This window comes from Cricetulus griseus, chromosome 3 (genome assembly GCF_003668045.3).
Source record: "Cricetulus griseus strain 17A/GY chromosome 3, alternate assembly CriGri-PICRH-1.0, whole genome shotgun sequence".
NCBI lineage: Eukaryota > Metazoa > Chordata > Mammalia > Rodentia > Cricetidae > Cricetulus > Cricetulus griseus.
Window position 1 is genome coordinate 145,948,865 of NC_048596.1, and position 144,179 is coordinate 146,093,043.

At 45.7% G+C, this 144,179-nt stretch overlaps 1 pseudogene; it reads right to left on the minus strand.

Moving 5' to 3' along the window:
• Positions 1–7,795: 7,795 nt before the first annotated feature.
• On the minus strand, positions 7,796–119,758 carry LOC100762030 (annotated as a pseudogene).
• Between the last annotated feature and the right edge of the window lie 24,421 nt (positions 119,759–144,179).

The window sequence follows — 144,179 nt, forward strand, 5'->3', positions numbered from 1 at the left end:
CAGGGAAGGGGAGGAGGAGGAGCAGGAGAGACTCGCTGTTGAACAGCCTTTCTTTGGAAGAAACAAAACTCAAAACTGACCCTGGGTTTGTGGCATGTATTCAGGCTGTGGCTGGAAGCTTGGACATCTAGGGTCTTTTGATCTTGTTCCTGCTGTTGGAACACAGAACACAAAGGTAACTTGGTGATACTGAGTCCTCACCTAGGCCCAGCCTCCTTGGCTATGTGTTTAAGAACCCCCAGGTCCCCTCCCCAAGCAGTGTTCTTATATCTCCTGTTTCTCATTCTTCCCTCCCAAGCATGGGGCACTGGGTGACCTCTCATAGAACCACATCCCTTAAAACACTGTGTCCCCTCCTGCACCACACCTCTCCCGAGTCCTGGCCTGAATGCCCTTGCTCCTACTTCCAGAAGTCTTTTCCTCAACTGACCCCCAAGCTTGGCAGTGACCCAGGTCTCCAGAAACACACATATGGGGCAAAGGTGAGTTTGGAGGCAAACTCTCAGCAGAGATCTCAGACTGGGATGACAGACACACAGGAATCTGGGATCAGAATCTAGTTCTTATTCTCACTGCTCAGAAGGCAGCAACTTCATCATCAGTTGTGAAAGACTGAAGAAATAGCAAGTATAAATTAACATCTCCATCCACAGATAGCAATGGGGACCATTTGAACATGAACTTTACTAGCTGGAGTTTAAGAGCCTGTATGCTTGGGCCTCCTATTGACTCGGGACACCCAGGGATGTCACAGACATCCCTACTTCCATCTTTCTCACACTGTCTCATAGATGCATCTAGGGACAATGGTATGACACTAGGCCAGAATATTGTCCTCTATACCTCCATATCAGGTGAGACCAGGAGAGGAGGCCATGCCTGTGAAGAGCTAGGATGGCTGTAGGGATGACTTCCTATTCTGAGTCCATACCTCAAGATTTAATCTCATGCCCTGTTATATCCACTGTCTGAGAGAAAGCTTAATATTCAGAAAGGCTCTCTGTCTTTGCATATAGATGCCAGTACGATGGCACCAGTTTTTGCAAAAAGGAAGAGCTTCATGGTAGGGAAGCTGACAAAGTGACAGGAGGAATGCTCACATCTGTCTCTCTGGCTGGCACAGAGCAGTGCAACTGGCCCAGGGCAAAGGGCACTGCAGAGGGAGTGGTTTCAACAGGAGATCTTGCTGAAGCAGTCAGTACCCTGCAGCCTGGGTCAGGTGGGACTTGTGACTGCTTCTGTTATGTTCTCCAATTGTTGACAGCTTCCCTCACCTCTATTCCAGATTGGTGGTGCCATTTTCTCATTCCTCAGGTTCTGTTCATGAGGACTTTTGGTCTCACTGGACTATTATGTCTCTTTAGGCCAGATCTCAGGGATTGGTGCATGTACAAAAACAAAACAAAACAAAACAAAAAAACCCAAAAAAAAAAACAAACAGTTCAAATGGTTTCTAAGAGCAACAAATTTGCCACTTAATGGCTTGGTGGCACACTTAATTGTGTGCTTTGGGTGAACCTCAGTCCCTTGAGTACCTAGACTGTATGGACATAGTCTAACAGAGCAGGTATACCCTAACACTAGAGCCCCAGATACAGACACAAATTGTGTGGGTTCAAATCTAGCTCTGCCTCTTGGAGGCTCTGCAGTGTTAAAGCATCTAGTCCACCTTTTATGAAAAGTAAGCACCAGTTTCCACCTCAGTTCTGCCGGTACAACTTCATAAGTAAAGCATTACTTATTAGTATGGAAACACTCCTCTTTGATGCTAGAGATAGCACCTGGTACAGGGTCTGGCACATCTTAGGAGCCTAGTAATAAATCTCCCTTCGTATTCTTCCTGACTCCAGGACTATTATGGTACTCAAGCAGTTGGTGCCAGTGGGGTCTAGAGAGACACAGGGCAAGGACAGAAATGTTCCCTTTGAACAATACTGGAGCTGAATCCCTCCCCTCCCCATGGGAGATGGTTGAGGCTAGACATGGGACTGAGCTGCAGTGGAGTTGGGAAGGACCTGCTGAGCAGCATCACATCTGAATAGCAGCCTTGGTTTGTAGAGGTATGTGGGAAGCGCTGGGTCTAAAAGAGTATCAGATGGAACCTTTGTTCTTCAAGGGCCCCCAGTCTGGTGGTAAACACACCCAGGTATTCTAGCCAGATATCAAAGGATCTCCCTACTCCCGCCTCAAGCTGTCAGTCAGCACATGTGGTCCACTCACTAAGGGTAATACATGGTAGTACCCATAAAATTCAAGATGGCCTTAGGTATGGGAGGTTATAACATGAAAAATAAAGGATCCAGTGACAGATATTGTGGTTCATGCTTCAAGATGAATATTAGAAGAGCAAAGCTTCTTACCTCTACCTCAGCCTGAATGGGCTGATCCTGTCTCCACAGGCTCTCACCAAGCCTCAGACTGTCACCTCTCCTCAGTGGGGCTGGAGAATCAACGCTTCCTACTGACTACTTGCTCCTGTCTTTTATACCCCTCTAGTGCTGGGGTTAAAGGTGTGAGCTATTTATTCAGCTTTTTAAGACTGATTCACTCTTGTGTAGATCTGGGTGGCCTTGGACTCACAGAAATCCGTCTACCTCTTAATCCTGAGTTCTAGGATTAAAGGTGCGTACTACCACTGCCTGATCTCTATAGCTTGAGACTAACTTTGCTTTTCAGAATCCTCAGTCAAGCTTTAACAAATCACAGGAGGTAGAGAGTGAAGGTGCCATAGTATAGTAAAAGCAGTGCAGTGAAAGAACTCTGGAGGTTTCTCAACCTCATCTAGAGATTCTGATTATAACTGTGCCTCCAGGCTACAGGAGCCTGCTTGGATACTTGCTGATGCCATGCACAGGCCATGTGAACCCTATCCTGCATGAGAAATGTAGATCCAAAGAGAGGTCCCCTCAAACCCACCCCTTTTAACAATACAAGCAGCTTTGTAACGGAGTGCAGAGTGATCTCTCCTGAAGCTGATGGGATCAGTGGCACACTGGCACAGCCCTAGAGCCACAGAGAGGCCTAAAGCCACAGAGAGGTAGGCCTAGAGCCACAGAGAGCCATAGACCCACAGAGAGGCCTAGGGCCACAGAGAGAGGCCTAGAGTCAGAGAGATTTAGAGCCACAGACAGACATAAAGCCACATAGAGCCATAGACCCACAGAGAGGCCTAGGGCCACAGAGAGGCCAGGGCACATCAGGGCTGGGGGGAGGGCCAGCAACTCACAGCAGGGGGCAGTGAGAATGCAGCACAAGTCCATCCCACTGCAGAGGGGCTAGCATAGAGAACAGAAAAAGAGATAATCTAAAGATAGCAAACCAATAAAGCAAGAGAAACAGGGGCAACCAGGCACCAGGAACTAGCCTGAAGAGGCAAATCAAACAAGAAAAAGAAAATCGAGATATAGATGAAATTAGGATTGATGAATTAGAAGAATTCCCCAGAATAGACAACAAAATAAAGCCAAAGAAGTAGAAATTATAATGATGATGATGATGATAACAGTAGTAGTAAAAACCTGTGAAACAGAGCTAGCCTATCCAAGATCACTGGAAAGAAGACAAGCAGAAAACAGCATGAATAAATAACAGTCAAGGGGAAAATATTAGACAGTCTTTAGCAAAAGAACTGTGTGAAAGTCTCAATTTTATATAGTTACTATATATCACTTTATCAATTTTACATAAATTTTATCAAGCTACATATACATACGTGTTTATAGTATAATTCCATACATAATGAGACTTTCACATTCACATATTTATTTTATTAAAGGCTGCTTAATATTTTCCTCATAGATATATGTAGATAGTCTTAAATTTAAACCAGTAGGAAAATCTAGCACCATCTTTTCTTTAATCTTTTTTATTTGAATTAGAAACAAGATTGATTTACATGACAATCCCAGTTCCCTTCTCCCTCCCATCCTCCCCTACCACCCCCCAACTAAAACCCTACCTGTCACATACCCTTTCTTCTATTCTTCACCTGACTCAACCTTTCTGCTCCCTCATGACCTCTGCATCCTTCCTCTTCTTCCCTTCTCATTCTCGTAGCTCCCGAGCCCCTCTTCCTATGCTCTCAGTTTGCTCAGGGGATCGTGACCCTTTCCCCTTCTCCAGGGGACCATGAATATCTCTCTTAGAGTCCTCCTTGTTTACTAGTTTCTCTGGCAGTGTGGATTGTAGCCTGGTAATCCTTTACTCTATGTCTAAAAACCACAGATGAGTGAGTACATATCATGTATGTCTTTTTGTGATTGGATTGCCTTGCTTAGAATGGCTTCTTCTAGTTCCATCCATTTTCCTGCGAATTTCAAGATTCCATTGTTTTTTTCTGCTGAGTAGTACTCCATTGTGTAAATGTACCACATTTTTTTCTATCCGTTCTTCAGTTGAGGGGCATCCAGGCTGCTTCCAGTTTCTGGCTATTACAAATAATGCTGCTATGAACATGGTTGAACAGATGTCTTTGTTATATGAATGTGCTTCTTTTGGCTATATGCCTAGGAATGGAATTGCTGGATCTTGTGGTAGACTTATTTTCTTGAGGAGTCACCATACTGATTTCCAAAGTGGCTGTACAAGTTGGCACTCCCACCAGCAGTGGAGAAGTGTTCCCCTTTCTCCACATCCTCTCTAGCATAAACTGTCATTGGTGTTTTTGATTTTAGCCATTCTAACAGGAGTAAGATGGTATCTCAGAGTTGTTTTGATTTGCATTTCCCTGATGGTTAAGGATGTTAAACACTTTCTTATGTCTTTCAGCCATTTTAGATTCCTTTATTGAGAATTCTTTATTTAGTTCTGTATCCAACTTTTTAATTGGATTGTTTGTTGTTTTGGAGACTAGCTTCTTGAGTTCTTTGTATATTTTGGAGATCAGTCCTCTGTCAGATATGGGGTTGGTGAATATCTTTTCCCAGTCTGTGGGCTGCCGTTTTGTCTTGCTGACTGTGTCCTTTGCCTTACAGAAGCTTCTCAGTTTCAGGAGATCCCATTTATTAATTGTTGATCTCACTGTGCTACTGGTGTTATGTTCAGGAAGTGGTCTCCTGTACCAATCAATTCAAGGGTATTTCCTACTTTATCTTCTAATAGGTTCAGTGTGGCTGGGTTTAGGTTGAGGTCTTTGATCCATTTGGACTTAAGTTTTGTGCAGGGTGAAAGGCTTGGGTCTATCTGTAGTCTTCTACATGTTTGCATCCGGTTATGCCAAGACCATTTGTTGAAGATGTTCTCTTTGTTCCAGCATATAAATTTGGGTTATTTGTCAAAAATTAGGTGTTCGTAGGTATGTGGGTTAATATTAGGATTTTCAACTCTATTCCATTGGTCTACCTGTCTATTTTTGTCTAGCACCATCTTTAACAAGAAAAATAAACCGGTCAGACACACACACACACACACACACACACACACACACACACACACACACACACGGGGGGGGGGGCTTTGGTATCAAATTTACCTGCAACACAAACCCCAGAATGTGACAAAGGAAGATTTATGCACTTAGAGGAGCAAAATCAGAAACTCTTCGTTCAGAAAATAACTCCATAAGAAACCTCTTCCACCAGCTACAAAGAATTAGCCAAGATGTCCCACCAAGAGGAAGGTAAACATCCTGAAGCCTGAAAAAGACAAAACCCACAAAGCATCCCGGAGTCTGATGTGGGCTGTGGGTAAAGGCACACCTGTGCATCAGGCTTGCTTCTGTTCTGTTATGGTTAGAGATGCCGGGTTCCTCAGCTGGATCATGAATAATTCTCCTGCAATTGGGGACACGTGTGCTGTTCAGAAGCAGAAAGAAGCATGAGAATCGCACACACTCTTACTGACACTTGTGAAAGGGCTGTGAGTGAGAGGAAGCCTTGCTTGCAGCAGCCCCAGATAGCATCTGGCTTGGGTCATGAAGTGGGTCTTTTCCACTTTCTTTCCTGGCGAAATCTATATCGTGAGAAGAGCAAACCCACTTGAGTTGGAGGTGTAGACTCTCTCAAGGGCCTCTCAGTATTAAGAGCTGCAGAATAGATCACGAAATCATGCCCTACCTGCTCCCCTCCTGCCCCCTGGAAGTACAGAGTTGGTGAAGCAAATGTAAGCTAGGGACATTTTTTGTGAAGGAATTTGCCTTCGGAGGAGTGAAAATAGCAACTGACCTTTGAAGACAGCATTAGAGAGAAGCCAGGCTAGTGAGTACAAGGGCTAAGTGTTCCCTGGCTCTGCATTGCCTTCCTGTGGTTTGTGCTGTCTTCCTCACCGGGGTCAGCAGAAAGGCTCTGACCACACTGATGTGGGGCTGCTCACCTGAAGCTCTCTGCTGTTCCCTGGAACTGGTGCCTGTTGAGGCAGTTCTCAGCTAAAGGTCACTCAATCCCAGTGGTTTTCAACCTTCCTAAGGCTGTGACCCTTTAATACAGTTCCTCATGCTGTGGGGACCCCAACCAGAAAATTATTTTCATTGCTGCTTCATAACTGTCATTTTGCTAATGTTGTGAAAATGTGTTTTCCTAAGGCCTAGGTGGCCCCCGTGAAAGGGTTGTTTGACCCCCGGGTTGAGAACCACTGACCTATCCTAATAATGTGCCAGGAAATTGCATCTCTTTCAAACTTACATTTTATATCTTCCATGCCAAGTGATGCTCTGCAAAATCATCTCCTCATGCAAAAAATACAAGGAGCTTATATTAATTACTTTTCATGAAGGGAGGCTTAAGAAAGGAAAACCTAACTGTGGCTGAGAGTTAGGTGGGGAAGGCATGATGGTGGAAATAGAGTCAGCTGGACATGTGGCAGCAGCACTCAAAAGCAGAGCACAGACAGGAAATGGGGTGGGGGCTATTAAGCCTTCAGGCTAGCCCAGTGACCTACATCCTTCATTAAGTCTCCAGATTTTCCACAACCTTCCTAAACGGCGCCCCCCGCTGGGCACCAAGTGTTCACACATATGAACAGAACATTTAACAGAACACAGCAGGACTAAATTAACCAGAAGCATTCTAAATTACAGTGTGAACTCTTTCTTTATGAAGATGCTATTGAAAATCCAAATGTTAGGGTTCTCTGCTTGCAAAAGCCCAAGTAAAAATACCAATAACATCTTCCTTTTCTGCCTGTTTGGAGTCAGAGAGGTCTCACCCAGATTCTGCCTTTGGGTTTTCAGCTTCTATTACCTTCTATTAAAATGATTGAAACCTTTTTAGCATTAAAAACTTCTAAATTCAATTCAACGAAGCTCAAATTGCCCCTATATTCCAGGGTTTTTTTGTTTGTTTGTTTGAGAAAAAGTCTCACCATTTTTTCTGGCTGACATGGAACTTACTATATAGATAGACCAGGCTGGTCTGGAATTCACATAGATCCATTGTCTTTGCCTTCTGAATGCTGGGATTAAAAGTATGTTCCACCACATGATGCTCCATTTTTAAATTTTTTTGTATTATTTTAAATACAACTTTATTCTGTTTCTAATCATAAGAAATAGGAATGACAGTAACAAACAAGATCTCACCTCTGAATATTTCAATGTGACTGTAACAGTCTTATCTTTGAAATTCAGGAAGGAAACAACTATGCTCCAAACAGCTAAATATACAAGTCCAAACAAAACCAAGGTATGTTTTAACTGCCACTTTCACTGGGAAGTCCATTTATCTCCTCCAGCGTCCCATAAAAGCTCATGTTCTGCATATCTCAGTGAGGTGGTCCACACACTGATGTCACAGGACAGATGCCTGCAAAGCCAGACTTCTGATACAGGTGTCCATTCTCACTTTCTTACAGGTCGTCATCCTCATCCTGGAGGGCAGTCAGGATCTCCAATGAGCTTTCTGGCAAGTCAGCCAAAAGGCTTTTCAAAGTTGATGTTACTTTTGGCAGAAATGCACAGTGCTGAAGATTCTTATTTTGGTGGAAGACAACAGTTTTTTTTACTTCATTTTCCTCTTCCTCTTTACTATCCTCTTTGTTGTCACATAACACAATGGGGATGTTAACACACACACACACACACACACACCAGATCTCTCTGCCAGTTTGGTATGTTCTCATAAATAACTCTTGATGTTATGGCAAACATTATAATTGAACACTAGGCTTGGATACACTGGCCATTGTGCAGGCTCCCAAACTTCTCGTGGCCAGCTGTGTCTCACACATTGAACTTTATAGGTTCTCTGTTGGTGTGGAACATGAGGGTGCATCTCCACACCCAAGGCGGCTGCATGCTTCTTCTCAAACTTGCCCATCAAGTGGCACTTCATGAATGTTGTTTTCCTGGTGCAGCTGTCACGCTCCAGGATGAGCTTGAATGGGACCTATGGCTCTCCCTATGCCCCAGATTCAGTTTTGACTCCCAGGGATCAAAAGGGATGTGGTGATGCCTATAGAGTTAACAAGTAGATTGCTTTCAGAGGGTTTAGCCATTAGCTTTAGCTATACCTCAGAAGTCTGTTTCTTTATTCCGTTTCTTTTCATTTAGCCACTTGATCCATGAGGTTCCATAACTTTCCACATCATGTTTTCAGGATATTCCAAGGATGTCAGAATATTCCTTGCCTCAAACAACAACCATATGATTATGAATGTGGTTGAAAAGAAACTCTGTACAAAATAGCAAATACAATTGAGAAAGCATTGAAAGTACAACCTACCATGAGGAAGTAAGGCTTTGTCCATGAAAGTAAGTGTGGTTCAACATTTGGAACTCTGTTAATGATTCCTCTCTACTAATAGGTTAAAGGAGAAGAACCATATGACTGTCTCTGCAAATGTTGAATGCACGTGTTTACAAAGCTAGACATTGTTTCCCCATTAAAACTTACTTAGTGAATTCTGAAAGCTATAAAGCACAAAGAACATGAGAAATGAAGGGCAGCATTCAACTTAATATATAATTAACTATAGAGGCCTCTCCAGTAAAAAGATGGACAAGATAGACACTGTCCCTGAGGTTGGCTAGGATGAGACTAGATTCCTAGCCTAAGCAATAAGATAAGATAAAGAAATAAAAAATTCAAATATTTGAGGGAAAAAGATGGGCATGGCTATGTGAAGATGATAGATTTGTTTGGATGGACTATATAACAAGATTAACTATTAAGAGGTTTCTGCCTTTAAAAAAACTATTATTATTAAGGCTCTGGGCACAAGGAAATATGCAGAACAATAGCTCTCTGGTATGTTAATCACTACTGGTTGGGTACTTGTTACTTTAACAAGCTCCAGAAACAATCAAGGATAAAGAGAAGGGATTTACTTTAGTTTCCTGTTTTAAAGACTTTAGCTCTGATTGGTTGGATTTATTGTTTTGGGCCTGTGGTGAGGCAGCCCTTGTGGTGGCAGTACATGACAAACCCTTCACCTCACAGTCAGGATATGAGAGAAAAGAGGAAGGACTGGGCTCCCGGTATCTCACTCAAGGGTGGCATACCTACAGGAAAACCTCCCTCCAGACTTTCTCCTCCTCCTCCTCCTCCTCCTCCTCCTCCTCCTCCTCCTCCTCCTTCTCCTTTTTCTTTTTGGTTTTTCGAGACAGGGTTTTTCTGTGTAGCTTTTAAGCCTGTCCTGGAACTAGCCCTCATAGACCAGGCTGGTCTTGAATTCACAGAGATCCACCTGCCTTTGCCTCCCAAGTGCTGGGATTAAAGTTATGCTCCCCTTGACTCAGACTCCATTTCTTAAAGGTCCCACCAGTTCCCAACAGCACTGTGATCTGGAGACCAACCCTTTAACACAGGGGACTTTTGAGGATACTCTAGATACAAACTAACCTAGCAGCCAATAGGAAGAATTCGGACAACAGCAAGCTCTTCAACACACCTGGGAGTAACGACAGACAGAGATGTCCAAGGCCAGTGCTGTGGTTTCTCCCAACCAAAACTCAGTGTGGTGGTGTTAGAAGCTGTGCCTTAGGGAAGGATGCAGGGACTAGATTGTTTATTTGAAGAACAGGTTGATAAAAACTTGCTCTCCTGCTTCCTCTTTCCCATGTAACCTCCCTCCCAAGCACTGCTGCCACTGTTGAGGCTGGCTGCTGTAGTGCAGCCAGAAGGGCCACAATGACAGGCCAAGCAGATTGAAGTTGCCCAGTCTTAGGCTTTTACCCTCCAAAACTATGACCTAAATAAGTCTCTTCTTAATAAATTATTCAGCCTTGGGCATTTTGTTACAGCAACATGAAGCAAACTAAGACAGCCAATGTAAAGAAAAATCATATCCTTATTATGTAAGCAAAAGAATAAGAAGAGATAAATACACCATGTTTCTCTAAGGTAGACTCAGTATTTTTAAAGGCAATATTTCTCAAATTAGTTCATAAGTGTAACTTTAGTAAACAAAACACTGGGATAGTTTTGGTGAAAACATAAGTTGTTCTAGAATTAATCTGGAAGAATAAATAGAAAGAAACAGTCAAAAACTGAGGAATAAAAACATAATGTAAGGACAGTTATATTATTAGCACAAACTATAAAGCTCCAGAATCCCCTACCCCTACTCCAAATGTGACCTTGGATAGGTAAAGCTATCTCTGAGAATGGAGTAGAGAATGCATAGGATCACAACAGAAAGGATCCTCTTATACCGCCAGCAACAATAGCAATTGAAATATTGTGACAATTAATGACACACTTAAAAGAAAAAGAAAAGAATAGTAATGAAATATTAGAGCTTGTTGTTTTGTAATCTTGGGATAGAGGAGTCCTTCCTTAGTGCATAACAAAGCCTCCGGATGACAGATTTGACTAGGTACAAATTCTGAATGTCTGTGGAACAAAAGACAGCTACAGAGAGTTAAAAGATGAGTGACAGACCCAGAGGAAGTATCTGTGATGTCTATACCAGACAGAGATTCATATCTAGACTGTAAGGGCTTGGTAGAAACTGGGTCAAAGGTGTTGGGTTAGTTAAGGAAATACTTGCTGACATAACAGGGAGACCTCAAACCACACTGGGAACCTCAGGAAGATGATCACCCAGCAGCTCTCCTCCAGGCAGTGACACAGTCGCCCAGATTTTGCATCTTTCCTATGTGGTTCCCAAAATTGAAGCAAGATACACAGCAGCATTATATTGCTATGACAACAGTTTTCTTCCTTGGCCCTGCAGGAAGGCCTCTGATTTCCAAATAAATGCCATGCCAAGGGCCCCATAACAACGAACAGCCACAGTGTGTGTAAAATGTGGTCAAAACAGAGAAATGCTTCACCCATCACCCTTTCGGTTATGGCAAGCTATTGACTGAGTGGGTGTTGTGGATGTCAGGGACCAGGTCTTCACCCTCGTAGGGTGTGTCCAGAGCATGCTGGGGAAAAAAACCCTAGATAACCCATACATGCATTCTTCAGTCTGCTCCGTGATGGACTATAGGCTGGGGAAATAAAAACAGGAGCCTTTTGCTAGGTGATGCTTTTATTTTAATAAGGGAAGACAGAGGGGAACACCAAGCAGATCTCAGATCATTTCACAGTGCGCTATGGGTCAGGAAACCTTAAGCAACCAGCCCAAACCACCTCTCCTGGGAGGTGACATCTGAATTGTGGCATTAGAGAGGAGTCCCAGCCAGCATCAGAAGGAACAGCACATGATGCAGGGGAATAGCAGGAATTAAGACTCTCCAGTGGGAGTGAGCTTGGCATTCTTGAGTTGCACAAAGAAGGTTGGCTTGGAGAAGTGAGTCTCGGGGAGCTTGGGTAGTGTCTACAGTTGGTTGTTCTAGAGGAGGAAGAACATAACAGGGAGCAAAGGAGACACTTAAAAATGCTTCTGAAGTCTGTTTGGAAGCAATCTGTCTCCTGGTTCACCTTTATGCCACATATTGCTGACTATACTCCTTAGACAAGTTTCAGTGGATTGGAGCATGTCAATATGCAGAACGAATCACAGGTCTGCAGGCATCCATTTCATCATCCTTGATTCAATGAAAAAAGTTCATGCTATAGAGCAGCCCACATGATTTATCCTGCGCCAACTTCATGGGACATATTTTAAATCCAATAAAGACTTAAGCGGCTGTTGATGTTGTTAAGTGCTGTCTGTTTTGGTCATTGGGTCTAGTTGTAGTTGGGAGATGTATCTTCACTTTTTATTAAAACACAAAGAGACCATTCAACAGAGCACCTGACACAGGGTCTGACTGGCCCCATGCAGTGTAGACTAAAATATGCACAGGTGGGCTGTCTAAGACTTCTCCCCAGCATGCTCTGTACACACCTCACAAGAATGGTGACCATGTCCCTGACACCCACAACACTGACCCAGGCAATATTGTGCAACAATTGAATCGGTGAAGGGTGTGAAAGGTGAGATTCTCTGTATTTTGACCACAGTTTACACATTCTGTGGTTGTTCACCATTGGGCTATTTCTTTGAGAGCTGGAGGTCTTCCAGCTGGCCCAAGAATAAAGACTATGGTCATGGATATCTGTCGCTTTCCCATTTCACCACCTACCTCTCACCACACCTTCCTCTACCCTACCCCTCAGTGTGAGCCACTGGCAGCTGCCCCAGGACACATCCTCCAGGCTTTTGCAAATATGGGCCCTCCATGTGGAAAGGGCCACTGTGCCTGAGCTCAACTAGCCAAGTAAACTGCTATCCAGAAAATCCTAGGTCAAATGTCACTGAAGAGAGTGGCCTGGCTGTCCTTCCTTCCTTCCCTGGCCACATCAAATTTCCCTCCCATCCAGTCTTCCTGTCCTTTTCATGGTGTTACAGAAGTTCACAGTTTTATTCTGTAACAGTTTGTACACAGTGTTTTGTTGCAAGCATGGAGACAAGCCATTACTGGGTTTAAATTTCAGACCTGCCACTAACAACCTTGGGTGAAGCATTTCCTTTGAGAGCTATTTCTACTTTTTCCACTGTAGAAAACACAAGGGGTGGTTGCTAGGACTTGCTTCAAATGGAGTTATGAAAGTTAAGAGAATAAATGACGAGCTAGAACATCAGCTCATACAATTTGATGAGTCTGTTTCCTCTATCACACGGTGCTCTTTGCAAGACACTTCCCTTTCTGGCTATTTGCTGGTCCCTATTCTCAATAAGTTGTGTGTGTGTGTGTGTGTGTGTGTGTGTGTGTGTGTGTGTGGTGTGTATGTGTGTATCTCTGTGTGTGTCTCTGTGTGTATGTGTAGAGTGTGTGTGTGGCATGTGGAGTGTGTGTAAGTGTGTCTGTGGTGTGTGTGTGTGTGTGTGTGTGTGTGTGTGTGTGTGTACACACACATGTATCCTGGGAAGAAGAGCATTGGATAGTAGAGGTAAGGCTTACAGGTGGTTTAAAGTCACCCAACATGGGTGCTGGGAATTGAACTTGGGTCTTCTGCAAAAAGAGTACATACTCTTAACTGCTGAGCCACCTCTCCAAACCTGGCCCTGGCCTTTTATTTTGTGGGTACTGCAGACCAAACTCAATTCTTCATGCTTGCACAACAAGCACATTGCAGACTGAGTCATTTCTCCCAGCCCTTTTTGGATCTTTCCTCCTCTTCTTCATTCTCACTCTTATTCTTTTTCTGCTATTGGATCAGATCTAAGGGGTTTGTAGTTGGAAGTTTCTTTGGGTTGACAATCAGCTCCCCCCAAATAAAGACAGGGAGACTTGCTATTAATTATGAATGCTCAGCCTTAGCTTAGGCTTGTATCACTAGTTCTTTTTAACTTAAGTCAACCTATTTCTATTCATCTACCTTTTGCCTTGGGACTTTTTACCTTTCTTTCATTCTGCATATCTACTTTCCTGCTTTCTCGTGTCTTGCTGTCTCTTTTCTTTCTTCCCCAAGCCTAAATTCCTCCTCCTACTTACTCTCCCTGCCTGGAAGTTCCACCTACACCTTCTCCCTTGATATTGGCCATTCAGCTTTTTATTAGACTAATCATGTGCCTTAGGCAGGCAAGGTAAAACAACACATCTTACTTAATTAAACAAATGCAAGACATATTTACAGAGTTAAACAAATATTCTGTGACATAAACTTTACGTAGTTAGACAAATGCAAAACATCTTTGCATAGTTAAACAAATATTCCACAACAGGAGTAGACAGTACAATTTTGTGGCCCCTCAAACTTCCAAGCAAAGGGAGTCAACATAATGGGAGGTGTTATTTTGAATTGGGAAAGACTGCTCAGATGAGCTGATATTTGTAGACAGAAAGAAGAAAGCCATGCAAAAAAACAAAACAAACAAAAATATATCCCTAGGAGATGGGATAGCAAAGATTCTAAGGGAAATGTGTGTGTGTGTGTGGGAGATGAGAGAGAGAGACAGACAGACAGAGAGAGAGAGAGAGAGAGAGAGAGAGAGAGAGAGAGAGAGAGAGAGAGAGACCAGAGGGAGAGTAAGTGGGAGGAGGAATTTAGGCTTGGGGAAGAAAGAAAAGTAGTGTAGTGAAAGGAGGGGAGACTCTTCTTCAGGGCCCCAGCAGTTATTTTTCTGGATTGGGAAAAACCAGCCATTGTTGGACCTAGTACAGCTAGAATAGGGAGTTAACTGCTTCTGCTAGAAGCCCTCAGACTGTTGTTTTGAGTTACTTGAAAGTTCCCCAACCTCTGATGAGTGCCAGGACTCCCCTTAAGTGCCAGGACCCAGAAATGTGTGCCACCAACAGAGACTGGAAGATGTGTGGTGACTTGAGAGAGACTGGCTGGGAGGCAAGATGCACAAAACAGCACACAGAGGTGACCCCCAGTGTAGATTCCAGCCTGGCTGGGTGATTGATTGCCAAGAGACCGCCTTGATTTTGTTCTCTAATTATGGTGTTTATTTGGTGCATTATAGCAGGCCTGAAACCCCTCGTAGCAGCCGGTACTGATTCTTGTTACAATGTCCTAATTAATCTTTGATTTATATGCTAATTTTATTCCAAGTGTGTTCAAAAGGGGGAAAGTTATTAGACTTTATTTTGAGATTACATTCTAATCCCGAGGTCTGCCTGAAAGCCTCATGTTTGTTCTGTCACCTTTTGTTTCTCGGATGTTGGTGGCAATTGTGATGATTTCCTCCGAGGGGAGAGATGATGAAGCTGTGAGGGGCTGTTTGGAGTCGGTGGGGCTTTTGCTAATTGGAATTATGTAACCTCTCGCCTTTGTCTTGACAGCTTTGCAATGAGGCTTGCCTTGACTGCCCAGCTGGTTAGGAGGGACTACTGGGGTGTGCCTTAGGGATGTTTCAGGCTGGTACACACTTGGTAGGAAGGCCATTCCATGAAGGAGAGATTGGATTTGGGAAGGTGAGTGGAAGTAGGGTTTAGCACATAAGCCCCTGGAATTTGTGAGGGTCACACTACAGCAGCAAGGGAGGAGGCAGCTGGGCTTTGCTGGGGAAAGTTTTATTGTTTATTGTTCAAACGATCATTTATCCCATGTGGGCTAACTTAAACTTTTCTGTTCAAGGTCTCAAAAGTCTTGTTATGAAGCAAATTACCTTTAGCCCTTAGATTAGAAGATTCATGCAGGTCCATAAAAGCCCTGAGATGGGATGCAAATAGAGGATGTATCTGCATGGGAATTTTCAGTACTAGCCTTGGCAGTATTTAAAAAAAAAAAAAAATCACAGGATGAGGCATGAGATGGAGGCATCAGGTATGAGTCTGTCCTTTTATTTGCTGTATCTGGCTGTGTAGTCTCTTCCTCTCTACCAATCTAAATCTCTGGGTGGAGTCTGAAGACAGGGGGCCTGGCGAGTAAGTGGAATCAGGTGGTATGCCTCCCTCAGATGGTCCTTCTAAACCAGCACGGGCAAAAGCACAGGTTCTCTGCTCTATGCTGTCGAGAGTTCTGTTTGCCTTCACATCATGGGCAAGTGGGTTCTAACCTAAGTGAGACTCAATTAGGAAACCCTGGAGACCCATGACATCCCAAGTCCTCTGTGACATAGCACAGCTTCATCCCTGATGCCATCCTTGGCCCTACTGTGCCCTGGCTCTACAGCTCCTTCCTCTAAGTAACTGTGAGAATATAGGATGTTTAACATGGGTCTATTCATTTTACACTCCCTATACCTTTAACATCTTTAGTTTATTCTGGAAACAAACAAAACTTAGGGATTGAATTCTGTGAAATGGCAGTAAATAACACTGATAGGCTACCAGCACCATCTTGTTCACCATCCTCACAGATTCTCTAGGGGAGCCTCTTATCACCCTTATGTATATGTGGGGAGAGAGACCCCAAACCATTGAGGTCACATAACTTCTGTATGATTAGTCATGATAAAACCTACATTAGTCAGGCTCCGAGTCCGGGCTCAGCACTGTGCAGAGCTATCTCCTGTTAGTTCTTTTTCTTGCTTTTGTTCTTTCTGTGCATGTGTAACAGGGTCCCCCATGTAGCCCAAGTTAGTCCAGAACTGGTGATTCTCCAAGTTCAGCTGTTCAAGAGCTTGAAATACAGATACAAACCCTGTTCAACTCCATCATTTCCTAAATGCCTTCTTTGCAACCTTCTCTGTAAAAAATCATGCACTTCTTTGGGTATGAAAACATGAGTTATGTGTTGGCCCGTCTAGTCCAAGATTATATTGCTCAAGGGGATTCTGAGACCTCTTCTCTGAATAATTGGTGCCATGCCATCTAACCCCATCATGTGACCCCAAGTTGAACAAGCATTTCTGGGGCACCTTGAGTCTGCACTGCCGCATACCCTTGTGCAGTGAGAGTTTTGCATCTGACCTAGTTGGGTTGTGCCATGGCTTATGGAAAGTTCAGTACTTGCTTCAGATGCAGTGTGTTAACGCCTCTGCTAGTCTTTCCTGCTTCCTGTATTTTTAGCTTTACACCTTGGGTTCTGTGAACTCTTCCGTATTGTTCAAATGTTAGGTGGTGGCTGCACAGAGGAAAGGTATTTCATCTTTCTTCCATCTTTGACACTGATGCAGAGATGTCTGCTCCACTAAAACCCAGGTGACCCATATGAGTTAGTCCACCAAGAAAGAAAATGTATTTTTAAAAGGGCATTAGGTAGGTATGGGTATATTTGTTGGTAAAATAGTTACCTGGAATTCACAAAGCCCTGGGTTTGATGCCCAGCACCATACAATCCAGACGTGATGGTGAACATCTATAATCTCAGCACTCATGAGGTCGAGGCAGGAGGATAAGAAGTTGAAGGTTATCCTCAATGACATTGGGAGTTTGAGGCCAGCCTGGGTGACATAAGACCCTCATCTTATCTCACCTAAGCTGTTTTTTAATTCTTCTCTGTCCACATTCACACTGCTTAGTCAAAATGAAGGCACACAATCACTTAACATTTAGACTTAGTGTTGTGGGTAGGACTTGCACGATAGTCTATCCAAGCACGATTTAGCCATCTTAGTTTTCTTCAACCCTACTCTAGTTTGAACTTCCTTAATCTGATGGCCAAAACAAAAACATTGAAAACAAATGAACAGAAATAACCGACCTGCTTTAATCAATTATATTAGACTACAGTCAGCTGAGTTTGCAAGGCCTCAGTTGATTAAGATGATCTAACCTCCCACCCCAAGTCTGTAATAGACTCTAGGGGTCTTACCTGGCATGAAGAGTGCAGTTTGGGGTGGGGTCTTCTGGTCTTGCCTAGTCCCAGTCTAGTGAAAGAACCAGGAGCCCAGTGCAGTGTGGGAGATTGTATCTGCCCACACTGGGACTGAGAAGCCCAATGGGACAGTAATTGTTGTTCACTGTCATGAAGGATGCAGGAGGATAGGGAGATGGAGGTTGTGCAGAACCCATTTAGATGTCTATTGAGATTGAAGCAGAGGCCACAGGGCCACAGACCAAAATCCCAAAGGATACAGTGTCCAAGAAGAAGACTAGGAGTTGGGCATCTCTCACACACAGTGCTCAGTGCTCTGTCCTTGGTGAGCCCCACTTAGACACAAGTAGACAAGGGAATCTGGGAGATAGTGGAGTTCCCTATGTAGAGAGCCGTGGCGGGGTTCCCTAAAGATTATGAGCAGATCTGGAAATAGACAAGTAACTGTGGAATTGGTTTTGCCTGGCCTTGTGGGCATGTGACAAGGAGAATCCAGGTCTGTGCTCACCTTTGGGGTTATACAGGTTAACACTGGCCTCTGACGCATCCCTTAGTCATCTGGGTGAGTTTGGCCATTGCTCTACATATTGTGTGTTTCCCCTCACCCTGATTCCTCTTTAGATCCTCTATTCTCCCTCATATACTTCTCTCAGTGGTCACTATAGACTCTAGATTGCTTATAATGCTCTGTGGGTTGGGCAATGAGACTCAAGGAGTCCCCTCAGGCTTGCTCTGTGAAGCCCTGCTCCACTCTGTGAAGCCATGCTGGGATCCAGACAGTGGAGATGGGTCATTTACTGCTCCACAAGGAGTGAGGAATGGGTCTCATCAGCTTTCCTTCACCCCGTATAGGAAGATCATGTCCACCTGCTCCAGGGTATGGCCATGGAGGTGGATGCCAGGACCTGGGTCACCTTCTCTGCCTTTACATCCAAGCGTCTGAGGAAGGATGAGGAAGAAAATGAAGTGTAAGCTAACATCTTCCGGTTTGATCTTACTGCCATCTGTAGATAAGTAGGAAGAGCTGGGCTAACTCACCCATTGCCTTACTCATGACCCTGCGTCTTTGACTCTTGCTGACCCCATTCTCTTGGAGACTCTAGCTCCATGCTACAAAGCTGGGTCTCACCATGGTAGCTATTTCCTTCTTCCCTTTCTACCCCTGCCCCAAACTTCTTACCTGCTTCACCCTCAGGCCTGCCTAGGCACATGACCTCTGCTCTTCAATCCAGGTCCTGCCCAACATGCTGCAGCTCTTGCTCACTGGACCACTTGAGCCATAGAGGTCCTTTTTTTTTTTTTTTTTTTTTCTTTTTTTTTACGAGTAGAGGACATTGAGCTACTGCTATCAGCCAGCAAATCCCAGCATTCTCCTGTCTCTGACTCTACAGTTCTTGGATTATAGGCATGTGTATGACCACGTCTGGTTTTTGAATGTGGGCTCTGGAGAGTTAAACTCAGGTCCTCATGCTTACACAGCAAGCACCCTTATTCAGTGACCCATTTTCTTAGCACTGTCTTTACCTTGCATCTGTGTTGTTTGTTTTGTTTTGTGTGGCTTTTGTAGCTCAGGCTGGCTTCAAACTTGCCTTGGTCCTCCTGTCTCTACATGTCCAGAGCTGGGATTACAGATATGTGCAACTTCATTCAGCTAGAATAGATTCTCTCTTTTAAAGATTTATTTTTAATTTTGAGATCGAGTGTGTGTGTGTGTGTGTGTGTGTGTGTGTGTGTGTGTGTGTGTGTGTGTAAGTATGTGCATGCTATTGCAGGTGCCTTTGGAGGCCAAAGGCTTTGGATTCCCTTTGGAGGCTGAGTTACAGGCAGTTTAAGCTGCTAGATCTGGGTGCTGGGAATAGAAGTTGGGCCCTGTGTAAGAGCAGCAGATGATTCCAATCCCCAATCCCTCTCTCCAGAACAGGCTCCTCCTCCTCCTCCTCATCTCCTCCTTCTCCTCCTCCATCTCCTTTGCCTCTTTTTGTAGTTGTAAAGTTAAAACTTTCTAATGTTTTTATTTAGTTTTTGCAAATGCCATACAATATATTTTGATCATGTTCTTTCCCCTCCCCGAACTCCTCCCAGATCCCTCCACCCACCCAACTTCACATTCTTTCTCTCAAAACAAAAACAAAGCCAAAACAAAATGAAAACTAAAAGGAGTGTGATTGGTGTTAGTCAACTACTCCTGAGCACGGGGCTGCCCTGGGTGTGCTTTGTTAGATACCCAGTGTCACCCCACAGGAGAAAGCTGCCTTTCCCAGGAGTTACCCATCGAAAATAGCTTTCTGGTGAAGGTTGGGACTTAATGCCAAGTCCTCCCAAAGCTAACCTGGCCACCTGGAAGAAGACAGTGTTTTGAAATGTTCTTTGAAGTCCAGCATGGTGGCCCATATCTTTAATCCCAGCTCTTGGGAGACAAAGGCAGGCAAATCTCTGTCAGTTCAAGGGCAGCCTGATCTACAAATCGAGTCCCAGAACAGCCAAGGCTGCTACACAGAGAAACCCTGCCTCAAAGAAACAAAGAAATTTCAAAGAAATGTTCTTTGAAAACTTAGACTATGTAGGCTTCTAACACTCAGTCCCAGGAGAGAAGGCAGCAACACAGAGTGGTGGCATTACTGGATTTCAAAGATGCCTTCCAGGAGCACATACAATGGGGTGGGCTATGGAATGCAGTGGGTATGGTGCCCTGGGTGTGTTGTGTATGTACACATGTGTGCATGTGTACATGTGTGTGCATGTGAACAGCAGTCAGGGAATTCCAGGGTGGGGGAAGCTAAGAATTCATGGAAGCATGGAAGTAGGAGTTTTCTCCTGTCCCAGGTCTTTGCCACAGTATTCCAATCCTTCCTCTGAGCCATTCCTGTTCTCCACTCCCTGTCTGATTTACAGGAGCTCCTTTGTACCCAATAATCCAGATTCCTAATCATTGCTTTACAAACACACCAGTAGCAAGACTTCATAGTGTTTCTGTAATCAGAAGAGAAACTTGGGGCTCTAAGAAGTGACACTTGCTTTCCCAGGGCGCAGAAGTAGGAGAAACAGAGGCAGGACTGGAGCTTAGCCCCATGGGTGGGAGTGGCTCCGCCCCACATCCCTCCACTTCCAATTCCCCAACATCCACATTCAAGATCCCTTTGCAGAAACATCTGAGCTGGTGTTTAGAGGGCACTCAGCTGTCAAATGCTCTACCACTTAGCTACATCCCCATAGTATATGGATTTGAACCCCAGCTTCATGAACATCTTGGTGTCTGATTCCTTTGCTAAAAAGTAAGGATAGCATCTGTGTCATGGGATAATTGTGAGGACTGAGTTGATAATTATGCACATAATGCACATTGAAAAACATTGATGGAGAGGTGTGAGCCAAGACTACCTGTGGGTCTACCCATTGTTGTTTTCAGTGACTGAGAAATGCTGGCCTGCTGGAATGCTCACCGCCTCTGTGGGCCTACCTCTCAAAATGCACCAGAGTCTCCCATATGCCCTAGAGGTGAGATAATATGGTCTCTTTATGTGTCTGGATGAGGTGGGTCCAGTTAGCAGTGTGTACTTTGGCCAAAGGTACCATATGCACCTTTGGATGGGAGAGAAATCCTATAATAGCTCAGTGTGTGAATGCAGGAGCCTAGGCAGGGGAGGACAGGGTGCTATGAGTGTTTGTACAATGGCCAAGTTTCAGACAGGGCAGATAATTCCTACTGCCACTTAGGTCCCTCTGGCATTCCCTCCCATCCTTGCTGATGCCTTCCCATCTTCATCTTCTCTTCAAGCCTGCTGGTGTCTATGACCCTGTAACTGGTACCCCTGCTTTCTTTCAACAATGCAGCCAAAGGAACCTTCTGGAAATATCCTTTTCAAACTTCCATGGCTTTTAGAGCAAACCTCCCTGGCTGATGTGCCTCATATTCTTTCGACTTCACCATACTCTGGCTCTACTTATTTCCTGACTACTTCTAACTCACTGTGGGCCCAGGGTCTTTGCACATGCTACTTACTCCATTATTTTCTCTCCAAAAACATGGCTAGCTCCTTCAGGTCTAATTTGGATTGATACCTCTTCAGAGCAATCCTTGTCATCCTATGTCATCCTGTCAATCTCTGTACCTGCAGTCCTTGTTTACACACCATCATAGTCACATCCTTTTGCCACATTAGATGATCCAGAGTGTGCATTTGTTTCTCTTCCCTAATTGGCTCCACTGCTGCACGGTGGAGCACTCTACCACAGTTACAGTAGCATTTCCAGTAGCAGAAACAGTCCTTGTGTGAACTTGATAAATGTTCATCCAATCTGCCAGCAATTTGCACCCTATTTCCAATACATTTACACCCACCCTTTCTTAAGATATCCTGAAAACCAAAGCACCCTCTACAATGCATGTAGAGATGATGTCAGTAACCATCCCAGCCTCCACAAAATGCTCCCCTTGGAGGAGCATCTTTCCGGTGATATGACTCCTCTGCAGCCAGTGGGATGTGGGTGTTTCTCGGCAGCCTGTGTTTACAGTGTCCTCCCATGCTTGTAGAAGCTCTAGAGTCAAGGCCCTGTAGTTGTCCACCCTCTGCTCCCACCTTTGGCAGCTGACAGAAAACTCCCACAGTACTGTCTGTTTCAGACACTGCTATGTTGACTCAACCCAGTGTGAGCTGGGTAAATGGCTCCACATGACTGCTGTAGCCACTCAGGTCAGTGGTGCAGAGTGAAGACCACAAGATGCGTGTTTGAGCAGAACCAACCTTGGGAAGGGCAGAAAGATCCAGAGTGTCATAGCCATCTCCTCTCCCATCACTCTGTGCACTCTGCTGATGAAGATGTTGGAACTCAGAGAGAAACTACAGGTGACATCCACTTAGTCACCTTCAGCAAAGCTATAGAAGAATGGCATCTAAGAACAGGTATCACCGGCTTTCTGGTGACACTGGAGGTGCTGTGTTGACTTTCCCTCACAGCCAGTCTCTGATTTCACTGTCAGCCAGGATTTATTCTCTCAAGAGTGAAACTCAAGCTGATTCCAAAAGATCCATAATTGCAATCTCATGTTATCACAGTGATCACAGTGAGTTTTTGGAAGCTTGGAGCAGACCCACCAGTGTTGTTGCCCAGAGGACAGGTTTATGGAACGTCTCTCAGAACATCTCCAGTATCTGCAGAGTTGCCTAAACAATGGTTTGAGGTGTTAACCTCCCCAGCCCTCCTTTGAAGACATCCTTGATGCCCAGATCTCTGCTATACATTCTGAGGAATAAAATACAGGAATATAGTCTGTGCCCTACTCGGTGTTTGATTGGATTGCAAACAATCTGCCATCACCAAGTATTGTGACCAAAGGCAGATTAGTCAACCCCTTTGAGCCTCCTCTTTTCTCCGTTAGAGCATGATGATAAATGGAGCCTATTTATAGTTATTGGGGGTTTAGGTAGGGTCAAGTATTTAGATTGACTGGCATGTCTTAGAGTTGTCTGCTAAATTCAGATGAGGAGTTCTGTTAGCATAAAATTCTTGCTGTCTAAGATTTGAGACATTTTAGACAGTTGAACTTCTTGGTAGCCCTGGGACTGTCCATTCAAACCCAGTTAGCTAATTCACAGGACAGGCTAGCATACTAAACTCTCCCCTGCTCTGTAAGACTGTCACTGACTTCTGAGTCAGCATTCTGATGAGCCACAGCAGTGTATTTAATGAAAATGGATTGCCACCTCATTAAGGAGCTCTTTCTCAACTTAAGAATCATTCTCTCTTTCCTGTGGCTGTTTTCCGGTAAGCCAGTGAGAAATGCCACACTGTTCTGCCTGAGCTCAGACCCTATGTGTTGATTCTCATGGGTTTGTTATTTCTAGTCTAGCTGCTGGATTGTAGTCTCTTATGACAATGGCTGTCAGTTCAAATGGGTAGTATTAAGTGTGCTCTTTTGATTTGTCATGGGTTTACAAACCCAAGAACCAGCTCTATTAAAGGTGTGAGGGGTGGACATGCAGGCTGAGAATGAAGACCAGAGAGAGGCCAATCTCTCAGCCATCTCTTTGGACTTCTCAGGACTCCCAGTTCTTTTGAAATTCTTATCAGTGAGATCATTGTGAACAGACATGTGAAGGCACTCCTAAAATGCATCAGAAAAATGATTGGTGGCACAAGAAAGCAGAATTAGATGGGACTAAAATCTCAGAGGGAAAAGGTGAAGTGAAGGAGTACTGAGTGGGTTACACTGGCAGTTGGGGGGAAAAAAAGGGGGATAAGAAAGAAGAGGAGAGAGGAAAGTAAAGGGAAGATGCCTGGGATGGTAAAATTGGTGTCATGTAGGGGTCTGGAAAGAGAAGTCTGGTGGTCCCATAGGCTTGGTTCCCCAGCTTTCCCCAGGATGATATGAACAAGGTGATTCTGTTGTTTTGTTTCCATTAAAAAACAATTTATTTTATTTTTAAATTGTGTGTGTGTGGGGGGGTGTGCATATGAGCATTGGTGCCCTTGGAAGCCAGGGGTGTGGGACCCTCAGGAGCTGGAGTTTCAGGCAGTTGTGATCCATCTAATGTGGTTGCTGGGAACAGAACTTTTGTCTTCTGTAAAAGGAGTAGATACTCTTAATCACCAAGCAAGGCATTTCTAAAAGACTCATCCATCCATACACCCCCACACCTACCCCATCCCAACTCTCCATCTACCTATTCATCAACTCACCCACACAACCACCCATCCCATCCCATCAGCCCACCTACCCATCCATCTATCCATACCCCCCACCCACCTACCTATCTAAAGGTCCACTGAGCATTCATGTACTCCATCGTGTGTAAGTACAGACCTAGGAAAGAAGAATGTGAGAAAATCCTCATAACAAAGGAATGCCCCTTTTAACTCAAGTTAAAAAAAATCTGGACATATGGCTTCTGACTCCAAAGTCTTCCTTAATCCCATCCATTTATCTTGATCACACTTGCCCCATCCTCAAGGTTACTATCTGCTTCCTTTTTTTTTTTAATCAGTTCTCAATGAAGCAGATAACATGGCTCATTGCATCATATATGCTTGTTTCCAAATTCGAAGTGCTGTGTGGATTCCAGCTGCACCAGTAAAATCTGGTCTACCTCTGTGGACTCAAAAACCTCACACGATGGAGCTCTTCCAATCCACCCAGCACCACTCTAATGGTCTGTTACATGCAGTGGTTGTGCTGACCAAGCTCTTGATAGTGAGCACACGATCCTGTTTTACTACCTACCTCATGGACTTCACACTCCCAGATGCCTCTGCCTAAGTGTTTCCCCTTTGATCCTTGCATGGGTAGGTCTTGCTTATCACTAAGCCCCAACTTTGAACTTGGTCTTAAAGAAAGCTATCTCCCATTCACCATCCTGTTTTTATTTTCCACACAGCTTTTGTTGCTGGCCCAAATTATCTGCAGGAGATATCAGTCTATTTTCCATTTGTTTATTTTCTCCCACTAACCCCATGAGAACAGGGACCTCCCTGCTCTGTCTCAGAATGCTTGCTGAGCTACTAAGTTCCTAGCTGAATTGAGTGAGGATCAGTGAGTACATAAACTGAAGACACAAGCAGAAAGAGTGATGGTTTATGATATGGGATGGAAGATGCTAGAAAACAGGTATTGCTATGAGAGTCTGTGATGGCTATTCTTGGTTGTCAGCTTGACTACATCTTGAATTAACTAAAGCCCAAATGGCTGGACATGCCTGTAAACGATTTTTTTCTTAAGTAAATCATTTGAAGTGGTAGACCCACTTCTAATCTTAATCTTTGAGGTGTGGAGGGAGACACACCTTTCATACAGTTCTTTTGAGACTGGCAGATCCACCTTTAATCTGGACTACACCTTCTGCTGGCAGCCTGGAAGAAAGAAACTTACTCTCTCTTTGCCTGCTTGTTCTTGCCCTCACTAGCAAGTCCATTCCTTCTCCAACCCTAGAGCCTACTTCTTCAGGATTTCTGCATATACTGGAGACCAGCTGAGACAGCCAGCTTTAGCCCACTAGATTCTTGGGATCCCAAGATCAGGTCCCCAAGGGTAATAAACGAGTCCCCATCTGACTGCTAGTTCACATTAATTATGCAGAGTACTGGGTTCCTATGACATTTCCATGTATGCATATAATGTGTTCTGATCCAGACCCATCCCTCTATTGGTTTTAAGGACAATATGGAGGTGTGAGAGAGCCTTGGGTTCAAGTGTTAGAAGCTGAGCTAGGTGCCTCTGCTTGTCCTGTTTCCACGGTGCTGTTTTGAAGGGCCCTCTCTTAATTACTACTCCAATTGGCACCTGACCTGACTCTAAGGTCAATAACCAATGAAATTCTTTCTTGAGAATTTGACCATTCCAGAGACACTCTGCAGTCTGTATGGGACTTTTGTGCTGAGACCAATGTGGACAGACTTGTGGTGAAGTGGCATTTGGGGTGCTGCTGTAGTTTCCCAGCTGACAGTCTTAGAACCTAGGAGACCTAGTCATGCCCTGTTCTGGATTTTCCATGTCTGGGAAATTTCAGCATTCCATCTTGGCTAATCTGGGCAGATTGAAGGTTGGGATTCAAATAGATAGTTGGGTGTAAAATTTTAGCAATTATTAGTAAAGTTTGGCTGGTGAAAACTAAAATGGTCATTTGATAGACATCTTCAGCTCTCACTTGAGATCACAACATGTGTGTTTGAGTGGGGGAGGTGAGGAGGAAGGGGGAAGGGAGAGATGAGAAACAAAGATTGAATGAATGAATGAATGGATGGATGGATGGAGTGAGTGAGTAAGTGAATGAATGAGTGAATGAATGAATGAACATGCTCATGCCCCTCCTGTATCTGTACATGTCTGATCTCTCCCTTAACTCAATGTCTTGGGATCTGACTTAGGTGAAGAGATGAGAGATTTTTTTGTTTCGATCAATTCGAGTTTCATCCTCATACTTGGGCAGTTAGGTACCACAGCACTCTGTGAAAGGGAGACTGCTGGGCAAAGCCGCCCCAGTTTCAAGATGATATTAGAGAAAAACACAAGAGAATCATCCCCAGGTGGGTGACCCGGGAAGGACATATCCTCTTCTAGTTTCCGAAGGCCTGGCTGTTAAATGGCCCATACACCCCTTTTCTGCGTGTCCAAGAAAAGCAGAGATTTGAGTTTGGTGTTGGGAAGCACTCTCCAGACCTCGGATTTGCTCAGGAAGGTGCTAAACACTCTGTGGAGACTGAGGAGCTCTCTGCCTTGGGAGCGACCTCACAGTCTGGACAGCTCCCTGGCGGCCGGAATCCTACTAGGGAATTTTCGAATTTGGAGGGAGCTGACCAGATGCTCGGAGAGGTCGTTCCCTCCTCAGGTTGTCCAGTTGCTCTCTCTAGAATTGTCAAGTGCATCTGCTTACATACAGGTGCTAGCAGAAGACCCCACCCAACCACCGGAGTAACAGCCGCTCCGGAGGGGCCTTGTCTATCTTTCTAGTCCCGGGGCGGGGGAGATACTCCGGACCCTGAAAGGGGCGGGGGAGAATCTGAATGGCGAGGCTGCCCATTGGTTGGGAGGCACCATGTGAACTACACTGGTTGGCTAGGGGGAGGGAGGGGGAGGAGGCGGTTTCCCGGACAACGGGAGGGCAAGGAGCGGCTATAGTGGCAAAGCCGGGGCTGAGGGGCTGAGGAGCGCCGGTCAGAGTACAGCGCAAGACTGGCTGGAGGCTGTGGCTCCAGAAGCCGGCGTGAGCACAGGTAGGACCCTACGCTGCCTTCTTGGGGTCAAGCCTGGCCGGGCTGCCCACTAGGACCAGCGCGGGGAAAGTTTGCCATCCAATTGGATTGACAAAAAGAAGCGTTCTTAAGATGCTCTGGGTGGGATTGGAGGTCCAGGCAGGGTGGGGTTTCAGAGGGGACGGGACTAGGCTGGGAGACCGCACCCTTACTCCAGGACCTTGAAGTAGGGCGGGGAGCCTGTGAAGCCCCAGGTTGAACCACAGAAACCTTACAGGCTGACGCTTGGCCACCCGCGTAAGCAGGCGGGCCAGTCCAGCCACCCTTGTTCAGAGATGATTTGAGAAACTTCCCCAGCAGATGCTGGGTTAGCTACACTGGGTCCTGAGACCCGTGGCTGTGAGCCCCGTTGTGCACTTTCTCTGGCCTCGCGCACGAAATTGCGCACGCTCCCATTCGGAGTGGGCGTGTGCCCCTCTCAGTGTACGAACCCAAGGCTGCCCATCTCCTCTCGCGTGTTCTTGTGTTTTTGAGTGCTCTGTTTTGCATTTCTCTGGCTCCACTCCGTGATTGTTCCTCTGGGTCCTTGTGAATTTGTTGTAGTGGGTGTCTACAGACACTCTCTGGGGTGCTGGGGGCTGAGTACTACTGTTCCTGGCTTCTCTGCCAAGGTCTGCGTTCTCTCTCTCTCTCTCTCTCTCTCTCTCTCTCTCTCTCTCTCTCTCTCTCTCTCTCTCTCTCTGTCTCTCTGTCTCTCTCTGTGTCTCTCTCTGTCTCTGTTTTCTGTTCTGGTTTCTCGGTATGTTTACGTGTGGTTTTATGTCGGTGCCTCTGTTTCTGGCCTCATTTGTCTCCAAATAGAGGTCTGGAACTCAGCTGCGTGTGTCTGTGTGTGTGTGTGTGTGTCCCTGAGTGTGTGTGTCCCCGAGTGTGTGATCAGAGCAGCTGTAGATATGTGTGTGTGCGTGTGTGTCCGCTGTGTATGCCTGTATATTTGTCTTGTCTCTCAAGCCTGCCTTCTCACTGGATCTTACCGTGTCAGCAAGAGGATGGGGGTAGGTTGATTGGAGCCTGAGCTGGGGCACCAGGCCAGGCCCGGTTCGGTGCTCTCTCTCTCACACTCCACTCCTGGCAGCTGTGGGCCCCAGGTGGAGCTGAGGAAGAGGCACCCCAGCACCGGACCCCTGGCCCTCCCTGCTGAGGGGTGCATCTGCCCAGCCAGCTCTCTCTCTTTTTTTTTTTTTTTTTTTTTTGCCGGCAAAGGGATTTCGGAGATGGCAGCAGAGGCAGCCTGCACCGCCCAGCTGGGGCCCTAGTGACTTATTTTTGTGTGTGATCCTTTCTTTTCTTGAGGAAGAGGCTGGAGCATGCTCGGCTTGCTGGTGTGCTCAGATAAAGGCGCTGGGTTTGGCAGCTGGGTCAATCCCCCGGCTGAAGTGCCGGGTTCACATACTCCTTCGGGTGCATGCCACCCTGCACCCTAAGTCCCAAGCCCACCATACCTCCTTGGTACTCTTTCACACACCATGTATAACTTGTCTATGGCTCTGTTGATGAAAGGTTAGATCTGCAAGGAGCGCCTCTGGCTCTCCTATTGGCAAGATGAAGCAGATGCTGAATTAGGGATGCACTCTTATGCACAAAACAACACGGTCAGGCTATCCTTTCTCATCCTTCCACCTTCAATCCAGGCGGGAAACCAGGAGTGGGAGCTGCTGCAGAGAGGAGGGAGAAGACCAACGGACAGCGCCCAATTTTGAAAACTTAGGAAAATTAAGCAAAATGTGAGAAATACACTCAGGCTTCTAACATCTCAGCAGGAGTGGATACAGCTCTGAAGCCCTAACCTGCCGCTGTTTAGCATTGGAATCCCATGGGCCATTCGGGGGACTGGGACTTTCTACACAAAAGGACCTCTGAGAGAATCTCTGCCTTGAAGACTAGATTCTTTTCTTGTACCCTGAGGGCTGAACCTGCAAACTGTTCTTCTATACCCCTGTTGTGAATGTCCTGAAAGGAGTTAGGACAGATGTGGAATGGGAGGTTGAAGCCCTATGGAATCTTTGTTTGGTTAGGACCCCTGGCAGTGTGTTTAAGTATTTGTAATATGGCTAGGCTTGTTTTCTGAACTTCTAGATAAGGAGCTTGCCCATAAGCTACCCAGCTCACTTGATGGTACCATCTGCTCTAAGTCCCCCCTTCCTGCCCCAGGCTAACTGGCTGACACCTGGCTAACTTATGGCACAGAGGACAAGCTGGTACTGAACAGCTGCATTTAGAGATCAATCCAACAGGCATGTTTACTTTCGAATGAACTAATTAATGTCCTCTTAGTCTTGCCTCCTCCTCACCTCCAATTCCAAACTTAAACTTCCGTAGACTTTTCTGGCAGTAAGAAAGCAGGGCATTTGATCTTACGAAGTTTCCACCCATTGCCAGTGAGAACACACATCAGAGATTGTACTGGCAGCAACATCCTAACTTCCTGGTTACTCCTGCAATGTGGAAAAGTGACAACAGTGGCCCCAGAACTGGTGCAAACTGCCTTCTAGAGAAAACAAAAGGCTCGCAGGAGGTGTGGCACATCTTTCCACTCACTGCTGGCAGGGAAGATACTACTGTGGCGATGGCGTCTGTCCTCATGTGCTTTCAGGGTGTGTGCGTCTGTTGGTGTGATGGGAAGTGACAGGGTCTCACCCGAGAGAGGGCTGGCTCAAGCCTGGTGGAGGGGCCAGAGCTGTTCTCAGACACAGGCAGAGCCCAGGCCTGGAGAAGTCCTCTCAGGAGGAGACTCTTCTGGGCTCTGTTTTGTTTTTCCTTTCATTATTATTCATGAGCACAGCCAGAAGCTATAGAAAGTATAGACTCTGAACTAGACAATTGCCCGTGATCTTTCCAGAGCAGTTTGGACATAGGTGAGAATTTTGAAGCCAGACCTGGTTCAACTTCTACACACATGACTTCTTTACCATCTTTCATTTTAGTTGCTTGACTATTCTTGTCCAGTCTTCAACAGGAGGCAAGATGACTGGCGCATGACAAAGGGGTTTGTTTAATAATTGGGTATGTGTATCAGTAGATAGCACTGGAGACACAGCAGGCGTTCAATGACCTTATCAGGCCACATAGCAAATGAATTGCATAGTTTAGTTATTAGTATTACCTGTACTTTCCAGATGAGAGAAGATATCTGTCACACAGTGAGGCAGTTGCAGAGTTGAGATGCAAACTTAACTACATTTACCTGAGTCGTCTTTGAGGTCTCAGCTGAGCATCTGGAAAGGGCTCTTCTTGGAGGTGGTTTGATAGTTTTCTTGCCTTGTGCTCTGGAACTAACATTCCTAGAGATCTCTTGGAGGGGTAATGTCCAGGGTACTGGTGGGCGGCCAAGGGTGCTTAGCTGTTTCCTGGGCCCATAGAAAACTACTGAAATCTTGCCCTCGGGTGGCCCTTTTCTGGACTTCCAGCTCCTCGTTGATTCTTAATCCAAATCAGAAGGGGCAGTGTGACCCACTGAACTCTGTTCTGGCCAAGTGTGTGGCACAGGACAAGCCACACTTTTTGGGGGTGCCCCTGGAAAGCCACATTTCTTTCTATAGCATCTCTTCCAAGTACCTACCCATTCTGGTCTTTCTCTTTTCATGAGCCCTCTGTTGCCAACTCTCACGTCGCCTTTCAACCTGCTTTGGCAGTGAGCTGCCTGGCAGCCTGACAGAGTGGTGACAGAGGGTGACTTCAGCCTCATTTCAAAGTGGTTGCTGGTCAGGACAACTGCAAGGAAGGATCTGGGGACTTCTGTCTTATATTAACTCTGGCTGGATCTTGCCACTGCTCGCCTGAAGGCTGGCACTGACTGAATTGCTGGGAAGCTAGTATTTGGTTAAATATGTTGGCATGAAGCTAGTGCTTTTCAGTAAGCCCCCACCACCCCCTCGGCCTTTGTTTCCTGAGGTGCTGGTATTGAGAAGAGAGACATTTGATGTTGCTGTCACTGAGGTCCTTATAGTACACTCAGGCGTGCCTGTCCCCACCTCTCAAACCACCCAGGGAAGTTGCACCTAGTGATAATGTTCTGGGGTGCTCTCTTCTCTCCCCTCATCTCTGGTGTTCAGAACTGCTATTACATCAGGTAGGAAGCGGCCAATGTCCACTCAGGTCACTTCAGGTTCCAGCAGGGAATGCAGCTCTGGGGCACAGTTGCTTTCCAGCTGCTTGTCAGATCATTGCTACACTTTTCCCTCCCTGTGGCCACCAGAAATGTCTCACCCACCACACACCACCTCCTATAACTGTAACGGTGGGGGGGGGGGTGCTGGTGCTTCCAGCTGCTCTGAGTGTTTTCCCCTTTCTCACTATCCCATGATGCTTTATTGCTGCCTTGACAGTGAGCCCCACATGGGTTTGAAAGACAACTCCTTTTCAGCACTGCCTTGCAATTTCAAGAGCAGGAAATGTGGGGCATCCATGTCCATGAGCCACCCCCCAGGTTGCTTACCCATAGATGTGACCATTGTGGGGTTCAGAGAAAGACTACCTGCTACTGCTGTGCCCAGGCCTTGCTGTGTGGCTCCAGATGGCAGACAAGACAGCTGGAGCATCACACTTCACCAGAGACAAATCTGACCACTGAACATTTTTTCTTCAGGTCCGGGTCTCTCTGCATGAAGGAAGATGACAGCAGGGAGGAAAGCCACCATGGAGACAAGCACTCACAAGAGCTATGAGGAACGGCTGGCAGAGAGGTGTTTGTGGTGATTTATAGGAGCCAAGGGCTGCAGAGAGGGATGTGGATGTTATCAGCTCGGTGGATTAAATGCCCATTTACATCGTTACTGACATATAAATTATCTGTGCCAAGCAGACATTGAGGCAGAGAATTCCTGGGGCAGGAATGCGGCACACGCCCCAGGATATGGACTCTTCTTTGCCCAGATCTGTCCTTTGGGCTCTTGTAAAGTGAATTGCAGACCTGAAGTGAAACCCTGGTCCTCATCCTCGAGATGTCAGTGGCGGCCTCCTTCATCCCCAAGGCACTGGTGGCAAGCCAGGTTCCCAAGTGGCTTTCAAGAAGATGGCAAGACTTTTGAAGAGATAGTGCAATCTCCCTTCTGGTGGGACCTTGTCTGGTGTGCACTGGTGGCTGTTGTGTGGGTCACTTGGATCTGCTGTGGATTTAGAATATCGCTGAAGGAGATTTTATGCCTGGGAAATGGAATCGATTTCTGAGTCAAGCCAACAGCAGAAGAGAAAGGCAGTCACTCATGGACTGGAAGATCAAAAGAGGGTAAGTGGTGGAACTTTGTTGTTTGCTGCCTGGAGGTGGAGTTGCTAGGTGTGGCTTAGAGCTGAGTGCTCAGCGGAATTGTGTTCACTGATCAGAACTTTCTGTCTTTCTCTGCTTAGATGGTGATGTGGTTGTTCCTGACTTCGGTGTCATGGTGCTATGCTTTTTGCTTTGGCTTGCTGGTGGTCAGGCTTAAGATAAACAAAAGGAAGGAATAAGTTAATGCCAGGAACTAGGAAGGTGAAGACTTATACACACTTTACAGAAGTTAGCAAAAAGTCCTGCTGTTCTCAAAGCCAAACTGGGTTCCTTTGCAGTGCAGTTGCTCAGGTTGTGTGCACAGCCTTTCTGGGCATGGTGCTCCTAACTGAGCTGGTTTTGTCTAAGGAGTTTTCTGTGTTGTCTGCTGGCTCTTGGGTATATGGATCAAAAAAATGCACCCTGTGGACTCTCTGGTCCCATTTGTGAGACAATGACTGTGTCACAGTCATTTAAAGTGGCTCTTTGAGTACAGGTCACTGGCTGTGATTGGTCTGAAAGCCACAGTTACCCAGGACTTGTGTCTGCCAGTTAATTTGCAACTCTTCCTCAAAAGCCACACACACTGGGAAGACACACTGGCATGCTGTAGCTAACTGTTCAGGAAGGAAGCTGAGGCTGGGTATCAAGGGTTGTCAAGGGCTCTACACTTGTTGATGTAGAACAGGGGTCTGTGCTTGTCTGCAAATGATGCCTGTGTTTCCATTGCAATGTTGGGATGGTACCCAAACTTGTGGTGTTCTATCTAGGTGATGAAGTATCATGTTCCCTTCCCTTGTGAGTTTCAAAGAGTGACTCTCCCAATGTGTAATACCTATGGCTTTTTAACTCATCCTATTATATTTTAGCTGTGGTGTGTGTGTGTGTGTGTGTGTGTGTGTGTGTGTGTGTGTGTGTGTGTGTGTGTAAGGCTTTACTCCATCTTTCAAAGGATAAAAATAAATTGAAATACATTTTAAAAACACAGACACTGACTCCATACCTTAAAAAAGAATCGCTCTTGAGACTGGGCCTCCTGTGATTTGGGAAGAATGCACCCATCTCAGGCACCTAGATAAGTGGGATTTGTTTGTGGTGTTTCTTTTGCCAAGTATAGAGCCTGCTAGACCTTCTGCTCCAATTTCGGTAGGAGTTTTCCCAGAGCTAGGAGGAACATTGATTGCAGCAAGCAGCCTGAGGAATGCCTGCATTTCACTGAGTGTCAGCCAAGTTTGGGATCCAGACACTTAGCAGAGGAACATTTGAGATCCCTGACACCATAGAAAAATTTAATTGGGCTGGTACATTAAGATAATGTGCAATTATGATGGCTCCTTCTTGGCTAGGTGTAGCTGTTTGCATTTCCCATCTGTTCTTGGCTTGGGCTAGGTTGGGTCCACATGTACCACGGAGCCTCTGGAAGGAGAACACACCCCAAGTGAGGCTTGGCAGCAGCTGGGGTAACATCAATTGGTCATGCTCAGCTGACATTCATTTTAACTTGAACTCTAGCCGTCATGGTGATTATTAAATTTATAATGATATATGTAAGATCCATTTTAATGGCTCTCCATGCTCGGGTGAGCCCTTGCTTGTGCTGGGAAAATAAAGCTTAATAGAGTATTACATTTCATTTTCTACTGAATTTTCTGGGCATAAGTTGAAACTTGGCGTAGGAGGAATTAGATTGTTTTCTCTGATAGTCATTGTGATCGAGTTCCACACTGCTGAAGAGTAAGTCTGGGCTTCCACAATACTGCCACTGCAGCCACTTCTGTTGGCAGTGGCAGCTTCTGTTGTGTGCTTGTGTGTGTTTGTGGGTAAACACACTCCCCATTTGCATCAAGTGTGAAGCTAAACAAGCCTCACAGCATGCAACCTGGAATGTCTTGTCCATAGAGCTGAGAGGAGACTCTTACGGTGTTTTGGCTCCTACCTCAAATGGGCTGAGAGCTTTTTGGGGGACTGGTTGAAAATCCCACAAAGGCAAGACATCTGCTGGGGAGCTGGGGAGCCTCCACCAGCAGGCATGAATTACTCATAAGCCTCTATGGGGTGAATGACAAACACTGCAGAGGGTTAGCAAGCTTAACTTTTACTGTATTTTCTGCTATCATGAGCAACAAAAGATGTTTCTCTTGTGATTGGTGGTAGCTTCATTCTCCTTGCTGTTCCCCTGTGAATGGAGTGGCCTCTTCAGGGTCCATCCACATCTGTGGGTGAAGAATGCCATGGAATACAGAAGGAGAAGGCTGGAATCACATGCTAGTGCTGCTGTGCCCTTGCTGTGTGACCCTCTCTGGTCTAACAGAAGACAGTAATACCTAGCAGACGTCAAGGATAAGGTTGAGATTAAATGAAGCAAACTAATAGGGGAGACATTTAAAAATGCTGTATAACTTTGGGACAGGTTGAAATGTTGTATTATTCTCTTTTTGTTTTAAAGAACTGCATGAGGCTAGATTTTAAATACTCAAGCTGTACTTATATTCAAATCCAAATATTGCAGAAGTATGTAAAGAGTTCTAAGTTTCCAAGTTCTAGCCAGCAGCTATGACTGTCAACAGTTTGATCTGTTTGGGTGTCCTGTTTGCAGCTGGTGAATCATGTGTGTCCTAAAGTAGTTATGATGCAGCCCAGCACATCTGGAGACTTTAACATCACATCACAATGTCACAATGTTGGACACTCCTGCATCATGCCTTGGGTTTAAAAACATTTCTTTTAAAACTGTTGGTGGTGGTTCCTTAATAAGATGAAATCATTTTGCAACATTTAGGAAGCTTGGTTTTTGCTTAGCAGAGTGAGTGTATTTGGCTCATTGCACACATACCTGCCTTGCCTTTTATTGATGGCTGTGGGCATGCCGGCATTTCATGGCTATTCCAATGCAGATCTGCTTGTGGGATGTTTCTAGCTCTGGGATTTTGTTTGCATTACAAGGTTCCATCACTCATGTATTCCGCAAGGATCAAAGATGGGTCTCCACATAGCAGGCATGATTCTGGGCTTAGGAAAAGCCAGATGGCCATGACCACCTCCTCTCTGAAGATGACATGTGGAGCCTGTCTGGTGTCACCTCCTGCCATGATAGGAGTGTCCTTCTATCCACTGTATGTATCAGTGACCAGTAGCCACAGCTGACTGTGGAGCACTAGAAATGTGACCTGTGGGGCTGAAGAGCTGGGTTTTCTGTTTTATTTGTTTCAGTCAACAGCCACATGGAATTAGTGGCTACCATGTTGAGAAGTGGCTTTCTGAGCATTCTGAGCAGCAAACAACAGGCAAATAATGTTTATTTGTAGAGCATGGTCTTTGCTTAAAATATATATCTATATCTATCTATCTCTTTCTATCTAGAGAGGGGAGGGAGAAAGAAAGCAGGCAAAGGGGTGACATGAGGGAACAGTAGATTTCACTTTTGGGGGTGGTGGTTCAAGACACTCTTTCTCTGTGTAACAGCTTTGGCTGTTCTGGAACTCACTCTGTAGATCAGGTTTGCCTCAAACTCACAGAGATCCACCTGCCTTTGCCTCCTCAGTGCTGGGATTAAAGGTGTGTGCCACCACCACCTGGTGTAGATTTCATTTTTGTGATGAATTTTAAACTTCCTTTTTGCTGAAGGTATGTTAGATATAGTGAAGTACTGGCTTCTAAAGTTTCAGGTTGGTGGATTTTTATGCATCTCATATATCTGTGTAGACACCCCATAAATAAGATATGTAATATCTCTTTAAAAAATCAATTAATTTTTAAATGTGTGTTTTGCTGGCATGTGTTTATGTGTACCATGGGCATGCCTGGTACCCATGAGTTTAGAAGAGGACATTTGATCCCTTTGAACTAGAGCAATTGCTGGCTGTGAGCTACCATGTGGGGCTGGAAACTGAACCCAGGTCCTCTGTAAGAGCAACACATGCTCTTAACCACTGAGCCAACTCTTCAGCCCCAAATATGTAACATCTCTTGCTCTGAGAGCACAGGCAAGCTGAGTTGGGGTTAAGGGGATGCCACCCAAGGCAGGTTCTTTGAGGTGGAGACCTAATAATGAGCAGCAGCTGGCCATGAGAAGATCTAGAGGTAGCTGAAGTCATGGAGTTTCAGGTCTGGACCCTGTAATGGGGGCAGGTGTCTTTCAGAGCTCGAAAAGCTCATCCCTTCTGCTCTGGTGACATCCCTTGAATAGCAGATCCTTCTGCCTCTCTGTCAAATTCAAATCTTATGCTGAGTCAGGAATGAGGCAAAGAGGCCCTGGGGCTGCAAATCATCACAGACAGAAATCCAGTCGGTGAGTATGTCTGTGTGCTGAGAGCATTTACCCAGCACAGATGGGAGAAGTCAGACTTCCCGACAGACAGCTATCGATCTGTCATGAGAAGGACTCTTGGATTGATTTTTCCCCTCCTACTTCTGCACAGAACCGTGTCCTCCACAGCAAGCTTTCCATGGAGGGTGAGTGCTGGAAAATAACCATCGGTTCAGGCACTTCAAAGATGCTTGATGACTGAAGAGTGACAAGGACTATTTTAGTTTGACTATTCTCCAGGCTGTCACCTTCTCAGCATGAAAGTTTCCTAGAGCCAGTTTTTAAAATGGCTTTGGAGAGGGTAGACTCAGGCTTCATGTAATTAAAATGTGTAGAGTTGGCTGAACTGCTCTAGATTGTAACAAGCAGTATCCCACTAAAAGGCACACATCACTCAGCTTGCCTTATCAGTCTTTCCTTGTCTTTGTATACTTACAGCCCAAACTGCCCTGTCACCTGTGGCCTCAGCTTACAATCATTCACCCCCAACAAGACCAATCCTTTTTACAGTCATCCCTTCTAAGCCCAGTTGGCCTGGCATATGTGTCTCCTCTGACCTCTCGCCCCTTCCATTCCTAGTTTCTCAAAGAGATCTTGTTTGGAGGGTGGTGTAACATTCTGTCTAGTTCTCCCGTACTTCACCATCCAGTCCTGGGCAAGATGACTCTACGCAGTCTAGCTGCTAATATCCTGACCAGTGATTTCCCACTTGTTCCTTTACAGAGGCCACCCTCTTCAGTCCTGACCACTTAATGACAATATCCATATTTTAGGGTCCCATGAGTGATGCTGAAGTTCTGCTGGAATCTTTTTGACTTCAGTCTGAACCTGGAAGTACGTAATGACACTCCATGCCTATGTCCCTTGTGTTATTTATGTATAGCTTACAAGATGTCAACACATCACTAGGCACCAAGTAAGTGCTGAGTGTGTGGCAGTTGCTAAGACTAAGCTTTCCTATTCCCTGTACCCCACATCTCTCCTTGCTAAACCATGATGACTTTCCTCAACAGTTGACCCCCATTTCTGGGTCTTTACTTATATGTTATAGTTCCCCCAAAGGACTTCACTCCCAGGCCACTCCTCCATTCCTCACAAGGAATGCATCATCCTTATGTTTCTACACCTCACTCAGGAGCAGCAAAGGAGCTGCTTGCTGCACCCTGTCAGGTCCTGGGTGCCTTCTCATATCATAGCCTTGGAACCAGTCAGTTGACTCTTTAAGGGAGGCAGCTGATCTTATCCATCACTTCACCTCCTGGAACACAGGAGGCTTCTAATGCAACTCACTTAAAAGAATGAAAGGTATATGTTGTTTTGGATCCTCTTTCTCTTTGATGATGAAGTTGAGTTTGGTCCTTTTAGATTTAATATGTTTCCACAAGTGGATAGAAGAGGGAAAAATATGATTCAAGCCAACATTCAGGGATTCTGTGGAGGGCTTGAGATATCTGATATATCTCAGGGTCTAGAGAGACAGTGAACTCCAAGCAGATGTACTGAAATGACAAGTGGAGTTAGTGAGGACCTGCTGACAGGGTGGGCAGAATGAATGCTAGGCACAAACTAGCATCATTGCTTCTATGGCTGCAGGGAGCAGTGGTGTAGGATGGAACAGCTGAGCTGTGGGTAGAGCATCTTGAAACAGTGATGCCTTCTTACACTTCTCATGGTGCATTTGTTTTACATCCATGAAAGCAGGGCAGTATTTATTCCTTCTAGTCACAGGGAAGACGAAACCCATAAATGTTCTAATCTTCCTGAGAATAGAAAGTATTAAAAACTTATATCAATAGTCTAAGAATAAGGAACTAACATATATCAGGTACCTGCCCTATGCCTGGAAGCTACCAGGAGTTTCTTTTACTTTAGTTCTTCCTCAGACCATTTGTGTAGGTTTTTAAATGTGTTTGTTTGGTTGGTTGCTTTTCCAGTGCTAGGGATCAAACACCAAGCCTTGTGTATGACAGACACTCCAGCACTGAACTGTTTGCCCAGTCTCCTTCATACAAGTTTTCATAACTCTTTTCATAGAGGCAAAACCTTGGTTAAAGCTTAAACAGCTTGCAATGTCTGCTAGTCTCCAGGTCTTCACTGAAATCTTACCTCCCCATTAAGTTTCTATGTCTGAACTTTTAAAATGACCTTTTCAACATTTTTGCTGTTGTCCATAAATGCACACATACGTGTGTGTGCACGCACATGCATGCATACACACACACACTGTAGTGGACTGGCCCACATGACATCATACAGCTATTACTCACCCAGGACCATGTCCATGGCAGTCTGTAAACCAGGCTCACTTGACACAGCCTTCCCAAGGTGGGTTGCAGGGTGGTGGTGACACAGATCTTCTGTAGAGGATCTTCCTCCATTGAGTTCTGAGTTCTGTTGTACTATTCATGTGGTTTGGTTCTGGGGAGATAGATCCTAATGTATCTGGTGAGGATGAGGCCACACTCCACCTTTTAGCTCTCTGCTCAAGTTTCCTAGATTCTTGGTCCAGCCACTGTGATGATGCCTCTGGTAGCTGGGGATGTGGCTGTTGCAGCTTGATCTGCCTTCCAGCTGGCCCACCTGTCTTGCAGGCCCACCTGTCATGCTGCCCACCTATCTTGCCAGTATGAATGGAAGATGTTTCAACCAGGTGATGGGGCAGATGCTGAGGCCATTCAGCAGTGCATTTCACACATCAATGAAAAGGGAGATGGAAAGAGACTGGAGCCATATGTGATTCGATCAGTGGACTTTGAGCTATCATTCTAGTGCAGGGAAGGGGACGAGGACTGCGGAGGGGACAGGCTTGGTACCTGCCCTCATTCCTAGTCATCACAATCCATCCACTCAACATTTATTTATGAGAGGATGATGGGCTTAGGTTCTCATATCATAGAGATAGTTTCAGTTCAAGCAGTAGTGTCAGAGATAGTAGGCAGGTGTCCTTCTGCCTTGGAAAAGTCAAGGAGGTCTCCTTAGGGGACAAGTAATCCAAAATCTATGTGGAAGGGACTCATTGAGAAGCATAGTGTATGTGGGGGGTGTTGGGTGGTGTGGAGGACTGAGCAAACAGCTCCCAGAAAAGTGGTTGCTCTCTGGTGGGGCTGCAGCTGGGGTTACCACCATTATAGGTTAAATCTGTCCTTCCAGAATTCATGTGTTGAAACCCTAACCACCCTCCATCCCCACCCACAGTGACAGTAATTGGAGATAAGACCTTTAAGAAGGCAATTAAGGTTCAACAAGGTCCTAAGGCTGTGGGCCTACTCCAATAGGATTTGAGTCCTTATAAACAGGAAGATTCCCCAGGGATGGAAGCACAGAGCAAGGCTATGTGAGGGAGGATGAGAAGGCTGCTGTCTGCATGCCAAGGGGAAAGGCTGGAGAATGTGAGCTCTTTGCCATCCAGCCTGCAGACCTTTGGGGCACTGTGCCTGTTTAAGATGTCTAGCCTGTGGAGTTTTGTTATGGCAGCTAATGGCAGCTGAAGAGAAAGAGGGCAAGTTAAAGGTAATCTGCCCACAGCTGCCTGTTCTGGAAGTGCCCGAGGACATTCATCAGGTCTGATGCCTCCCCTGACAACGTGGAGTCCCAGGGACATGGTAGGAGGTCACTGGTATCCAGCATTTAGCAACAAGTTTCTAATGTCAGGAAGGAGAGAGGGAACCAGAGAGGAGGCCCAGATACAAGGGAACCACCTAAGGAAGAGGATTTGCAGGATCTGGATGTGGTCTACTCATGTTCCTGGTGATCAGGTCCAGAACTTACCTCTGCAACGAAGGGGGATAATGACTGATAGCCTGGTGGCTCTTTGTATGCCACCTCTGTGTATGTTTGCATGTATGTGTGCACGCACATGTGTGTGCTTGTATATGGGGATGGTTATTTGTACATTTTTGTGTGTGTGTGGTGACCAGAGGACAACCTCAGATAACATCCTCAAAAACAACTCCCACTGCCTTTGAGACAGAATCTCTCATTGGCCTAGAACTCACCATTAGGTAAGATTTGGTGACCAACGAACCCTGAAGAACCTCCTGTATCTGCCTTCACAGTGCTAAGTTTGCAAACGAGACAACTATGTCTAGTTTTTGTGTGTCTGTGGGTTCTGGGGGCTCAATCGCAAGTCCTTGTGCTTGCAAGGCAAGAACTTTACTGCTTATTTCTCCAGGCCCTGGGTTGTGTTTTTCTAATGCTGTTGGGTACACCATGACCTGCACCTGTCACAGGAAAGCAATTGATGTGATCTCCATTTGGTGGTTGAGGTACAAGAACTACAGGCAGATACATGACTGGCTAAACAGCACATGGCACATTAATAATCAAAAGTAGGTAGCACTGCCCCTTCCTTTCCTTCCCCACTGACAGTTACTATCCAGCAGCAGAAATTAGTGTTTGTATTTTACCCCTTCAGTTACATTTTCACTGGGGAAGATTTGGTAGATTTTTAGAGATCTCATTTGGAAGACACTAAACAAATGTGTGTAAAATTTGCTTTGCTTTGCACTAAAAGTTGAAGCATAATGCAGTCACCTCATACATGGCCACTCCTCATTTATTTATAGCTCCCAGAAGTCCCACGAGGACTCCTGGGTACATCAGCATTGGGTTCCCTCTTGCCTTCCTGCTCTGCCCACCTGGGTTTCCAGAAACCAAGTTACAGAGCCCTCAGACTAGAAGAGGGCAGGAACAAGTGATAAGAAGTGGTGAGCAGAGCTGCATTGCCTGCATCTTCAGATGGCACTTGGGGCCTTGTCAAAGCCTTTGTCTGTTACTGGTGCCTGAGAACTCTCTTGCCCTTGGTCAGTACTATTTCCACTTGTTTCTGCTTTAAACTAGCTTTGGTGGGGTTTTAAATGAGAAAGAGACATGTGACAAAGCCACCTCAGTTGTTTGCTATTGTTACCCATGTAGCTGTACGACTTTTAATGTTAGAGAATTTATCTAACCTTTCTAGCATTCATCTTCAAGGTGAGACTTAGGAAGCCAGTAATGAGAGGACCCTGAGACACTTCACTGGCCCTACTTAACACAGCACTCAACTATTGAATGAAAGAATTTCCAGTCTTGAACTTCCCTGAACTTGGCAGAAACCCTATCAGTATCATATTTGGGGAGTAACCAGGGTGACTTCTGGTAAGAGGATTTGCTTTTGGTTAATCATGACCACACAAAATTTCCCCTGGTTTAAACCTCTGCTGCTATACATCCTCCTAAGCAAGTTCATGGCCCAGCCCTCCTTTATGTAACACTGCTATAGGGACACCCTTGACCCCCATCATTCTGCATGCCTCTTGCATGGGAGACTATAGGCTTCTGTGCAGGTCTGAGACACCCCTTGCAATTTGAATTTTTGCTGCAGTATGGCTTTGTGAGTATCATCTGCTGTCCTTTGTGGCATCACCTGAAAGCCAAGCACCAGAGGGAAGTCTGTTACCTGGGGGTGAATTTCAATTCATCAAGGTTCTCCAGAGCCACCCAGGTTCCCTTCTCCTGCAGCTTAGATCAGATTCTGGAATGCCTGGGGTTTGAATCAAAATAATGACATCTTTGACTCCCATCCTCGGGGCATTAAATTTTAATCTTCCTTCTCTTTGGGATAATTAGAAAGAGAGAGTGTGCAGGAGGAGTGGGGGCTGGGAAGCAAACTGGGAGTAGATGTGGATGGCAGAGGCCAAGCCGGGGTTTGTAAGGCAGCTTATCCCAAAGCCAGGCAGCAACTCTGAGGACTAGTGGCTGCATGCTGAATCCATTTGCAGGGACATAGGACTGGGCCTGGAGCAGAGGTTAGACCAGGGTGGCTCCTGACAGGGACCTGGACCTAGAAATATGCATGTGTGCTAGAGAGGAAGGTCCCAGGATGATCATGGGACTGTGGCTTTTGCTAAGCTGAGTAAGCCAAGAACAGGAGCCTTGCTTGTTCCTAGGATCCATACTCCTTGAGGGACTGGGCAGAGGGCTTTGTGAGGTAATAGTTTGCATTTTGGTTATAGCTAGCTTGATCCCTTGACCCCCATCCCTTATAATGCCCTCACAGAGACAACAACCTGGACATGTGGGAACACCAGAATCCAGGCTCCTGTTGATGTCAAAGGGAGGAGGGGGATGCTCCTTCCATGTTCCTTAAAGGGTGGGCTGGGATGAGATGAGAGGCTTCCTGGAAGATTCTAAGAGCATGTCAAAATATTTCTCCTTTTTTCCATCTGTGGTTATAATTTAAATTTTCAATAAGCAAAGTCCTCAATGACATCAACAATCCTCGTGGGAAGCTACAAAATAGAACAAAGCATTATAGCTTCCAGACCCCATACATCTTAACATGGGTAGCCTGTCTGCCATGGATTGCTAAGGCTCCCTCTTGCCTGAGTCCTTCAGTTCCATGGTAGTTTCTATATCAGGACATGCAATACAGTGTTTGCCTCCTGGCAGAGGATCAGTAAATGCTTGTTGAGTGAATGGGTGGCAGTAGGCCATCTAAATGGGAATGGGCACAAAGAGGAGTTAGGACTCCACTTTGATTGCGATCTAGAGTTGGTGTCAAAACAATAGCATGTTAGAATGGAAAGGAGTTTCCCTGTCTGAGTGTATGAATGGAGAGAGGCCTCTGGTCTGGGGACACTGCTTAGGTGTGGCTGTCTTGCATTCATGAGTCTTTGCAATGTGAGAATTCTGAACTGTCTTGTGATTATGAATCTGGTATACCTCTACTTCCACCACAGATGTCCCTCTCTTTCTTAGCTTGTGTGTGACTGTGGTGATGGTGACCTAGGAGGTCATTCCACAGGTGTCTGCATGGGCTGACTATTTAGAGGTGGAATAATAGGGAAAACAGTAGCTCATCTGCACCCCAAAGGGGACGCACTGAAGGGTTAGGTGTAGAATGCTCCCTTCCACATTGCAGCACAGTGCAGCAAACTGAGAGACTTGGCAGAAGGGACTCTCTGTTTCCTTGAGGGAGGGGCCACCCCACCCAAGCCTGCAAAATATCAGAAATGTAGCCATTGGTAGAGAAACACTCTCCTAAAAGGAAAAATCTGCGGAACTGGGTTTGTGCCCTTCATCCCAGAAATTCGAAGAAAACGAGAATGGCATTCAAGAGAAACATTCTGAGCCTAGGGACCAATTCAGGTGGATATTGTACCAGACGGAAGGGCCTGCAGTCAGGCAGTTTGGGATTCCGGCTTCAGTGGTGTGGGGTCCACTTTGTAAGGATTCAAGCATTATGCTGGCCTGCCGGTCACCTGGCAGAATGCACTCATGCAGTGCCCTGGTCAGCCCAGGTGCGAAGGACCCCTTTAAAAGAAAGACTCTCACCCACTTAACGCTTTCCTCGCTCTCCTACACTGTTCCTCGTGGGTAGACAGGACTTTTCCTGTCTCCCTCTTCTCTTCTGTCCTCTCTGTGTGTCTCTGTGTCTCTTTACCTCTTTTTTCTTTAGTCCCCTGCCCCTTCCCTTTCTAATAAAACTTCTCACTTAAACTCTGCCTGTTTGTCCCCGGCCTCAGTCACCTTTGCCTGCTGTGGAATCCAAGGTTCCCCTGGCGTTTCTCACTGCTTCAGTCACTATCCTGCCCTGTCCCTTTTCCCCAACACCTTTCTCTGCTGATCTTCAGAGCTGACCCTCAGCGGCCTTCCAGCACTCATCAGCTCCACCCTCACTGTTTGCTCCTTGGCAGAGCCCTTAGACCATCTTATTAAATCATCTCTTCTGAGTAAGTTTGGTGGCCGACTTCCTCCTTTATTCTTGTCAGGCTCTGTCTGTTGGTTCAGTCTTGACACCTAGCCTGATTGCAGCCTGCCCAACCTAGCCTTAGCAAGAATCCCTCTTTCAAAGTCAGGCATGCTAGTGTATGCCTGTAATCCTAGCACTTGAGAAGCTGAGGCAGGAGGATTGATGCTAGCCTAGGTGTCTCAGAAAACAAGACAATGAAAGAGAAAAGAAAGTATCTGATCAAATTGGTTTTTTGTTTGTTTGTTTGTTTGTTTGTTCTGGTTGTTGTTGCCATTCCTTGATGAAGAAGTTGTGGACTTGCCTTCAATAAGAATCCTGTTATGTCAGTTTAGCAAAAAGCCCCCACCTCTGATGTTGCCTAACTTTCCTGAGTCCCCCCACTCTGCTCTGGCCACCTAGGTCCCCAGCTCCCCTTAATGTGTTTCAACTTGAACCTTGCCTCTGTTCCTATTCCAATTTCTCTATTGCCATATTATTGAATAAACTCTTTTTTGTTGTTGTGTTAACAAGCACCAGAAAATTTACATTTTTATATTTATTTTGAATGTCTGTGTGTATATCTGTGTACCACATGCAGGCCTGGCATCCTTGGATGCCAGAAAAGGTGTTGAATGCTCTGCAATTGGAGTTGCAGACAGTTATGAGCTGTCCAGTAGATGCTGGGAACTGAACCCAGGTCCTCTGCAAGAGCAGCCAGTGCTCTTAACTTCTGAGCCACCTTGCTAGCTCAGAATATTTACATTTTTAAACAAAGCTGAGCTAGAGATGTTAGCCTTTGGAGTTCTGTGTCTGTGCCCTGGTTAGTCAGTTTGTGCTAATGTCAGGCAGTCACATGATAGCGAACCTCACCTTTGAGGGTGAATTGCTCCCAGGAGGCATGACTGGATGGGCAGTGATGGGCATCTCTATTTAATTGGGTAAGATTTGACATAAGAAGGCAGAAGAGGGTGAGGGGCAGGAGGCATGCTCAGTAGTAAGTGGTCCAGAAAATGTCTTCTTTGCTCACAGTGTGACATCACATGGATGAATGACATTACATGAATTACCATCCACCCAACATCCACTAAGTTTCCTAATCTGAAAGAGGAACATAGCAGACAAGGCTTAGCTTTCCACAGTGGAGAAGGAAGCTGACTGTGTGGGGGCTGAACTTTGACAGTCAGGTGTCTGGGTTTGGAGCTTGTCTTAGCATTCTTTTTAATATTAGGGAAATTTCTCGACCTCTCTGGAGCTCTATACCTCACCTACACAATGGGAATCCTGACAGTTTCATTTATGAAGAACTTGATATATGTAAAGTTCTTGGTGTGGTGTCCAGTGAGCTCGCTTCTGTGTGTGTCTCAGCTCACACAGAGCTCTGACAAACTGCACTTTGCTGTTGAGGTCCTTGTGGGTTCCCTGACTTCAGGAGTCTGAAAAAGTACACTTGGTTCTACTCTCAGCCTTCGAGCTCCCAGAGATACAGCTCTGACTTCTAGTCACTTCGTGCCCTGTTTCTTCTTATTCTTCTCTGACATTAAAACTGCTTTTTTGATGGAATTTGGTATATAGGTCACTTTTAGGGGGAACCTTGTGCTTGGAAGACCGGGCTGGTTACAGTCTGAATGTCTTTTGTCCTGGACGCCTTCCATAATCTTGAGTTATTGCAGCAAGCTGAGGGAGCCAGCTCACTCTGTAGATAGAAATCGAGGGGGCTTGCCAAGGTGAGTGGCAGATGCGTGCTTTCTCCCCTCCTGTGGCCATCAATCACTGGCAGGGACCAGATAGGGCAGCAAGAAGGAAACAGCAAATAAGCAGTTTGCATTACTAAAGCCACGTGAAGCCCGTTGCCTATGGTAATTGAAAAATATCTAATCTCTGCTGCATCCCTGGAGCATCTTCCCCATTGGATTCCTGTGGTGTCTCCAAATCTTATCAACACATCTGAGGATGTGGTAGGAGGTGCCTGCTGGAGCCGCACTGTGAGGACAATGGGCTGCTCCGAGACCGATGCTTGGACATCCCAGTTGCCATGGTTCAGGGCAAGAGGCAGAGGCAATGTGGACTGGGCTAGGGATGGGCTGGGGGTGGGTGGATGAGCCAGTACTGAGGGGTGCTGTTGTGCCCATTTTACAGATAGGGAATCAGACTGACTACTGCAGTTTCTGAATCCCCTTTCAATACATCCTGTCCCCAGGCATTGGTTCACCATGACTCCTGGTCCGTCATCACTGCCTTTAAATTGATTCACTTTTTAGAAAATCACAAGGATCATCTCAGTGGCATTGTGGATTTGATGTGCAACTTGTCCTTGTTAATACATATTTAAATAAAATTATGGTCACAAACATTTTAAAAGGCCTCCAATGTACCTTTTAAAATGATGTTGAATGCCACCAGGTGTACACAGATTCCAGCGTGGGAAACAGTGCCCCATGGCATGAATATTAAGATGGCAGACAGCAACTATGGTAACTTTTATTGTTGAGCCCTACTATATGTCAAGCACTGCAAGAAACCTCAGGGAACAGACCATGGGCTCCCAAGCCTGAGATTCAGGTCTGCTACCTTCCTGATCCTAACAGCTTGTCTAGTTCCTCAGGGCCTCAGCTTCCTCACTGGTACAATAGAGTAACTCGTGTCTCCCCTCTAGACTTGTTTTGAGCTTAAAGTAAGCCATCAACACTTGGGAATGTGTCTGGCACATGCAAGCATGATGTAGGTGTGAGGACACACAGCCTATAATATACCTACTGCACTTTCTTAGAAGGCAGACTGCACTCCCCACCATCCCACAGCTCTCTGTGTGGGACAGAGTGCTGATAAAGTGTGCTATGGCCTTGGACTCTCTCCATCCCTCCCAGCACTGCAGCTCTGATCCTCTCTCTACTGCCCAGATCCCAAACAACATTGAATTGTAGCTCATCTTTGTCAGTGTCCTTCCTACTTGCAGCCCGTAGACTGTTGGGCTATGGAGCTTGCCCACCCCCACCCCTGCCCTGAGAAAACCTAAAAGAGTCAGACATTCATTCCTTTTGTTCTCCAAATATGAAGGGAAATGACTGAACTGAAGAGTTTGTGTCCATTTTGGGGCCTCGTCATGGCAACCTATGGCCATGATGCCATCTCTCCTAATGCTCTCCTACATCCAGGCTACATCATAGATATGGCTTTGAGCTTATAAAGCTCCTAATACAGTCATTCAGAACAGATAAATTTCATCTCACTTTCTACAGACCTACCCTTTACCCAATAGAAAGCATGGCATTTATTCACCTGTCCATCCATCTGTCCATTCATCCATCCAGTTCTCCTATCATCTAACAGTTATTTAATAGTGAACACACAACGCAACAGCCCCTGTTTTTATCATGCAACAGTCATATGAGGTGGTCATCTTCATTTAGAGTTACTTGGTAGAGTTTCCCCTGAAGCTGGCAAGTGGACACAAGATCAAACATATTTAAACCCAGGTACCCTGTGGCTCAGCTACTATGATGTTTTCTACCTACAGAACACTTTGGACACCCACCATCCAGACTGCCTCCCCTCCCCATCCTGGCCAATTCTCTAGAGTCAGCTGTCTTGAGAGTCAGTTTAGATCTGGCATCTTCTACCAGGAACTTTCATTCGTTTCCACAAGAAGATGACTCAGTTGTACAAGACTGCCTGTACTTCAGGTGTCAATCCCAGGTCCTGGCTACCCCATCTTTCTGACCAGCTGGCTTTCAGTCAGGGGTTTCCATGACCACCAACCCTTTGGGTTATTTTTTGAATAATTTATTTTAATGTTATTTTATGTGCATTGTGTTATTTTATGTGTAAAAGTGTCAGATCCATTTCCCTTCCTTAGAGGTTGGAAATTGATCATGTGATTAGTCCCTCTGGCAGGGCAGTCAGCCTCTGTCCCAGAGTCATCTAGGGGCTCACTGATAGTCATCTCCTTATTAAATAACAGAATATAAATAAAAAAGCAAAAATCAAAGTACAATCGGCAGTTAACAAAAAATAATAAATGACAGTAGAATTTCTTTTCACCCCATCACCTAGGAAGTTGCCAGCAATTTTAGATCCTCTGTAATAGGAACCAGGAACAGCATACCACAGAAGCCATGGCTGGTGCCCTTACTGCCTCCTAATGGGAGTAAGAGTACTTCCTGACAGAGATACACTGCCACTTATTTCTCAGGCATGTGGCCCAGGCTTAATCATCTTCTGGAGCCATCTTAGTCTTGCCTGGCTAACAGAGAGCAGTTAGTGTCACTCTACCTGTCCCCATCATCCCAATTTGATTCTAGGCATGTGTGAGCAGATGTTCAGCTATGTAGTTTGTCATAATATGCCCCCCACACTATCTTCCCAGAGCCCTGGAGCTCTTGCATGAGAGGGAGGTCAATATTTACAATATTTACAGGGACCTCAAGCAGACAGACATCTCTGTGACAATATGAGAACCAGTTTCAGTCATGGATCCCTCGTGTTCAAGTCTCAGGAGCTGAGGACTTGTTTTCAATAATATAAAACAGTGGTTTATATTATAGGTGATATCACCATGAAATTCTTTCAAATAACTTCATAAAGAGCTGTCACGACTTGGTTACTTTTCATGAAGTTGTCCTCTGTGGGAAGCTAGGTTTCTCTACATAACAACAGCCTGGTTCTTGTTTGCCATCTTCCTAGGATGGAATTTGGGCAACATGTTATCATTTGAGGCCCTGGAGCTTTCTTCTTAGGGCAAAAAACACATTTATTTCTCTTTGGGGGAGAACATGGGACAAATTAGTCCAACTGAGGTGATGTTCCTTGTGTGTTTAGGGCCTCAAGGGGATGTTCATAGTGGTGCATGGGTATCTGAGAAGCAAACAGCATGGTTCATCCTTTACCCAGCCCCTTTTTTCTCCATCCAGCTGCCCCTGGCCACTCTTCAAGATGCAGCTCACACTTTTGCTTGAAGCCTCTCTCTCTTCTCTAGTCCTTTCTTCTCTGATTCTCTTCAGTCTCTGCTTTGTACTGTAATTTTTTTTTCTACCTGCAGCAGGGTTTTACTGGACTACTTGCAGGCTAAACATGCCAGCTCCGGAGTGCAAATGACAGAAATCCCAGCTCAGCGAACTGGTTCAGCAATCTTCAGAAGGTCACCTTTCCTCTGCATGACTTGGCTTCCCTCTTTGTTAAGTGGGAATAACCATGCCTGTTCTGTTATGGGCTTAATTGGAAGGTCAATGTGAATACTGAGTGAGATCCAGGAGACGGTAACCATGCAGTAGAGAGGATGACCAGGAATGGTGGCAATGACAGACACAGTGTTGGGGCTTCTGGGACATTTGTAGGGTGCATAGGCAGAAACCTGCTCAGGGCTGGTTTCTTCCCCTAGAGTGGATCTTATGGTGTCCTGTAGTTATTCCATGGGTTTAAGCAGAATTCAGAAGTATGCTTCCACCACCACCCCCATCTGCTTTATCCAAATGACATTTAAATGCATTTAGCTTTTGACTGGCACTTAAACCCATTTTATAGAGGGAATGGTCAGTGACTAACAAAGGGCTGATTCGTGTTTGTTTTCCTAGAGATCGCAGCTTCTATACAGGGCCTTGTGTACTTCCAATCTCCACACTTGGCCAGCTAATAACTTCCTGAAATGAATTTAAGCCTAAAGGGGGGTATCTCCATCACTGATGAGTGGGAAGTGAGAGTGGCTTGGTTCTAGAAGCAGCTGGGGAAGGAGAACTAGGGGCAGCTGAGGGTGGGAGATGTCAGTCATCAAAATTATCTCTCCTTTCACAGCCACTCCAAAGAGCTCCAGCTGCCCCTTCCCCTGGGGGGGGGTGACCTTTGCCCTGAGCCAGCATGATGGGCCCAGCTGAGGGAAGAGGGAGCCATCATCAAGGGTCAGGTTACCAGTCTAGTCAGCATGACATCGGGGTGGCTCCTAAGAGCCCATGATGCCGAAGGGCACAGAGAGGCACAGCTGTGCCCAATAAGGGCCCATGCCCTCCTGCAGAGCCCTCCTTGGTCCTGAATCCAGGTAGATGGATTCAGGGCCTAGAGATGGCTTTGCCCGACTGCCTCTTTCCTGCCCAGCTTTTCAGCTTGTTGGGGAGAGCATTTTGTAGCTCAGGTGTGTCAGAAACCCCTGGAAGGAGGAAAACATGGGACTAGGAGGCTAACAGACTTTAGGCCTGAAGTATTTCAGAGGAGAGAGACAGAGGGGTGTCCTGCAAGACCCAAATGGAACAAACACCAGTGAAAATCCAGACATCCCTTACAGTGCAAACAGACTCTCATGCTTCCCTGTTCATCTGTAAAACAAGGGACAAGACAGCTTTCCAGGGACTTGGCAGTCTTTCTCTAGGAGAAAGCCCTGGGGTCATCTGAGAGTCACTGAGGGAACCCTGGAAATGGATGGTAGAGAGGAGAGTTGTAGGCAAGAGAAATCCTCTGCCTCTCCTCCTCAGTGGAACTAGACAAGTAGCTGAGGTTGCTAGCTGCCTCTAGCATCAGCTGAAATGTTGCTCCTGTGTATATATATGTCTGTTCTTCACTTTGCCTGGGGACTGTCCTGCACATCTTCCCTTTGATCCAAAGATCTTTAAAGTCACAGCCATCATCCTATAAAGCACCGTTGTTTCTGGAGGCATTGAACCAGGACCTGGCCCTCCATCCAAGGCACACAGGATCTTTGTCATTCTCCTGGCCTCTCCGGATGCTCTCTCATCTGAACTACTGTTCCTTCTGCCAGGGATCCCATCTGCTGCCCTGCCCTGTTCACCTGCCCAAGTTAGCTTTTGTGGTGGCACTTGTCATGTGGTAGTGTGACAATGAACGTATCAAGGTTACAATCATTTCTGTGTTTCTATGGTCACGTTTGGCACATTGTGAGTTCTCCAAGAAGTATTCACCAGAAAATAAAAGAATGAGCAAACATAAAGGGCATAAGATGCTTATGGTGGTGGCCTTTCCAGAGAGGCAGCCACTAGCTCTGCATCCAGGACAGCAGAGCCCACCCATGGCTTTCAGAAATGTGTGCCTTCCATTGCTATGGTCTCACTTTCTTGTGAGTCCACACCGCAACTGGCACCATCCCTGCTATGTGTCCATCCTTGAGGGCATAAGGATGAGGAAGTCTTCCTCAGTGATACCCCAGAACCTGAGACTGGGGGGTCTGTGTGAAGACAACTTTTGCAGTTTTCTTGGCTCTGTCCTTGTCTGGAATCCTTACAGGGTCTAAGCCCTCAGAGATGCTTTAATGAAGACATCACTGCATTGCCCCCAGAGCCCTGAATAAATAACCCCAGTGTGTGTTCATTCATTCACTCATGCATTCATTCAGTAGTTTCCTTTCCATTAGGGCCCATAATCACAAAGTGACTGTCTACAACTTTATCACTCTCACGGCTCCAGTGTCACTCAGAGCAGGCAATTAGATTTTCCCAAAGGCCATATTTGGGGGTCAGGAGGGCAATCTGATGGAGCACTGACAAGTACTCTGATGCTGGCTTTAAAATAGGCAGCAGAATCCTAAAGTAATAGACCACCACTCCATACACACATGGGTCCCCAATATCCTGTGGCAGGTTTGGCAGTATGGCTGCTTTCTCTCTCTCTCTCTCTCCCTTAGGCAGAGAACAGCTGGCTAGACCAAACGGCTCTGCAGGAGTCACAGCCCTAAGCATGGCAGTCATACTAATTTGATCCTATGTATAAAAAAATCAAGCTTTCTCCAGCCTCCTTGTTCAGTGCTGGATAAAATAAAACAAGATAGCAGGACAGCAAGGAAACCCAAGCTCCCTTATACCTCAGCAGGATTGTGAGGAGCTGGAGCTGGGGCTACATGTCCTAAGGAGTCCCTTGACATGGAGAGCCCGTTTTGTCACCTATTTGATAAGTCTGTGGCCTTAGTCCTTTGTCAGTACCTATTGAACACCAGGTACTCTTACATTTCACATTGTATAGACCCAGGCCTTGTTGCTGGGAAGTGAAGCACTTGTCACAAAGTCATATAGCAAAGGAAGAATGGCACATGGGTTGATTGTCTAGCCTGAGAGCCTAAACTTTTCATTACTTTCACTCATATAATTTTAGATTTTAGCTGTGTGGCATCAAACAAGCCACTTTCCTCTCTGCTGTTGAGTGGTATTGTCTGAAAATGAAAAGTGTAGCCTGGAGTTTTGCTAAAGTCCTTCACCTCCAAGTTCCTGGTCCTATTTTAGCCATGGATCTACAGCCCACTAGAGAGGCTAGTGGCAACCTCACTTCCTCCAAGTTGAAAGTTCTTAAGAAGAGAAGAATTGGATCAGTTACAGACTGAAACAAAGCAAGTGTGCTGGAAGGGTGCGTGGATTGAGACACAAACCTCAACAACAGAGCTGAACTTCCTGATTGGGAAATGGATGCTGCAATGCAAAAGCAGTTAGCAAGCTCCTCGTGGGTTCAGCAGGATGCAATTATGGTTCTTAAAAGAAAAAAGGCTCACATATGTTTTTGAGCAAACTTAACAGATGCCCAGATGTCATGTCTATATTCTTCAGGGAGTATGAAATGACTGATTTGTCTATGGCAACTTTGTAAAGCACATTGCAACGACTCATTGCAAATCAATTCCTAGGGTGCAGTTTAATGAAACTTTCATCGGTGATTCAGATTAACAATCTAAAAACCCTTATAAAATGACCACAACTTCATCTCTGTCTGGTCTACATTGTTGGATAAGCATGATGGATAGTTCTCTCAGTAGTTAGCGCTTAATGCAATTCTCTTTAAAAAGAAACTCTTGGCCAGCCTCTGTCACAGGAATTGAGGGTTTAATGGTGTGTGGTTTTTCGGGGTTTTTTATGGCACAATATTCTTTGCAGACTTTTATGACTTCTTGGAGATTTTCTGTGAGCTTTGTGATGTAGAGGTGGTCCCAGAAGGTTTGCCATCTACTCTACAATGATCTAGAGGATCAGTGACCAGTTAAGGCAGTTGGGGCTTTTGCCTGATACTCAGCATCCTCTATTCTGCAACAGTGTCTGGGAATCCAGGACCTCTTCAGATTGTCGAGACGACTGAGCAGTTATGCCAGGAAGTTAAAAGGCAACGAGTCTAATTTTCTTCGGTGCACACCTGGACATCTCTCCTTGCTGGACCTTCACCCAGTCTGGAAAGTGTCTAATTGAATCTACAGGATGGGGTGGCTCTAGTTCCTAAGACCATGAGCAGGCTTCTAGGTTTATGTCTCTGCATTGAGTGCCTCAGACCGGAAAAGTTTCCCTCATAATAATAAACAGTTGAGAAGATGTTGGATTTGGGAGGAACGTCAACCTTCCAGTTACCACCAATGGTTCACAACCCTCCATGATTTTGTAGCTATACATCTCCCCTCTCTCCAACTTGCTCTCTGATTGGCCTGCTGCCCACAATCCATAATTGCACTAGTCACCCCTTGACCTTTCCCTTGCTGAGCCTGATTAATAACACACTGAATACATTTCCTTGTTGCATCAAAAACCAATTTGGCCCTAATGGGTGAAAGACTGGCTAATGAGGGCATGGTTAGATCTTCATGTTGGATAAACCTTTTTTCTGGGCTGGCCTTGGGAGATGGAGGTGGGAGAAAGGGCCATGGTGTAACCTATGTTTGGCAAGTTTTCCTCCAACTCCACAGCAGAGTCTGATGCTAATGACCTATATTCAGTTACTATGCAGGTGAGAGCATCACCTGATGCCTTGAGACTAAGCAGTAAGGATCCTGTTGTGGCAGCTGTCTGCCCACACAAATGCTAAATATTTTGGATCGTAATTGTGGTGTTAGGGTGGGATATTTAGGAAGAAATGGAGGAGGGAAAATGGAAGGGTGAGAAGGAGGGGAGGGATTAGTTGCTTCTCTTCTCTTTATGTTCTAAAATGGCCTGGGCATTGCAAAATCAGAAATGGACAGATGATCCTGGGGTTGCCCAGCCACAGAGAAGATGGCTCCCATGATTGTTGGCTCCTCTAGGTGAACAGGTCCACCATTTACAGTAGTTTTGAAGGCCAGCTTTGCTGACAGTCCATGTTAAGTACACTCTCACCAGGAGATAGAGCTTTCAAGCTTGTGGAACAGTCATCAGCCAGATTTTCCTGGGCATCTTGTGAGGTTCCATGATGCTCTGGGAAGGGGGTGTTTCCTTGCCTGGTTTCTTTGAGCTGCCCTTCACTTCATACTTACGTCATAAGAGACTGAGGCTCCTTTAAGATTGTCCAGGCCCCTAGTTTACAGACAGGGAAAGTGGGGGTTGCAGATAACAAGGAGCTTGTTTGATGTCACAGAGCAAGTTGACTTCTGTCATCTTCATCATTGTCGGAAAACAACTTCAGGAAAGCAGAATAACATACAGTAACAAACTTCATCGGGTATTTACCATGTACTGTGGCCCCTGTGACATACCTTAGTCAACGTAATCTCCTGAAGAATCCAAAGTTAGTGCTGGGTTTTATCTCCATTTCTTCAGTGGGACAATACAGTTTTGAGAGAAAAACTTGCAGATCCAGCCTTTGAAGCCTCACTGTCTGGTGCCAGAGTCTGCATTTGGAGTCCCCATGATCTTTTAGCTCCAGGCTGATTCTAGATTCCTCCTCTTCATTTTACAGGTGGCAATACCTACAGGACCCAAAGAAGAGCAGCTGCCCAAGGCCACTGCAATCTAATGAACTTTGGGCAATATTACTACTACTACTGAGAGCCACTGGCCTGTCCAAGCCAGGGAGTGGGCTGCATACTTTACATCCCCATTAGATTTTTATCATGATACCAGGTGAAAGTAGTACCACTGGAAGAGACAGCCAAGGGCTGGGGAACTGATAAGGAAGTGGTGAATAACTTTTTTTTCTGCTCAGAAGTTATGATTTGAGCAGAAACCACCCAGTTGTAAAATCTGAGTTGCCCTGTTTGGCTCAGCACCTGTCCACATGTTTCTGTGTCTTTAATCCTTATATCATACAAAAGCAAGAGATCTGGGTACAATCCTGGCTTTCTATTAAGTGTTTCCTGTACTCTTAGGTGCTCCTGTCACCCCTGTGTACCTCAATTTCTTTGCTGGCCCTTGTTACTGCCCAAGCATGTTGGGAAGTAGTGAGTATGCAGGCCTCCCTGCCTGAAAACTGCTGAGTGGGTATTCTTCTGCTTCTTTCCATTAGGTCCCTTTATCTGCAGGTCTGAGAGCTTTCTCCAGTGCTCCCTCCACTAGGCTCAGCACCAGGGATCCACATTTGTTGTGAGTTAGGTGACAGCTGGGTTTGCATTTTCTTCAGATGGTGCATGGGCTGGCTATTAAGTAAGTTGTCAGCAAGGCCTCTTTTCTGGCCAGATCAGGAGGATAGCAGAGCCAGGCTGGGGATGCTGCCTCCAGTTGCCTGTGGAGGGGAGCACTGAGGCCCCCACAGTAAGTCCTCAGCCCTCCATGATTGAGGGGCACACATAGAGAGCACTGGATCCATACAGGCAGGCTTACTCTGGCTCCAAAACCCTGCCCCATGTGCAAGAGACAGGAGAGAAACAGGCCCAGAGTGGCTATAGTGCAAAATAAAATATCCATGGAGGTTGAGGAGACAGATGAGTGGAGAAGGCACCTGTCACACAGGTGTGAGAACTGGAGTTTGGACCCCTGGAACCTGCATGAAAGCCAATCATCACACAGCAAGGCAAAGCTGGGATCCCTGGGGTCAGCTGGTTAACTAACCAGAATTGGCAAGTCCTGGATTCAGCAAGTGGCCAAAGCCTCTGTAGAGTAGAAAGCAATCAAGGAACATACCGGATATCAACTTCACACACAGATACAGACACACATATGTACCCACACGTTCAACACACACACATACACACACACACACACACACACACACACATACACACACACACACACACACACACACACTGACTGCAGGGATCAGGTTCCAGGAGTCCAGGCCCCATCAATACAACATGCTGATCATTCCAAAGTGTATGGCTGTTAGGGCTGCTGAGATTTCCAGAAAGTAAGTTAATTTTGACCTTAACCACTTTTATCCAAGTGGGGGAGTGCTGTTTCTTTCTCCAGCCTTCTCTGGCTTCTCTTTATTTTAAATCCTGCAGGATCTACAGTTCCCTGGGGGCTCAGATACACAAATGCTGTTCCTCACTGTGGAAGGCTCAGCCTTCCAAGTCACTTCCACAGAAGCAGACCTTCACCCCTTGCTCACACCTTCTTGCTCTTTCCTGTAGTGATGGTTATCCCTTGCAGTCTCTGGGGATGGCTCACTCTATCACTGGTGGATGTCCAGGCTCAGGCTGTAATCCTGTCTTTCTTCTTGGGACTTTGAATGTGATCATGTCTCTTTGGCTTTTCCCTTCCCCCTCTGCCAAAGAGTCCCAAACTGGAGATTCTGGGTACCACCATTTGCCTTGGCTCCAGACTCATACACTACCTGGGTGTCTAACAGGAAACACCAACCCAAGGCCTCATGGTCTTTGCCTCTGCCATTGTTTCCACTTGGGAAATGGTTTTTCCCAGGGTTCTCATGACAGTCTCTTCATCCATGCCTCCTCCTCAGAAAGACCATTGCCAACTGCATCACCCAAGCCTGTTCTCATGCAGGATCCGGCCTCCCACAGTCTGTCCCTTTAACCTGCCTTTTCTTGGTTTTGGCCACATCACTTGTCCTGCCTGAGGTGATATTGTAGGCTTAGGTATGTGCATACGATGATTCTGCTCCCCTGTGGCTGATCACTGGGCAGACTGAGAAATAGCAAGTCTTAGCAAGAGAACTGGTAGCATGCTGCTGTAATATGATGCTGGCGTTCTTCCTTCCTCTGTTTCCTTCCAGAAACTGGCCATTTGGCTTGAGTTTCAAATCTGTCCTTGTTGAGCAGCATAGCTCATGGCTCTGTCAGCCCAGACGTGCTGCTCTCCCAGCCTCTCCTACCTAAATCAGCCAGCACTGCTCAAGGCTTGAGGTTTCTGCACCAACTGCTGGATGCCTTATCCTGGATGGACCAAACTTCCTGGACAGAAATATGTGGGAGCCTCTTGCCTTCACCTGCAAAGGTGTTCAAGTCTTGTAACATTGCTAATCAGACGCTAACACACATCAGAAGGTCCCAGCCAGAGAGCTCCATGATGTTATCACTTGGTACTCTGATAGCTTTTTTCATTTTGTATCTTCTTGTGCAGATGGTGTGTGTGTGTGTGTGTGTGTGTGTGTGTGTGTGTGTGTGTGTGTGTGCAATCGTTTTATTAGCTCTCCTCACAATATCCTAAGGTAATCAACTCTTTTATTAAAAACACAAATATCACTATAAATATCTTGGTAGGGAAGTTGAAGGGGGTTTTCAAAGCGACTAGGCAAAATGATAGAATATCTATAGATGTAGACTGCTGCTCAGAAAAATGGCTACAATATCAGAAGACTTTTTTTTCTTCAAGGCAGACTTCATCTATTCACTTTCAGATAGAATGCAACAGCCCAGTGCATGCCCGTTTAAACTGAGACATGTCATGGGGAAAAGGCATGGCCAGGGAGACTATTAGTGCAGTGCTGTGAAGCCCAGACTAGCTTTAAATTTGTGATCCTCCTGCCTTAGCCTTCTGAGTTCTGGGATTAGATGTATTTGCCATTACTCTGGGTTAATGAGACCATTTTGAGAAAAAACATTATATTTAATACAAATTTGCTTTCTATTTAGCTGTTTCCTGCTTAAAAGTTTTATTTTTCTCTTTGAGAATGTGAAGGCCTTTTGTCTGAGAACATGCATGCCTATATAACATGTTCTGATCAAATCTACCCCATCCCTGCCCTTCCTGTCCCTCCCCCATTGCCCATCACTTTTTCCTCCCAGCTTCACTGCCTTCACTTAGTGCTACCTGTGTGCATGAGTGTTAGACTGTCCGCTGCCGCTCAGGCCTCCCAGGGGCCACATCCCTAAGGTAATCAACTCCTTAGGCAGCCATCAGTTGACAGTTTTTCTCTTATTGTTGTGTTTCTGACCCAGTGCTCTCCCTTGCTGCTAAAGCAAGTTTGTCATGGGGTTTCTGTACTTATAAAGCACCCTGACTGGAAAATACACATGTTCTTCCATATTTGGCAATGTACAAAACATGGTCACATCAACCATTACATGCAACCTCATGAGAACTCTGAGATGGATACACCTAGACACCTTTGTAACACACAACAAGAACAGAGCTCAGCGGGAACAGGCAACCCAGCTGCTATCAGACTGGGACCAGAGGACAGGCACTCGCACCCATGTTCTTCCAGATCAAATCTTTCCTACAATATTGTACTGTTTCTTAAGGAAACAGGTCTGTTCATTCATTTTATTGTCCATTTATCTACCCAGATACCCAGCCACCATCTATCCACCCACACATCCATCCATTTAAAACTGTTTATTGAGAACACACTATGTACCAGACATTTGGTGGGAAAACAGAAGTAAATGGATTCTTAGGATGACTTATGGCTGGTGTTGATACATCAGTACCCAGACTTAGTAAAGAAAGGAGCAACACTTGGCTTGGGACACTGGTCAGGGAAAGCTTCCTGGAGGAAGTGACTCTTGTGCCAAATCTTGACATATATTTGTGTGTAGCTGTAGTGATAATATATCACTACATACAGCAAGCATTTATTCTTCTGAGTTTAACCAGTTTTTTGTTTTGTTTTTTTGGTTTGGTTTGGTTTTTTATGCATTATTTTCTGGATGTCCCCTTCTGCCATTGCCAGCTGAGCTCTATTGTCAAGAGAGCAATGGGGCTTATTGGAAGTGGAAGCACACTTCCAGTAAGGGTGGCCAGAATGGTCAGGTGCCCTGAGAGGCCTGGAAACACCTAACATGTGGACCGTACCCCTGCTTTCTTATTGGTAGCGAGGAAGGCTATGTTCTTTAAGGTGTATATTGCTCTGCATTTGTTACTTTCCTGTTGCTCTTATAAAATACCATGACCAAGGCAAACCTATAGGAAGGAGGACTGATTTGGGCCTATTGTTCCAGGGTTCCAGAGGGTTGATGATGGCTCGGTGGCAGGAACAGCAGCAGAGAGTTCACATTTAAGCAGAAAAAGCAGACTAGATATATCTTTAAACTCTCAAAGCTCACCTCCAGTGACAATCTTCCTCCAGCAAGGCCACACCTCCCCAAACAGTGCTAACAACTGGGGACCAAATATGCAAATGTCGGAGACTATGATGGGATTCTCATTCCAACTACCGCATGCACGTGCCCTGTCCTAAGGGAGCAGTGAGCCAGACAATAGGACTGTCACCGATGCCCAGGCTTTTGCACTGCATCTCTTCCTCTCCGCGTTTGCCTATGCTGCTCACCGCTTACCTTCAACCTGTTTTTTTCTTCTTTGTCTCTCTTTTTGTCTCTCAGGCTGATCAGCTCTCACAGAGGTTAACATGTTACTCCTGATACTGGGCTTGGGTATTTGCAAACCTGATTCATCTCTGAGCCATGGGCTCTGTGGGAGAAGCCATGTAGTACATAGCACCATGCCTGGCATAATGCTGGGTGAATGGATGAAGGGTTGTGAATATTCAGGGTCAACCATTTTCTTGTCCTTTATACAGATTTCAAAGCCTTGAAAGGTAAAAAGAGATGCTAAAAGGACAGGACAGGCCCCATGTTTCCCAGGGCAACAGTTCTGCCATCCCATCATTCTGTTTGTTTGTTTGTTGACAAGCAGAAGGGGCCTATGTGCTGATGTCAGGTAGAGAAATGGGAGCTGAGGTGAAGTGACGTGGAGTGTGTGATGGTTCATTTGGGCCTCAGCCTTTTGAATGGATTAAAGGGGCAAGGTCAGGGGGCCCTGGCAGGTGGAAGATCAGAGCAGGCAGCATTTGACGAGGTGGAGCTGTCTGGGGCCCGAGTAAACAGCTCCTCTCTGGAGAGAGGATCCAGGCTTCACTGAGCATGTATGAGACAAGCTCCATGTGCAGGGAAGTGATGCGGACCGCAAACACATCTCTCCCCATTGGCTCAGCAGTGCAGCCCCCTCCTCCACGTGCCATTTATCTTTTGATTTCTAAGTCGCAGGGAACTCCTTCTGGCCAGCAGGAAACAGGCTGGGCTTTGGGTGTGGGGTATCTACCTCATTCTCATTTTGAGTCTTCACTGGCTTCCAGAAACCGTCTAGGCTCTTTGTTTCCTCACCTCTGAGTCTTTTCCTTGGCAGTGTGCCCTAGGCTTAGTGGGACACCCCCAATGCATTCTCCCATGATGCTGCTTGTCAAAGCCCCATATGAGGCACCTTATCAGGTCCCTAGCAGGCTCAAGGTGGCTGCGCCCTGTGTACACCCTGAATCACTGATAGGCGTGCTGGTGGAATCACTGCACTTTAATCAAGGCCAGAGCCTCCACTGTTCACGATCACAGGACTGGCAGTCAAATTCTCATTAAGAGAGCTGAGTTCAGGGGTTGGGATAGTGCTCAGCAGATACGCCACCTTCTATGAAACCCACTCTCTCTCAATAAGTGTCTTGTGTCCAGCAGAGGACAGGTGCAAGTAAAAAGAAAAAAAGAAAAAGAAAAAGGTGACGAATGTACCTCCCTCAATGCTGTTACAGGAGTCTGACTTCCCAGACACCCACATGCAGAAGAGAGGTGTCTTCCTGTACCAGATCCTGAGCTCCTGGAGGGCAAAGCTCCTGGTTTTCCCAGCCCCAGGCTCAGTGCCAGACCTATGGAGAGAGCCAGGCTGTGTACTTTTTCACAGCCCTGACTTCTAGCCATAGCCTCACCCCTTATTTGCTGTGTGGCCTTGGGAAAATTGCTCAGCCTCTCTTTGCTGATTTTTTTAAATTTATTTTTTATTAGTTCAAATTAGGAACAAGCTTGCGTTACATGTCAATCCCTTCTCCTTCTCCCTCCCCTCTCCCCCAACCCCCCACCTGCCCCCCACCTCAGCCCCCCTCCTTTGAGATTTACAGTTAATAAACGGGACCTCCTGAAACTGAGAAGCTTCTGTAAGGCAAAGAACACAGTCAGCAAGACAAAACGACAGCCCACAGAATGGGGAAAGATATTCACCAACCCTGCATCTGACAGAGGGCTGATTTGCAAAATATACAATGAACTCAAGAAGCTATCGACCAAAACACCAATCATGAAATTAAAAAGTGGGGTGCAGAACTAAATAGAGAATTCTCAACAGAGGAATCTAAAATGGCTGAAAGACACTTAAGAATGTGCTCAAAATCCTTAGCCATCAGGGAAATGCAACTCAAAACAACTCTAAGATACCATCTTAGACCAGCCAAAATGGCTAAAATCAAAAACACCAATGACAGTCTAGGCTGGAGAGGATGTGGAGAAAAAGGAACACTCCTCCATTGCTGGTGGGAGTGCAAGCTTGTAAGACCACTTTGGAAGTCAGTATGGCAGTTGCTCAGTCTACCTAAGATCCAGCAATTCCTCTCTTGGACATATACCCAAAGAATGCACATTCATACAACAAGGACATACGTTCAACCATGTTCATAGTAGCATTGTTTGTAATAGCCAGAACCTGGAAGCAGCCTAGATGCCCCTCAACTGAAGAATGGCTAGAGAAAATATGGTACATTTACACACTGGAGTACTACTCAGTGGAAAAAAAGCAATGGAATCTTGAAATTCACAGGCAAATGGATGGAACTAGAAAAAAACATCCTGAGTGAGGTAACCCAGTCACAAAAAGACAAACATGGTACGTTTGTTTTGTTTTTTAAGACAGGGTTTTTCTATAGCTTTGGAGCCTGTCCTGGAATTCACTCTGCAGACCAGGCTGGCCTCAAACTCACGGAGATCCACCTGTCTCTGCCTTCCAAGCACTGGGATTAAAGGCGTGCACCACCAATGCCCAGCTGGGTCTTGTGTAGCCCAGGCTAGCATTGAATTTTCTAGTAGTTGAGAATGACCATGAATTTAGGATCCTCCTGCCTCAGGAGTGTGCCACCACACCAGGCTGAGATTTTTAGAGAACAAGCATATAGGGAAGACACTTCTGGGGACTGTGTAATGGAATAATGTCAACAATAAGAAAATCTCCAAGTGAAATTTAGAAGTAAGTCAGGCCAGTCCTCCGTGCCCATCTACCAGAAGGGTCCATCTTTGTCATCTACTTCCTGGCTGGGTTCTGAAGCCTTCTCCAGAGTAGCCACTTTGGAGGCTGGGGCAGGTGAGGGAGGGTGAGAGATGCCATCTCAGGTCCCTGACACTGTCCAGGATGATCACCTCAGCTGCCCTGACTCTTCCCTCCAAGGCACCACTCTGAGCTTCCATGTCTCTAGGGAGCTGCAGGATCCTGTGAACACTTCTCAGAAGTTTTTTCACAGTTCCTGCTCTTCCCAGCGCTCCTCTGAGACTCACTGGCAACTTAGACCACATCCTGCTTATGGCTTCCCTGGCTGCCTGCAGATGCCAGCCATGCCACACCCACGCACCTGCTGACTATACTTCCATACTATTTCTTTGTCTACCAGCATTGAGCATCTAATAACCCCTCCTCCTACCCACTGCCAAGTCAACTAGCAAGCTATCCATCCCCAGAGCAGATTGAACAAGGGTCATGGGTAGCTTTCATGTCTATTATTTATGGACAGGCATAATGAAGTTATATAATTAGCATCATGTATTACTCTCCAGAATTCTTAAAAGATATATCCTTCTGTCTTAACATCCCTACTTCCTACTGTTGCTATGCTGCTTTCGATTAACCATGTGAGTGGAATCTTTTATGTAAACAAATAAAACCAATAAGTAATGGCATGTGTCTTCACTTCATTCTGGCAACAGATGAGATTTGAATGCAGCATGGCAAGGTTGGTATCTGTCAAGCTCCTGAGGTGGGTTTCTCTCTGTACAAGATTTCTATAGGCTGCAGCTGATCCTTGTAAATGTGTCATCTTTGGGATCCTGAAAATCTGGAAGGCACTGGCTAGGGCTTATGCTGATCTAGGAAAGTCACAGCATGCTAGAGCTGCAGGAGATTCTGGAGTCTCCATGACCTGTAATCTCATGGCTGTCATAGAGTGGTGTACTTTTGAGTAGCCTACCATGAGGAGGGGTGTGCAGAAAAGAAAGAGCTCCTATTTCTGGGGAGCCTTTATGGGGAGAGCAGGGTACAGCAAGATATCAATTACCTGGCAAAACATATCCTGAGGATTATGAGGCCTTCGGTGGTATGCTTGTGCAAGACGGAAGAACGTGTACCCAGGATGGTGGAAGCAGGAACTAGTTATTCTGCATACATTATGCTTGCAAACTCAATCTTCCACTGACTCTCATCATCTTTGTGCAATGTCAGGGCTCCTTAGCTTGACAAAGACTAATTCCTATAGGATAGTCATTCACCCCACCTTGCCCAGGACCAGGAGGGCTCCTGGAACGTGGGACTCACAGTGCTGAGATTGGGAAGGGCTGGATATACTGGTCTCAACTGTCCAATCCAGCTTCAGTGATACAGCCCACCCCTCTGCAGCCCACCACCTGCTCCCCACCTTGAACAAGGGCTCCAGTGGCCCAGGGTGGTGGCAAAAGGTCCCTGCTGTCACTGGCCCCTGTGCTCTCTGTAGTCTAGAAGATGCCCACCCTGACACCTGGATGTCATGACTGAGTCCCTGAATTCCTTAAGGTTCAGCAAGACATCATCCCTTCTGGGAAGCCTTTGCTCACCTCACTCCATAGGTAGGGTAGCATGTTTCCTCTGTGCTTTCCTCTGTGGGTCAGTGATTACTGTACTCTCCATATTCTTTCTGGCTTTGTCTTGTTTCTCTCACCCACTGGGAGCTTTGTGAAGGCAGGTGTATGTTTTATTACACTTTGCTTTCCTACAATCCAGATATAAGCATGCAGTAAACATTTAAAAATTCAATTATATAAATATTTTAGTTAATGAGCAAATGGAAGTGCAGATAACAAACTACAGGACAGGTGACTCTGACACTTGTGTATGTGCCTTTGCTGGAAAGGCCAGAATGGAGTGTAATTCTTGAGAGATTGGGAGGCTTGGGGTCTTTCCTGAGATGAGGCAGGAAGTGCCACATCTTGATGATTGAAATGTCCTGTTCAGGGAAAGGGGTACTGGAGGTAATGAGAGAACAGAGAGGAATTGGCAGGTCAAGGCTTGGTAGACACTAGAGTCTGGGGATGTGGGGTGGAGAGAGGAATGGGCCCCACAAACGACACTGGAAGTGAGAAATTCAAATGAAGCTAATGCAGCCTTTTGGCTTGGGTGCCAGGAGAAACTTTGAACTCAGACAGTCACTCAAGTGGGGCTGGGGCTGGGGAAAGGAAGGCAGGGGATGTAAGGTAACCAGAACCCAGAACACAGGAGACACCTTTCAGAAAGGCCCTACCTAGGCTGCTCAGAGCAGGACAGAATGAGACAGCAGTAAGTAAGACCTAGAGATGTAAGGCTGCTGTGGGCAATGCATGTGTTGCCTGCCTGCTTGGGATGGCCAGAACTGCCTGGGCTCTAGGTGGGCCACAGCTGGAAAGAGAATTCCCCGGGCCATCTTCCCAGGGCCTACCTACTGCATTGGGATCTCTGTGGATGGACTCTCCAGAAGGCAGCTGGGAAAGCCAGTGGCTTTTAATCTGCTCTGAATGGAGCCTGAGGGGGAAGGGCACTGTGACCTCAGAGTGAGTAATGTGCATGGGACTCCGTGTCCTGCGCACAATGGGTAGGGGGTGGGTGTGCATGAGAGACCACACTGTTCATAGAATTCCTTCTCTCTTGGTCCACACCAAATGAGAGGCTGGGATTGTCACAGTGACCTTCAGTGCCAGTAGCCCAGGGTGAGGCCGACCTTGATGAATTGAACACTGGGGGAAGCTAGCAGCTCAGCTGCTCCAAGCAGCCCCCCTCCAGCCAGATGCTTAGCTTTCTTTAACAACAGCCCTTTGGATAGAATGATCTCCCCCTTTTCATGAGGGCAGAAACTGGCCTCAGGAAGCCAAATGATTTCAAAGCAGTTAGCACAATGCCTGGCCCAGGATCTCAAGAACAGCTGAAGCAGACCAGGTAGAAAGCCATCTGTAACATGGCTTCCATGACGAGCTTCATTTTATAAAAGGAAATTAAAGTGGAGACGTTAAATCGCTTGCCCAAACTCAAATAACTGGCAAACGGCAGCACCCGCATCGCATTTAGGTAGTTTGACACTCACATTTGAGGGCTTAACTGTCCACCATGCCTCCTCATGAACAGTGGAAACAGTAGCTGTTAGTGGCTTTTGCTCTTACTATTGGCAAAGACGCACAGCTTGTGACACAAACGCTGGCACTGAGTGCAGGATGCTGGCCATGAGGTACCTGTGTTGAGTCTTTATATTAAGTTCAGAGATGGTTTGTGAATTTTTTCCAGTTACCAGAAAGTTAGAAAGCCCATTTGTCTCCCATCCTGTGATAAACACTGCTACACCGGCCACCTGTGCTGTATCAGACAGGTGTTGCCCACCCCTCTCTCCTATGTATCAGGTTCAGTGGCAGCAATGCATTCCTGCCAATGGACTTTGAGTTGACAGAATACCTGTCTTGTCCTATCCCCTCCCCAGACCCTCCTATCCAGGGTTCTATGGCCTTCAAGGAGAATCATAAAATGAAGTGCCTGGTACCTGGGTGATTTCATGGAAATCTTACTCCACTCCTGCATTGGACCATGATATGAACAAAAGATGTCACAGCAGCCAGCACCCCATCCTGTTCCTAGTAATGCAGAATCTAATTTGCCTGGACTTTGCCAGAACTTCTTCTATAGATCCACATAGGGCCAACAAGACAGGGTTGTTAGGGAGTAAGCCAGTGTAACAACAATCCTTTATACAGCACCAGTGATGACTAATATTGATCATCAATTTGACAGGACCTAGACTCATGCAGAAAACAAATTTCTTGGCTTGTCTAAGTGAGTTTCTAGATTGGATTAATTGAGATAGGCAGAGCTGTCCTGAATGTGGGTAGTGCCATCTCATAGGCTAGGGTCCCAAACTGAGTAGAAAGGAGAAGGTGAGCTGAACACCAGCATTAATGTCTACTCTGTCTCCTGATTGTGGATGAAACATGACAAGCTGCCTCAACTCCTGCTGCCATGCTTCCCAGCCATAACGGATTGTGTCATCACACTGCAAATCTAAATAAACCCTTGCATTGCTTTTGCTAACTGAACAGTAATAATGCAGTACGTCTGGATATGGTCTTTAATTTAGTGGTGCTGAAAGTGGAACCCTTGACGGCCTGCATGGGAGGCAAGGGCTCCACCATGGAGCCACACCCCAGCTCAGTGTTCAATTTTAATGAACACAGAGCTAATGACTTGTTCCTTGTGACCCAGCTACTCTACTTCCAGTCTATTGGAAGAACTTTTTCTTGGACATCCAGAGCCTCAGATGTTGGTATGTTTGCTCTACAGATGCATTTCAGTGAAAAAAGAGAAACAAGCTAAATGTTCAGCAGCAGCAAATTGGTTAAATAAACTTTTGTGCAGCTATCCAACTGAGAAGCAGCCATCCATCTAGCAACAGATAACAAAACCTCACAATGGTATAAAAAAGACTATCACAGCAAAAGGGGGAGGGAACAGAGTTATAAAATTATGAATTCCATGAATCTGTTTTTAAAATAAAAAATGAAAACACAATATTAAAGTGTTTATTTCTGAGTGGATTTTATGCATTTTTTCTTTCTTCCATATCTGCATTTTCCAGATTTACAGTATGAAAAGCATTACTTTGGAAAAATAGAACAACCCAGTTCATAGAAAGTTATGTTTTGATCTTGCCCACCTTAGTTAGGTATGGCACTGAACAATCTTCCATCACCTTTGCGGTATGGCCGTTGACTCCGGCAGCATGAGCAGCAGACACAAATATACATTGGGACAGGACATCTGACGTGCTCTCTAGCAGAGGGCTAGCTGCAGTCATCTGTGGTTCTACTGAGTGCTGCTTGCTGGGTGTTTGGGATGATGGGTATTGGATGCTTGAGTTAGCCTGGTACTTACACAGTTTATGGGTGTAACTTGCATGGACCTATATACAGGGAGGGACCTTTCCTCTCCTTCCCATCAGTTTCCACTTCTAATGCGATTTCATTCTTGATGGGGCCAGATGCCTGGTTGTGACAGACTGGGGACCATGAGAAGAAACCTGGAAGCTGTCAACCTTGTTCTACAGTAGCATCTCATGCTGAAATATTGTGTGAGCCGTCTTCTCTGACACAAGGAAAACGGGCATTCCTGTCTTGGGCTGGGGTTTCCCTGAGTTTGTCTTCAAGCTTTCCAAAAGGACACTTTGGAGAATCAGTGAGCCACTGTCTGGGAGAGACTATCCACAGTGCACACATGACCAAGCATTGGAATGCAGAATATGTCAAGACTTCCTACAAAATCACCAGAAAAGGACAACTCACTATAAAGTGAGCAGTGGGCCTGGGCAAGCTCTTCATGGAGGAGGATGCAGAATGACTGCTAAGCACATGAAAGGCACTTCCACATCACAGTGGCCAGAAAAGCACAACTCTCAGCCATTCCCACCAGTAAGACCTAGAGAAAGTCGGTGATTCCCAATGTCGGGCAAGAGTGGGAACAACCTGGATTGAGGAACTGGGCTGTTTTGAAATCTGTTTAGGCTTTGGCTCATGAGAATATTTTTTTTAATGATTTGACTGGTATGAGAAACGATTTCTGTGTAAATATGAATGTTAATGTATTTACCCAGCAATTATGTACTTATGCTGTACAAAGCTGTCTATGCCTCCAAGGGACAGGTAGACAGTTTGCAATGGCCTCTGTACAGTATTGACAGTATTTTCTTAATTCTGAGCTACATATGATCTTGCAATCCATTTCAAAACAAATCCGAAAAGTGAAAAAAAATGTGCGTGTAGCCTGTGGCTGTTTTTTCTTGTTGTTGTTGTTGGTGGTGGTGGTGGTGGTGGTGGTGGGGTGTGTGTGCGTGCGTGCGTGCGTGCGTGCGTGTGTGTGTGTGTGTGTGTGTGTGTGTGTGTGTGTGTGTGTGTGTGTGTTCTGTGTTTTATACTAGGCCTGGCTTCCCCAGCATCTGTCTTCTCCTGAGTAGAACAGATACAATAATATACCTGTCTTACTAGATGATGTAAGTGAACCATGGTGGTATACACCCATATTCCCAGCACTTGGAAAATAGAAGCAGGGTGAATGAGAGTTCAAAGCCAGCCTTGCTGACATAGAGGATTGAGTGTCAGTCTGGGCTACATGAGATCCTGTCTCTAAAATAAACAAAAAACCAAAACAAACCAACTAAGAAAACAGGGTTGGGAACATTCAGTTGGTAAAGTGCTTACTGTGTGAGTGTGAGGACCTGAGTTTGGACCCCTAGAATCCAAGGAAAAACTGGGCGTGGTGACATGAACTTTTACTGGCAGCATTGAGAAGGTAGATCCCCGGGGCTCATTGTCTGGCCACTCTAGCCTACTTAGGTGAGTCACAGGCCAGTGAGAACCTGTTTCAAACAAAACAAGATGGAGAACAGCTGTGGGATGATGCCCAAGGTTGTCTTTTGGCCTCCATGTATACCTGTATATACACATGTGCACCTGCACACACAATGCATACACATGTATATATACACAAACTATCAAATAAACTAATAAGTAATAAAAAAAAGTTTTACATGACCATGAGCTAGGTGCTCAGAAGTTGAACCTGAGCCTGACTGGAGACACAGATTCGACACATCGCTTAAAAAGATTTTCAGAGACAGACAGCGGAAGCCACCATCAAGTACAAATATGAGCTGACACAGCATTTTGAATCACTTCTAGTTTTGGGTTTTCCAATAGTCTTCATTGAGCCACAGTACACCAGGAAGTGCATTGATAACTTTGACCTTGGTTTGATAGACAGAAAATAGGACTTAGTTAAACCAAAGTGAACTTTGAAAACAAGTCTGATGCTATTATTTCCATAATTGTAGGCACAAAACCAGTAGGTATGGGTTGTTTTTTGTTTTTGTTTTTGTTTTAAATGAGGGCAGGTATGTACTTTTGAGAAATCCCTTTCAGGGAAAGGGTCAGTGAGAGACTGGGGCAAACCTAGAGAGAAGGTAAGTGGAGATCCCTCAGCCTGAAGATGGACAGTGGGTGGGGCTTTCTGTCCTGCCGGGTGATGGGAGAGGCTGCCTAAAATAGTGCAGGTAGACCCTGCCTGATCCATCCTTGACTTCTCAGAGTTCACCCCCTCCACATCCTTTTAGGTCCCATATCAAAACAGGCTTGTGAGAGCAGCACACTGCATAGAGAGATGGCCAGGGCACTGGAACAGTCAGGAATAGGGAGGGCATGGAGTCCCAAGACATGAGAAAAGCAGCCCGTGGCTTGGGCTGCTGGAGCCTGAGCTGGAGATGGGCCATGCAGAAGCCATAATACCCATGGAACTTTTACCTCCATGAAATGATTTCTTCCCCTGCTTGGTTTATCTTTTCCCTCCTTGGAGTGAAGCAGAAAAACATCTGGCAGAGCCTAGGTGAGGGTAGTTTGTGAGCTCCAAGGGAGCTGTCCTGGCTCAGCCTGGAAGAAGTGGCTGGGTCAAGCCCTGGGACATAGGACCCACAGTGTCCCTGAGACTCTAAGGAGAAGTCAGAGACCTTTCTCATCTCAGCATACCCAGCTCAGTACAATAACTGTGAAGGGATTGATTCTCTCTAAATCTTCTTCTTTACTGTAATTTGATTTAAATGGCGTTCCTTAATTTTCAGCCTAATTTAAGAGTTCTATTTATAGAAAAATAGCTCAGTGGAGAGGAAATCTCGGCACTCAGTTCCTTTCCATGAACTCTGGGTGTCTGGGTTTCTAGCTAACTGATTTCCTCATGCTTCTCCAGCACTGGTGTGCATGGCCCTGAAGTTTTGTAGAAATTCAGGGCCCCAGGCCCTTGGCTTAGTCCTCCTGAGTCAGCTCCTGCCTGCCAGCAAAGCTCCTGGGGGAGGTGAGTGAATGTTCTCTGAGAACCACAGAACAGGAAGAGAACTGCTAAGGAGGCAAAGCTCTGTCCTAAGGCTTTGGGGTGGGAGAGAAAGGTCTGGAAGTTTGGAAACAATGTGAGAATCTTCTGGGATTTCGAATATAATTCGGTATGTTTTATATAAGCTGAGGGTTCTCAGGGTGATGGACATCTGCAGCTCTCTTTAACTGCCTGTCACTCAACTCAGAAACCCAGAATTGCTGGCTCTGCCCAGCTGTTCCCAAGCCAGAGAAGCCAGCCTTCTGTGTGATGGGTCTTGAGTCTGGCTTCCCCATAGCTAAGCTTCTCTGGGATCTTGAGATCTCTTCTGCTATTCTGTCTCTGTTGAAGGGTTGGATTTCTAGGTGTTACAAACATGGAAACAATACATACCTACCTGAGAAACCATTTTTCTAAACTCCTGTAAGATAATGTCACAGAAAGATTATTCTAGAAGATGAATGGAGGTTGGGGGCTGAGAGGAAGTCTGGGAGGGCAGAGGGTATCGATGATGGATCTGAGGGGAGCAACTGGGAGGATGATGTTCAACTACAGAATGTGGCTTATCTGGTGCTTATGAGGAAATAATCAGAGGGAAAATATGGAATTGTATTCCATCCTAGATATCATTCTGAAAATTCACAATAGTCACTGTTTATGAAATGCCTACTATGTGCCACAGACATTCCACATATCTTTTACAATTCCCACAGGAACCCAGGCAGCTCTATTCCTATTTACATGTAAGGGAGGACACTGAGGCACTCCAACCCAAGCCCAAAGCCACAAAAGCTGACATTGGAATCCAGGCTGTTTACTCCAGGAACTTGTGTGAACAAACAGAGGATGAGCAGAGGCCTGGCCTGCTCTCTATCCAGTCGGGAAGCAATCAATCTGCCAGACAGTCAATTAGGGAGACATCTGATAAATAGCTGCCCAAGGCAGGGGTCTGGGCCCTGGGAGGTAGAGGTGATTATGGGAGGACCTGCAGGTCCAGGGAACTGGGCAACAAGGACAGTGCACTCTCCTGATGTGTGAGACTGAGCACATTGTATGCACCTTAGCATCCTCATCTGGATCCAGAGTGTCAAGGACGTGTCTCTCAGAGTGGACATATGAATTACACACCTTGGGAAAGGGCCGATGCAAAGCACGGTCACTGTTCAAGACTTGTTTGGGTTATCCTTAAATTTCATTGTGAAATTTAGGATTATTTTTCCAAACTTCTGTGAAGAATTGTGCTGGAATTTTGATGAGGACTGCATGGAATCTGCAGATGGCTTTTGGTAGGGTGGCCATTTCACAGTATCATCCCTAACGCAGGAGCATGGGATTGGAGGCAATCTCTATCTTCTAGTGTCTTTCTCAGTTTCTTCCTTAAAGGGCTTAAAGTTCTCACTGTTCAATCTTTTCATTTCCTTTGTTAGATTTGTTCTAAGACATTTAAATGTTTTTGAGGCCATTGTGATAGTCCCTGCATTTCACAGATTTGCTGTGACTGTGGCCTTTGTTCTCCGGCCTTATTTGGATTCCACTACCTTTCAGAGCCCTCTGCCATTCAGAACAAACCTTGCCCCATCTCTGGTCGACTGGCACACATCTCCCCTGTCTCACCTACAAGAGCTCCAACAGGCTGCCTCTAGCGTATCCTGTAGCACTGCTCAACTTTCCCCCAGTGTTTCTGCTCTGTTATCCTCACAAATGCCCTCACCCCCAACCTTGAAGGTATCTTTCTATGAATTCAGAAATGCTGTGTCTCAAAGACGTCAGCCGATTTAAACCATATTAAAGCTAGTGGAATGGCTCAATGGATAAAGGTGCTTGCCTCCAATCCAGACAATCAGAATTCAGTCCCAGAATTCAGTTCCCAATGTTGGAAGAAGAGAGCTGACTCCCCCAAGTTGTCCTTAACTTCCACACTTGCGTATCCACACATATACAGACAATAAATGACTTTTTAAAAAGGATTATTTTTTTCAATGCTCTTCAGGCTGAGGCAGGAGGATCATGAGTTAGAGGCCAGCCTGAACTACATAGAGAGATCCTGTTTCAAAAAGCCAAAGGGAAGTTGTTTTGGGGTTCCTTTTATATCCTGGACATGAACCTCTTATCTGAAGTGTAGACAGCAAAGATTTTCTCCCATTTTGTAGGCTGTGTAAAAAGAATGAACCTTGCCTCTGAGGCCCAGGGACAGGCAAGACATTCACAGTTGATGCAAAGCCACAGAAGCGGAAACAGTGGGTGTGGTTATGAATTTGGGTGTTGTAAATGGTATCGCAGTAAGAAAGTAATGGGCATTTTACCACCTGTCTGTGGGTGGTGGGGCAGAGGGAGGTGCAGGAACTAGTAGGGGTGTCTAGTCTGTGCTTTGCAACAAACTTTAGAGTTAAATCACTACTAGCAACTAATCCAGCTACTAATCCAGCTAATCCAGACTTTTCTCTTTCAGTTTGTTTTCCTCAATGCTTCTAGAATAACAAATGACAAACCCAGAACCCAGTGCTGTGTAGGTAAACGATGCTGTTTGTTCCTTCTGGTGTCCCCACTTTCATCCTCAGAAGGTCTCCTGCTATGAGTTTATCTTAATGTTACTCTCCTTGAGAAAATGATATTTAAATGAAGCTAAAAATAAGTAATGAGCACAAATTATCGCCAAGTCAGGAATATATTAAACTCTCTATCTGAATGCCAGGGGATGGAGTTGCTTTAGTGTTTCGGAACTGAGGGTTAAACAGTTGGTTGTGCAAAAGCCTCTGCTTCTAGGATGCGGAGTGAGACTGGGCTTCTGGGATGCGGAGTGAGACTGGGAGGGTAGTGTGGGCCAGTGGTCATGAGCATGAGCTCTGACAGCTGGGTTTGAATCTTGGTGGTCCTCCTACAAGCTGTGAGAAAAGTGACTTGGTCTTTCTAAGCCTTATGTTCTCAGAGGATGACATCTGGCAAAGTGGTAGCTTTCATAATGAACCAACACAGAAATTTCCAGCAGTGACTCTGTCTTGCTTGTGGCCCCATGTTCTGAGCAATTCAGCAGGTGTTTCTTTGTCCATCCAGCACTAACGAGATAACTTGAAGTGGCTCTTCTGAATGTTCACTCTCACTCCCTCCCAGTTCCAGGAGTCGACACTCTTAAAGCATCTGTGACTTTTCTATTGTGATGTTGTTGTCAGCACCCCAGTTCAGACTCAGGTTCCCCATTCCTGCTACTTATAGGTGCACCTTGTTTAATGCTCTGCCCTCCCTCATGTCCCCTGCAAATGCCAGGGTTGATTCTTCATGTCAGTCACAAGGTTCAAAAATACCCGGTCTCCTTGAGATGCAGATTATCCAAACTCTCACGGTGGGATGGGGGTTCACTTCAGTCTGGATGATGTCACCTATGAGGACCATTTCTTCTCATGTGGGAGAGTATGAAGATTCAGTACCACGATCGCCATCTTCTTAGAGTTGGGTATAGAAAGCTGCCCATGTAAAAGTGAGAGAAGTTGCATCTACTTTCTATTCTTTCTTTTTCTCCCTTTTCTTTTAATGCTGGGGGTCGAATCCAGAACCTTGCACATGTAAGACAAGTGTTCTGCCACTGTAATGGCTCTACCTTTACAAAGAAGAGGTGATGTATAATCTGCTGCCATATTTAAACCAATCCACAGCCCAGTGTGACCTGTGGTTAAAGCCAGGCACCATGCCTGGCATGGATGTAAAGTGGCAGGCAGCCTTTCGAGGTATTTTAGGTTAGATTTCTGCTCTGCAGTTGAGATAGAAGCTCTGGGAGGTCATTTGACGTGCACAGTCCCCTGTGTGCTGCAGGGATTTGAACTTTTGCTTAGGGGCCTTTCTGAGATACTCCCAGAACCTAGCAAGTGGCTCAGCCTGTGTCCCCCCCGCACACTGCTGCATGGACCGGGCACTGCTAACAATAAGTGGGGTGGGGAATGCTCCCAAGTGTGCAGCCCAGAGGTCTTCTTTCTCTCAGAAAGATGACTTCAGGCTCTCTAAATGGGGCCTGAGATAGTTTACTTTTCACTTATATTAAACTCATTTTGAATTGACAACTGGGTAACATGCACTGCTGTTTTGATACATATGTATACCATGTAATATTTAAGTAAAGTTAAAGGTATCTATTGTCCTCCAAGGCTTCTCAATTCTTCATGGCAAAAGCTTCCCAAACAAAACCCTTGTTTCTTTCTGGCTTTTGGAAGTGCTCAGGCCACACATCAGCCACACACTCTGCTGTGTTGGAGTACACCTGACCAGCCAGCCAGCTCTAACTTAGTGCCCAGTGACTGCCCTCTCCCGTTCTTCTTGGCGCACCCTTCGCTGTGTATTGGGCAGATAGCTTTCTTGGACCACACAGCAGAAGTAGGAACTTCATTCTTCTCAGATCATGGTCCAGAATTCTTGAATAAAAATACATTCCAACCTGCTGTGTCCTGTCCTGCTCGCTCCCCAGGAAGCCTGTACAGTCCCCAGGCTTGCTCTGGAACCTTCTGTCCTGCACTGTAGCTCTTGTCTGTAGCTTTAAAACCCTCCCCACTTCCCATGCTGTGCCCCATTGATTTAGAGGGAAGGTGTGGATCTCTTTGTCTGTTTACAGGGCTTGTAAAATATGAGCTGTATCTGCAGTATGAAATTATATATGTGTCAATAAAATATAAAAAATCTGACAAAATGTGTTTTAATTTTGCAGTGGAGATTATAGCAGCTGTCACATTAAAATTTATTCCTCCTCCTTGAAGGGAAAAAAGCACCTTCTGCAGACAAAACGCTGGGGAAGAAGACAGTGTAATTGGGCCGCACCCCCAGGCTGTTTAATCTGGATTCTCCTTCTCTTTTTGCTGCCTTCTCTGCCTGGTTATTTCTTTTCCCAGTAGCAATTTACTTGTTTTAAATATGAGACATACTGGATCTCAGGCCCTTTGGCTCCAATTTATTAGTTGTTTTAAAAAGAGAATTTATAATTAAAACTCCTTTTGTTTTTAAAGTTGGAATAAGTTGGAATGTGAACCTGGAACACTTTCTGGCAGAATATGTCCTGGGTCCCTTCTGGATGCAGAACTGTAAATGGGTTCTCACCCCAAAGACCACACTGCAGTTAGGAAAAGTGTTCAGGCCCCTTTGCACTCCAGATGTTCTGTGTGTGGGTTCTTAAGATCTGAATGTTAAGGGAGAGCTTTAGGTGTTGAGAAAGAGGATTTTCCCCACTTCTATTTTTCTGTAAGGTTTTCATGGCACTTTTATAATGGGAAAGAAAACCTTGCATTTTAAAAGAAAACTATCTCTCAAATTACTATTTGGAGTGATTGTTCTTTCCCAGAATTGGTGGGCATTCATTCATTCCTCAAATTGGTTTCCTCTAGGGCACCCTCTTTGTCCCGGGTATTATGCTAAACTCTGACATCTATAGTGACCCTATGTGCCTATGAATCCCATCATCCCAGAGCTTATAGTTTGGTATCAGCTACATCAGTAATCAAAGAAGCTCACAGACATGACAAATCAAATAGGGACACAGAGACATTGGAGAGGAAATGGATGGCCCAGGAGGGAGTCCAGAGATAAGAGTGCTGTGTCCCTTTGTCACTGGTGGGAAGGGGGGGAGGAATACCCCAGGAAGAGGGAACAGAGCTAATGAAAGCCTAGCCCTGGAACACTGAAGTGCAAAGGACCTGGGACACTTGGTGTGCTGGGAAGGAACTCCTAGTTCAGAGGTGGGACAGGCAAGGGGACCACAGTTGGAGGACTTTGATGGCTTCAGGAAAGCTGCTTTTCTCTGAGACATACTGAAACCAGGCTGGGTGCAAGCTGCAATGTTGTGGGCTTGAGTGGTCCTTAACCCTGTAAAGACCCCAACACGGGCAACAACCATCTGCTAAGGCCCCTCTGCCAGAGGCAGGACATTCTCAGTCTGGGAAGTGGGAAAATAAGGGAATGCCAATGAAGTCCTGCGTATGGACACTTGTTTGGGGGCTGGATGGTGACTTGAAATTGGGCGCTGTGCTTTGGATCAGTGAGGAAGAGTAAAGCTATGTTTCATGGCCATGTCCCTAAATGTGCATATGAGAGGCCATGTCTGTCCTGGATCCAGAACATGCACGGAGCTGCATACCTACCTGTTACTTGGCAGACTTTGTGAGGGAAGGCAAGCAAGCCTTGAGTCCTTGTTTCTGCCCCTCCTGTGAGAAGGGGAAGGGCAACCTGCCCAGCAGCAAAAGCACTGTGTCCCTGAGAGCAGCTAAGGAAAATGATTTATAGTGCTGGTTACTAGGGTTTATCCCACGATATAAACATGTTTGCTGTGGAGAGAAAAGCAGGGAGTTTGGCCATGGAAAGAAAATGTGGCTGTGATCTACGGCCCGCTGCCTCAGCTTCACCAGTTGATTTCTGTTGAATGCTGGGAACAGCTGATGGGATGATGTTTTCCAGCCTGTCTGTCTAGCTCTTGCTATTTATTCTTTAATGTTAGCTTGCTTACATACTCAATAAACTCACTTATTCACAGTAGAAAGTATGACTACTGTGATCATTCTTCAGACCATCCAGAATAGAGAACTGGGTTCATATGAGGCCAGGCGCTTTGTGAGAGAACATTGTGCAACTTAATGATTATTTAAACCCCAGCCAGACTCTCTGTTACAGCAGAACCGGCACCCTCTAAAGGAATTCAAAACATGCAACAGGCCACTCTTTACTAAGTTGGACAGGTTTTTTTGTTTGTTTTGTTTTGTTTTTTTGTTTTTCGAGACAGGGTTTCTCTGTGTAGCTTTGGAGTCTATCCTGGCACTCGCTCTGGAGACCAGGCTGGCCTCGAACTCACAGAGATCTGCCTGCCTCTGCCTCCCAAGTGCTGGGATTAAAGGCATGCACCACCAACGCGAGGCTAGTTGGACAGTTCTTGGTGAACTTGGAGGTTCTGGGTTTTCTTAAAGTGGTGCTCACATGCAGTCACTGTGAGTGGTTTCTGAATCTCTTTACAGGAGGTATTAAGGGCTATGGGGTAAAGTTTGTTTCTCCCTGAGGTTCTCTATGACATGGGACCCTAGTGCAGCCTGTGAATGCTAGAAGAGCCCAACAGCATTTTTCAGGACAGGCCTGGTGGCCTAGTTAGAAGACTTAGTGTGTGCAGGCACATGCATGCATGTGTAAGTGCACTCATGCAAGCATGGTGTGTGTGTGTGTGTGTGTGTGTGTGTGTGTGTGTGTGTGTGTGTGTGTGTGTGTGATTACATGTATAGAGGGTATGTGTATGTCTAGTTGCTATGCATAGATACTCAAAGGCCACTATAAACAAAAGGAGACAGATGAGCTTGGATAACAAAAAATGGTTAAACTTGGCTTAGAAATAGACAAATGCCACACAAGTATGTGTTCCGCTCACTCAGAGCTGCAGGAGCACAGGTGTGTGTGTGTGTGTGTGTGTGTGTGTGTGTGTGTGTGTGTGTGTGTGTACATGTGCATTATGAATACTGTTTCTTTGTTGTCTTTTGAAACAGGGTCTCATAGTCAAACTCATGATAATCTTCTCTGCCTCAGCCTCCCCAGTGCAAGGGCTAGAGGCCATGAGCCACAGTTTTTGGTGTGGGTGTCCTCCTCCCTATTGGTCTCCTGAAGTGGCCTGCAAACACCTGAACCCTACAAAAAATGTTACAGTGGTCATTTCTGCTGTGTATGTTGGTGAGTAAATGGGAGGTGTTATCTCAACATCTTATTTTAGTTTTGTATATGTACTTAGTTTGTATTTTTATAACAAGCAAATATTGATTGTGCAATTTTAAAAAAAACAGCATAAAATTACATCTTGAACTAACTTGGCCTCTGAACTATATGTCACAGAGGGGAGATCAGGTCAAGAGACCTGGGGTCTTGCCTCAGCATAGCTGCTCTTTTCATGGGATACAGCTCCATTCTGGGTCTTCAATTTCCCATCATAAATGCGAGGCCTGGATGGCACATGCTAAGCATGGCCCCAGGCAGCTCTGGTTCTGTCTGGGATGCAAGGAGCATGCAGAGGGAGTCAGAGAGCAAAGACAACATCCATGCCTCTGTGATGGGGGAGGAGGGGTGTCAATCCTCACTATGCTTGACCTCCTCTACCCGGAGCTGAGTAAGGGGTGCTCCAGGAATGGCATGAAGCTGGAGGGTTACCTCTGAGGAAACAGGCCTGGAAGATGGCATGGCTGACCTCTGATAGTCTAGCTCTTTTCCTTTCATTCTAACTGGATTTCACAGCACTGAGCTTCTTCACCAGGAGAACCAGTGATGCCTCTCAGTGGAACTTACAGTGTCTTGTCATTGCATGCCTCCACTCTGGGCTCCACCCAGCCCCTCTACATTCTTGCTCCCTAACATCTGATCCCTGTTACTGTTCTCCACCATGGCTGCCCCTCTTAGCTTACCTAAACTCACTTTTCCTGCTACTCTTAGCACTGGATAGCCCCACACTTTGAGATTAACAGGGGTTCTGTCCAGCTCTTGAGAGGCAGACACTACACCTAAGGATCCCAGCTTTCCATCCCTCCATGACAGGCTCCTAGTGGGTGGGTACCTTTGGATGCAGCCTAAGTCATTGGCAAACGTCCATTCTGAACTCTAGGTCACTGTTGCTTAAGTTGCAGCTATGTGCTGGCTTCCGAGCACACTGATTTTTCCCAGGGCTTTAATAACCCCGAGTTTCAGCTTGCCTATTGGTTCTCTGTCCTATATCAGCCTCATAAAATGGTCACTTTGGGTTAAAAGATCTTATTACTGCAGAAAGAGATGTTGAATCACACTTTCAAGGTCACTAGTGAAATGTGATCTCTGAGACTCATTGGCTCTGTTCCAGGGCACGGGGAAGTGGATATTAGAAAGATAAATTAGAAGTCAAAACACAGTGCTGTTTCCCTTGTGTCTTAGGCTGAGTGTCTGTGATGAATTTTGTAAGGAAAAAAAAATGTCACAACTCCCTCTGTGATGTATGCCTGCCACCTTCAGAAATGAGGTTCTGGTCACCAGCATGCCTTCGTTTCAGCTCTGACACCCCCAGAATGGCAATCTCCTTGGCAGCAACAGGGGTGACCCCCCACTCAATAGGAGATTCCCAGGCAGGGTTGACCCCTTTCTTAGCCTTTTGAAATTCCACGTGGCTCAGCAAATCCTCAAGCATAGGCGCTCTCTGTGCAGGCCAAGTAGGAATAGCTAAGGGACAAAGAGGGACAAAATGAGGCTCTCCTACCTTCACAGCCCCCAGACTTTGAAGGAAGCAGGCAGATGTAGCTCACTTGTTTGTGTAGTTCTGAGATATTGGGACCCAGTCAAGCATTTTATGTTGGTATTTCACTATTTCACTGATTCTAAGCAGCAGGCATTATGATTAGTTCCATGTATGATGAGGAAACTGAGACTTAAATGCCTAGATTGTGTGTGTGTATGTGTGTGTGTGTGTGTGTGTGTGTGTGTGTGTGTGTGTGTGTGTATGTGTATGTGTGTGTGTGTGTGTGTTGTCACTGAGCCTAGAACATGGTCTGCCTGACTCCACAGTTAGCTAGCACATTAGAGAAGTTTCAGTCCTTGGAGTCAGGACATGATCCTATGAATGATTCTTCATAGAGTGACAGATCCAAATCAATAATAAAAGTGGAGATGCTTCAGGAACATACCATACCCATGGACCAGCTCCAGGGAAGGTGTCCAGCACTTCCCACTCATCACTGGCAGAAGGCACAGCCAGTGGGGCTTTTCCTAAGCTCTTGTATCTAGATGTGAGAGTTCTATTTGCATGAACACAGCATGCTGAAGCAGGGGCAAGCTGGTCACGTGCCTGTTTCTCCACAGGTTCATTTGAAGAAAGGTGTGTAGATAAATGCTGCATAAGTGAGTCCAATAGCAACAATGAATTCAGGCAATGTCAGAACTCTGGAAACTGGTGTGTGGAGCATCCCAAAGGCCACCTGTCCCTGTTTCTCCATACTAGCCTCATTCCCCTTCTCTGTTATTCTTCCCACTCACCTCTCTAAAGAAGGGGCCACAGGCTGCCTTGCTTCTGGTTGTATAGTGTAGTTGGGCTTTCTGGGAAGGAAATGGCAGAACCATGTGAATAAGGGTTACTTCTTTCCCATTGGCCAGCATCCTCAGGCCTCTAGGGTCTCCCTCTGGACTGTAAGCACCCCAGTGGTGATCCATACAGACATCCTCAGAAGAGAACTTCCTGATAAAGCCAGAGTTGCCTCAGGGCACATACTCTATACAGACAGATCGCCCCCATGGAAGGGATCAGGCCCCTCCCACTATCACTGAGAGAAGGCATAGGATTGATTGGCTCTCTCTCTCTCTCTCTCTGTGTGTGTGTGTGTGTGTGTGTGTGTGTGTGTGTGTGTGTGTGTGTGTGTGTGTGTGTGTGTGTGTGTGTGGCCTGTGGAACAATCTTAAAGCTAGCAGGACTACTTCAGTCTGAGAGGTGTCTTTGGTTGGTGGCCTGGGTCTCTCAGCATTTCACCTGCTGTCATGTAGTCACACATTTACTCACTCAGTGGGAAACAAATTTCCCTTTGTCTCTTGTGCACCAGACACTGTTCTAGGTGTTGGAAATAAACTCTACACGAAACAGAAAGCAAGTCCTGCCCTGATGCAGCCAGTGCTCAAGGAGGAAAAAAAAAAGGCAACCATCAAGACTAAGACAAGAATAAGGAAAACAGCATGACAGATAGTTATCCTCACTGTGGGTACAAATAAAGTCTGATGCAGAGAATAGAGAGGGCAATGGCAACGGGTTGGCGATGGCACATTCTGCAGGCCAGATGAGAAGGGACTGGCCCACTGGTCAGGTCAGAGCTCAGTAGAATCCTGAGGTAGGAGAAATACATGAGGTTCTGGGGCAAAGCTAACAGCAAATGCAATGGCTGTGCAGGGAGAACACTTTCAGTGTTTGTCAGTAATAACCAGAAGCCCATGTGTCTGGAGCAGAGCTGGGACAGGAGAGAGGATAATTACAGGGGACACAGGGACAACCTCAGCAGACAACTCAGATGACAAAAGGTGTTGCTGAAGGAATACAGATTCTGATGTGCACTGTGAAGAGTGCACTTGGGGCTCTGGTGCAGGGAGAGGGGGCAGAAGCAAAAGAACAGGTCCCTGCCATGGATGAGGGTGACCGCGGTTGTAGTCACGATGGTGGAGAGAAGGGGTTCCCCTCTGGAACTGTGTTGAGCACACAAAATGGCATGTGTGCAATTTGGTCCTGGGTTATGTGAAAATGCAAGTTCTGAAAAGTCTTGAGGTTCTGGCCTGAGAAAACTTAAAGAGTGGAGTTGGTAATAAATTTTGGGGGTGAAGTGGCAACTGTGGGGGGCAACATATGGAGGTGAGGTCAGGATGCTGATGTAGAGAGGAATGCCCAACCTCCGCCTGGAGATAATGAGCAGGCCCGTGGATGCCTGATGCTGAGGGTGAAGTTGGTGGGGAGATGTAGGACACCAGTGAAGGATACAGATGGAATGGCCAGGGAGTCAAGCAGAGAGGCAGGAGAGTAGTCAGACTTTACTTGTTTGCTGCCTCTGTGCCCTCCATCCATTTCAGGCCTCCCACTTCAGACACGCCTTACAAAGATGGATCGTCTCTAGGGCTCACCTAAAATCGTATCCCAGCACATTCAGAGATGCAGAATGCTGGCCCCAAAGTCCCAAATGAGTCCCATGGGGACTCCCAGAAGGCTAGGGGAGTCAGGACTAGAGTTCAGATGGCAAGCAGCCTCCTTAGGCAGTCTTAATAGTTAAAATAACAGATTTGCTCATGAATGGGAGGAAAGGCTGAGCATGTCTACAGCTGAACAGCAAAGCAAGAACATATGGGCATCATTCAGCTTTGAATCTGAGCTAAGGTCTGCTCTCCACAGAGACATATGTGAAGTCTGCCGGTGTTTGGGGAACAGTTAAGGAAGCATCTTCTTAGTGGCTGGTGGCTGCTGGTACCAGAGCCACGTTGGCTTCAATAGAAAATACTAGCAAAAGAGGGTCCTAATTTGATGTTAGCCTAGGATGCAGCCTGGGGTCCTGGAAAGAGTAAGAGACTCATTCTGGGTCCAGAAGAGAGTTATTTGTTGACCATATGCCAATCACTGAAGAGCCCTGGGCCTCAGTTACTCATCTCTCAGATGGGTCTAGGTTCCCTGTGTTTGTAGAGACTGAGTTGGGATTTCATATGCACCCTTGCCCTTAGTGGGGCTCATCTAATGTCCTCTTCTCTGTGAGGATAAATGGGACTCTCAGAAAGCTCAACAGAGACCAAATCTCTAAAAGTATTCCTCTCCAACACGGAGACCCAGGCTGTATATAGAAGAGGAAGATGGAGAGGGAGACACTAGTTTTTTGTCAAGCCCAGAAGGGCAATGTAATGGCTATTCTTGGTGTCAACTTGACTACATCTAGAATTAACTAAAACTCAAGCAGCTGGGTACACCTGTGAGGGACATTTCTTCTTTTTCTTTCTGGTTTTTTGAGATAGGTTTCTCTGTGTAGCCTTGGCTGTACTGGAACTCACTCTGTAGACCAGGCTGGCCTTGAACTCACAAAGATTCACCAGCCTCTGCCTCCTGAGTACTGGGATTAAAGGTATGTGCTACCACTGCCCAGCTGAGGGATTTTTCTTAGTTAAGTCATTTGAAGTAAGAAGAATTACCTTTAATCCAGGTCTTTTGAGGTAAGAAGATCCACCTTTAATTTGGGTCACAACTTCTGCTGTATGCAGCCTAGATAAAGGACATGGAAGAAGAAAGCTCTTTGCTCTTTGTCTGCTTGTTCTCACTCTTGCTGGCAAGTCTCTTCCTTCACTAGCATTAGAGTCAGTTCTTCAGGATTCCAGAGTATACTGAAGAGCAGCTGAGACACCCAGCCTCGTGAACTGAGGAGCTACTGGATTCTTGGACTTCCCGTTGGCAAACAACCATTGTTGGAATAGCAGGACTATGGCCTGTAAGCCACTCTAATGAATCCCATATATGTATTATGTATTTTCATTCTATCAGTTCTGTTCCTTTAGAGAATCCTGACTAATACAGGAAGCATGTGAACAGGTCTCACCTGTTGACTCCCACAGGATGAGGGAGATGAATGGAAGACCAGTTAACCCAGAGCTTATTCATTCAAGAGACACCCTTGACAGCTCTGCTGGAGGATGCAATCTATGAGGCCTTCAAGAACACCCTACCATTCCAATATTGGCTTCTGTGAATCTGACTTTAAATGCCCCATGGAGTGGACCCAGGCAGCATTTGCTTCTGTGACAAGCTTAATTTGTGGACACAGTGTCCAGGGCTCATCCATGCCATCCTCAGTCCCCCTGACTTGCCCGTTGGGAGATATTAGCTTGGATCAGGGGATATCATGGATCTGAAGCCAAGGCAACTCTCACCATCACCCTGACTTACAGTGTAGCTATAGATCAGTTACTCCTGCCTAGATGCATTTCTTCAAATGTAGAGTGGAGATTCTAATTCCTACCCAACCTGACCAGGGAGGATGTGGCAATCACTAGATCACATAGTGCCTCTGTGGGCATTGGGGCCAGGTATAGACACTCACCCCTCAGGATACTTTATAGGTGTCTCCCAGCCTGTGATGTGAGCAGGCCTCTGGGATGGCATAGGATACACATTCTCTATTTTGCAGATGAGAGCAGCTGCTAATGTAATCATGATGATCACCTGGATGTAAATGGCTCTGGCCTGACCCTTGGATGGGCTAGTTGGACCAGTGTGAGCCTCATTAACTCAGTTCATCACAGGAGGATGGTCCCACCAGCTAGCAGGTAATGATGGTGACAGGCAGGGCTGTGTCAGAGCCAGGTCTTCTTATTAGAGCCTCTTTAGCCCGTTGTGTCAGAAGGCAAAGGTCATGGAAAGTTGGCCCCAAATTATTCTGCTATCAGAATATCGCCTACAGTGCAACCTTCCTCCAGCCACTAGAGATCAAAATAGAGCCTAATGGGTCAAGGAAACAATCAATGTTATCAGTACTGCTGATGGCATTTGTGGGCTGCAGCCCATGAAATATTAATTCTTCCTGTTTGTCTTTAGGGATATATTTTATATGTTAATGTACCATTGAAAGATGCTTATAATGTTAAGTGGCTTAAGATTCATGCCTTGAACAGGCAGATCTACTTTTCCTTGGATTAGCAATGTAAAATGTAAAGACAAAAACTCACTCTCACTGACCACACCAACAGCCATGAGTCAACAGCCATGGAATCCTACTGTCTGCTTATAAAGGGAATTTTCCCATTCATGTTTCAATGGGCAAATAAATAACTTATGTATGGCCTTCCCCACCTAATAAAATGTTTTACTGTCAGGTTTACTGAGCACACTTATGAAATCACACTGTGAGGCTCAGCTTTATTTGGCCTTAATGACTCAGGGGCCAGGGAGAGCTGCCTGAATTGTCAATGTTCTGAAGGAAGCAGCAGAGGAAGAAGAGCTCACAAATCAAAGGGCAAATCCGGAAGATTCAGGGAAAAAAACATTTAAGATAAGCTCAGAATATGTCCTCTATTCAGGGAGCACCGTGCATACATTTGTATTCTGAGTACAAGTCTGGTGTGCCCCATAGAAAAGCACACATAATTTGTTTCTTGGTGTCTTTCATGGAACACTAACTTCTAGAAGGAATAATTTACTGCACTTTTGGGGAGGCCATAGGCCTCTTGGAAAACTGTAATTTAAACTGTGGTGTCATACTGAGGAAATGTGAGTGTAGTCATTCACGGATAGAATTCTTCCTGGGATGTCAGAGCCTTTGTTCCCAGTGTAAGACGCCAGTGCTCCAGGCTGTCCAATCATCTTGCCAAGATTCAGATGTCCAAACGAGCATTGGTCCCCTCAGGGTCTCCGAGCTCCTGAAACATCGTCCCAAGGCCACCTCTCAAAGTGGGAGAAAGATGCTGCTAGGAAACACAGCAAAATGTGTTGCTAAGGTATACAGCAGTGTATCTTTAGGGCAGGGCATTGGCTCGGATCATTTGTTGTGCTCTGTGGCTGTCCTTGAACAAGCTGCTCACCTTTCTGGGCTGAAACTTCTTGGTATGTAAAATGAAGGTGACAGACCCCTCCTTCATAGGGCTGGCTTTATGTGATGGTGAGTGAATGACCTGAGAAGAGCTGGGTGCTTTGAAACATTTCATAAGTCCCTACATTGGATGGGCAGATGAAGGCCTCTGCTACGCACTGTGAATTTCATTCACTTCCTCCTTCTTTCCCTCATTACATTTACAATGTGATTTATAGTACTTGAAACCATTTTCACTGTTTACTGTTTTATTTTTGTTCCACTTGGGAATAAAAAGTGGCTGCTTTATCCCTCTGCCCAGGGTGGATCCAGCACACACAGACACTCACTACACAGTTGAGCTGGAACAGTATCTCTGCCTCTGTCATCAGCCCTTGTTGCCAGCTCCATCCTTGAAACAGGGCCCAGCATAGCAGAGGACCTCAAGTCCTTGTTAAAGGAGTGTATGAAAGTTTATCTGGAGCAAGAATGAGGGAGAGCAGTAGAGAGGACACACTGAAAGAAAAGGGAAATCAAGGAAGCCAGATGTTAAAGGCCCAACACAAATCCTTCATTCATTCCTTACTAAGGTGATGGGGTGGTAGGACATCAGACTGTAGAGGTGCAGGCCCTAATCAGCCACTCAACCTTGTCTAGACTTGTGACAGCTTCTCACGCTTCTTTCTGCTTATTCCACATCTGCAATATAGGGTCGCATCAGCACCTAATAGGGCATTAAAGTGATGATGGGTTAATCTCTGCAGTAGTGTAAGGCAGATAAGGGGCTGAGGCTCTGGTAGTAAGTGCTTGCTACATATACCCAGTTCAGATCCCCAACAGCTATGCAATAGGCCAGGCATGACACTCCACCACTGGGGAGGTGGAAACAAAAAGATCCCTGGGCCTCCATAGTCATCCAGTCTAGCCAAATCAGTGTGTTCCAGGTTTCGTGAGAGACCCCATTTCAAAAAAATAATATAAAAAGATAGAGGATTACCCTAAATCAACTTCTGGCCTCCATGTGCACATACATGTACAACACCACTACAATAGCCACTTATTTGTCATTCAACCAACACTTATATGTCTGCTGAGCCAGGCCTCTACAGGCTGCTTTCGATCTATAGGAAAGTCACCCACCTGCCCTCCCTGGTGGAGAGAGCTGGTGCCTTGTGCAGTGGAAGCTGAGCCTCCTGGGTTGTCTAAACCCAGAAGACCCACAGACACAACTGCCGTAGCTCAAGCCCAGGTTCAGGTGGAGACATTTTCATAGTGTAGACTGCATTGCTATCAAATTATTTTTTAAAAAAATTACTGGCATCTGTCACTTGGGCAAATTTTAAAAGTGCCTGTCTCTACCTTAGCAAATACTAACTCTTAATTTTTATGCTAAATCAAGTGATCAAAACCCAAGAACTTAGTGATTTTACACATTAACGTCACTCCATGATTTATTTCCCTCTGATGGGTTCATGATTAAATTTTAAACCCATGCTCCTATTCAGTAGCAATCACAGGATGGAGGATAAACTGCTCTTACCCCCTTTCTTTCACATGTAAGTTGAGTTTGGAAGAACTGTCTTCTGGTTCTCAGAGATCTAGGCAGAGCATCTGGGCTGTCCCCTCCTCTCTCTGCTCCCCACACACTGAGAAAGCATTTGCAGGCTCATGAAGCAGGGAAGGCAGAATATGTCCCAGGACAGAGATGACACTAAGTAACTGTCCCTTTGTCCCTGGCATATAAGCATGGTGTTTATTATCCTGAAAACTCAGAATCCTGGAGCCTCTGAACACTTTTGAGTAAGTGGAGTGGATATGTTCTCTAAAAGCTGCTTGGTTTAGACAATCCCCCCCACACACACACACACAAAAAAAAAAAAAAAAAAAACAGATGCATGGGAGGAGCCTGCCAGCATATTGATGGCTTTCCCTACAAATCCTGACATTGAACTGGCTCCCTCCCCTGCTCCATTCCCACCTGGCTCTCCTGCTGTCCCCTCCCTTCTGATGCTTCTCTCTTGCACTGAGTTCCCTCAGCATTCTGTCACGGCATGAAGGGATAATATGAAGGCTGTCATAAAGTCCATCTGCCTTGGAAATCCCTCCCTCTGCATGCCACCAGAGTACCCTGACTCCCTACTCCTATACCCCACTGAGTGGAAAGGCCACATAGCATAGTATCTGTGGGGCAGATAGCTCAGGTTGACAGTTTTGTTCTGCTGCTTTCTGTCTGTGGCACTGGAAGACTTACAGAGTCTTTCTGGGCCTCAGTTCCCTGTGCCTCTGAAAATGGAATTCTGTTGTTATATTTACAGTATCTCTGCCTAGTGCAGAGTAGGGATCTGGGCATCAGTGTCTGTTCTCATGCCCCTGATTTTATTAGGCTTCAAAGGAAGGTATTGGGCTGCCAAGGAGAACTCCTAAATGTGCAAATGCCACAGACTATTATCATGAACCAGTGGTCCAGAGATGGGCTGATGAGATAAATCAAGGTCATGGAGTCAGAGTGAGAGGAGCCTGGCCTGGTGGGAGGGATATCCAGCTTGATGCTGGATGAGGAGAAACAGATTCAAGGAAAGGGCTGCTAGGCACTTGCTGTGACAGAGAGAAGTGGAGTATATCTCACTAACTTCTGAGGTCTGCTAAGCTGGTCTGACGTCTGTCCATATCCAGCCTGATGTTTGGGGCTGGGGCCTTCTGAGTTTCAGAGAGCAGTGTAGACTTTGTCTTGTCATGGGTTTGAGGGAGCATGGCCACCACTAGCTAAGTAGGCTTGATTGGATCCTCTCATGGCTGGTTCGAAGTCTGGGAACAGGGCCTCCTATCCAATAGAATGTGGGAAGGCTTGGGGATATGAATGGGAAGCAAGAAGCCCAGCAACATGCTAATGCACCATGGAGGGGACTATTGTGTAGAATCGGAAAGAGAAGACAGTAGGTAGATAGCCTGGAGTCATGGGACAGACTCTGTTGTCCAGACTGGCCTGCCCACAAGTTTTCTATTGATACTCCTCAGGGTTCCCCATTGGCCAACTTCCTTGAGGTGTGGTCATGTTACCTTAGATCTCCTTCTCCCCTCCACTTATTGATCCTTTTCCCATTAGGCCATTCTTGTGGAGGTTTAGTATTCATGCTGCCCTGTGAAGGAGCAGCCTCCCTCCATCCGAGTTCCCTCTAACCAGGCAGGCCTGCTTTGTTCCCACCCCAACACCCACCCTGGGGAGTGTCAGCACACATCTCTGATGGACAGGAACATTCCTTGGAATCACTTTCCCCCAATCGCTCCTATTCATTCTCTCTCCCATGCTTCGCCCTGCCCCAAATTTCTAAAACACTAGACAAACTCCTACCCACATCTTCTCCCTTATTAGGGGTTATCTTCCAAACTCCCTTGCAGGGATTTCATTTTTGAGATTGTGTGTTTGAACTTCACTAACTCAGTCTCTATTTCCTGCCTGCCAGATGGAGGCTCATTTGGCTGAAGGCAGGGGAGGAGATGGAGGTCCTGACCCTGCTTGGCTGTGTGTGTGTGTGTGTGTGTGTGTGTGTGTGTGTGTGTTTGTACATGTGTGTGTTTCCTGTTAGGACTGCTATTTCCTACAGGTAAAAAGTATTCTGCATATTTATTGGGTCATTTTATAAGTAGCTTTGAGTATCTACTCTAAGCCAGGTACAAGGTGAGATGCTGAGAGTACCACCAGGTGTTCCCTGCCTCTGTGTATTGCAGGAGAGAAGGAGTTATAGTTTGGACAGGTACCAAAGCATTGGTGATGTGGGCAAACAGGAATATACCACAAGAAACTGAGAGGAATACCAGAAACCCACTGGACAGTGGTTTGGGAAGACTCCCTGGAGAAAGCCCATCTCTTCTGAGATATGGGGCTTAGATGGAGGGTGGAGAAGAGTGGAGATGGTGGTAGGTATAGAGAGTTGCTGCCATTAGCTAGGTGTGGGATAGGCTGGAAGACTTCTGGGGAGGAATGAAGTGGTGTCAGATGGTTCCCAAACACAAAAGCAAAGTGAGTAGTTTGACATTCTCCTATGGACACGGTTGAGTAGATGCAGAGCCAGCCTCACAGGTGCTAGCATTTATACTCATGAGCCAAAGTCCCATCCACCTGCAGCCCCTAGTGCATCTTTCAACTCATGATGTGAGCTTGCTGTCGCTCCTCCTTCTGCTTCTACCTCTTGGCTTTTTTTTTTTTTTTTTTTTTTTTTTTTTTTTGTATGCCCCAGCTTTGTCCAATCAGCATAGTCTTAGTGAAGCTCCCGGTCTCCGGCTGGGCCATGATAATGCATGCAGTCTTTTGTTTCATTGTTCAAATATGTGTCTGTGATGTGGTGGGGACTGATAAGTAAAGAAAATTGTGTAGGCTCATAGCAGACATCTCCTGACCTCAGGAGTCCCCCAAGATGTGCTCTCCCAGAGAACTGTCGGCAAGCCCATTTATCACCGCACTGACCTGGGACTCTGCACATTTCCCTATGAAAACAGCCTGGTGCCGTCAGCTCCCATCTGCCCCAATGCCACCATAATGAAGCAAGCTTTAACTAACCCTGGTACCCACTGAGCAGCCCCACACAAATGGCTTTCGAGAGCCAGACATCTGCACCAGGGACACAGCCTCTTCCTGATGGTGAATTCAGGGGAAAGCCAACACACCCTTGAAGCTTTGTTTATTTTTGGCTTGGGTAATTGGATGGTATTAATTATTTATGTTTCATGTTGCAAGCAGTCAGGAAAAGGGCAGGAGGATGGGAGGCTGGAAAGAGTTAGTAGACCAATCCAGTCTGTGGCAAGCAACTAAAATATTCTGAACCTTGACAAGATATGGAGAAGTGCGAGTCCTTGCTCTGAAGCAATTTGCTAGCATGTTTATTGTGGTTTCCTAGAAACTATTCTGTGTTCCCACAAGATGAAAATAACACTGTGCCCTGCTTGGGAATCCCCTTGAATACTTCAGTTCCTGCTATCCAGAACTCATTGGCCCTCCATCCTTGAAACTTGAGCAAATTGCACACCTTTCTTGGGTGCACACAGCAAATGGTACCTACTTGTGAATTCCAGAACCCTGGGGAATACCCAGCTTGGCCCCACTTCACTGGAGGAAAAACTGAGATTCAAGGACATTGAGGCTCCTTCCAAAGGAAGGGGAAGAGCAGAGATGGGATTTGAGGCCAGGCCTTATTGATACTGACCCCACAGCCTCTTTTCTGAGAATGTTAATACCCCAAATGGTAGCACATCTGCAAAGCTCCAGTGCCCCTGGGGTTTTATGGTGTCTGGTGGGATCTGGTCAGGGATGTGGCTGGGATTGCAGCTCCCTGATTGTCTCTATTTATGCGTTGTAAAGCTAAAGGTTGCTTCATTAATTACAGGGAGAAAATAAGGGTTTCTTGGAGGATCGGTGGCAAAGTGACTCCAATTAAACCCTTAATGAGTATATTAAGCCATGTAAATCACATGTCTTCCTTTTCCCCTCTGGGACATTGCTTCCCTGGGTGAGCAAATCCTTGGTCTAGCCTGCATTGGCTGGGCCTCTGGGAAGCCTAGAAGATGGTTTTATTCTGCAAACACATCAGGCCCAAAGGGGCTTGAAAGGTTTAAAAAAAAAAAGAAAAGAATGAAACTTACTGGCAATCTCTGGTGCTTTCCTATTTAGAGTTTCTGAGTTGAACAAAACAGGAAGACCCATGTAGTCCTCTCTCTGGTGGTTCATGAGCAGGGATTGGCTTTTCCTTGATCTCTTCTTCCTCCTCCAGCTTTCAGCCTGGCTCACTGTGGTGACTGAAGTCTGGAAGCCTTCACTTATGTCACTTGGGTTTGAATGGCTCTTGCTTGCCTGGAGGACCTGGGACTCAGCTCAGAGACCATCTGATTCTCCTTGGTCCAGGATAGCCCTCTCCCTCCCTTTCTCACCCACAAGCATATATCCAGAGTCCCTATGGTACCCTGGGCACCTATCTCAGCCTGGCATTTACTACTTAATCTACTTCTTTGCAAACCCTGGGAGGAGAAGCCAAGAGGGGCCACTCACTAAAGAGCACATACAGCAGCTGCCACGAGGTCAGATCCCAAATCAACTTGGTAGTTTTACTGGACTGGAGAGGAGGAAGTCATGGAGTATTCTGGACATGAGCTCAGGACTCAAATGGGAGTGATGAGAGCCCCCAGGGAGATGGGAGGAGGGTCTGGGCTCCTCCAGGAAGCCCTCTTATTGGCTGCACAGGAAACAAAACCCTACAAAGAAAGGCTCCAGGATGCCCATAGGATTCCCTGCCCCAGAACCCTTTGCAGAGAGCTTTCCTCCATCACTGCCTTGCTTTGGTCAGAAGGAGTTAATACAGGGGACTTTCCAGAGCTACAAAACAGGTGTGGGCAGGCATGACTGCCTATAAAGGTGTCCAGTCCTGCATTCCTCATCTGGGACCCTTTTCCCTTTCATCTTCCTTTTCACTGTGGACCCCAGAACCTTGACCTGCCCCATAAATGATTTCCATTTCAGCCCTCTCTGTGCATGCACCATATCTGCCAGTGTCCAGTGTACCAGGCACCACATTAAGCACTTGAAATACACTTTCTCTCCATACTGACACCCTCCAGGAGATACTGTTATCCCTGTCTTAGCAGTAGAAAAAAAAAGTCCCAGAGAGGTCGAGCAACCTACCAAGGCCACACAGCTCAGCCGTAGCTAAGTTAGGATGTAAACTCAAGGATCAAGATCTAGTATCTTTTACCCTGACCACAGCCCAAGCCAATGTTTGCAGTCACGCCCAGGTGGGTGATTTTTCAGTGTTGCTCTTTGTTTTCTTTTTTTTAAGGCACATTAAGAGATGTTTAAAGAAGGCAAATAGATGTAGGGCCCCTGTTTGGAGGAGAGGACCCTGGAGCACTCTTCTCTTCATCTGCAGGCTGCAGTATGGGACCTCCCTCAAATATTCCCTGTAGTTTTTATTATTATTATTACTCTTTGGGGGTCCTGCCACCCAGTTCCCAAATAAATACATGAGACTTATTTTTATTTATAAATGCCTGGACTTGACTTGTTTCCGGCCAGTTTTTACTAACTTAAATTATCCGGTTTCTCTTCTTCTATGTTTTTGCCTCTGGGCCCTTTATCTCTCTTTATTCTATACATCTTTCTTTCCTTCTTACTCTGTGGCTGGCTATATGGCTGTATGGCTGGCCCCTGACATCTTCCTTTCCTCCTTTTCTCTCTCCTTGCTCATGTCCCTAGATTTCTCCTCCTATCTATTCTCTCTGCTTGCCAGTTCTGCCTGTTTCACTTTCCCAACTAGCTATTGGCTGTTCAGCTCTTTATTAGACCAATCAGGTATTTTAGACAAGTAAAGTAACACAGCTTTACAGAATTAAACAAATGCAATATAAAAGAATGTAACACATCTTTGCATCATTAAACAAATATTCCACAGCACAAAGGAATATAACATATCTTAAACTAATATTCCCAACAATTCCCAACACAGGAGAACCCTGCCCATCAAGTAATCATTGACTGTATTGTCCTGGGCAGCCAGTAAAACCACACACTTTACTGGAGGGGGACTTGTGTGGAGATACCTCTGAGGAATGTCACAATAGATAGGACAGGAACAACATGGGGTCAAGATGTGATAGAGGTTGGGGCAGTAGAACCTTTTGAATAAGAGAACGAACTTCCAGTCCATACTTACTTGGATTTAATCTGGCTCCTCTACATACCACCTCAGCCTCAGATTCCTTGTCTGTAGAGTAGGATCATCTCATATCAAGAACGAGTTCTCCATCCCCTTTTAACCTGATCCAGCATTGAAATGCTGCTACTACTTCCATTAGGCAGGGTCAGCAATGAAGGATTCTGATTTTCCAAAGATGCAGAAGGTGGGCCAGTTCTTAACACTGGTGTGATAGACTGAAAGTAGGGGTGCCTCACTCAGGTGATCTCCATTCCCATTCAGCTGATCAGGAACTCTGTCCACAATTGAGACTAATGCCCTCTGTCTAAGGACGACCTGGATGGGCTCCTTGTGACTCACAACATTCTGATCCACTTATGTTGCAAGTTCTTTTGTACCAGGTTACTGTATGGAAACTAGGGCTATTTATCACTAGTCTCGCCACCTCACCATCTCCATCCACTTTTCCAGTTCCACATGAAATCTTTTGGTAGAGAAGCTGTCCCTGTCTACCTTAAGCAGAGCAATGTGCCCAGCACATTGTCCCCACAGCCCTGTGCTCACACTGGTTATCAAACTGTTGGTGAAGTGAAGTGCTTGGGCACCACTAAAATTCAAAAGAAGCTAATTTAAATTAAGAAGCAACTGTACTCTCTTATGTCCACTTCCTGGAGACATTCAAGAAGCTGTTGTCCTCCACCATCCTTGGAGAAAGGGTTTCCTATTGCTGTGCTAGACTATCCTGGGAACAAGAACTTAGGTAGGGAAAAGGTATATTTGGTTCACAGTTCCAGGTTATAGTCTTTTGTTGCAGGGAAGTCAAGCAGGAAATTGAAGCAGCATCCACAGTCAAAAATAGAGAGCAATGAATTAATGCATGTCCACTAGTGCTCAGCTCAGTTTCTCCACCCTTATACAAGCCTAGGGAATGGTGTTGCCTGAGGTGGATGAGTCCACACCTATTAGCATAATTAGGACAACTTCTAATGAAGGTGGGGTTGAAATGAGTTCACAATACCCAAGATAAATGATAAACAGGTATTCATCAGGGAAGCACTAGTGGGCAGTCCCTCCTCTTCCTTATAAGGGATCACATCTGCACACCTGAAGCCATGCTCCTAGGATGTGGCCACCACAGCAAGTTCACTGGTAAAGCAAGATGCCACTACATTTCCCCTTTTTGTCTAAATAAGAGAGTTTTAAGCCTGATAGAAAAACTATATACAATGATAACAAATATCAAGTATAGTCCAGGAGAAAGAAAGGTAAAAACATACACAAATTTAGACCTACAACCTGCAGGAGCAACATTAAGCAAGAAACACATACTAAATGTCCAGTCCCAGGGTAATGGCATATAACAGAGATTACTCCGATAGCTGTCCTATTCTGGAAAGTCTAAGTCTTGAACCTAATATGCTCTAGTTAAGATAAGAGGGGATATTAGCTGTAACTATTTAGTTTTCAGTCTCATCAAAGACCTGAGAAGGAAAATAACATTACTAGGGTAAGCAGAATGTGCAAGTGGGCAACCTCCAATTCAGAGCTCATCTTCCAGGGGACTCTAGATCGTGTCAAGTTGATGGTTAAAACTAAACATCCCAGACCCTCTGCTCTCCTCTCTGCTTTTCTTGTGCCCCACAAGGTGTCTCTTTCCTTTCCTATTTTCTCTGTTCCTTTAACTGGTGTATGAACTTGGTCTCTCTCCTGGCAAGTGAGACTCATATCTCTTTGAGGGGGAGGGAGGTCACAATGAATGTAAACATGGAACCTGCCCCAGTATGGGCATGTAGACATAAACACTGACACACAGATCAACAGCCTTCTGTCCCATACTCATCCTCCTCTCCTCTCCTCTGGGAGATGCAGGAGTGCCCAGCCTGTCTCAGGCATCCCAGGAAAGCTACGAATGTGGAAAGACTGGTCTTTGTAAGCAAGTAATGAAGAATGGAAAGGTTGTACAGTGTCAGTCTTGTTTGCTCACTGAGTCCCTGTTCTCAGTGTTCTACTTAGCTGCAAGAATACTTGCTTTTAGCAATGAAAAGAATCACAAAAGCCTGATGTACAATGCAATTTGAGATCAAACCGTGCTTCTGCAGGTCTGAAATTCAGGGAGCCTGCATTGATGATATCCAGGGACACTGGCATGCCTCTGCTAGTCAGGGAAAGTCTGATCTGTCTCCTCTTGCCTGTGCTTACAGGCATAGGGGTTCTCACAGGTGGTCTGTAGACATCACTGACAGGCTCACAGAAACTGAAACTGCTCAGCCCTGTTCCCAGAATTTCTGATTCCCTAAGGCCAGTAAGACCATACCAAGTGATGCCACAGTGGTGGCTGTATTGTAACAATCTGCATGTAACCTGTCAGCTAATTTGAACCCTGTAAGCCATTGAAGCTGCTGAGATACAGGAAGTTAGAGGACTCGCTAGGCTCCCAGAGTGTATTGTCCACTGATGTGTCATCAGGAACACTTCCATCCCCTTCTTACTGGGTTCAGTCTTCCTACCTCCTTCATTTACAGATCCCAGAGATGAGGCAACTGAGAGTTTATTTACATTTTTGTGGCTCATATTTTTCTGCTGCTTCCTGGAAATCTCTTCCTGCTTTCCCTTTTGTTTTGTATTGAGAGGCTCTGAGGTCAATGTCAGGGTGCACTGAGGTTGTCCTAGTGGATAGAGACTGGGAAGAGGGTCCAGTCCATAGAGCCTCCTACCTTCCTTCTGAGTGGGGAGAGAACTGAGGTGGAGTTTATTCATGAGCACTGCCTTGTGTTTGGCCCTACCTGCCAAGGACATCTTCATGTTGCCAAGCATCCTCATAATTGGGATCCTATTACTTGGTGAGGCATTTATGAAGCCAAAAGGGCAATTACTGTTTCTGTGCTTATAGAGGTGAGAAAATAAGGGCAGTGAGGAGTCATGCACCCATGGTCACTAGGTTATGGCTCTTTCTTAAGCTTGGAAAGGACCAAACCCTTTTAGATTTCTGGAACTGAGTTCAGTGATGGAAACCAAGCCCTTGCCATTTGCTCACCCACCTTCAGTCCATGGGTATATCTTTCAAGCCTCTCATGGGCAGGAACTAGTGAACAACAGAGGGGGTGTTTCCAGGAGTTTACAGTCCAGGAAGAGGACTTGCCACCCAAAGGAGTCATCGATGGGGTGAGCATACCACATGCAGGTGCTGTGAGGCTTATACCACATGGACTGTATTTTGCTCCCAGCGCCCACGAGGTGGCCCACGAGGGAACCCCACATATTGCTGAATATGTGTTGGCTGGCACTGGAAGTCATGGGGAAAATGGCCAGAGGGAGACAGAAAAGGGAGACAGAAGCTGATTCCCCACAGGCTTGGAAGACCATGGAGGGTTGCTGGGCATTTCTTGAGAGTCACTCAAAACCATCAGAGTCTGGGTAGTGGCCACTGTGGGGACTGGAAGATGGGAGGATGGTGACTTGGCTACCAGCAGTGACAATAAATAGTGGCAGCTGTGTGTGAATTCTAGAAATAGAGGCTTTGAGGACACGGTGAATAATGACCTTTGAGCAGCAAGAGAGATGACCCAGCCACTGGGGTGTACACATAACAGAAGCTCAGAAAGAGTTCATGTGCCCAAGGCAGCTGATTCAGGCACATGCGCTAGGGGGCTGTGTCCTGATGGTTTGGGGTCAGTGGCCCTAGGTGACACTGTGCTGGCATTTGGGTACCTTCCCCTTCTTCACCACCTGCCCCACCCCCTCTGAAATACTTGCCTTTTCGCTGGTATACCATGTCTGGCAATCATTTGCAACTTTATTTTTATCTTTGGAAGCCAGGCACCACAGGTGAGCCTCATCAAAAGCTCTCTGCAGAGAACCGCTGTGTACAATTAGTGAATGGAGAAACGTGTCAAATACAAAAGAGTCTCCAATATGGCTCTCCTTGGAGTGTGGGCAGAACTTGTTTCCCAGCTGGGGGCACACACCAGGACCACTGAGAAAGGAGGTCAGTCTGGCAATCGTCTGCTCTAGCCTCTGCATTCTAGTTGGCAGGAGGAAGAGATCACAGCAGGTAAAACTCCAGGCCCTTATGCTCAATCCAACGGGAAAGGAAAAGAGAAAAACAGAAAATGCTAGAAAGACCGAGTGTGACTCCTTTAGAATTCTCAGGGATTCAGAGTCTGAACATTCACCAAATATAGCTTAGTAATACTTTATGTTTATACCTGTGTATGTATATGTGCATGGGTATGTGTTCATGTGGGTATACATGTGTGTATGAGGACACATACATTTATATATGGATTCAAGCTCAACCTCTGGTGTCATTTCTCTGGAGCCACCCACCTTGATTTGTTATGGAAACATGGTCTCTAGTTGGTGAGAAGGCTAGACTGGTTGGTCATGGAGCCCCAGGAACCTCTTGTTTGTGTCTCCCAGAACTAGATTCCAAGCACCAATGATGCCTCCTTTTTTTTTATAAGGCTTCTGGGAACTGAATTCATGTCCTCATACTTCCATGGCAAGCACTTTGCTAACTGAGCCACCTCTCCAACTCCTCTAAGTAATATTCTGTACCAAACTCAGTCATAACTAACATGGGCATGAGACACCAGCTGTCTGCTAACTGAAAATGTAAAGTGGTATATGGAGTGATACTTGCTTTGGTTGAGATTTTCTAGAGTGCAGGGATTGATTCTGGTTAATTTCTTGTACTTTCGGAGAATGGGCTCAATAAACGCTTGCTAAACAAATGGGCAAATCAATGGTTCACAAGTTTGATTCATAGACAAATGAATGGCTGGTATGCAGGGAATCCTAAGTAGTAAACCATGTCTATAAAGTACATTTGCCACAGTCAATCTGATGTCCTCCATCCACCCTGAGTCCCACTGAGACCCCAACTTCTAAAGTGGAGTCTTCACAGAGATCCTGCCTCACTTTGTATTTGAGATATTGAGTGATCTTGGCTCAGTTTCCTCTTGGACCAGATTGGGCAAGATTTTCCATTTGTTGGCCCACTTAGTTTTGAAGCTTAGTAGTCCAGTGCATTTAAAATGAAAGGGACACCAGAGTTCGTGTACTCCAACAGATTCTGCTCAGGAATGAGTGCCTTCCTCAGTGTGCGGGAGGGTCAGATGGATGAGCAAGACTGGGGGAAGGGCTTTGCAGAGGTAAGAAGGGTCTGGGGATAAGGATAGCCTTCTTTTTTTGATTTTTTTTTTTTTTTTGGTTTTTCGAGACAGGATTTCTCTGTGTAGCTTTGGAGCCTATCCTGGCACTCGCTCTGGAGACCAGGCTGGTCTCGAACTCACAGAGATCCGCCTTCCTCTGCCTCCCGAGTGCTGGGGTTAAAGGTGTGCGTCACCAATGCCCGGCTAAGGATAGCCTTCTAAGACACATCAGAATGGCTGAAAGTTAAAAAAAAAAAAGCCAAGCGCTGGCAGGAGATGGAGACTCCTGTTTTCTTGAGATTGCTCTCACTGTATAGCTCAGGCTTGCCTGGAATTCTCTCTGTAGCCCGTGGTGGCCTCAAACCTGTGATACTCCTGCCTCAGCATCCTGAGTGCTAAGATTCTGTGGTATCACACTTGAGATGGCTGTTATACTTTTCCAATCTTTCCACTCATTGGTTCTGCAGACATTCATGGCCTATGCTGATCACAGCAGACCCAGGGAATATAGAGGTAGACAAAGCACAGCCCTTACTTTAAGGAATTTACCACCCAGCAGCAGACTGTTGGGCAAGAGGCTTGTGAAAGGTTTGTGTTGTGAGGGGAAATGAATTGAGTGGCTACAGCTTGGGACTGGAACTTTTGATTCTGTCTTAAATGCAAGGACGATTATCACGAATCTATTTTGCACTAGGTACAGTCTGTGCTGCTCTCTTAGCTCTTAGACACACCCCTGGAAGCCAGGTCATGGGAGAGGAGCCCAAAGGTGGACAGTCACTGGCAGCAGCATCTGCTTAGCTCCAGACTTTATCTTCCTGCTATCTCCAGATGATCCAAGGAGTAGAAGTGACCAGGAGCAGACAGCTAGGAGAAAGCTTATATGCTTAGCCAAGCTCCACACTGCCCAAGTCATCCATGAATCTGCAGAGACATTTGGGGCCAAGGCTGACTTTTGACACTTTTAGCCTGCAATGGACCATTTATGGTCTGTAAATAGCTGGGTGTTTCTCTGGGGACTGAGGTGACAATGACTGGATAGTGCTATTCCTATTATGACCTGCTGTCCCCTCCAAAGATGTCATGTTGATGGGAAGTGTGGGTTCTAATGTCCATTCTTTTGAAGGGGATGACCTGAAATGGGTTGCATCCCACAATATGATAGACTAATGCTCTTAGGATCTCAGCTATTCATTCTAAGAGATGCTTTGGTGGGAAATTAGACGTGCAGAATCTTGAGCTCTGATCTTATTCAATTTTTAATTAATTTTTGTGTAATAAGCTGTAAGCACATTAATATCAATGAGATGCTTCCTACAGTGTGAATAAGCTTTCAGGAACCAAGGGTATTGTTTTCCCCTTTATCTGTGACGAATAAAGGTTACTGGTTCTCTAAGTATTATTTTCTGGTTTCTTTGGATGTGGGGCTAGAGGAGAGGAATTAACTTCCCCAGCAGGCTTGGGTTGAAATGTCACAGACACATATGAAAGCAATGAGAAGAGTCAGCTTCTTTGTGTGGAGAACCCATCCAAGATTGACCTGCTAGAAAGTAAAAATTTCTTCCAGTTCTAAGTGGACAATTGTAGACTCTCTAACCAAATGGTCAACAGAAGCTGCTGAAGAAGAATTCCAAACTGAAGATATTTGAAGTCTTTATGTGGCAGATTTTGCTATGCCTAGATACACATACCCTGATGTCTGGGCAGCTGCCTTCTGGGATGAAATGCTTTAACACAAGCACATTGGTAAGCAAATCTCATGTAGCTACAAATTCACTGAGACTCACCAATGAGGGCACTGTTCACAGCAGAGTGATGCCTTTGAACTGGATATTTATGGATGATTGGAATATGGATATAAGGGAAATGGCAGTCGTTCCCGGAGACAGACAAAACCAAACTATACTCCAACAGAGTACAGACAGTTTTCAAATCCGAGGAAAGTATGCTGTATGCTTTTGTTTCTTCCAGCCAGATGGGTGTCTTGTCACCTCTCTGCCACAGTTGTACTATGCCAGTTCAGCGAGCATGCCTGACAATGACAAGACTGGGACCCAGAAAAGTCTTCATTGCAGCCAGGCCTCCTTGGGCCTGGTCTCGTGTGCATCTTGCGTATCATGACTCTGTTATGTCCAAGGTCACTGCTAAAAATTGTGCCTGAGTAATGGAGAGGCAAGGTGCAACTAGCATGAAGTGCTGAAGTTGGCAACAGGGATGAGTGTGGATAATGGAAGTTTATCCAAGAAATCTCTTTGGTTCGACCTTTCTCGGGACTGCATTATTCTGTACACTGGGCGGGTGCAGTCTAAGACTCCTATCAAATCCCTTGTGATGATTGAGGATATTAAGGCGCCCCAGGCCTGTACGTCTAAACCTCATTCCCTGTGACATTGTAGTTGATGTCAAGCTCATGAAGTCTCCGGTGAGACCACTTTCTTGTCTTTGGCCTTTTTGTCTCTGGAAAAGAGAGAACAAGGGTGCTAGATAGCTTTTCCATGAAGCCACTGAGGACTTGGACTGAGCTAGTTCTGATGAACTGGAGTAGCATTATTTCAGAGAAGTGAGCTGTTTTGATGACTCTAGCTCAGGGACTCTGAATAAACTGAGAGGAAGCACAGGCTTGGGTTTGGATAGCTCCAGCAATGTGGTTTTCAGCAGAATTCATGACTATTGACATCTCCTTCCTTATTTCATCCATCCCATGAGGCCGGGTTGACTATACCCTGACCTTGACGTAAAGGTTGTTCTTCCCCCTGTGCTCTTTGGGGGAAGAACATTCTCAAGGGAGGCGCTGGGATGCTGATCTCTGGCTAGCTGTTTCTGAAGGACTCCGAAGAAATCAATCAGGATGCTCCTTGATAGAAAAAAAAATTGACCTCTTTGCTCTAATCCCTGACTTTCAATGGCATTCTTTTCCAAGGACAACAGCATCTATCCACAAGCGGTACCACTGACAAGTGGGGACCAGTCAGCAGGATTGGAGCATCTCTCACAGTAAAGTGGCCAAGAAAGGATGGTGATTCAGGAAGGGGAGAGGGGAAGCAGAGGCCATGAGCAGCCAGAAGCTCTTTGCAGCTTCAGCATGGATGATCTAACCACTTTTTGTTTTTCTCATTAATTTGTTCAGTCTTCCTCCAACTGTGCTATCAGCAGGACATTCATGTCCCTCCTGAGGGCTGTGCCCCTCCCCCTATATTCAGAAATCTGATGATTGACTCAGTTCGAAGGGACTAGTCATACTTTCTCCTCTAATCAGAGGAAGCAGTGGCATTTGATGAACTCATTGCTGCTTCACACAGAGCAGCTGGTTAAGACTGGTTTAAAGCCCAGTGTGGGGGCTCTTGCCTATAATTCACCATTTGGGAGGTAGAGGAAAGAGGAGCAGGAGTTCAAGGCCAGGCTGGGTTACATGAGACTCTGTCTAAAATCAAACTAAAAATCAAAATGATGTAAAGATGCTTTGGTCATCAATCTCACTGGATCTGAGGATTAGAGGAAAGCACAAATTAAATGCCTGGCAAGAGCAGGCTACACTGTTATTGAGACAGCCGGGCAGCCTCCTAGGATACCCCAGGCTTGATACACCTCTAGGCTTGATACATTCAACACAAATGATCTGAGCCAGAACAGTCGAAGGGGACCCAAGCTGGGCTCCTCTCTCCAGGTTTTCCCCTCCTGTCTGTGGAAGAAGTCTTGTTAGGTGGCCACTCTGATTCCTCACCTACAAAAAGGGGGTCAATGAGGCATGAATGGTCGTGCCCACATTCTCAGTGCCAGCCTGAAGTATGTATCTAGAGCTTGGAGAGAGTGCGGGTGGGGGGGGAGGAAGGAAGGGAGGGAGGGAGGGAGGGAGGGAGGGGAGGGAGGGAGGGAGGGAGAAAAGAAGTTATAAAAACAGGTTGGTGGGTTTTGGCCTTGCTGTCGGGCTCCAGTGAGATCCCAGCACTGCACATAAGGCTCTCTGAAGCTCCTGGTGTAAAATGTCCTGCAATGGAGCTGGGTTTCCTCCTCCTTTCACCTGTGGCTTCTCTCTTGCGCTTTCTCCTTTAGTAAGGAAAGGGGGAACACATGCAGCTAGGATTACTGAGGACACTGGTAACTAGACCTTTCTCCTAATTATAGAAGAACATTGTGTTCAGGTTGGATATCAACTTAGATCTGGACAAAAACCTCTGATTCTTCTGTAGAATACAGGTGTTCATGGGGCTGGAGAGATGGCTCAGTGGTTAAGAGCACTGGCTGCCCTTACAAAGGAACTGGGTTTGGTTCTCAGAAGCCACATAGCAGCTCACAACCATCTATCTATACCTATAGTCCCAGGGGACCCGATGCCCTTTTCTGGCCTTTGTGAGCACCAGGCACACATATAGTCCATAAGTATACATACAGGCAAAACAAATACATCTTTTAAAAAAATCAGGTGTTCACCTCAAAGGAATCCTGTCTTTGGGACATGATTAAAAGTTAAAGGATTTCTGGTATGTGGCACTTGGAACTGTGCTTTAATTTCCTGGGGAGGGATCAAATTCCCTACAATCCTGCCAACAGTGCTGGTCTAGGCTCCGGATACTTACCATGTCAGTGCATGGCAAATGGCATCTCAATGCAGTTTAATATTTTATTTTTAGACTGAGTGAAGCTGATCATTGTTCTGTTCCTAAAAGCCTCTTCCACTTCACTCTCTGGGACCCATCGGCTCTTGTCCATTGCTCTTTTTCATTGACTTCTTGACCATTTTCTTATGTATTTTCTGAACTCGTTATATGTTAAGGGGATCATTATTAGGAATAATGCACAAGGGGAAGCTTGGCGAATTCCGTGGCAGGTGAAGGTGACTGAGGCCGAGGACAAACACACCAGGCAGACAGAGCTTAGTGAGAAGTTTCATTAGAAAAGGAAAAGGGGAGACAGTAAAAGTCCTGTCTGCCCCAGGGGAACAGGGAGAAAGAGAGCCTAAGTGGGCAGGGGTCTTTCTTTTAAAGGGGTCCTTCTCACTTGCATGCTGACTACTTAGCTATGGATCCCTGGGCTGACCCCGGCACTGCCTGAGTGCATTCTGCTAGGTGACAGGGGCAGGCCAGCATAATGCCTGAATCCTTACATTCCCACATTTACTTATTATTGAAAAGTGTGGAATTAGGCATGGCAGGTTAGGGAATAAGGCCGTCGAGTTCTCAAGACTACTTCCTGTTGACCTGGGGGGCATTGACCATCTTTGGGGGACCTAAATAAGCTAGGGTGCTGCCATGTCCTGGGGTAACAGGTTGTTTCATCACAGTCCAGGCTGTATGGAACCCTCTGGTGCCTCTTAGACCTGGCAAGATGTTGACAGAGCAGAGGACAAGGTTAAGTTTAGGAAATTTCTTTTCTTAGGTCCTGGCACTTGAGGGGAGAAGGATCATAAGATGATGGCAGGGTTCCCAAGGGGATCTCAAGATGAGGGAAGGGAGTCCCTGGACCAGGGAAACGTTGAATGATATTATTTGGAGTGAATCTGACCTGTTTGGGTGGGTCCAATTTGGCTCCCTTCTACTTACAAGAATTCTTTGTGAAAAGTTAAGGTTTAGTATATCTCAGCAGACAAAATTTAGTTACTTGCCTTAAGCACATAGGTAGCTAGGTAAGGCTTTATCCCTGTATTAATTAATCTGTACTTAGTATAGCTACAATAGCATTAGTGTAGGATTTGTCTGGAGAACTGAATCCAAGCTAAGAGGCTGTGGAGAGATGTTTTACTCAGAGCCTTCAAGCCCAACAGTATCTGGTTTTAACTTAATAGGTTAAATTTATGCCTGTGAAGGACAAAGAAATGAAGAAAAAAGCCCCCTTTTTTAATAGAACCTTAATGTTAAAAACTGACAATAGTGAAGGTCACACGGTATGGGAAAGAATAACCTCTTAAGTTTAGTTCATAGCTAATTTAATTTAATTTTACTCTGTTAGGTCACTCTTGTAAACAGCTTACAGGAAGGACGGGGTGGTGTAAATATTTTATTAATATTTGAAAGATCTATTTATTTGAAATAGATCTTTATAACCTTAAATTTTTATCAATTAAAAATACATATCAATTTAAAATAAAATTTTTATCATCATAGAAGAATACATAACAATTTAGGAATATTTGAGTCTTATTGCTTCCTTAGTCTAGAAGGAGATGCACATACATAGAGAGTTAAAGTTGACTTACATTTTTTAAACAGTAGCTACACATAGATATGTTAAATAGGCCTTGGTAAATGTAAGAAAGAAGAACAAGAGTGTGATCTCTGATTCTCATGTTGTAGCAAACAGACAGGACATTTAAAGAGACAGAGTGGACTTAGAACTGCCAGTGACAAGAAAGCAGATCTGCTGCAGATGGAGCAGGCAGACTTTCTGTGTGAAACGTGTGCCCTACCGGGCCCTGTAAAGGCACGCCACTACACAAACAAGCCATGCACAACAGAGCCAGTAAAAGAAGAAAATCGAGACAAAGAAATAAAAGGCAAAAAAAGTAAATGAATTGTATCTGGCAACAGGTTTTGACGGCAGAAGCTGGCCAGACTGTCCCTCTGCCTAGGCTGAGCAAAGGAGGTAACCCATGGGTTGGGCAGACCTACGGCTAGGCCCTCAGTCAAGATGGCAGCTACCACAAACAGGTTCTTGTCCACTGGCAGAAGTTACAAAGGTCCCGTAAAGTTTTGAAATATAATTTGTTGGTTTGTTTTCCACAAGTGAGGCAGAAAGATACATGAAGCCAATAGGACACCAAGGAGCACAACATCCAAAAAGACCCCCATAGACCTGGGAAATGAATGCACCAATCACTATGGACAGTGCTAGGGTGTAAAACCCAAGAGACCCCTATGGGTCTGAGAAACGACACACTGCTCAGTGAGAGTGGGACTAGGGTACAAAACTAGAAAACCTCACTCATGGGGGAAAAATAAAAATAAAAACCTCTCAGAGCATCCTGAGCAGAGGCTGTCTCAGGCCAGCCCACTGTGATCTAGTGGCATAATGACTGAATCCTTACAATTATCCCTTCCTAGCACAGGTTGTGGTTTCTTCCAAGGTTGTTCTTTGCCTATTACTACTGTGTCTGGGGTTTTGATTCTTTTTGTATAGTCAAATTTAGTAATTGTTTCCTTTATATCTTCTAGATCCTGAGCCTGAATTATAATGGCCTTCTTTGGGGATATAAATTGTTCTTTCATGATTTTCTTTTTATTATAAGTTTTCTTCTTTCATGGGTACTTGTGCTTTTTCAGGTTTTAAAGAAAACGCACACACAAGTTTGCTTCAGTTTTTCTTTTGAGACAGAGTCTCATGTAGCCCAGGCGGCCCTCAAACTCTCTGTGTAGCTGAGGATGGCCCTGGGATTCTGACCTGGCTGCTTCTGCCTCTTAATTGTTAGGATTACAAGCCTGTGCTGCCACACTTGGCTTATGTGGTACCTGAGGATCAAACCCAGGACTTCATGTATGGAGGCAAGTGCTCTACCAACTGAACTACATCCCAGGCCCCAGAAGCTAGCTTTATGTAGTTGATGTTAAAATGTTTATATTGACAACTAATTCAAATAACACACAAGACTTAATCTCTCTCTCTCTCTCTCTCTCTCTCTCTCTCTCTCTCTCTCTCTCTCATGCACGCAGCCTTAGAGCTGAGTTTTGAGAACTGGCCCTGAGACTTTTGCCAACTGCAAGATGGTTGCTGATCTAATCACCAAGATTACTTCTCAGACTCATTCTTGGCTGCATTTATTTGGCAAATGCTTATCCCTTGTTTACTTCCATAGATAATGAATTCAGATTTTGATGACCTAAGTTAAGACACAGTTTGCTGGCTGGAGAGATGGCTCAGTGGTTAACAGCATTGCTGCTCTTGCAGAGGTCCTGGGTTTGGTTCCTAGTACTCAAATGCCAGCTCACAACTCACCTGTAACTCCAGTTCCAAGGGAACTGCACATCTGCTGCAAAGATGGCTCAGTGGTTAAGAGCACTTACAGCTCTTCCAGGGGGCTTGAGTTTGATTCACAGCTTCCAGAACTGCTGGTAACTCCAGCTCCTGGGGATCTGATGCCCTCTGCTGGCCTCCACAGGCACTTGCATTAACATGCGCATGCACACACAGGATACATAATTAAAAACAAATAAATTTTAAAATGTTTTCTAAGCAGAATGAGAGGAGAAGGGCTGGTAGGCAGGACTATGAAAGTGTACAAAGAACAAAGATGTGGGAACTAATCATGGAGACCTCTGCCCCTCGAGATCCTATCTGCAGAGAACTGTAAGGCACATGGAGGCAGCTGCCAGTTTAGAATACTTCCTGCTATTGGACTATGAAGCATGAACTCAAAGCATGTGGTCCTACGGGGGAGAAGCCATCTTGGATGAAAAAGGGAGGAGGATTGATCAGGGAGTAAGGGAAGGGACAGGGTCCTCTGCACATGGCTCATTCTGTTGTGGAACATTTAACTAAGTAAAAAATTGTCTACTTAAAACATTTGTTTATCCTGTGAAATATTACTTTAACTATGTGAAGGTGTGTTACATTTGTTTCTGCTGCCTTTGCTAAAGTTGTAAAGATGTGTTATATTTGTTTGTGCTGCTTAATTATGTAAAGACTGTTTCATCTTGCCGGCCTAAGGCACCTGATTGGTATAATGAAAAGCTGAACAGTCAATGGCTAGGCAGGAGGGAGATAGGTGGAGCTAGCAGGCAGAGAGAATAGGCAGGAGGAGAACTCTAGGCTGGAAAAAGAACAAGGGGAAAGAATGAGGGAGAAAAAGAGCAAGACATCTGGGGCCAGCCAGGCAGGCAGCCACCAGCCAGCTAGACAGAGTAGTATATACAGAAGGAAAGAAAGGCAAAAATCCCCAAGGCAAAATGTAGGTGAAGAGAAACAAGTTAAGTTATAAGAACTAGCAAGAAATGAGCATAAGATAAGGCTAAGCATTTGTGACTAATATTAAGTTTCTGTGTTGTGATTTGGGAGCTTGTTGGTGGCCCAAAACAAAGCCTGTTACATCATTCTCTTTGGATTATGCATTTTATGAGCAGTGTCTCAATGTCAGCTCTTCAAATGAGATATCTGGGACATTCTTTGAAGTCCTCTGCTCTGCTTCTTCCCTAGTATGGGTCCCCACCTGCTCTCTACCTGTTGTCCCCTCTCACAGCCTCCAAAGGCTGAGTTCTTTGACAATAGTTCAAGCCCAGTAATCTTTGCCTGAATTCCTGGTCCAGAGTATAGATGTGTGCTTACCCTGCAGCTAGCCAAACGCTGGCCCCATCCCACTAAGCTATCATCACATACACCAGTAGTCATGTTTATTTACTTACACTCTCAACCCCTGGAGACACCCCAAGTTCCCACACTTGTTGCTTGGTCTCCTCCATCCACAGCAGTGATTGTTTCTATAAATCTCTGGAACTCATGACATGCCCTTGCATGTCTTTCCTCTCCTGCCTGGCTCTCCAACTTCCGAGTTTCTCACAGTGTGCCCTAAGGCTGATAAGGAGTGGGGTATGACATTGCCTGCTTCTCTTTCTGTAGTTTCTCTACAGATGTCTTCAGAAGGCACTGGTTCTTCTGCAGCCTCCTCTGATGGAGTCTGGGGGTGAGCTTGACTATCTTCCAGAATATGCTGTTGGGCTTGCACAGCTACATAAAGCATCTCCCTAGGACTTGTGATCCATGCTACCCATTATCTTTAGCTTGGGACTCTAGCCAGAATTCAGATAGGACAGAAAAACCCTCTTCATAGCCTGTTAAAGTTTTATGAAGTGTTTCTGCTTGGTTGAGTTTTATTAAAGCAGCATGAATGAATATGGGCATCTCACCTTCTGCCCAGAAGCTGCCAGAAGCTAGTGTCTGCTACGTGTCTCAGCCAGGTCTGATTGTGTGGGAGATTACTGATTCCTCCCTGGAACCACACTGGATGTGACTAGCTGAAGCCTGGGATGGGAAATGGTGTCATAGGCCATTACTCTCTGGAGCAGGCAGGCCAGCAACCAGTTTCTCCAGCTCTGTGCCACATGTAATGACTGCTACTGCTGTGATAGGGAGATGGAGATGACCACCTCAACCTGCCTGGAAGGAAGCCCAAGGAACTGTGCAAGATGAACAAGTGCTGAGTACAGGAGTGGAAAAGAGGCCAAACTGTCTCCTTAGTTTCCTAATTTTATTTTTGCTCTAGGAGCTCTTACCTGGAATTACATTGCATTATTCCATTTTTCTGGCTCTGGCAAGTCTAGCGCTGGATGCTGACTTCTGCTTTCTTGGTTGCTATCCTGTCTTCCTGGTTCTGACAGAGCTGAGAAACCTTTTGGATTTATAAAGCAGAAATGAAAGAGGCATGCTGTTGTCACAGATAGAGATGGGAATAAGAATTGACCTGAAGGATCTTCCATGGCCCACCAGGAGGAGATGCAGCAGGCGAAGGATTGCACACATTTGCAGTGTGGAAGCAGGTTGCCAGCAGTGAGGAGAAGCACAACTTGGGGACACCACCCTAACAAGGGCTTATAGTATGATGCCCCTGTCACAGCATGGAAGCCTGGGACTGTGAATGACTATAGTCAATCTTCTCTGGCAGGCAAGATTAGATCTACCTTGCTAAAACCCAGATTGATCCTGTAGGATCTTCCAGTACCCTGTCCTGCAGCCATCCCCTCCTCACTGTATACTAGGCAGCGGAGGAACTGAGAATGATTCTGTTGGCTAGCCAGCATCAGCTAGGACAAGCTGTTGCCATACGTTGTTTGACTGAGATGATGGTGATAAAGTGAAGATAGCAGGCTCTTTCCTGGAGAAGTTTTAAATTCAAATAATAAAGATATTTTGTAAAAATGAGGCCTCACAAGTAGGCAGGAATGCCAAGAGGCATATGATTGAGTAAGGAGAGTAAGCCAGGAAGAAACAGCTTCTAAGGAAAGTAGAAGGGTGGGGTATGGGAGAGTAGAAGGGTGGGTGGGACAGCAGAAGGGTGTAGAATGGGTGGTGGTGTCAGAAGCACTAGAAGATGAAGTGAGATAGGTCTGGGTCTCTGATGGGCAGTTAAAGATCTTGCTAGAAGTTCTTTGGATCCTGAGCCCCCACCCCCACCCCACCCCCGAAGTTCTCCAGGCACATCACCGTTCTGATCTGTTGCAGGGCTCTGGAGAGATGCAACTTCTTGTGGAGATCTCTCCACAAGCCTCACTGGAGCTGAGGAAGGCCATGGTTGTTCTCCGAGGCCACTGATTGCTCAAGTGCCCACTGTGCCCTGATGATACTGGGTGTAGGCCTTTCCTCTCCACATTGTCCACTTGTGGCTGGTCTCTGCCACTTCGGCTTCTATGAGGCAGTGACAGGTTGGAGAATGTCTAAGAGGGGACCCCAGGGACTGTGCATTGTGTATAGGAGAGGACTTTGGGCAGAGATATGGAAAGGAAGACTGGGGTTCCACTTCTGCCTTTTGCACGCTGAGAGGATCTGAATGCAGAGAAGTGGGCTCTGCTCTACAGGGCAGATGTGGGACTGGAGAACAGGATCTTTGTAGACCTCAGTCTGGGCTTTCCTTCTTTCTTTTTAATCTTTAAAAAATCCCTCTATTGTCTCTTTTTTCTTTTTTAATTTTATTTTATGTGTGTTGGTGTGGAGAGGTCACATCTCCTGGAACTGGAGTTACAGACAGTAGTGAGCTGTCATGTGGGTGCTGGGAATTGAACCTGGGTCCACTGGAAGAACAGCCAGTGCTCTCAATCGCTGAGCCATCTCTCCAGCCCACAGTCTGAGCTTTCTAATTAGGAGTACTCCGAACTAGAATGTGTCTCTTCACAAAGTGCTGAGCCCCTTCTCAAATAGAGAAAGCAAGCAAAGCCAGATGCTCCACATGAAATGCTGTAGAAGAGGTCTTTGCAGTCGCTGGGGCCCCCAGGGCCCCCTCCCCGACGCTGACCCAATGCTCTGTTCCCTTGCTTTCTAATAGGAAATGGAGGTCTTGTCCGGCTGCTGACCTGCCTAAAGGGGGAAATGGAGTTTGTTGACTGCTGCTTTTTAAAACTGAATTTAGAAGCAGGCAAGAAATAAATCTATTTTCAGAGCAGCACATGCCAGCACAATTTATATCAAAACTCCCATCTGCCCATCTGAAAGGCAATGGTGGGGACCAAGCAGTCAGTGAGCCAGCAACAGGCTTACGTGTTGAAGAATGTGCATTCCACAAGGATGCTCCTGAATCTAATCAGGGTCTTTAGATGAAGTCCTAGCCATTGTGGTCACCATGATCAAATCACAGCTGTTCCCAACCCCCAACCTGCAACTTAAGGGCAGAGTGCTGTACTTTAAGAAATCTCAGTAAAATTGAGATGTGTAAAACATCACATGTACAAATAGAACCTGCAGTAGCAAAAACATCAAAATACATATTCATTATAGACAGTAATCTTAAGGTAATCTGCTGTAAGAGGTGAGTCTTCAAACTTGCATGGGTTGCTACAATAAAGGCAGATTGATTGTTGATGTCATGGCTTAAAATCAGTGAGCCGGGGCCCTGCTCCATCTGAACATTCAGGGACCCAGGCTTCTTCCTTCTCACAACTATCCTGTCAAATACATGACAGTAAACCTCAGTCCTTTGCATAGCAAATGAAGAGAGAAGGTCCAAATTATGATTGCCAGGGCTTGGAGGCAACATTGGTCATGTTGCCCACACTCCATCACTCTAAACTGTTCTGTGATACGACAGGGGCCTGGAGGAGGAGCTACCCATGAAAGGAGACCTCAGATATTGGCAAATACAGGAAGCCTCTGTCCCAGGATACAACTTTGCATGTGTCTCAAGAGATGTCTCCTACAAGTATCTTGTGAACTTCAGGCCAGATGTCAGGCTGGCACATGGTCTGTGTTCAGAGGCTGTGGGTAATATGGGCTTTGAAGATGTTGCAACACCCTGGTCTCTGAAGGGAGAGTGCAGCAATTTTTGGGTTATTTGGTAATGGATAAAAGAAGTGTTTTTCAGAGAAAAGTTCAAGTCAGGAGAGTTAACAGTTATACTTAGAAAAAGACCAAAAACCTGGAAAGAAGAGTAGGGAGCTTGCAGACAACCTTGGAAAAAATCAAGCTTCTGGGCCCCAACTGGAAGCATAGGCTGCGAGCCAAGTAAGCACTTGCTCTCCTATGTTCCCGGGAAAGTTACATCCTGGGGCTTGGGCCCATTTTGGTTCCTATGATAATGGCCAAGGCAATTTATCTAAGAGTTTATTTGGGCTTATTGCTCCAGAGGTATAGGAGTCCATCATGACTGGGAGGCATGGCAACAATCAGCAGGTAGGCATGAAAAAGAAGCTTAGAGCTCACATCTGCAAAGGCAAGCAGGAAACAGAGAGTGAACTGGAAGTGGGCAAGAGCCCATGCCCATTGGAGTACTTCCTCCAGCAGGGCTGCACTACCTAACCCTCCTCAAACAGCGCCACCAAGAGAGACCAAGTGATCAAATGCCTGACATTATAGAGGACATTCCTCACTCAAAGCACCACAGGTCCATTTCTTTACCTCCTTTAGGAGATAAGAACTGTTTTATCTGATCCCAGAGCCTTCTGCTGCCAGATCAAATTAGATTGTGAAGCGGGATCCAAGACTGTGCCTTGCCTATTATTGAGCCTTCGAATAGCTAACAAATGTTCATTAACCTTCTCCATAGAAATATTGGTTGGTGTTTGAACCTCTCATACTTTTACAGTATTGAGCAGCATATAAAAAAAGCTGAAAGACCTGGGGAGTTGGGGCCATGGTCTTTCCACAAAGACATAGTCTTCACACTCCCAAAATCTGCTTGTTTTCTCCTGTGGGTCCCCAGTTCTGTGTCTTGATGGTAGAATGAAGTGAGGTTCGTGTGAGGTGAACTGCCACACAGATATGACCGTTGGGTGAGTTTCTGTCACCCTCATTACACACTTAGTCAGACTGTCAAACGTCCAGGTGTTTCTGCTTCTCCAGGCTACAGACAAATCTTTTGTCTCTATCCTTGGAACATTGTCAGTGAAACTCAAAATCCACACGTGTAATCCTGTTCCCCAGTGTACAAAGAGAACACAGTAGACTCTTGGCTGGGGGCTGAAGGCTTCACAGTGTCGAGACCATTCTTTAAATATTCATTTCCATCAGGTTCAATGCATGATTCACTTCTTGTCCCCCTAGACCTCTGTTGTTTTGTTTTTTATTTTCCACCCACTTCCTTCTCCCCTCTTGGGGGATGTTGTGGGTAACTATGGTCTAAACCTCACAGTGACTCCCTCTGCTAGGATTAACAAATGGCCATCCATCAGAGTGTGTTGGTAAGTGAATTGCTGCTGCTCAGCCAATCTCAAATGCATTTAGCCATGGAGTCACTGTGATCTTATGCACCACTCAGGGGAAAGAATTGCAGGCAACTAAGCTATGACATTGTAGTGCCTGCTTACTGCTTGGGACTTTTGCTTATTTCTTACATTAAGTTAGGTATCCCTTTCTATGGTATAGATAGAAGGCATAGGCCCGTGAATGGAATAAGGATTCTGAGATGCCCACTTAGAAGTTGACATCTTAGAATCTCTCTCTGAGCCATTGATATGTGTATGTTCCCCAAACGATATCATTCTCAGAGCCAGGATAAGCATTGTCATTTAGCATCTCTAAAATTAGGCCATAAAAAAAAAAAAACATAACAAGAAGTCCTCAGTGGTGCTCAGCTCCAAGGGGCCTCCCTCCTTGGCAATTACATAAAGCTTTTTATTATTATTCTCTGAGTACTGGGATTGGAAGCACCCAAAGGGATCTCAAGTAAGCCAGGTAAGTGCTTTGTGGAGAGACATCACCAGCCTGGGAACTTTCTTTTACTCCTATGTCACTGGTGTTCCTTCCTTTATTTTATTTTATTTTATTTTATTTTGTGTGTGTGTATGTACATGTCTATGTGTGTTTGCCGATGTGAGTGTACTTACATATGTGTGTATGGACACCTACAGAAGCCAGGAGAGGGGGTCTTAACCCTTGCAACCGGAGTTATGGGTGTTTATGAGCCACCTAGGATCTGAATTCTGATTCTCATGATTAACCAGTAAATGCTCTTAATTGCTGAGTCATCTCTCCAGCCCAGAGCTTGGCTTTTGACTCGCCATCCTCCAACCCATAACAACTACACAGGACTCATTTGGTTCTTGGGGTTAAAGGACACATCACTTTGGTCTCATCAGTAGACGCTCTATATGGATTACCTCAGATTCTGACAATAATGCCATGAGATAGGAACCAGTTTACAGAGGAGAAAAACGGGCTTTCAAAGTGAAGTAGTGGTGGGATCAGGGTCTCAACTCTGCTTTCTTGTCTGTTCAGGTCTTCAATGTGTTTCATTATGGACATCACTGAATACCACTCCCATAATAACCAGTCACCCTGAGTAGGAAGCATAGGTTCCTATTTACACATGCCTGAACTCAAAACTGCCTTCTGCTCCCATCAGCAGTACCAGCCTAGAGAAATCAGCCTATGTCTCTATTTTCCCAACCCCTGTATGTGATTCCATTTTACTCAAACATTCCTGACACCAAATGTGTGGGGTTTCCAAAAATCAATCCTCCAGCTCTCCAGATACCAAATAGGTGTCCAGTGATTCAATTGGATTCTGACACTAACTGCCTGGAGTTAATGTCACTGACCAACTGCCTATAAATTAGTGGCTCCCACAACCACTTCCCCGGGTTCAATAATCTGCCATGGTAATGGCTCTAAGACTGAGAAAGACATTTTCCTTGCATATGTGGCTTACAGCAAAGTATTCAGATAACTAGTGAGGTTCAGTGCTACCCAGAGCAAGATCTAGAAAGATCCTTGGTGCAGGAGCTTCTTTCTGCCCTAGAATTAGAAAGTGCCACTCTGCTGTCACCAACCTGTAGCCTCTTCAAACCCCATAGTTTAGAGTGTCTTTTAGGGGCTTCATTAAACAGGCATGATTGATTAAATAATTATCCATTATCCCATTGACTCACTCTCCAAGCTGTCTTCCCTCCCTGGAGGTCACAGGTTAAGGATATAAGTGTCAACCCGTAATCACCTGACTTGATCCTCTGTCAAATAGTCCCTGTTCAGGGGTCCTCAGATGTGTCCTCCATGGTGGAAGTTTGGGTACAGCTAAGTTGGCTTATTTATGGACCCCAGAATATGCTCCTCTACCCTTGTCATTCAAAACAAACAAACAAACAAACAAACAAACCCAAGAGTTCCTGAAGCCATGTGCCAGGGCCCAGGACAAAGAGAGCTGTAGGAGTGCAGTCATGCTATTGAGCTCACAGATGGGCTGTGAGCTTCAGGCAGCCAAACCTGTATAAAGGGACTAACATGGTAACCATGTTTATTCCTCATCCCCCAGAGTGGCCATTCACAGACATCATGATCAAGGAATATCTTTGTGTGGATGGATACTGTAGTAGATACAATGTCCTAGGTAGCTGGGGGTTAATTACAAATCTTTATGTTCTAGCCCTTCTTGAAAACATCCTTAGGAAATTTCAGAATTCATTTGTCTTGCATGCCATGAGCATGATTTAATATTCTGCTTGTTCTCAACACCACTTCTTGTTACCCGGGGCTGCAAGGAGAGTCAGGAAGGATGGGGAGCATTGAAGACAATGCAAACCCATTTCAAAAATTAATTTGAAGTACAAAATGTTTTGAAGTAATTTACCTTTCTGCTTGGGTTTTCAGCAAAATGCTCATGTGTTTAAAGATACAAAATTGAAAGAGAGGTAAAGGCAGTCTTTCCTTATATGCAATTACCCCTCTAATATCCATTCGATCACTTACTTGGAAAATACTCATTCAAAGCTGCTACATGCCAGGCAAGGACCTGGCATGCAATGGTAAGCATGAATGCCTTCCACGTGAAGCTGCTGTCTGGTCAGTAGGAAAAGAATTGCCAGGAATTATTGGAATTGTGGGAAGCCATGGCAGAAATCTAGGCCTGGCCTGGGTCTTGGGACCTGGGGCAATGACACCCAGATAGGGAAGTCATTTTGGAGAAAAGGACACAAGACATGAATACAATATGGGTCAGAATCAGGCAAAAAAAAAAGAAAGATTTGTGTAGGGAAGGTTCTGGGTGAGCATACCTGGTATTGTGCAAGTGCTGAGATTAGTGAGTTTGGGACAGAGAGTAAAAGAGGGGACACATAGAGAAAGGAGAAGAGAGGAACAACCAAGCCCTGGCTGATTGTCTAGGGAGACGTCTGCAATCCCAGACATTCATTATTTCAGTGGACATTTATTTGGTGCCAGGAATGCTAGAAGCACCAACTACTACATACCTCATATGTACAATAAGAAGGCCATGGCCCTGGGCCTTGAGGACCACACAGTTGGATGGAGGAGATGGTTCTAGAAGGGTAATCTAGCATAGCAAATGAGAGAGTAAGAGACACAAAGAGAACCTGTCTTGTTAATGGCTGCATCCTGAGTGCTCAGCTGTCATGCTCCTGGCAGGAGGCAGATAGCCAATGAATACCTGGTTATTGATAGCATGAATGAAGAGAATGTGTCTCTCTTTCTCCACTCACTAGCTATTTAAGCCATTTTCCTTAGTCTGTATTATAGATCGATTTCAAAACATCCTAGTCTCATCACAAAACAAGTGAATCTTCTGACAGAGTGTTTGGAAACCAGTATGGGACAGATGTGATTTGACCTTGCTGTCACAGAGCTTGCAGCATAATGTGGATGACAGGCATTAAATAACTAGCCACACAAATAATTATGTGTCGTAATTTAAAATGATGGCATGGAATACAAGATGTATGAGGTGATGTCAGGGAACATGAAGGGACCCAGGAAGACTTTCTTGGGAAATGGATATTTGAACGAGGTGCTGAGGGGCAAAGCCGGGGGGTGGGGCAGAGAAGAATGTCTCCGATACTCAGGAGAAAGGGTAGCTACACAGGCTACACAAGTTCTTGGAATAGCATGGAGCACACTATGTTCCAGACAAAGGCCAGCATGGCTGGATCACAGAGAATAGCTAAGCAAGCTGCAGGGAGCCTGGACTCCTTAGAGATGATCATTTCTTCGATAAAGAGAATTTGGTAGTCATCAAAAGGTTTTTAGATGGGGAGAAATGTGATCAGATTACACTGGCTTCTGTGAGGACAACAGGAAGAGACACAGATGTGCCTACACACACATACATAGATACAGGAACACACACATATGTACATATAAGTGCACATATCCATATTCAAGTACCTACCTACACATGTATGCACATGTATGCACATGCACACATGTACACACACATGCACACATAATACACTAATAAGCATATGTGTGCACATAATATACATACACATGCATACATGTGCACACATGCATACACATATATTCACATACGTGCACACACATACACACGCATAAACATATGTATACACACCACACACACACTCCGGTGGCTATCAATGCCCTGTGCATAAGCAGCCATGTCAACAGTAAACAGACACAATTACAAAATGACAGATGCCTACCACATTATTTCTTCTAGTCTTTCAGAAATGACTGCTCCTTCTTCTCCATTAAGATGGGAACTAGAAACGTGCCTTGTGATTTGTTTAACCAATTCTGTGGAATAACAGGCACAGTACTTCTCTTGAGACTGGTGTTTCCTAGAAGGGATGAAGGTCAGCAGATAATTTAGTAGAGCCTGTTCTTTAGGAGGGTTGAGGGGTTCTGGGGTGCACAATGGGGCAAGAAAGGAATCCACCCTGTCAGCCTTTGGCTTGAAAGCAAACATTACCACATACTCAGTCCAGCCTGGGAGCTCTCCTTTGGACAGTGAAGCTAGTTCTTATCTCACTTTCCCCATTAATGATGAGCTGTTAAATTACATTGTTCATGCTATCTGCAGAGAGAGTGACGTGCTGGCCTAAGGTCTCCTTGTGGCTTCCCTGATGCCTGTCATCTCACCCTCTCCTAATGGCTTAGGGAGGAAGCAGTGCCACTTGGGAAAACACCCCCATGGCTGCCACTTCCTCTTCTCAGGGGGTCTCCAATTTCAGAAACAGAGCTGTCATGGCTGGAAACAGTGTCCTTTGAGGGTAAGAGACACCTCGAGGGGGAACTATAGCCCTGGAGTCTGTGCCCTTCACATCTCCCAAGAGGCCCCTCAGGAATGTTAATGGGTTGAGGAGGGGCTGGATGGTGGGGAGGCTGGACTTCATTCCTTTCCCCCCTGTTCATTATTGGAGCTTTTCAAGCTTGTCCCTCGCTCTGATCTGGTTTCTGTGGGAAGTCTGAACAAGATGCTGCTTTCTTGGGGTTAGCTCTGCAGATAATAAGGATAATTATATCTGTGTGTTTAACGTCTCTCAGAACCAAAGGTAAACTAGTACATGGGAGGGAGGCTCCCCCCCCCAGCAAGTGGACAAGAATGGCTGGGAAGGATGCATGAGTCTCAGATATCTCGAGGTAATCTGTGTCTGCTGCTGCCCAGCAAATGTAAGCATTGGAGTCCTGGACAGAATGAAGGCAAGGGAGGGGTCCACTGCAGAAACCTGAAAGGATGTAGGGAGATGTCCCCATAGAAGGGGTCACCCTTCCACCAACTCACTGTGGGATCTTGGATAAGTCTCCCTTTTACTATTAGGTATGAACATCACATCTTTCCAGTGGTCACAACAATGAACTATATGAAACATGTCATCTTTCCTCTTGGTGGCCAGCATTGATTGAGTGTCACAGTTCTTTTGGTTTTAAATGAGCAGCAAAACCAAAGAGTTTGGGGAACAAAGCATGAGCCTCAGACATTGTATTACACATGCCACCTTCTGCTTGCTGATTTTTGTCCCAGCGTGCTTCTCCCTACAGCACTGTCCTAGCTAGATGTCAGAAGTTGAAACACAGGGCCATGTTGGCCTTCCTGTCCTGGAAGCTTGGCCTTGCTCTCATTAACTTGTCCTTATCCTGTGAAACATGGCTAAAGAGCAACATTGAAATTTGAATACCAGCCTACTCAGGTGGGTGGAAGGGTAGCACTAACTTACAGAATAATAAATAGTATAGTTAGACCAGTGGAAGAAGGGGATAAGCAAGACTACCCTCACTCTTTCTCCTACCATGATGAGCTCTGAGATGCAAGTTGGCTTTGCAAGTGTTGACTGAAGAGCCCTACATGCTGAGCAAACACACTTGCCCAAGGGCCAGCTGCAAATCCTCCAGCATGTGTTCAACAGTGGCCAGTACAGCCAGGCATCCTGTGGTAACCCTTTGTGCCATCTGTCACCTCTGTGTCCTTTATTCCTTGTCTGGACTTCAATTTCCACCCAGGCTCTGCTTTCTGTCGGGGTCTGGCTAAGCCTTCTGACTTTAAATTTGGACCTGCACTTGTTAGCTGAATGAGAATGAAAATTCTACACACCCTCTTAAGAAGTCAATTTCCTTGTGATACTCAATGTAGAGTGAGCATCACACTCTCTTTCGGATGTGGAAAATTGAGAAACAATCTGTAGAAAATGCTTAGTGCAGCACTGATGAGCATACGTAGTAGCTGCTGAGCAGCATAGCTCTTTCATCGTGTCCTTCATCATTGAAGCTAGTATCTACTAGTATTGTCTGTAACAGCAAAGGCTATCTATCACCCCAAATATCTGTGCTTCCATGGTGAAGTTATTGTTCAGAAAATCTATCCAACCAGGAACTTCATTTCTCAACCTTCCTTGCAGCTAAGGAAAACCATGTGACTAAGTTCTGACCAATGGAATATAGATAGAAGCAAGGTAATGCCACGCCCCAAGCTGGTTAAAGTGTCCTTGCTGCAGTGTGACTGTATGCCAAAGAGGCCAGAGCCCCCACCAGCCTGCACCACAGAATGGTACATGAGAGGTCTCCATTCGCCAGATTCTCCTCTCCACACCAGGAAGCTACAGCTGAACAAGAAATTCATGTTTGTGTTTAACCCCAAGAATTTGGAATTGGTGTTATAGCAGTGTCACTTTAATAATTACAATGTTGTTGCCATTGTTGTTTTACTGGTATGGGCATGGTCATCATTAACCATTCAGGGTAGGAATTTCTCTATGATGCCCTTTTAAGGCTTTTCTAATGTCTAAGCATGTAGACTCTTGATTTGAGTCCCAACCCCTCCTGTTAAGAGTTTCATAGCCTCCACACTAAGTCACCGTAACCCCAAAATGGGTCACACTGGCATAATGAGTTCTGGATAAGGTCATCTATATAAGGATCATTCCTGGTACAGAGTGAGTACCAGTAAAAGACAACCACTTTAATCATCGTCACCATCCTCTCCATTGTCTTCATCTTCTCCACCATTACCATCCTCCTCACCTTTATTTTCTCTACTACTACCACCTTCTCCATCATCTTCATTATCTTGATCAACACCATCCTCTCCATAATCTTCATTTTCTCTGTCACCACCATCCTCTTTACCATCTTCATCACTACTATCATTTGTCTACAGAGAAACAATACTCATTGAATAGCAGGTACATTGGCTCTTAGGCTAAGAGAGATAGAAAGACATACATGATTTGATAAAGGCAGCTGAGCAACCAGAAGAGGGAGTTATATGGTCCTGAGGACAGCTGTGGCCCACCTTATTCTCTGCTAAATGCAGGCTGCATTCTGTTAGAAGTAACTGCCATATGAAGATGTTTTAACCTGACTGACCATATGACTAACACATATCTTCTGAATGCTTCATTTCCCTGCACTGGGCCCTGTAGAAGAGCCAGTGAGGAGAAGGAGGAAAAGGGGGTGACAAGCATGGGACTAGATACTTCTTCTACACATCACTACAAACACCAAGATGTTGCCATGTCTCTCAGTACACAAATCAAGAAGCCAATAGAAGGTTCTTGGTGGAACATATACAGTCTTACAGTAAGCTATAGGCTAGAGGTTGAATCTAAACTTAGTAGAACGCACATCCTACCCACAGAAGGTGGCACAATTTCTGTGTGTAGCCGGCAGAAGACAGGAAGTGTCAGTAGACAGGTCCATCACCACTCGCTAGCTCCACAGCACTACACAAGTCTCAAAGATCTCGGGATTGCTGAAACTTTTTCTCTTCCAAAATAAGAGGGAGAGGAGGCTAGAGGAAGGTCACCTGAGCCATGTACCTGCTGGGTTGTTTAAACAGAACCACTACAGCATGCAATCTTTCCTGTGACTTGTGAACCAGGTGATGCTGTTATACCACTGTACAGATGAGGAATACTGGAACACAAAGGGGGATCCGGCCCCTGGCCCCGACCTCCTGTGATGTAAACCGAGGTTACTGTGCCTCACCACAGTGCATCTTTAAGACTTTCCCCATCTTAACCTACTGAGTCCCTTCCGTAGATCTCTTCTGGGTTGAGTGCCAGGAAAATGACAGCCTGATCATGTATTTGTTCACCTCTCTTCTCCTTAAGGCAGAAAATAGAAATGGGTTGAAAAGGTCTTTCGGACAGACCAGGGATCTGAACTCTCCTGGCTAAGACACCCTCATACAGCACAGAACCACAGCTCTAAGCCCCTGCTTCCTTGAGTTTTTGAAAGAGGAGGAAGCACAATCTCAGTGCTGCTTTTGCCTCCTTCCCTGCTTCCTTACGGCTCTTCAGCTGCGTGTTTGTGTCATTAGCCAAGGTCCAGCCAGCCCAGGAAGTAGGGTCTGAGGTTGTTTGGTTTAAATGGAAGTTGATACAAGTCTGGATTTGTCTGCTTCAGCGGTGGTTCTCTAGGTCAGAGTTTGGGGCATTTGATGGGCGTTTATGTCTCTTTGTCAGTGGTTTCCAGCCTGCCAAGTGGTATCAGGGGTTTGATGAGCTCTCTAGGGGTTTGACGACAAGAAAAAGGACTGCATCTCAAACACTACCCACCTGCCCACCAGAGTTGTCATCCCTGCAGAAAACTGAACTGCTGAATGGCTCAGGGCTCTGGGAACCAGAGTCTGGTGGGAGAGATAATCAGGTCACTGTAAGGGTCAGTGTCCTTTTGTCCATAGAGTCTCTGGACATGATCTGTATGGAGACCTGATTGGACAGATGTCCCTACAGCCTGGGCCTGATGAAGATAGAGCCCTTATCATCTTGGCCTCCTGAGAACTAGGGGAGCCCTCCAATTACCTGTGAGCCAACTTCTTTCCAAAGAAGGGGCATTAAATGTGATCAGAGAACACAGCACCTGTGAGGCTGTGAGGGAATGGGACTGATGCAGACTAGCCTGATGGAGTCAAAGATTCCCCTGAATCCAAAAGGGCTGGATTCCACCCACTGTGCCATTTAGGGTACCAAGCCCCACCCCCACTGAGAAGGCCTACGGAAAAGCACAAGTCTTCCATCCCAATCTGCTTCATATTTCCCACTCCTCCCTCTGGCTGTGAATGGGTGTGTGAAGTGAGAGTTCCAAGTCTAAGTTAAGTCTAAGCTTTGAAGTCTAACAGATGGGTTTCAACCCCAGCTCTGCTACTTCCTGGGACACACCAAAACGAAAGCACTTAACCTCTGCTACCCAATCTGTTAGGTGGGGATAGAAATTGTCATTATCCAGGGGTGTAGAGGAAGCAAGAGCAAACATTGAAATCCTATCCTTAGACACCAGTGTTTCTCCTGGGAAATAGCAAGGGTAGATATCATGCAGCCCCAACTTAGAATGGGAGCTTACCTCGTGGGCAGACATCCAATCCTCTCTTTCCCTTGCTATCAGAGGACAGCAGGGAGGGCTCTTTCTGGACCACATAGGAATTGGGCTGATGGTAAAAAAAAGTGTCTTCAGTCTTCATTGTCCTTGATGTTCCATGGACTTCTATTGGGTTCTGGCAGTGAGACATGAAAGAGAGATGAGGCACAGGACCCCACCCCCACCCTTGCTCAGATGAGTCATTAAGAACACAGCTATCCAGACTACCCTGTCCCCCTCCTTCAAGGCTAAACGCCCAGGCACCCAGATTCACCAGTGGGTGAGTGGTTAAAGACACTTGGTATAACAGTGTGGCTCAAGCACCCCCAACTGCATGCATCAGAATATATGCAGTATCCTCAGAGGTGGAACACAAAGACAAAGGGTTACCATAGGAGTCCTAGTGCCAGGACACACTGCAGGCTGTATCCTCCCTCCAGCCCAGATCCACTTTGTGCAAGGATGCTGTCCCATGGATCTCCTTGGGGAGGGCACTTTTTATTTAGTTGGCATTTTGTTTTATGGAGTCTGAGCTATGGGTATCAGTTCCATGACCTTGACTAAGCCCAGAGTCCTGCTGATCCTTAGATTCTCCATCTGTAAAATGACACGATGCCCTTTACTTCATACTGTCAGTGCCAAAAACATGATGTATATAGAACATGTTCCCCGTGGCCTGCCATATAGCCAGTACTCAATAAATGACATCATTTTTCCTTTGTTCACATAAAAATTAGTTTTATAAGTAAAGCCTCTTTGACAGTAAACAAATAGTCTAAAAAGGTGGGAGAGAGGGCAACCAGAGTCACTCTGTTCTCCCAGACTGATCACTGAGGAAATAGAGCTATTCAGAGCCTGCCTATTTATTTGTAAAATAAGCCACCCAGGACTGTGCACAGTGTGGGGTGAGTTTGTAAAACTGTGAAATGCAATTTGTATAACATGATCTATGGATTATTAAATTCACTTAGCTCTGAGCAGGCCTGAAATTGAATGATTACTTTTGGTTTTCCTGCCTCTGTCCTCCAGCCCTGGACCTAATAAGTCATTGGAGAATTTGTCCCCAGTGTGGGGAGCTGGTCCCAGCTGGGCTCTGGGTTGAGGAAAGACATATGGCCTTGTCCAAGGGTATAAGTAGAGTGGGAGGTTCTTAAAACATCTGCTGAGGGACGTTTCTGGGGTCTATGGAGAACTAGTTTGAAAGGTAGGAGCCTTTCAAACCAGGTAGGAGCCAGGAAATAATAGCCATGCACAGGATGCCACTCAGAGGGGGCTGGTGAGCTCAGGGAAGCATCTTCCACTGAAACTGCCTCCCCTCCCCAGCACGGATAGCCACTTACCAGTGCTGACTGATAGATAAGGAAGAACCAGGGAAAGAAAGGTATGTGTGTAGGGGAGGGCACACACAGAGGATGAGTAGGTGCTACTGTAAATCTCTATTATCACAGTATCTGTCCATGTCTGCCTCCTGGGAGAGGGTGGCTCTGCATACTAAGGCAAAGGCTGGACATTCTCCTCTGTGTCCCCAACGCCTGTCGCAGAACAAGACCATGGCTGAGATAGGACTGAATACTGAAAATCATCCCCTCATTCCTTCTGCAGACTTCTGTCCTGTAGCTTGAAGAGTTGAGAGTTGTGCTTTGCTCAGTGATGGTAAGAACTACCCAGAAAGCATAGCAAAGGGCATCAGAGAGCCTTTATTCACTTCTCCTGGTAGGTGATGTAGACTGAAAATTGTATCATTTCCAGCTACTCACTGGGACCTCATGAAAACAAACACAGCTGCCGGAGAAAAGAGGCATTCCGGGATGACAGAAGTGGTTGGGACAGGGAGCTGGGATGACCATAGAACCACTTGTTTGAGCTGTGGGGCCAGCAGTAACAGGACATGAGGTTTTGTTAAGTCTCTTCTGAGTTCTCACAACACCCCTCAGGATCTGAGTTTCCATGCAGAAGGTCAGCTGCAGTCATCAATGACACAGTGACGTGCAGTCAGCAGTAACACCACACAGCTGGCACCCACACCTTTCCCCTCTCATTGCCCTGTCTCAGCATCTAAGACCAGACCCCTAAAATCATGGGCTGAAGGAAACTATTTGGTAGCAAGAAACTGGTTCCATCCATCCTTCTCCAGCCAGAGTGGCTCAGGCAAAGCATGGGTGTTAAGCCCTGAATTCATTTGTTATGTCCTGTAGCATAAATGGGGGAGGAAAGTCTGCTAATCCACTAATGACTTCCTCAAAAAATGCATAATTCAGATCCTTTGTTATTTGCCAACTGACAAAACGCCCTGTTAGTAAAAACATCTGAAACCAGCCCATTCCCGATCTTGTTTTGACTTTGGAATTAATGTCTAGTCTCCTGAGTTTTCAGTTAACAAGATTTCCATGCATATGCTATGCAGCTCCATCCCTCACAACTAAATCAAGCACTGGCTTGACTTCATCGGTGTGGTTGCAGACAGGGGTGTGGCCATAGACAGCTCTCCTCAAGTGGCATGGGTTCTCCTTTCTCAAGCACAAAGCCCCGTGTGGCAGGCAATTGCATCTCATCCCAGGCAGTGGTGGCTGCAATGGGCATGCTCAGTGGGGTGGAGGTTTGTCATCCAGGTCAAATAACTTGAAGGTTTCTGACACAAACAGTCATTGTCACTTAGTAAAGTTTTCTCTCGTCGCTGTCCTGTGAACAGGGAGCTTCAGCTCTCCCCAGGTTAACTCAATCCTGCAGTACAAAGCATACAAGAAGCTCACAGGACAGAGACCCATCTTCGTCTGCCCCTTATACCTGCCTGACCCTTCTGTGTCCCTCTGTCTTGAAAGTAGTAAGTAACAAGGGCCCACTCTGTAGCCCAGGTTGGCCTCCACCTCCCAAGGACTGAGATTACCAGGGAGCACCATCATGCCTTGCTTGTAGCCAGGTTTTTACCCTGAGTCCAGGGTTGTAACTACTGCATCACATTGTTCATGCTTATTGTATTAATGCCAGTCTGAATTTGGAGAGCAGCCACCAGGTGTACCCCCACCCTCCTATATCCCTCATGCTTAAATGAGTGGCAATTAAGGATATTCAGAATAAAAGCATGGAGGTTGCCTGGTGATAAAGAAAGGCAAAGTAAGGTGGCAACAGCTGCGGGGCTGGGGCACAAGACAGCTATTGGGATTGGAGGCATGAGAAAGCTGGAAAACCTCAAAGAGGGCTATGGGTGGGTCCCTGGCAAAGTTCTGGTATGCACTGAATGAACTCAAGGAAACCAATCTTTCAATTACATGCTATACAAATATTGCCAGGACCCCATCCATGCTAATGCTTTTTTTTTTTTTCTCAAGACAGGGTTTCTCTGTGTAGTCCTGGTTGTCCTGGAACTCATTCTGTAGTCCAGGCTAGCCTTGAACTCACAGAGACCCACCTGCCTCTGCTTCCAAAACACTGGAATTAAAGGCATACACTACCATCACCTGGCTCCCTAATGCTTTTTGGAATGTGGATGTCAAGCCTAAGATCTTAACACCCTCAGGAACAGCCTTCATCAGCCTGAAATGTGTATTATCTATGGAAAACCTTAGGCCTTGTCTGAATGAAAAATCTACCACAGTGATGCCACCAAAGTTTGCTGGGCACTGTCACTCAATCCAGAAAGCCCTCTACCCTAGCAGAGCCCAGGCAGGAGCCCTGCCCTCCTCCCTCTGAGCCCCCATAGATGCTTCTTCCCATACCTACCAGGAGGATTCAGCCTGAATGCCTGCTTGTCATTCCCTGTCTGCAGTGGCCACATCACTCCCTCATGTTGGTGTGAGATGCTCCTAGAATGACATGAGACCCCACTGGATGTTTCTTAAGCCACTTGGGACTCCTGAAGGCATCTGACTAGCCTGGAGCAGAGGCTGGGGCTTCACACATCTTCAGATCCCTGCAGATCTCTTTCCTCCAGCAATCTTTTAAGTCACCAATCTGAACCCTTTACTAAGAAGTACTTTACCCCTTTTTAGCAACTGCCTTACTTTGTGTTCCCTGCTCAAGGCCAGGACCAGCCATTCAGAAAAGGCAAGAGAGAGCCCATCTGCAGCCATTGGTTGACATCCCATCACCACTGTGCCTTAATTGAACTCTTTTATGTGGGGCCAGGCCACTGCCATCGGTTTTTGCTATTAATTGCTCATCCACTTAGGCCTCTGAATGGTCTTCTTGGGCACTTTTGGATGTGATTATCTGCTACTGCCTGGGACACAGGTACTTTTCATGAAATGTACAGAGTAGAAAAAAACAGGAGTGCTGGACTCTGGCTGAGCATCTGGAAATGAATCTTGCTGGCATTGCCATTCAGAGCACCAAGAGGCTAAATGCTAGATCACACTACTGCAGGATCCCAAATGAAGCCAGTTGGAGAGTTTGCCTTTCCAGACATGCTTCAGCAGCTTGGGGGTGATACAACAACCTGGAGTAGTAGGTATCTGCAGAAAGAAGGCAACCCATCTGGACTCAAAGGATGAGAGGCAAAGTCCACTGCAAACAGCTGTCAGGATGCTGGCTGAGGAAGCAGGTCTCAGGTGAGCTCTGAGTTCACAAGCTGGTAGCTGCTGCTGAAGGAGGGTTGCTGTTTGCAGGCTAACGCCTGAGGAGTGGATAATAACAGTAGCTGTATTGTTCTGAGCCCTGGGGTCGGCATCTTGGACAGGAAGGCCCTTAATGGCAGGCACCCTGTTCCTCTGTAGTTCTCCCCACTCTGAGCCTGCTCCTTGATCACTGTGTACCAGCACTATGTGGAGTTGGTGGTGAAAGTAGACTTACTCATTCTATCACAAGTCAGGTTGGTGGTGAGCACAGGCCACGAACAGTGATTCTGAATTAATGGAATATATAACCAACATCAAAAGAGGCAGATGGCTGAGAGTAACATTTTTAAGGAAAAGGAAATTAATTTAAAGAGAAACCAGACAGAGGAGAGATTAAAGGCAGGAGAATATCGAAACAGAAAGCAGCCTGTACAAGAGTCCTGAGGTCAGACAAAACTTAGTACCATCAGAGAACACAAAGAAAGACCTGTGGCTAAATAAGTGCTCTCCAAAGTGAGGCCAGCAGCACCGTTGGAACCTGAGAACAGCCTAGAAATAAACATGGTTAGATCTACCCTTGGCTTAGTGAACCAGGCTCTCAGTGTGGGATCAGGGCCTGAGGAGCACTGCACTTCCTCTGATTTGCCTGAGAAGAGATACAGAGCCCAGTAAAGCCAGAAAAACAGTTATAACCAGTGTGTGTGTGTGTGTGTGTGTGTGTGTGTGTGTGTGTGTGTGTGTGTGTGTGTGTTGGTGTGTTGGATATGTGTGTGTTGGGTGTGTGTGTTTGTGTGTGTGTGTGTGTGTGTGTGTGTGTGTGTGCTGGGTGCCTGCCTCAGTTCCTTTTCTTGTTTTTTGAGACCAGATGTCTCCTTGAAGCTGCACCATACCACACCACCAGAAAGCCCCAAGGATATTCCAGCCTCTGCCTTCCCAAGCTGAGATGACAGGCATGTGCAACCATACCAAGCTTTTTACATGTATGCAGGGACCCAAGCACAGGTTCCTATACTTGTATGTCAGAAACTCTACTGAGTAAGTGATTTTCTTAAGCCTGTCCAGTTGGCAGTTCAGTGCAATTGGAAAACACTTACACAGTATGACATAGTTTCTAATTTATTCCTGCTACCTGAGAAAAGGTCACCTCCCTAGCTCCCTTGGCCCTCAGTGGTGTATGTAGGTGTGCAGTAAATTTATGATATTTTCAAATGGGTGTGTCTTGTACTATTAGCATATCCCCTACCCCCTTTATTGCTCCCTTTCTCCTATCTGTCTAATTTGTTCCCCTAAACACTCTCATTTTATATACACATAAATGATAGTTTTGTAATTCTATAAAACAGAAACACAAACAAGAGAAAACATAGTATCTGTCTTCCCAAGACTGACTTAATTTGCTTAATAAGATTACTTTCAGTTGCTTCCATTTTCCTACAAACAGCATAAGTTCAGTTTTCCTTAGGGATGAATATATACTAGTGTATGTATACACCACATTGTATATATGTCCCCCCACTCTCTTTATCTATCCCCTGTTGATGGGCATCTAGGTTGGCCCCATAAAGTGAGTGTTGTGCATAGCGCTGCAGTAAACGCTGATGCACAGTGTCTCTATGACACGTGGACCTGGACCCTCTGGCTAAGAACCCAGCAGTGCTGTAGCTGGGTCCAATGGTGGATCCATGAGTGTTTATAGAAACCTGCATACTGATTTCCAGAGTGGCTGGAGTAGCTTATATTCCTGCCAGCAATGTATAAGGAATCCTTTTTGCACAACACCACTGCCAGTGCTTGCCGTTGTTCTCCCAATGACTTCTGCTCTGACGGGGGTGAGATGGAATCCACCAATCTCTGTGGTTTGAGTTAGGGTTTCTCTGATGGCAAGTGAGGTGGAACATCTTTTCACGTTTGTTTATTGATTGTTTGTATCTCATCTTTAGATAATATTTATTTTTTATTTTAACTTCTCCCCTACAATCTAACTTACATTCTTGCGCATATGCCACTGAATTGCACCTCCAGCCTGGGTCAATACCGATAGTCAGAAGGACTACATTTCTGAGCATTTGGGGTTTTCCCAGCCCACTGTGGAATTCATTCATAGCAACTGTCAGCATTCTGAACAGTCCCAAGAGTGATGCGTGATCTCCATTCTTTACATGGATGAGTTTATTAACTATATAGTGATCATAAATAAAACCATGAAGAGTGAGTAACCAATAGAGAGAGGCAGTAGATTGACACGAGACTGCTAATCTTGGTTGTCAACTTTGACACATCCCGGAAGGGGGAAACTTAATTGAGGATTACCTCCATCATATTATCTTGTGGGCATGTCTGTGGGGTATTTTCTTGATTGCCAGTTGATATAGGAGGGTCCAGTCCACTGAGGAAGGTAACCATCCCTGCAGGAGGGTTGGCTATATTAGAAAGAATTCGAGGCAGCAAGCAGCATTATTTAGTAGTGGTGTCTACCCCCAAGTTCTCTTCTTGAGTTCCTGTCTTGTGTTCCATGATGATAGACAGACTGTAACCTGATACCTCAATGTTTCTCAACCTGTGAGTCACAACCCCTTTGGTGTAGGGGAGGCGAATAACTATTGAAAATGACCTGAGACCATTGGAAAACATAGATATTTACATTACAATTAACAACAGTAGCAAAATTACAGTTATGAAGTAGCAATGAAATAATTTTATGATTGGGGTCACCACAACATGAGGAACTGTATTAAGAGTCTCAGCATTAGGAGGGTTGAGAGCCACTGTGTTAGAGAAATAAACATTTTCCTCCCCAAGTTGCTTTTGGTCTTGATGTTCATCACAGCCACAGAAAGCAAACTAGAACAGATATCAAAATACCATCAAATCAGGGGCCCAAAACATCCTGAAAAGATGATTGGAGTAGTCCAATCAAGAGAGCAAACTAAAGCAAAACTTGACTGAGGAAGCCTGTTTAGGGGCAGCCAGCTGAAGTTCTCACTCAAGAGTCCTGGGCAGAGCAGAGTGTTGCATTGAGTGAGGCTTCCAAGTATAAGATCAGATAACAGCAAAGAGAGATGTCAGATATCATCAAACTGGTGCTTACAACAGCCAGCAGAAACCATCCAGGTAAGGCAAGGCATCCACTAGAGTTCCTGATTAACAGAGTTCCAGGCAGAGGCACTCTACATGGATGAGCTTCTGGCTTCCTGTCTCCACTAGATGCATTTTTGTGCTCTGGAATAAACAACAGTAACCTCAGTCAGAAGTCATCTACCATCTTGCTGTTCTGGAGAATGTACCGTGATGTTTCAATACTCTGATCTGTGTGGGAGGAGGGGTGTTGGGTTTTTTTTCCTTTTAGTGAGGGCACCAGCTTGTCTTAGGACAGAGAGTTTTGGAGGCAAGGGAAGCCTTCTTCACTCCCAGAGTCTATGTTATCAAGTGTAAATAGCACCTGATAATTTAGCAATATGATGTATACTGCACTCAAATATTAAATGAATTGGGTATAATGATTGCTAAGTCTCTCCGGCCCTTTTCTAACTTCTCCCAGACAAGAACAGGCACCAGGTGCAATGCCCAACATGTGGGCCTCAGTGAACACACTCAACAGACAGCAGAGTTAATAGTCACAGCAACTGTGTGAGTGGGCACTGTTACCATCTTACAGAAGATGGACCAGTCAGTACAAGAGTAAGAAAGTTGTCTTGGGACATCAAAGCTGGAGCCATAACCTATTTTCTCATGGACTCAGATTGCTCCTATTCCTGTGTCCTGGTGTCTTTGTGCTATTTAAGAAAAACTGTCAGTAGAACGCCAGGGTAATGTCTGCATCAGGACACAGCCCCTTTGTGTATCACACCAGAGCCCATTATATCAGAAGGCCAGGAGAGTCTGGCCTGCTCAGTTGCCATGGCATTTGACCTATGGAAAGCAGAGCCATCCTTCTAGGCTGGCTGAAGCCTGAGTGTGCATATTCATGGTGGGGCTAGCCCTGCAGAGGGGGAGAGAAAGATGCTGGCTGTGTCTGCTTGTGCACCTCAGGGCCTGTGACTCTCACAGCATGGTGTCCTGTGTGCAGCCACATTGCTTTCATTTCCTCCTCCCAGTCAGGTGAGGATCCATCTCTAAGAAAAGCCATCAAAGTCTTGGATGCTGTAACTGGCAAAAGAAAAGTTAAAAAGCATGCACTGAAAGAGTACCTGAGCTGTCACGGGTACTCCCTCGTGCCATCTTAGGGTGTAGCAGGCATCTAGAGAACACTACTGTGAGCCAGGCCGTATGATAGGTCTACACACCATTTACTTACTCCCTGAGCACTCTGTGAGACCAGGATAATGACTTCACACCGAACAGCCATTGTGTGGAACAGCAGCAAAGCAGCCCTGATGGATGGAATCAACAAGGTTTGAAAGCAAACAAATACCAAAAACAAATACCACACCCAACTTCCCAGGTGCAAGTGTCTCAGACTGGACCGGAGCCTGCGTCTCTCTGTCTCCAGATCTCCCTGGCATTGTCCTACTCCATGCTCTTCCTTTGGCTCCATCTCCTAGGCTGGCTTAGCTCTCTCTTTTCAAACTACACCCTACCTTATCTTAGCCAGGATCAGAGAAACAGAAAAAAGTTCTGAAGATTCTTAGCCAGATCATACCATAGACCCAACAAGTAACAGCCTCTTTCCTTCCCCTCCTGTAAAGGACCTGGCTCTATTCCAGTGCATCCTTAAGTCAGAGGAGACATCAGCTGACTTATTAGCACCTTTCATTTATCTAAACATTTCCACTATGCACCATGCCCTATCCAAGGCTCTGGGGTTAGACAAGAAATGAGATACTGTTTTCTACTCTCAGCACTGAAGGCAACTAAAACCATGAGCAAAGCTGAGGCAGGAAGAGAGGGAAGAGAAGGGCAATGCTGTGTGGGGTGATGGTAAACACCGCTAAGAAACTGATTGAGAGACACACAGAAAATGCAAGTGTGGCAGGCAACTTCCACCTAGGTGCTCAGAAACTCACATGGGAGGGGCAGATTGGAGGCCAGAAGGAGCCCTCTATGAAGGCCTGGGGACAGCATGTCAAGTAGAGGGGACAGCAAGTACAGATGCTGGGAAGCAGAAGCTGGTCTGGTGAGGTAAAAGAGGGGAGACCAGAATGGCTGGGGAAAGCGACCAAGGAGCACCTGCTTTGGCCCTGATTGGCTGTGGTGAGGAGTTCTAGCTTAGTACTAACTCACATACAGAGCTGTGAGCACCCTTGAAGCTGGGGACAGTGCCAGTAGCTTGATATTTTCTTAAAGGTCACCTGAAGAATGAACTGCAGGCACTGGGGCTGGGGGACAGGAAGTCTACCCCTCTACACTCTTGTCCTCCCAGCTCCCACCCCCTGCTGCAGGAGATGCTGGCCTGGGGTATGACAGGTACATGAAGAGCATCAGAGTCTGTCACCAGTCCTGAGACAGGACTGTGCTTGTTAGGGAAGGACATAGCTGTGTGTCAGAAGGAATTTCACAGATTAGCTTTAGATTAGTATTTACCCTTGTACTATTCAGTTTCATGATCTCTGTGGCTGAATATTTTCACAGAAACAACTTCAGGGGACAGATTCATTTGGGCTCATGGTGTCAGAGGTTTCACGGTGTCCAAGGTCTCAGTCCATCATGGTAATAGAGTGTGGTGGAACAGAGCACTTCACACCTTGGTGGCCAGGAAACAGAGATGAAGCAAGAGGAAAGGGCCAAGGGTAGTATATGACTCTAAGAACCTACCTCCAGTGATCTACTTGTGTAGTTGTTTGTTTTTTTTTCCTTACTCTCTTCTTTTGGAGGGGCATACCACCCAGCTCCCAAATAACCACACAGAGACTTATTCTTACTTATGAATGCCCAGCCTTAGCTTGGCTTATTTCTAGCCAGCTTTTGTTAATTTAAATTATCCCACCTACCTTTTTGCCTCTGGGCTTTTACCTTTCTCTGTTTCTGAATATCTTTTCTTTCCTTCTTATTCCATGTCTGGCTGTGTGGCTGCCCCCAGCAACCTCCTCTCCTTTTTGCACTCTTCCTTCTCTCCTATTTATTTATTCTGTCTGCCTGCCATCCCTACCTAGCCATCTCTTGCCTAGCTGTTGACTGTTCAGCTCTTTATTAGACCAATCGGGTGTTTTAGGCAAGCAAAGTAACACAGCTTCACAGAATTAAACAAATGAAGCATTAAAGAATGCACCATTAAACAAACATTTCATAGCATAAACAAATGTAACACATCTTAAATTAATAATCTACAACATACTCCCTTCCATGAGATTCCTAAAGTTTCTTAACTATCTCAAATCAGACCGCCATCTGGGAACCAAACTTTTAATACACCAGCCTTTGGGTGATACTTCCTATCTAAACTATAAGAACCCCAAGAAAGAGTCACAAAGGCTTGAAGAGGGTGGGGCTCAGGGGAAGGCTGTGGGGCAGGACATGCTCTGTGGATGCACTTGTAGAAGATAAGGCATCCTCCCTTCCATGCCTGCTGGCCACTACCTAGCTCTTCTCTGGCCTCTCAACCCCCACTGGGCCTCTTCCCTATGCCAGACCAGCAGCAGGCTGTTGTGTGCCAGCACCTGTGTGCTAGACATTCTGCTCACACAGGTCCCCAAGCTCAGCCAGACAAGAGCATCTGGGAGGCGCAGTTCCCTTGGCAGAGGGACCTGCAGTGGCCTTTTGGATAAATGCCCATAGCTGACAACCAGAGTAGCTCAAGCCCTGATCTGAAGGGAGATCACCACCCAGTGACACAGTGTAGGCAGCACATGAGCTGGTAAGCAGCCAACTGACACTGTCCCCAGGACCCATGGCCCTCATGTCTGAAAGCATTAGGTGGAGATCATCAACAAAAGCCTGGAGCTCACTCAGGAACATGCCTGCTCCCTGGCTCCTGCAGATAACGGTTGTAAGAGCGTAGATTCAGATTGCACTGACTGCCTGTCGTGATGATCTGATGCGCATCTTCAAATTGCTTAATAAAGTCTTCTGGGGACTTTATAGTTTATAAAGTCAGGAGCCCAAGGCACTGAGAGGCCAGCCTGTCTAGCCCCACAGCAGTGGAAGGTGGGGTCAGGATTTGAGCCTAGAGTCCCTGAACTTAGGCTCAAGACAACAATCTCTGTACCCAAGAAGAAGCATGAAGCCTGATTGGTACTGCCCCTGTACTTTCTAGATCAGAGCCTTCTTACAAGAGGCTGGGGTATGGGGGGTGCAGCAGTGAGCTCAGGTGGGCATGGCAGGGGGACCACACCTGATCTACTGACCACCAGCTGTGTGACTGTGTAAGACAAGTGGGGAAAGAAAGGAGGGTCTTTATTGCTCGGGCCTTCAAGAACCCTCAGGAGACCAAATTTCATGTTGAAGGCAATTAAGAGCAACCTTGGCTGATCTTCCAGTGCTAAAGAGACCTCTAGTTTAAGCCTTGGGAAGCCCAAACAAACTGAACCATAAAATAATGGCTTTTGACATGGAAAGTTGAGGGATGCAAACCCCTTCCTGTCAACTGTGCTAGCCTAGGATGATGGGCATGTCCTTAAGAGCTTGTCTGTTTGCCTGTGGCATAATGCTCAGATGTCATCTACCCCGTGATGCCTCAGTGGCTGCCAATAGCACAATGCTTGTGTTCCCCATGCCTATGGAGTGGAAAAGTCTTTTATATGAGCCAGAGCCCCAGGATTGGCTTAGCACAGTTCACTTGCTCATACCTGAGCCAGTTACCATGGGCAGAGTCGTGATGGTCTACTTCACCAAGCTTGAAGTAGACTTACCCCAAAATTGAATGGAGACAGTCAACTCTATTGTCATAGAGCACAGTGGATGCAATCAGTATGAGGCATAGCCTCATCTCCACAGAGCTGTCTAAGGTGTTAAAGGCAGGAAGAGGCTTAATAGACTTCTGTCTTGTAAAGGATGCTTTGTGGGATGTGCAAGTTGAGCCAGGGGCTATGGCAGGTACCACACTGGGCATTGGGTGTGATCACTGGAAGAGCTGCCTAGAAACCAGGTGAAGAGTTCCAGATTCAGTCTGTCAATACCTCTCTCACTACTTGAGAGCCATAGAATATTTTTGAGCAAGAGAGTACCATAAACTGAATTTGATTAAGAAAACTAATACTGCATTAACAATCGGGCAAGATGGAAGTGGAGAGCAAGGAAAATCCATTCCAAGATTTCAGTTGGCCTGGTGAAGGCCAGTCAGCAAGGCAGCTGTGGCTGGGAGCAGGTAGCCCTGGGGTTCAAAGAGATGTGGACCAAAATCCTGGCTTTTAAATTGTATGACTCTGGGCAAAAATAATACATAGTAATACAGGGTCTCATGTAACACAGGCTCTTGAACTGTCAATTCTAAAGATAACCTTGAACTCCTGATGGCCCTGTCCCCACTTCCCAAGAGCTGGGGGTTACAGCTGTGTGCTATCTCACCAGATTTGATGTGGTGCTGTGGAAGCAAACCCAGGGCTCTGTGCATGCTGGGCAGGCTACAACTCCAGACCCAAGTTTTCTTGACCTGAGGTTCTTTTCACCTAGAAAATAGGATGAAAATCTGAATCCATCCACATGCGAGTGTGGCTAGGAAGCCTCACTAGCTAATACTTATATGATACTAGGTTCTCTCCTCTTTCCATTGTCTTCCTGGGACCAGGGTCTGAGGGAGCACATGCTAACTTTGCAAGAATATGGGGTGAAGTTTGGACCATCTTTGTGACTTGGGGCAAGTCAGTTCAACTCTCTGAGCCACTTTTCTCATCTGAAGAATTTCATTTACAATTCCACTTTATCTACTCAGCATGTGGCAGATTGTGTGTGCCCTCCCATGACAAGTAATTACTAAAATCATCATATAAAATGCTCTTGAGGGTGAGCAAGATAGCTCATCAGGTACACTCACTTGCTGTACCTGAGTTTGATTCCTGGGACCCATGTGGTGTAGTGAAAGCGCATACACCTGCAGGTTGTCCTGTGACTTCCATGTGCACACAGTAGCACATGCATGACCCTCTCACACACAATTTTTACAAAGGGTGATTTTAGAAAATGTTCTTGGTGTGTAGGGAATCCAGTGAAAATTTACCACATAAATGAATACCTTGTCTGGCCCTCAGAGAGGTTCCCCTTGCCTGGCAAGTAAGCTCTGGACTTCTTGTTGTTTATTCCCTAAGGGGCAGAGAGTGCAGACAAGTACAGCACACTAATTACAGGATCTAGAGTCTGGGGTCCTTAGCATTCAATTCAGGTCTGTCTTCTCAGGAGGGGATGATTAGCACAGTAGCAGAGTTCAGGTGCCATGCCTGCAATTTGTAACCAGCACCTTCCCATGTGCTTGCCCGGCAGCCATCTGGTCCCTTAGCGGAAAGCTGTGTGTTGGCAACTGTGATGCTGAGTAAATTCCACAGGAACATTGAAATTTACCCATCAGAGCTCAGCATCCCTCAGAGAGCCTCTTCTCAGGGCCACAAAACACTTAGCACTGACCCACTTCCCCTCTCATCAGCCACTGTCAGCACACCTCCAGGAGGGCTTTCCAGGGTCATGGCTGTTTTATTACAGCCATTGGGAAGGATGAACATAAGTTAGTGCAACAGCACCAGAAGCGGGGAGGTGTGAGATTTGGGCACACATTTCACTTAGAGTAATAGCTTCTATCAGATGCAGAATGTGATGACAATAACAGTGGTAACTGTGGCAGCCTTTACCTAAAGAAAATGTTTCATAGAGTTAATTAACTTTCCCCAAGTCATAGAGATGACAAGTAGTGAAGTTGGAATAATAAAGTCATAGGCTCTCTGAAATGCATTTGTCATTTTACAAACACTGCCCTGGTCAGCCCAACTCATTTAGATTCACGGGTTTTCACATCAGCGATGATGACCCATGAATGAACCATGAAATCATTCTTTTGGTGTATTGGTTATTTTCTGTTGCTGTGATAAAATACTGTGACCAAGGTAATTCATAGAAGAGAGTTTATTTGGGCTTATGGTTCTAGAGGACTAGAGTCCATGACGTCAAAGTGGAGCAGCAGACAGCATGCACGTTGTCTGGGGCAGCAAGCTGAGGGCTCTCATCTTTAACACCAAGCACAAAGTAGAGAAAGTGAACTAGAAATGATGAGTCTTTCAACTCTCAAAGCCCACACTCAGTGACATACTTCTCCCAGCAAGGCCACACCTCCTAAACCTACCCAAATAACACCAACATCTGGGGACCAGGATGGGATGCACTTAATTCAAACCACCACAGGTGGGTTGAAGCCAACATCTAAAAACTACAAGTCAAAGTGATGTAGAATGCAATCAGAGTCAATATCAGAAAGCGTTCTGAGAGGCAAGAGGAGGAAACGGGTCCGACTTGAGTTTGAGCATAGGTGTGTGTTTGAGTACAGATTTGAGAAAAATAATCAATTTTAAAAATTATGCGTGGGAGGGGAATTCATGCACATGATATCCATTTAGGCCAGAGAAGGGCATTGGACCCTCTGGAGCTAGAGATGGCTGTGAGCCACCCCACTTTGGGTGCTGGGGACCCAGTTCAGCCCTCTGTAAGAGCAGTGAGCTCTGTTAACTGCTGAACCCTCTCTCCAGCCCCTGGCTTTTGATTTTCTTTTTAAACTCTTATTCTGGGAGGTGTCGACAATGGTTTAAAAGCCACCATGCTAACTCATGGTTCTCAGATTTGAATGCATATCAGAAATATCCACAAAAGTCTGTCAGAGCACAGGGACTGACTATCCCCGGAACTCCTGCAGTATATAGTTACCTTCTGCTTGTGGTAGACAAAAGCCTGACAGAAATACATGAGGGAGGCAAGTTTTTCCTCATAGCTTCAGGGCGGTCAGCCCGTGCTTCCTCAGCCACATATGCTTGTGTGTCATTGTGGTAGGGAGAAGGCAGTAAAGGGCACAAGAGTCTCCATCTGGCAGATGGAAAGGGTCGAAAGAGGGAGGAGCTTGGGGAGGGAGTCAGGGGAGAGGGAGGGAGGGAAGGAGGAATAGTGGGAGGAAGGGAGGGAGAGAGAGAAGGGAGGAAAAGAGGGACAGAGGGAGAGAAGCAGAGGAAGGAAGGTGGGGGGAAGAAGGAAGAAGGAGAAGAAGGAAGGTGGTGGGGGAGGAGGAGGAGAAAGAGAAGAAGGAGAGATACATAGGCAGAGACAGCAGTTATAACCCCCAGGAATCTATTTCTCCCAGCCAAACCCCATCTCCTAAGGTTTTCACAGACTCCCAACAGTGGTCCAGTTAGAGACTAAGCATGCCACACATGAGATTGTGGGGGACACTTTGTACTCGAACCATAATAGTCAGTTTACATAGGGCCCATAAGAGTTTAGGTGACGCTAATGCTGCCAGTCCCAGACCACATGGCAAACCTCCCCACTGGTTCTCCTGCCTCATAGCAGACATGGCTGAGATTCACACTTGAGCCACAGCTGCTAAGGCTGAGAGCTAGGAGGCAGGCACAGTCTGTCTGACTCCAGCACTCCAAACTTCGCCGTGCTTTCTTTGGTGTCTGGAATAATCTGTCTCTAATGAGTACATCTGGCAACCATTCCTTAATGTGTAGTTTGTGGGGTTTTTCTTTTTCTTTCTTTCTTTCTTATTCTTATTTTTTGCATTTTGTCTTAAAATCACATTCAGAATGAGATAAGAAAAATTGCTACTTACAAGCCAAAGCCCCTTATTTTGATAATACACTAACACTCTAACTAACACTCAGGATGCTGAGTGGGATAAAGATCAGCCTACATCTGAGCAGCACAGGCTAGAGGTGAGACCAGGCAGAGACCTCCTCCATCCCACTGCTTCTTTCTTCATTCTCCTCCCTGCAGACACCTCCATGCTTGCATCTCAATCGGATTCTTGTCATATGTGTGACTTGGTTTCTCGGAGAGAGTCCCGGTGTCTAGAAATGCATTTGTACTGTCCCTAGAAGGATGGCAGTGCTTGGACACTGAATACAGCAGAGCAACACTTCAGAACAGACAGACCCAGACCACATCCTGGGGCCAGGTCCACTGTTCTGTGACCCAAAGCCTTATCCAACTTTCTTAGGTCATGTATGTTGCCTTTTTTCTATCTATCTATTTATTTATCTATCTATTTATCTATCTATCTACCTACCTACCTATCATCTATCTATATCTATCATTTATCTATGTCTACCTATATCTATCATCTATTTATTTGTCATCTATCTATTATCTATCTATCCATCAATCTATGTGTGGTGTAAACACCTGCTATGGATGTATGAGGAGGTCAAAATACAAGAGTTGGTTTTCTTCTTTCACCATATGGTTTCCAGGGATCGAACTCGGGTCTTCAGGCTTGGCAACAAGTGTCTTTACTGACTGAGCCACCTCACATGCCCGAATTCCTTTCATAAAGTACTCAAACACCTGTAATTTCATAGGAGTTTTACGAGGATTGAGTAATACATATAAAACACTTAGCATGGCACTAGGTCCTCAACAAACTCTCAATAATCATAGAAATTGCACTGTGCATCCACTCACTCACTGTCTTTACTAAGTACTGTCGTGCTTTGGATGCCACACTGTGTGCACCAGCTCACGGCTGACTGCTCTGCCAGCACGCCTTGTTCAGCTCTCATCCTATGCCTGTAAACAGACATAAAAATTGGTCCTTCTGTCATTGCCATGTGTTACCATCCTTCCCTGTACAGCAGTTCAGGCAGCACTGCCCTGCAGGTGGAGGAAGCTCAACCCACTTCCATCCTTTTTGCATAGAGACTGAGTCCCAGAAATGGACAATTTCTTTAGTGTGTGGTAAATGCCACAACAAGGAACAGCAGAGGCTTCCAGGAGCCAGAGGATGGCTACTGAATTCCCAGGAGAGGCCCTAAGAAGTAAAGCTTCCAGAAAGAGTTGAACAAATGGTTTGCAAGGTTTCAAGGAGAGGAAACTGGATGAAAAATAGCCCAGGATAGGAGAGCACACATATAGAAGATTCTTGAGGCAGGAGGGGAAGGAACTTTTGAGGACTCTCAGGAAAACTATAGGGAAAGGATACAGCAAAAGCTGAGATTGCAGGAGGAAGGAGAGAGACCAGATTGGTGTGTCCTCCCATGAATGTGTCTGTGAGAACACACAGGAATATCCGGCTGAACAGCATCACAGAGAAGCTCAACAGATGAGGATTAACCTGGAGAAAAGAGGCCAACAGGCAAGTAGTGTTCCTCCTCTGTGTGAAATGCCTGTGTCTGGAGAAAGATTCACAGGCCAATGTAGGTCTTTCTCCATTTCAGGAGTATGGTCTGAGTCCCCCAGGACCAAGCCCAGAACATGATTGATGCTGGGCCAAAGCAGCCAAGATCACCCATTTCCATCACAGGCTGGCTGCAGGCTACATTCTAATGGAACCTTTTGGGGGAGGGGTATGATGTCATCCCTGCTTTCAAAGAATGTCCCTTTCTCTGAGCCTGGGCTCTGAGTCTACCATTTGAGGTGGGGGCACCAGATAATATTTAAGGCTACACTCTTGGGAATGATTGATTGGCCCTGAATTTTTGTTGTAGAAATAAGCTTTAGAGTGGAGGGCAACTGAAGGAAATGAAAGTGGATAAAGGAAAGTATGCCCGAGATGGCACAGAATGCAACACCCAGGCTAGAGTGAGTGGCTGCGCAGCCTGGAATATGGGAAAGGACCTTCCCTCATTGGGTCTTGGCTTTCTCATCTGTGGAAGGGAAGTGGAAGCTGTCTGTAATGTTCCTTGCTCAGATAGCCACAGTCTGGAATAGTCTTGATCCATTGAATCGGTCTAGGAGAGTCCTGTTTTTTGATGGGCCAATAATGGCCTAAGCTCAAAGGAACCATCTGTATATTTTCTCCTCCTTGAGTCTACTTTAGTGGCAAGGTTAATGTGCTTTGGATTGCCCAAAGAAAAGGGAGTCCCTTGATGGAACTGTGAGTATATCGATGTTTCTATTTTAAAATATACTCAAGTACAGTAGAAGCAAAGATTTTTAAAAATCTTTATAGGAGAATATCTTTGGATTAAGTAATCATTATCTCCCTACCAGATTTTAATCATCCCAATCATTATTAAATAAATCTATTTTAATTAACCAGCTCAAAAAATCCCTCTTATACTCTCAGAATTATTTTAAAGTCTACGAAATGAAATTAGATTTCTGTGTTGTGGAATGCTGGAAGAAGTGGAGACTTAACTGATAGACTTTGATTAGGAGAGAAGGTGACCAAACCAAACTTCTAGTTGGAGCCCACGCATGAACACTGACATTGCATTAGGTGCATGCTCACCCAGCAGGTGGGGGCTTCTCTGGGTCAACACAGTTTAAACCTGGTGTCCCCAGTTGTTTTCAAAGCCACCTTGCAATGCAGATACTTTTATCTCCATTGGACAGCCAGAGAAGCTGAGATTTAACTAATCAGAGGTGGACCTTCGATTTAAACCTAGAAGTTCAATTCCTTTAATCTTTCTGACACCTTCAAGTTAGAAATGATCTCGTTTGATTGGATGGACCCAGAAGGGCAAGAGTAGGGAAGAGGTGATCAGGGTCTGGGGATGGGGTGGTGTCCTGCTGGTCCCTGCAGAGTGTGCCATGCTCTGAAGAGAAACCTGCAAAAACACATGGATGTGCTTCATCACAATGCAGCTCAGGACACAGAGTTATTTAGCTGAATTTCTATTTCCATGAGAGAGGGAGAATGGCAACAATGTTGGCATTGTCTTTCTGGCAGTGTTGGTATTGTCCTTAGTGTTATATACATCTTGTATCCACACACCAGCTAACAAGAAAAACATCACTGAATGATGGGCCAACATGACAGGTTCAGATATTTCATTTTGTCTGCCCTCATGTGCTTTCCTCTCCTGGAACCCCACTGCAGAAATGCCAGTCACCCATTTCTACCAAAACTGCAGTTGTGCTAATCTCTAAGATGTGTCTGCTGGCAACACAGCCATGAAGGGTCATCTCCAGCGTAGGGCCAAGGGTGGACTATGGTCTCCCCTGTTGTTCTCTCTTAAAGGCTGGGACCGGTTATGAGGTGTGTAGGTGCAGGTGCCAGTGTTCAGGTGCCCTGAACAGATAGGCCTCCCTTGAAACTAGTCCCAGACTATGAACTGCTTATAGAGTTCAGAGATGTTCCAGAAAACTGTTCCCCATGATCACTGTTTGACTTCTGAGTGCAGCGTACTGATGCTTGCTTAGTCTACAAACTACACAGAGCATGAGGGCTCAGGATAAGCAAGGGATGAAGACCAGGGATGAAGGGCAGGTGTTGGTGATAGACATGGGTCAGGAGGGCAAGGGGGTGTCTGTGGATGTCTGGCAGGGCAGAAATGGCTCCTCAGTCATGCTTTTCTCCAGTTATGAAATTGTTACTTTAAAGTTACTTTAAAGAGAAAATGGAGAACATCACCATGCCACTTGCTTGTCACATTACTATGACAAATGCAACTTCAGGAAGGATGGGTTCATATTGACTTGTGGTTGAAGAAATGATACAGTCTATGACGGTGGTCAGGGCATGGGAGTGGGAGTGGGAGGCAGGTAGCCAGCCTGCATCCCAGTCAGGAGGCAGAAAGATGAATGTTAGTGTTCGTGCTTTCTCCTCGTTACTCAGTCTAGGACCCTAACCCATGGCATGGCACCACCCACACCTAGGGCGAGTCTTCACTCTTCAGTGAGCCTTTTTGGAACTTCTTACAAACTTGCTCCAGAGGTGGGTTTCCATAGTGATTCTAGCCAAGCTGACAGTCAAAGTCAATCATCACAACTCCACTCTTCACCAACCTGATACCCAAACATATCACCCTAGATCTTTGACCTGTAAAGCCTCATTTCATCTCACAATGCAAAATGCATTCAGGCCGTTTCTGAAAAGCCCCCGTAGTCTTTAACAGTCTCAGTACTGTCCAAAAGTCCTGAGTCTCTTTTCAGACACTGGGTGATCTCTTACCCATGAGGCCTAGTACAGTAATCAGTAAGCTACACACTTCCAATATTCAATGGCATCAAGGGAACAATCCCTTTTTAAAAGGAAGATAAGAGAAGGTTTCAAGGAGAGAGGAGCCAAAGCAAGGCTGAAGTCCCTGTGATCAGGACACACACCAAATTTCGGGGCTCCATAATTAACAGTTGGGGCAGCCTGTAGAAGCCATACCCTTGGCCACCTGCAGCACACATAGCTGCTTGAGCAGGGTCTACTCTATGCCTGTAGCTTCTGTTAATGGATACCCTGTACTCCTGGTATCTCCAGCTTCCTTGGATCTCTATTGTAACTTAAGCTTCAACTTCACAGCTTCACACAATGGCCTCTCAAAGTCTCCTTGCAGGGGGACTCAGACCTTGCCACATGTTGCCTAACTCCAGCAGTTTTCTGGAACCTTGATATAAATTTCCTTGGTCCTTTACTCTCTGGAACTCATCTGGTGACCACAGCTGGTAGGTTCTCTTCTTTGGTTATTTGTAGCCTTTTATTAGCTCTTTATGTCTTTCCCTCCCCTCCCCCTCCTTTCCTCTCCCCTTCCCTTTCCTTACCCCCCTTTCTCCCTCTCTCCTTTCCACTCCTATCCTCTCTGCCGTATTCTTCCTGCTCTGCCTTCTCTCTATTCAACTGCTGTAATTATCAGGCATTCCCTTCCACACCTTGGTGGTTGCAGCCAGGCTGACTCAGAGTACTTGCCTGTGTTTGGATGGAGTTTGGGAAATGAGTGCAAGAGGGGCATTGGCTGCTATTTGAGAGCTGGAGCGCCTGGTGGGTTATTCAGGATCAGGGTGCTAGCTGCATGGCTGTCTGCTCTTACTGGTCTGTGGTGGGATTTTATAGCTCTGTTTTCCCCTTAATGTAACATCCACATTCTCCCGCTGCATTTTCTTTCATTTTCACATTTACTCATATAAATATGAATATTTATAAAACAACAATTATTTTTTAAAAGGAAGCCATACATTTGAAGAGGAGAGGGGTAGTGATGATACCAAAGGGATTAGAGAGAGGAGGAGAGGAATGAAACAAGTACAATGCACATATATGATTTGGGTTTAAATAATCAGATATAATTTGATTTATCAGTGTTAGAACATATTCAATAAAACCGTTATGTATTCAGTCAGTAAGGCATGCTTCCTCTATGAGAGTACTGTAACTTAACTGATAGGCCAGTTATATTAGGAGAAGATTGCTAGAAGTTGGTTAAAATCCATGAACTTAAAAGAAAAAGAGCTACTTGTGATGTTTTTGGCTGGCTTGCTTTCCAGAAGTTTCTACTGGTGTACCTTTTCCTGGATTGGGAAAGAGTTGTTTTGTGGTCAGACACAGATTTTTTCCATGAGCACGGAACATAGACTAAGTAACTGCTGCCCAGTGTGTTCAGAGACAACAGGAAGCACAATGCTCCCCTGAAGCACCCTGTAGTGCTCTCACATCTACAGGAACAGAAAAGTGTCTGACCATCTTGCTAGAATCAGCATCTTGTGTTGGATAAAGCCAACTAGAGCATAAGTCTTGAGAGAGTCCTAACCACTCTCAGATTTTCAAAGCCATGGCTGTTGGTACTGTGTGGCCTGGTTTTGCTGGTGTTATTTTATTTCAGGCAATGTTTTGTTCTCTACATTTTAGAAGAAGAAATTGCAGTACAAATGGGGCT